The sequence below is a fragment of the Microtus oregoni genome, unplaced genomic scaffold (assembly GCF_018167655.1).
Source record: "Microtus oregoni isolate MIOR12 unplaced genomic scaffold, Mior012 000003F_ref0000135, whole genome shotgun sequence".
NCBI classification, from domain to species: Eukaryota; Metazoa; Chordata; class Mammalia; order Rodentia; family Cricetidae; genus Microtus; species Microtus oregoni.
The window spans coordinates 27,017,341-27,143,630 of NW_024543062.1; the positions used below are offsets into that span (position 1 = coordinate 27,017,341).

The 126,290-nt window shown below is 49.7% G+C and overlaps 1 protein-coding gene across 4 annotated transcripts; it reads left to right on the plus strand.

The window, feature by feature from the left end:
• The first annotated feature begins 8,379 nt into the window (after positions 1-8,379).
• Positions 8,380-116,900, plus strand: Nos1 (nitric oxide synthase 1). 4 transcript variants are annotated; one of them, XM_041648223.1, is made up of 30 exons: positions 8,381-8,694; positions 30,253-31,344; positions 42,840-42,966; positions 57,695-57,823; positions 59,217-59,362; positions 59,779-59,941; positions 60,939-61,030; positions 63,188-63,329; positions 66,320-66,459; positions 67,887-68,061; positions 70,536-70,637; positions 72,091-72,285; positions 72,769-72,854; positions 73,407-73,551; positions 74,750-74,854; positions 75,326-75,384; positions 76,552-76,653; positions 79,399-79,515; positions 83,689-83,863; positions 86,456-86,594; positions 87,285-87,363; positions 95,105-95,298; positions 96,675-96,844; positions 101,147-101,357; positions 101,993-102,080; positions 104,983-105,104; positions 106,528-106,676; positions 108,303-108,497; positions 110,649-110,767; positions 112,780-116,900. In XM_041648223.1, exons 2-30 carry the CDS (start codon positions 30,635-30,637, stop codon positions 112,841-112,843), a joined length of 4,440 nt encoding a protein of 1,479 aa, XP_041504157.1. In that variant the 5' UTR covers positions 8,381-8,694; positions 30,253-30,634; the 3' UTR covers positions 112,844-116,900. The 4 variants fall into 4 exon arrangements, with proteins under 4 accessions (XP_041504156.1, XP_041504157.1, XP_041504155.1 ...); XM_041648221.1 differs by lacking the exon at positions 76,552-76,653 and having other exon boundaries at positions 111,813-116,900; XM_041648220.1 differs by lacking the exon at positions 76,552-76,653.
• The last annotated feature ends 9,390 nt before the right edge of the window (positions 116,901-126,290 follow it).

The window sequence follows — 126,290 nt, forward strand, 5'->3', positions numbered from 1 at the left end:
TGATCGCATGATGATTCTGCTGCTGCTGGGGTCAGGGTTGGATTGGGTATTTAAGATGAAGTCTCAACCTATGACCCAGCCTGCCCCATGACTCACTGTGTAGCCTTGATCCTCCTGCTTTGACCTCCTGAGCTGAGGTGACAGGTGTGTCCTGCCGTCATATCTGACTCTACTTTCAGCCTCTACGCTGACTGCCTGAGGCTGGACCCACTTCCATCCCCACCAACATCAACAGTGATTCAAGGTCCATTCTTCTGCCATCCTTGCCAGCCCTTGTTCATATGCCCTTTCTGATGATGACCGTGCCAACATGAGCTACAGTCTTGGTCTGCTTATGTTTCCTTTGTAGCTAAGTATAGCGAGCATTGCTTCTGTTGGTCATTTGTTCCTTCCTTCTTCCTTCCTTTCTCCCTTTTATTTCTTTCTTCCCTTCTTTTTATGTCTGTTCAATTTTGCACTAATGAGGGCTCTTTTTTGTCAACCTGACACAAGCTAGAGTTATTTGGGACGAAGGACCCTCAAATCCCTCCATCAAATTGACTAATGGCAAGTCTGTGGGGCATTTTCTTGATTAAAAATTGGCATGGGAGACCCAGCCTGTTGTGGGCAGTGCCACTCCCAGACAGATGGTCCTAGGGTATGTAAGAAAGCAGGCTAAGCAAGCCATGGAGAGTAAGCCAGGAAACAACACTTCCTGGTCTCTGTTTCAGTTCCTGCCTCCAGCTTCCTGCCCTGACTTCCCTCAGTGATAGACTGCAGTGTGGAACTGTGAGCCACAATAAACCCTTCCGATACAGGCTGCTGTTGACCATAGTGTTTATTGCAGCAACAGAAGAACAAACCAAGACAAATTTTGGCTCATCTGCCCACTGATGGTTGGATGGTTTTTGTTTATTTGTTTGAACTCTGTATATTCTGGATCCCCTTGTCAGGTGGTGAGCTGGCAAAGGCTTTCTCCCAGTCTGCATTGTTCTCTTTGCTAATCCAGAGCTTCCGATTTCACACATTCTCATTGGACAATTTCGGCCATGATTTCCAAATCTGCAGGAATCCTCTCCAGAAAACCCTTGTCTCTGTCTGTATCGTGAAGTGGGGCAGCTTCAGAGTCTCAGAACTTATGCTGAGGTCTCTGATCCAGCATAAACTGATTTCTGCACGGTGTAGTAGGGAACCCAGTTTCATTCCTCCTCCTGTGGATATCTGGTCCCAGCAGCACCATTTCTTGAGGAGTTTTTTCTCCAGTGCTTTGAGACCTTTGATGTGAATGGCTTTATCTCAGGGCCCTCTGTTCTTTACAACTGGTCATGTGTGGTTTGTTGCCGGTAGCATACAGGTGTTGTCACTATGGCTCTGTAGTACACTTTGAGGTACATATTGCAATCCCTCCGGGCTTTGTTCTTTCTACAAAGAACTTCTTTGGCTAGTTGGGCTCTTCCAACATCCATAGATCCTCTTTCCTGCTTTAGCTGTTGGTTTCTGTAGACTCTGTCTCAAAAGAAATAATTAATTTATAAAACCAAACAAAAACAGGCATAGTGATATTGTGTCCATAATCCCAACACTCAGGGTCAGAAGTTCAAGTTTATCCTTGTCTATATATGGAGTTCCAAGCCAGTCTGGACTACATAATGCTACATAATAATAAAGTAAAATAAACTACAATCATGTACACAATTTCAGTTGGATAGCAAATATTGTGAAAACATCATGAATGTGGGTCCCAAGCTTACTTAGCAAATCAGAACTGTAAGCAACTTCTTAAAATTCAAATAGTCATTCTCTGCCCCTCCTCCAGTCACCAACTGGGACAAGGACAGAAAGCATACAGGCGCCACACAACCCAGGAGCTGCTGCAGGTGGTAGTGGCGGTCCCAGGACTCAGCTTCTAAAATCAGTCGTGTGGAGAAACTGCCAAATCCTCCAAAGCAATTGGGTTGAGCTACTGAACTGCCTGGGACACGTTAGCAAACTGCTAGACATCTGAAAATGTCAAAATAGATTCCAACATGACTGCTGCCTTCCAAAGAGGCCAATAGCCAACCTAGGATCACAGAGTTAGGAGTCCGCCGGGCCCAGAACTGAGTCCCGTGCTTTTAAATGGCACCAGCTCCTCCCTCGTCCACACGATTAGAGAGTATGCTCCAATCAATTGGATGTCAGAGTGTAAGGCCGTCTGACTGGGGAGGATAAAATGGCTTCTCTCACTAAGCTTTGAAACCGAGGGCAAGGCTGGCATCCCAGGGTCCCATTGTGGGGGTACAGACAAGAGAGACTGCGGGGTGTCAGCACTGCTGTGGACCATGAGTTTATGGTCCTCTGGGGCCAAAACTCCTACCTGGGGGTCTCACCACCCCACCTGGCACAGTGCTCCACACAGCTACCAGAAAGAGTGAGTGTGTATCTGATACACAAGCAAAAAAGCCAAACACACCAAGAGTAGAGCTCTTCTGGAAGGAGGAGAGACCTGAGGGCTAGGGCACCCCTCCCCGGTCTCTGCCCGCTACCCAGCAAGCTGCTGCAGAGTCCTAAGCAAGTAGAGTAGGGAAGCTAGTCCAACCTCCTTCATTTCATAGAGGCCCAGAGAGGGGAGCCGTCTCACCCAAGGTCACACAGCAGGTGAAGTAAAGTTAGGAGAAGGATTGTGGTACCTGACCCTGATTTGGGGGGCTTTGTAGAATATGAAGCTGGAGTTTCTTCCTACCCCTCTGTCCTCCACATCCCCAGTGACCTCCCCCAGGGACTGCCCAGCAGAAGCCAATGGTATGACCTTCTCTGTGAATATCTGTGGCCTGATAAAGCGGGTGCGGTCACCGGAGATCTCTACTTTGATAAGAGAGGGGTGTCGTAGTTTCCGAGAAGCCATGTCATTGAATTCCAGATGTCTGGAGCCAAAGATGAGGATGCAGACCAGCTTATTGGGGTGACCTCACACAGCTAAACAACCAACTTGAAACCAGGGGATCATCTGACTCCGTCTCCTCAATAGCTTGTTGAGGACACAGTCGTCCCAGCTCTCCTTTTTGGGAGTGAGTGGAGCATCCATGCATGTTGGGAATTCTTAGGCACCTGGCAGTTTGTGACTCTGTGTTGGGGATCTCCCTTGACACCACGCAGCAACACTCGCAGGAGCCGAAACCCACATTTGTGGTCAGAACTCTCCAGCGAGTGGCCTCGACGCTTTAATTTGATGGGAAGTATTAGAATTCTCTGCAGACCCCGCCGTTCCCCAATGCCTCACACTCAGCCCACTTTAAGCCCTGGCTGCACCCTTCAAACGGCAAACAAACTCCACCAGAGCTGTCCACACTGAGGGGGCCTGAGAAAGAACAGGAGGTTACAAAACAAGGCTTGGACTAACTATAAGATATTAACAGGATCAGCAGTTGCATGCCACCTAAATCAGTTCAGTTTGTCCAGGACCTAGACCCGAGGTCCCAAAAGTTGACTCTAAGAAACCAGGTAGGTCTCAAAAAGCAAGTTGGCTACCGTGAAGGCTTAGCGCCATCTGTCGGTCATTTAGGGAACTGCCTCTCTGCTGAGCTAGCTTGGTAAATCCAACTGCCATCAGGGACCCCTAGTCTGGGGGCCCTTTAAAGGGGCTTTGGACACTGAGAAACCTTTGTATACTGGATTTTGCATATAACTCATGGGGCTATCCACCTTCTCATTAAATTCTCCTTTGGGGCCCAGAGACTCCCGGCTACTTTACTCTGGCTCACACGGCCCTGGAGGAAGTCAGGTCATGCTATTCCTTATGGCCAGATTGCTCCTCTAAATGGTTCCTCTCTGATCTCTGCCAGAGTCTCACAAATTATTTCCGGTGTCTGGGGTAACATCTGCAGGGACCGTGGCACTCCCTCCTTCCCTAGGGACACCAGCCTCTCAGATAACCATGTTCTCAATACTGGGTCCTGTCTGGCCTGCCAGCCTGCTGGCTCCAAGGCTGCTTTAGATGAAATGCTTCCCCTCTTATGATCCCTGAGCTGGAGGGAAAAACCAATCAGCCACCCACGGGCTGCTGCTCCTAGATGGCTCTGGAACTTTCTGGTTTGGGCCACTCTGCCAGACAGCATTTCCGAGGCCCCTCCTTTCTCCAACTGCAAAAGGGACTGATGGGCATGGAGTCTCATAGAATGTGCATGGAAGTGACAACTCCCAGGCAAACACCCAGGGCTGAGCTCAGACGCTAGCTAACTTTGTGGCTGAAACCAGTATCTCTCACCCAGAGAGAGGAACAGAGTTGATTCGGGCACAGAGAGGCTCTGATTGCCATGGCAACAAAGGGACAGCCCTGAGGCTGTCATCACCCTTGTAACTCAGGGGCATTCCTCAGAACTGAGGTGTGAGGGAATGTGGGCGTAGATTAGAGGCCGAAAGAATTCAAGAACTTGCCGGGCGGTGGTGGCGCACGCCTTTAATCCCAGCACTTGGGAGGCAGAGGCAGGCGGATCTTTGTGAGTTCGAGACCAGCCTGGTCTACAAGAGCTAGTTCCAGGACAGGCTCCAAAACCACAGAGAAACCCTGTCTCAAAAAACCAAAAAAAAAAAAAAAGAATTCAAGAACTTCATTACATGGGGCTGTGAATACAGTTGGTGTCTAATAAGGGAGTTGCCGTTGAATATACAAACCCTGGCTAAATGAACAATTGTCCCTTCATTCACATATTCAAACAAGTGTGAGTTTGGCTTTTGGTTGGCACTGGCATTCTCATAAACCCACAATGAGTCTGTCTTTAAACACAGCCCTGAGTGTCTGCTCCAATAGGTGTGGGGTGAGCATGGTCAAGCGGTTCCCAAGGGATGGTGACCTAGTTGTCCAGCAGCAATCTTTGAGAACCACTGACTTGGAGTAGCAAGTGGTAGTGGCTGCGAGCGTCCACCCTTGTGAGCATCTTTCCAGTCTAACACTGAATTTGTAAATATTCCTGAAAGTACTGTGTATTAGGTGTGGGAGGGTAGCGTAGAGCAACGGCTTCTCCGAAAAGAAAGTGTTTGTGCAGACTACGTCTCGGTACAGCCTGTGCAGTCAGGGAAGAGAAGTGATCATTTTATTAAACACATAGAATATGCTGGGACCCCTCCTCTCCCACCACCTCACCTAAGTTAAGTTCCTGAAGTTGCAGTGAAAGAGGAATAATTAAATCCCATTGCATGGGTGAGAAAACTGAGGCTGCAAGTGCCAAAGGAAAAGCCCAGAACTCGCAGCAGGAACGGAGCCCCCAGGTCTGTACCTGGACAGACAGACACCTTGGGGTTGCCGTGGGCCTTCGGCGGCTGCTGCTATCTGAGCTGTAGGCACCGCACAGCCTGGACACAGCTGCAAGCCAGCCAGCGGCGCTCTCCTCTCCCCTCCAGGGTCCTTCAAGTGTTTTCACTGATGGGTGAATTCAACAGATGCCTTTCGATCGCAGCCTATTAAATTAGCCCCTCTCTGCAGCCAAAAGAAGATAATTGTGTTTTCATTAGCCCTGGGTAATGTATTAGCCCTCGGTGGCAGCCACATAGAGTAAGCAAACCAAGTCCCTCTTCCCTCCGCTCGCCTGGGCCAGCTCTTAGCAGAGGACCGTGGAGGATACTGACGGGGGTTTTATCCACCCACTGTCCGTGCAGGGGTTTGGAGTGAGACCCCACGCCGGGAGCAGATGTCTGGATGTGTGTCAGCCGACTCTGCCCCTCTCAGACGGAGAAAGGCGACCTCTTTGTCATCTACCCCTAAATGCCCAAGGCTGCTTCTGGTAGAACCAAGCCATAGCACCCTCATAGGTCACCACATCCAAGGAGCATTTGGAGGACTGTTGTTATCACCCTGCTCAGAGCCACCTAAGTGGTGGCAAGATCCTCTGGCTTGTTTTCCTGCACTTCTTGGGAAAGTTAGTTCTGCCCAACATTAGCCAGGAGGCTCCCGGGGCCAAGAGTCACTCCTCCCCCTAACACTAAGATCCCAGCACAGTGACTGACTTCATTCCCCTCCCCCTTTCTCTATGAGACACCAAGCACTTTGGGGTCCTGGGGATAGAACCCAGGCTCTCATGCACAATCAGAAGGAGCACTACCTCTGAGCCATGCCCACCCCCCTCCCCCGCCCCAGCCTAGATCTGGGTTCTTTTTTTTTTTTAAGATTTATTTATTTATTGTGTATACAACATTCTGCCTCCATGTATGCCCACACGCTAGAAGAGGGCGCCAGATCTCATTACAGATGGTTGTGAGTCACCATGTGGTTGCTGGGAATCGAACTCATGACCTCTGGAAGAGCAGCGGGTGCTCTTAACCACTGAGCCATCTCTCCAGCCCTAGATCTGGGTTCTTGTATTTACTTTCTTACCCACTGTTTGGAGAGGCTCTGTCTTCAGAGCATCTAATGCCCCCCTCTGTCAGGCACGAATGAGGAAAGGAAGCCACTTCTTGTCATTTTGGTGATAATTCCACGAGCCGTGTGTCTGTAAAGGGCTTGGTTCAAAACCAGCAAAATGGGAAATGATACCCACGTCCTCGTGGTGGTAAGCTCCTCCGCTGGACTCTGGCTCTGTCGTTGCAGCGGGGTCTCCAGAACCTCTGGGTCCTGACTCACCATCACTTGCACCAGGACACCTAGCAACAGTGACAAGATTGGGGGTTGTGGGTTTCTGCCTCCTCCCCCAGCGGGCCAACTCTGTTTCTTCTGGCACAGCCCAGCCTTGGCCCTGACCCCACATGCCACAGCTCTGCCTTCCCTACTGACCACCCCTCTGGACCTCTGCTGGCCCCAACTCCCATACACAGCACGCTGGCGCGAGTCTCTGGAGCAGGTGAACTGCCAGCCCAGTGAAGAGGCAGCCTCCTTTCCTGGCTTCCTGATTTTCCCCAGTTGCCATGGTAATTGAGGGAGCAGTGTTGAGACCCAACACCATGGAAGCCCAGTACTCAACTTTGAAAAGGATGAGGAGGAAGCTGGGCCCAGGATGGACTGAGCCCAGGCTGCAAGGACTCACTCCAACCTTCGCTTCTGGGACCCTCCTTTACCCGTTGACATATAGTCAATCCTTCTGGTCAGTAACACTATTAACGGCTGGTCTTTTCAGAGCAGGTACTGTATGCCAGACGCTAAACTAAGGGCTTTGCTGCCATCGTTTGACTATACCAGCCTCACCACAGCCCAAGACCCACGTCAGAGGCTCAGGAAGCAGACTTCGGAACTGGCACACCCAGTCAGGAAGTAGGAAGGCCAGTGGAATTTCTCAGGCCTCAACACACACTCTTCACACCCCACAGGTTTTTCTTGTGCTTCTCTCCCCTCCTCTTCCTGCATCCCTCCAGGTCATAGCCCCTTTCCTCAGGCTTGACATGTAACAATATCTGACGACCATGTGTGAGCAACAAGGAGGGGTAGCTGGCTCTCGATCTCAGTGAGATTATACTCCAAGTGTGCAGTGTCTTCGCAGAGACTAAATGGAGATCAAGCTAGTAGCCAGGTGTCTAGGCGTGTTTGGGTCTAAATCCTCCTCTCCTTCCTTGAGTGCAACCCCCTCTACACACACACACACACTCACACACACACACACACACACACACACACACCCCACACTCCTTCCCTCAAGAGTGTGTGAGCAGCAGCGACAGTTAAATGCAAAACCGCCTTGCAATCTGCCCAGGGAAAGACAGCTTTAGAGACGGGTTTATATGGTTACCCATATGTTAGAGCCCCTAAGAAAGGAAGGGAAGAGCTCTTTGAGCCCACCCCTCCCCCAGCCCAGCCCTTGGCCTCTCCTGGCATTGTTGTCTCCAGACCATAGGAGAATAAGACCACCGGGGGTTTTCCACCCCTCTCTCCCCCAGAAGCGATACCTACACTCTGCCCTGAAAAACACCAGAACCGGGCATCCTTTCTAGAACGTCTGCGCACCGAAGAACCAGAGCCAGAACCCAGGCGGTCTTCTGCTCGCTCTGCGAGGGGCTTCTTGCCCTGCCCGGAGGGGCTGTGCTCTACCTATCCCATTAAGGAATGTTTCAACACACAGGACAGAGACAACCACCTGCCTCAGCTAGGTCCTTCCCTGACCAAAACAGCCTGCCTCCTCGCTGTGGTCACTATCCAGCCCCCTTCGGGCTCCCCAAAATTGTCATTGTGTGTATGTTTTTTTTTTCTGATAGAAAAAAAAATGGAAATTAGGTTACATAAAAGATGTATGCTTCCAAGCCCAGAGCGGCCCTTTTAATGAGGGTTGCGACGTCTCCCTCCCCACGCCCATAAACCAGCCGGTTGGACGTCACCACTAATTCGTTTCAGCGGTGATAGGATAAAGCAGGGACATTAAGAAATAAATTCCCCCTCACGACCCTCGCTGCGCTCACTGCTCCGTCCCTGCTTATTGATGCAGCTGCGGGCACAAGCGACTACTTAGCACAGCAGCTAAGGCAGAGGCAGCTGCTGCTAGGGTGAGCCGGGTTGCGCGTGGGGACACTGGCAGCCTCCAGTCCTGAACTTGGCTGGGCTAGGGCGGAGCGAGGCGGGAGCTTGGGGCCGGGAGGGGGCGGGGAGCGCTCGCTCAGGAAGCTCCTACCCCGAGGCGCTGCCGAAGCCTGGAGCATCCTGCCGCTGAGCTGAGCGAAGCTCTGGATCTGCACGCTTGACAGCCCCGGGAGAAGGAGGCGCGGGAGACAGGGTGATCAGCGAGATTCACAGCCCTGGAACTGCGCGGGCTCCGGCGGCGGCAGGTGAGTTCTCTGCCCCGGACCCAGTGTATTCCACATACCTTCTCTCAGACCAGTGCTCTAGCTCCGACTGTGTGTGTCCCAACTTGGCTCTCCTTGGCGGCCTGGCTCTCTTGATAATGGGGTAGACCCGGATCCCCGGACTGTGAGCTCCTGGGCAGATGAGTCCTGCCACATCGTTCCAACTTTACAAGGGCAGAGGACCCTCTCAACCCCATTCCCCGGATACCCCCAACCTCCGTGTCACAATGACAGGGATTCACGACCCTAGGAGTGCATGTAACTTGAGGCTGGGGATTCATGACCCTAGAGACCTTGGCACCTGCGGAGGCCTTAACTTTAAGCTACCTCTTCCTCTGGGAGACCCTCTCCTCCTCTATCCCGCTACCACCCTCCTCAAACCCGTGACCCTGTTGGTGACTCTGGCATGGCCAGAGGGTGACAGGGGCTGCAAGGCTGGCTTGCTAGAGTGTTGTTCCTTGACTTTCCAACTTTGCCCCATCAGCCCGGCGCTCCTACAGACTGGCACAATCCAGTAAGGCAGTTCTCACTCCTCCAATCTGGAAAGTTGTACCTCTCCTGCCAAGGAGACTATTAAGAATGCCTGATGGTTCCCAGAGCCAAATGAAGACGCTCTGTGGGTCCCTGCTATGCACAGCTTTTCATCCAAGTGGTCCGAGAGTGAGACAGGGCTCCCAGGAGATCTGGCTTCCCTGATCACTCGTGAACACTTGGGTCTTAGAGTCTAGCACAGGACTCTTGGGTTGTGCCCTAAAGAACAGGAAATAAAAGGCTCACCTCCATCCTCAGGGCAAGGTGGTCTCAGCACTTGCAGCTGTCTATATGCGGGGGACATCGCTGTCTAGAGCAAGAAAGGTTTGTAAGGGCAGTACACCCAGGGCAGAGACTTAGAGGGACTCCCCCTGGGGTTCTAATCCTAAAGCTACCGTTTCAGGTGAGTCCCTTCCCCTCTCCAAGACTATTTTTCTCGTGTGTAAAATAGAGACGTAGCCCTTTCCTGGAGATCTGTTGGCAAAGCTTTCAAACATCGTAAATGTCGCAGTGAAACTGAGGGTAGGTGCTCAGCGAGGGAGATATTGCTGCTTCAGTCTGAAGCAGCTGTGACAGAGCCTGGGGTCTCGGCATCTTGTGATTTCCCATAGACCAAACTGAGGGTCAGGAGGGTGATGTAGGCTGTGCCCACCTCCGTCTCCCAAGCAGCCCCTGGGGAGATGTATCCCATTTTTGCGGCAGATGAGACTCTTTAAAAACATTGTCCGACTCATGGGGAACCCCAAACCTCGCTTCACACATGTACATATTCACAGATTGGGAAGGGAGCTCTAGAGGCACCCTGTAGAGGGTGAGCTGGTAGGTGTGATATGCAGGCAAGCCTGGGGCGCCCAGGGAGTGTCTGCCCCAATAGTGGGGAAGACAAAAAGGAGTTGGCCCTTCAGACCACTCTCTAGGGCAGGTGTGAAGGAATGTACTCCCCCCCCCTTGTCCAGCCCCTCTCAAACTAGGATGTGCAAATAACAGGTCGGGGGGGGGAGCATTAACAGCTTCCTGGAGAATTGATTTTCTTGGCTGGATTTTTGCTCTTGTTTTTAGTGGGGTTTGTTTTGGAGTTTGTTTTTTAAGCTTGGGGTGTATGGCAGAATGGAATAGGGGTCATGGCCACTCTTTATCCTTGCAAGCCGCAGCAGAGAGGTTTGAGGATTCTTCATAGGTTTCCAAAAGGAAGTCCTTTTCCCACGATCGCCAATGCCACCACCCCAGTCCAGATTCCAGAAGAAACTGAGGGACATGTCGTCTCTTTGCTTATGCTGCAGGCTACTACCGCATATAGGATGTGTCTGGAATATCTTGACTTCCCCAATACCTAGGACAGCTACCTGAACCTCACTTTCCAGATATGGAAACTGAGGTAGGGCCAACCAAGCTAGCTGCCCATAGTCAAAGCAAGGAGACCTCCATCCTGGTTTGTGGCTTCCTAAATGGGGGGAGGAGGGATTGCATGCATAGCCAATTGATCTGTGCCCCTCTTTTGTGTACATGGCCCCACTTCCAGATGCATCTACACAACCAGACTACCCCCCAAAAGGCTTCATAAAGTCTGGGAATCCCTCCCCACAGTACCCAGAACATGCAGGGAAAGCCCGAGCAGCATAGTGGAGACCTGTTGAAGATTTTTGCCTGAAGCTAAGATTGCTCCATGGCTGTGTAATCTTCCATTTGGTCACTTAACATCTCTGAGCTTCAGTCCTGTTATCTGTTAAATGGGAGAATCACTCCTACAAGAAGCCATCTTGATGATATTGTGATGTCTGTAAGAGGCGTTCTGGAAACACCCGCAGTGTGTTAAAGTTGTTGGGGTTTTTTGTTGTTGTTGTTGTTTTGTTTAGTTTTTAAATAAAAGAGAATTAACCCAGGTTGGGAGGTCTGCTCTGGAGTAAACATGGGATGTAGAATCTCTTCCTGTCGCTTGTTCATTTTTCCCAAATGGCCAATGCCAGCCCCTAAGGGCTTTATCTCTGAGGAGCAGCCCTGGGGAAAAGCCGAGAGCCTGGGGAGTGCTCTAAAGTAGAAAGTCCCCAAGGGGTCTCTACATCAAGCAGCAAGGAGCTGTCCAAGGTACTAGGGGAAAGTGTTCCAAATACTTCCAGCGTTCACAGAGATGACTTGGGGGGGGGGGGGGGGTCAGCTTGCCTACGTTTGTAAGCACGAAGACATTTGTTTCATATTTGTGTGTCCGTGAGTCTGTGTCCCCAGCGTCTTACGACAGCTCTTGGCTGTCAGGTTCCGGGTAGGTCGCGGCAGGGGTGGGTGTGCTTCGGAATGCAGTTAAGAACCACAGGCAAGAAGTATGCTCACCAGAGAAGCTGGCATACTCAGAGGTTGAATTTGGCAACTCAAGAGCAATTTTTACACTGGCTGTTTCCACAAAAGGGCACGCTTTTCCCACCCCAAAACAGTGTGGGACTGGGTGGTTAACAAGGCAAAGGCTGCAGACTGTATAGTCTTGGCTTTTTGTCTCCTGATGTCTGATGGGCTTAAGACATCTTCCAATCGGGTGAGTGTCAAATGCCTGCCCAGCCGACTGGCATCATCAGAACCACAAGCTGGAAGCAGAGATGTCAGGACCCCTCTGCAGAGTCCTCGTCTCCTGCAGGAGACATGAAGTAACTGCATTTAGACAGAGCTCTTCTAGAAGATTCTAAAGCCCTCGGTTTCTGACCTCATTGTGAAGGAGGGATGCTAAGGACAAAGGAAGGCTTGTGACTTGTCAAAAGTCACATAGCCCTTCTCTGACAAAGTAGGGGCTAAGCCTCACATCTCGGCATTTTGTCTAGAACTTGTGGATGATATTTTATGCTGTCTTCTCACTAGAGTCCCCAGAGTCAGGCATGGGTGGTGCAGGGTTTCTTCTCTTCTGATCATCCCTGTAAATTAGGGAGCTGTTGGGGGTTCCTCCTACCTCAGTCCTGAGTTCTAATCAAGCACTAAGCATTAGTCCAGTGGTTAATCCTTTCAGGGGGAAAGTTCCTCTTTAAAGTGGCCCATCAGGAATAACTTCAGGATCAAGCGAGCAGGCTCCCACTGAACTGTCACTGGTCTCGCCAAAGCCCTTGCTTTGTTCTCAGCCCTGGCCCAGCCTTGGCAAATCTTCAGTGCATTGGCAGATCTCAAGCTTCTGAGCCTGGGAAGGAAGAAGGCTACTTAACCTGCTATGCCAGGCACCATAGCCAGCTCGGAGCTGTTCAACACAAATAACCCATCCACAGAAAATGTCACTGAGTCCCCAGTGTGAGCATTAGCAGGGCTCTGTGGGCACACATGCTGCCATATCGGTATTCAACGAGAAAAGACAAGAATTAGGGCAGTTGCTATGGGTGGCCCCACAACATACGCCCTCATTTGCCAGATGTGACATTGTGTGTGTTAACGCTACATGTCCATAGGCAGGTACGTGATACAAGTGGTATGACCACCCTAAGGTTGGCTGGATCAGGCAGTGGGTCATCTAGCAAGCCCTGTGCCGAGTGTGACATTTCTTTAGGGGTGATGGGAGGTACTTTTTCACTGCTGCCATGGTGGTGTGGCTGAGGGCATCAGGGGGGATGTCTCAGAGGCAGGGTTATTGGAGATGGTACCCCAATTTTCACTAATCTCTTTGGCAACAGGGCATCTTCCACTATTGCTGGCCACAGTCAAATCACAAGACTCAGTATGACAGAGAATCAATAGGGGCATCGTTCTGGGATGCATCCAGGGACTCAGTGACTTGGGGATGAATGAGTTGAGCTCCCCAACCCTTGGTGTGTCATCAATGAAATCATAAGTACTGTGTGAGCTGTCAGGAGGAGTCAGTGGGGCAGCATTGTGAAAAGGGACAGAATCCAGTAGCCAAAGCAAGAAGAAGGATCCAGAGAGCAAGAGACCCCTTCCATTGGCCAGTTGTTTGGTCTAAGCCTTAACCTCATGCTCAACCTCCATTTTCTGCCTGTGAAATGGAGATCTAGGAATCCATGGCGGATCTACCCAGATGCCTATTGGGATACTGTGGCTGGTATACAGTTGTGTCTTGTTATTTTGGTTTTGGATGGGTGGGGGAGGCTTTTGTTATAGGCTCTTATTATACGCTCTTGTTACAGTTGATTTGGCTTATGGATCTAGATCATCTCAGGACCAGCACATATGGTCCGTGCCATTTGACTGACCTCAAAGGTGTTTGGGCTGCAAGCCCCAGGCTAGCTGCCCTCATAGCCTCATTAGCATCAGTGCTCTCTTGCTCACCTGAGACAAACATTCCTCAGACAGGATCCCTTAGTTATGCGCAAAGGGAGAGTTTCCTGTTCAAATGGAAGTCAGAAACCCTTTGCTAGGGACATGATTTCTGTGTTCAACAGGGAAGTGCACGCTGTCTCACACTGTACCTAGTGTCTCATGGTACCTGGTGCCACCTTGTCTCGATGGTGGTTTTCCAGGAAGGGTAGTGCTGAGTCTGGAGTACCATACTGGGTGTACTGAGTCTGGAGTACCATACTGGGTGGTCCTGAGTCTGGAGCATCACACTGGGTGGTCCTGAGTCTGGAGCATCACACTGGGTGGTCCTGAGTCTGGAGCATCATACTGTGCTTCCGGAGTTTGTGGCAAAAGTCCCTGGAACAAATCTCTAGGCTTGCAGAGGTGCTCCAAAGTTTTATCAGCTTCTGCCAGAAACATTGACCCAACATCTCAACATCAAATAATTCTCAGAAATGGCTTCTTCTTTTTTTATTTTTTTATTAAAACCTTGCAGTCAAGTTGAAAACGAGGTGGGGTTTTCCGGAACCTATTTCTGATTAAACACGAGGAAGGAAGCTTGTGTGGAATCAAAAGCTTGTTCAGCCTCAGACAGCAGCAGCTGTCGTTTCTCAGCTTAAGGATTTGATTTTTTGTTATAAACGAGGGTTAGAAACAAACCTTGAACTTCTAACTCCAGTGAGACTTCCTAAAAGAGGGGGTGGCATCAGGAAAGGGTAAGATGGTCCCTGCCTCTAAGACAATGGTTCTCAACCTATGGATCAAGACCCCCACTGGTGTCACATGTTGGGTATTTTCAATTACAGTTATAAAGTAGCAACAAAATAATTTTATGGCTGGGGGTCACCATAACATGAGGAACTGTATTCAGGAGTCACAGAATTAGGAAGGTTGAGAACCATTGCTCTAGGATGCTCATAGCATCTAAGGGGCATCCAGTTGCCAGTATTTAGATGTAAGCGTTGGGGTGTGTATAGTCAGTCAGTCAGTCTCATATAGCTGTAAAAACATCATGTGGTTCTCGTCAGGCTGCCTTCCATCCTGGAATTTTAAGTACCCCCCCCCAAAAAAAGTATAGATTTCAGTGGCACCTGACGTCTTCTGGGCTCTTTTGTCTCTCTGATGTTTGACACTGTAGCCCTGAAATATTCAACAAGTGAAATGAAATCCAATTACAATCACACACCAGCGTTCAGGTAGCCGACAGAGTCAAGAACAGCCTGATGATGAAGCAAAGCTTGCCTCTCATTTCCCCTCCTGTGACGCAGTCTCGGAGATGAGACCCCTTTGTTTCCTTACAAAGCACGACAGAGGTTTGTTCACCGGACTGGATAGCTCTCCTAGCTGGGTGGGGGGAGTATTATTATCTTGGGGGATTATCTAGGTGCTTTTATTATTTTATTATCTTTTTACCAGACACTTGGAACTCTGGTGTGGGGAGAAATGCAGTCTAAGTAGAGAGGAAAAACAGACAGGGTCGATGAGATGGCTCAGCAGATAGGGGGAGGTTTGACGCCAAGTCTAAGGACCAGAGTTCAACCCCCAGAACTCCCAGACTGACCTTCCCAAAGGGTGAGTTTTCCTTCAGATCTCCCACAGTTAGTGCCTTTTCCTGGATTCTAGAAACAGGAAACCTCAGGGAGTGAAAGATAGGGGAGGGTTGTGATAACAACGCTGGCTAGAAGAAAACACGGACTTGGGTGTGGTCAGGCTAAATTCCTAGTCTAAACCAAAGCTACTGTCAAAGACGTGTGTCCTGGACTTGGTCTTGGACACACTACTCCCGTAGCTGGGAGGTAAGATGTCAGTTTTTCTCTCAAGTGGTAAGACTCTAGCTTCCTGCACAGATTGACATTAAAATTAAAAAACCAAACAAAGCCGGGCGGTGGTGGCGCACGCCTTTAATCCCAGCACTCGGGAGGCAGAGGCAGGTGGATCTCTGTGAGTTCGAGACCAGCCTGGTCTACAAGAGCTAGTTCCAGGACAGGCTCCAAAACCACAGAGAAACCCTGTCTCGAAAAACCAAAAAAAAAAAAAAAAAAAAAAAAAAAACCAAAAAAAAAACAAACAAAAACTCTGTTGAGTATTAAGTGAAATTTCTAAGAACAAAGAAACAAAGACATTAATGGCTTGTGCCTGAAAGACTAGCACTCAGGAGCCTGAGGCAGAAGGATTGTCTCAAGTTTGAAGCCAGCCGAAACTACTGAGGGAGAGCCTGTCCAAAAAAAAAAAAACATAATCATAAGTAATGTTCTACTAATGATTGTTAATATTAACATACTATGTTTATACAATGTTATAATTATTTTTATTATGTTCATTACTCAAGGCTGAAACACCGTGATGTCTCCAATTTATTTTAAGATGATTCATTTTAAGGATAAAGGCCAGGGTTGGGCTCAGTGGAAGAGAATTTGCCAAGCATAGGCAAGGCCTGGGTTTCAGAAAAGTTAAGACAAACAGGTAGATGGACAGAGAGATGGGTAAATGACAGACAATTGGATACATAAGTAGCTTGAAGGCAGATGAGGAAAGGCCTCATGGTGCTTTGATGGGGGCGGATGAGCCAAGGCATGTACGTGAGCAGCTATAGGATCTAATGGAAACTTGGAGGCTGCTGGTGTCTTGTTCGTTTAAGGTTTCTGTGTGTAAATATTTCCTAGCGGGTCATCCATGCTCACCTATAATTCCAACACTCAGGAGGCTAAGGAGGGAGAAGTTCAAAGCCAGCCTTGGCTGAAACAGCAAGACCTTGTTTGTTGTGTCTCATTAAGTACACAAGTGTGCACATGTGTGTGTGTGTGTGTGTGTGTGTGTGTGTGTGTGTGCGCGCGCGCGCACGCGCGTGCCTGTGTGCATGATTTCCTAATAAAAAGTTGGGGGGTGTAGTTTCAGTGAAATTTCTCATCCAATTTCCTGATCTCTTAGAAGAATAATATTCATAGCTCAGGGTACATGAGACCCTCTCTAAAAAATAAATAAATATTGATAATTTGTCTTTCCTATTTCCTGCCATCTCTTCACATATACAGGCATGCATACACTCCTGAATGCCCACTCTCTTCCCACCTTTTCTTTCCCCCTCTTTTCCTGGAAAACTCACACCCCCCCCCCAAGTTTAGTAGAGAGTCATTATTTTTCCAGGCAGCCTTTCTTTAATTAAGACTGAGGGTCTTTCTGAAGGCTGGTGACAGGGTCACTCCCGGCTCTGTGAGTCGCTATCCGGCCCTTTTTCTCCGGGTTCATCATCACGCAGGCATGCTCTGGGCCTCCTGGTGAGCATGCAGAAAAGGTGCAGCAAACCTGCGGTTCCCTCTGGAGCTGCTTCCTAAGTTGCCCTCTCCCAGGCCAGTGTGGCACCCCGGCCATATCCACAAGCTCTGTGTTTGCTTCGAGCTCTGTGGAGTTGTTCATACAACTCTGACCTCCCCTCACTCCCGGTGACCTCTTTCCTCTGTGTGAAGGACCAAGACTGGAATCTGTTCTGCTCTAGGGACGGTCAGGACTGAGGTGACACCAAAGAGAAAAAGCCTCATTGAGAACAAAGAGGCTACAATAGGAAAGGCTTGGTTAGAGAAGCAGGAGATAGGGCAGGTACCTAGCAAGAGTCCTGGATGGTAGGGAGCTGACCTAGTAAGAGTCCAGTGTAGGATGCATACAGATGGTGGTGGATTCCAACCAGGGCATGGAAAGTTAGGGGAAGCCTCAGCCAGAAGCATGAGATGGACAGGGGTTGAGCCCCAGCAGAAGACCTCATGAGATACTTTGGTCTTCCAAGGGACCCTAATACCCAGCCACTTCTTGGCTCTTAAGGAGTTCCGAGAGGTGACTCCACTATTTCCTCTGAAAACTCCTACTTTATAAGGACTTAAAACTTAAATTAGATCTTCCCTCCAAAGCCCTGGAAGGAAACAGAGATTTGAGGGAGGCTGTGTGGTGGCCAATGGTGACCAAGAACTCAGATGCTATCTGCACCACCACCCAGCCCAGCTGTGTTCGACAGCTGCAATTGTCTAAGGCTGAGCTGTAGATTTCCAGCATCTTTCTACCTATGTGTTTCTTGACTATCCTCAATTCCTCAAATAGTCCAAAGAGTTCCAGTCAATCACTTCATTCCCCTCCTGGGGAACCACCTCACCTGCCTCTTAAGATGGAGGACAGGGTGTTTGAAGAAATCTAAGCATGAAATGAACACAAGAAGGCCCAATATATCCATAAATATTATGTAAAACCCCCCTTTTTTAATGGAAGAACTTAACATTGTAAACCACACACGGCTCATCTACATACCTGTGGGCCGTTCTATATAGACTCTGGTCACAGCCTTTTTTTTAAACCTTCCTATCCTAGATAAGACATGATTTTGTTTGGAATGGGATGTAGATTGAGCTGAAATTGGAGTTTCATTTGAAACTGTCATCTTTGTAGGTCACAGAATTGCCCAACGGTGACAATTTTGTGTGGTTCAAGCTAACACAGTTAGCTTCACAGTTGCTGCCTGGAAGTCTTCTGCTTGAGGCTTTGAGGAACTGACTGCCCGAAAGTGCCCGGGCATTCAGAGATAAACTAGACCCCTGTGTCTCAAATGCTCTGGTGGCTCTGTGCGCAGGAATCTGAGGCTCTTAAAGTGGGGAGTCTGGGCGGCTCTTAGGGGTTTGTGTCTCTGATGGTGATGCTGACCTGTGGATCAGACTTTGGGGAGCAGGACATTAGAAGGCATCTGTCTCTGGTGATTTCACAGAGACCTCTCTTTTTTTTTTCTTTTTCTTTTTTCTTTTAAACATGTTTATTTATTGATTCTTTGGAAATTTCACATCATGCTCCCCAATTCCACTCACTTCCCAGTCCCTCCATATCCATCCCTTAATCCTGTAGTATGCCCCCAAATTAGTTAAAAACAAAACAACCAAAACACCCACCTTGCTCCTCCATCTTTCCAACACTTCTTCATTTTCTTAGCATGGGGAACATCATGCAGTGTACCCTGTAAAATGTTCATCAGTGAGTCACCGATCTGGGTCAAGGCCTCTGGGTTCTGGGATACCATCATCTCTGGGCTGAGAGCTCATGGAAATTCTTGGCTGTCCAACCGTCGCCCTGAGTCAGGGCTCATTCTGTAGGACCAGTCCCTTTGTGTACTAACAGGTCAAAGACGGGGCAACTGTCAGGATGGGCCAATCCAAGGCCCAGAATGTGTGTCTGGATGGTAGTCGAGCTGGTTAGTCTGGGTCATTGGGACCACCCCTTCAGGTGAGGGGCAGAGCCAGCTCTCCCCTGTCCATGATTTGGGGTGAGGCCATCTGTCCCAAGTGTTTGGGTCAGCTCTCCCATGGGGGCAGTGGCAGCGCCAGCTCTCCTATTATAGTGTCCCCGTGACAGGCAGGGCCAACTATCCCAAAGACCCTTCTTTTTCAACTCTCCTTTTTCTAAATCTGTAATTGGTTTCCCAAGCCTGTAAAGTCCAGCTGACCCTTCCCATTGGCAGGTGTGCCAGGCACTGGACATCCTGGGCTCTCCAGTCCTTGGCGATCCTCACTGGCATGGCTCTGTTAAGGGTTGTCGATTTTAAGGCTCGGTTCCTGGGCTGTTGAGCACCTAAGCTGTACCTAGACCCATGCATTTCCATGAGGATGAAATAAACCCAAGGAACAAGCAAGCAGCATCCAAGCTCACGGCTCATTTGGTTGTTTAAGTGTTTGGGTTCTGTTGTGGGGGGAGGGGAGTAATTGCTCAATAAAAACAGTTGATGAGGGAATTATAGCAGGGTTTTCTGGGCCCACGAGCCTCATGTTAATTTTATTCTTTTAATTAAAAATACTATATTATGCTTTATCGTTCCCTCACAACACTGACATACAGCTTTTCTTGCATAATCGTGAAATTGACCTTTGAAACATTTACTTTCTGAAGTGGCTAGAATCCATCCACCTGGACAGCACCTGCGAATTCTTCCACACCCTGTTCTCCATCCTAAAACACAGTTAACACTTGAATGTCCTTCACTAGGAAGGGAAGGGAATCGATTTGTAACCGTTTGGGCTCATTTAGAATAGTCAAGAAGCACCTAGATGGAAAGAGTCCAAAAGTCTGCAGCCCACTTTTTGAGATCACGGGAAGATAAAGAAATGGGCAGAGTCTGAGGGGCCTGAATTTGAACCTAGTTCTGAAAGTCTGAGAAACTCTCCGAAGTCTCTCCAGCTATGATCTCAAACTCTTTGACGCACACACTTCTCCCCTGAACTCTTGTTGCTACCTGGAGCATTTGGAAAACTGTTGTGTGCAGACTCTTTCCCTGAGGGAACTCATAGGCACTTGACCCGGCGTTCTGAGGTCCCTGAGCCCTATGGACATCCTCAGACTCCAGACAGGACTGCAGTGAAAGGCCCAGAGTCATTCTCACCTTCCAGTCCCCGGAACTGCGACACAGTCTACTCTCCGGTCAGGCTTCTTAAGTCACGAGCATGCAGTACTATCTGGAAAGAGACTAGAGAGTGAGACTACAGATATAGACAAACTCAACTGCCTTCCTTAGCGTCTCTGCATCTTGTTTCCATCTACCAAGAGGAGATAAAAAATATTGTGTCTTTCAGGATTTTTTTTTTTAAGTTCAATTAGAAAGAGCCTGCGAGAGCTAGAGATGGAGATTAGTTGGTAAAGATCTTGCCTAGCAAGAAGTCTTTACTTGGATCTCCAGCACATGAATCAGGCTTGGTTGCTTATGTCTGTAATCCCAGCACTTGGAAACAGAGGCAAGAGGATCAGAAGTTCAAGGTCATCCTCAGCTGTACAGTGAATTCAAGGCCAGTTTTGCACACACGAGACCCCATCTCATTAATTAAATTAAAATTAAGACTCTTTATATGAAAAATGTTCAGACTATTGAAGGCAAAACATTTGGAATTGATAGAATTCATTCATAATACTATTCATTTCACATGCTTAAATATAAATAATTAGTAGAAAATATTTCTGAAAGTTGAACATGTATTCAGAAATAATGCTTCCAGGCGACTATCTTTTAGGAAGAGAGTGAACTGTGTTATTAAATTCTTCAATTAAAAGTAGATTCATTCTGTCTGGGAGCCTTACGAGCAGTAGGTGCACGTTGGGCCCATGCCTGCCTTTGGGACTAGTTTCTCCTGTCCAGGGTCCTTGTCCCTACACCCACGCTGCTGTTTGGGAGCCTTAAGAGTTCACTCAGATTTGACCCTGCTTAATTTATTGTTATCATGAACACAGCTGCCTTTGAGAGGAACATTTCCTCCTCGCTGCTGTGTTTTCCGCTTAGCAGATTCTCTGTTTGCTAAGGTTCTTCTGTAACTAACTCAGGATCCTATGGCTACAGCCACGTGTTTACAGGCATCATTGAAGTTAAAGGATCAATTCCAACAGTGCCTTAAAATATAGGTTTTTACCTTGTCTCCCTCTAAGAGCCCACTTCCCCACATCTGGGCCTAGCTTCTCTCCCCCCCCCCCCCCCGCCCCCGGGAGTGTGTGTGTTGGGGCGGGTGTGGGGGAGTTTACTGAGTCTTTAGTTAACACTCAGCTACAATTTGGGGCATGCCATTCTCAATATCCCCTCAGAGAGATGGACCCAACGGTGTCGTTACAGCTGACACGATGGTTTGCAAAGTGTCCTCTACAGTATCTACCTGCCTGAATCTTGACGAGATCCTCGGGAACTACTCCTGACTACCTTTTAATTCACCAGAAGATTGAGTCAGATTGTTAGGTAACAGGCGGAACGTCAATCCACCACATAGGGACCGTGCCAGAGAATGAACCAAATCAAGTGTATTTTTTTGTCATCCCCGTATGCTCTCAGAATAGTGGGAGTCAAGGACCACAGACTGTTGATTCCTGCGATCACGCAGACCGCCATCAAACGGTGCACCGGACTCCGGAAGCACAGTCCCACAAACGCCTTTGGCACATTGTTATGATTTCCTCCCATCACACAAGCCTGCAGTCTTCTAGGAAATGGTTTTCTACCCCACCTGTGGGGAAGCTGAGCCAAGAAATCTCTGAGGACGCCACCCTCTCCCTCCGCCCTGGGTCCATCAGAACCCACTTCCCTCCTCTGCCTTGCTCCACCAGCAAGAGTCGACCACACGGTACCTAGAATAGCTCCTGCCTGGGCTTCTGTGGCCCGCCTGAAATTTCCTCCCATCGCTACAGAATCAGAGCCTGAGCACAGCCCAGGTCTCACCGTCACTATCGAAGGAGAGTCCAAAGGGTGTTTTTAATCATTGTACAAAGTAATTGGCTCTGGTATAATGCTTCCCTGTGTGTATATAATGTGTTTCGTTTATAGCCACCCCACATCCCCTCTCTTCTGCTGATCTCCTCCTCCCTCAAAGAGTCCCTTTTCTACAGTGACATCCTAAAGATTTCTTAATCTAGATTTCACATAAGAAAAAAGACTGTAAATCTCTTCCATCCTTTCCTTTTGGGGGGGGGAGTGTTTTGAGGTAGGGTCTCATGGGGTCACACTGGATGGCATGGATTCATGGCACACGGCAGCCTCAATTTGTCTTTCTGAGTCTGACTTATTTCATTTGACATGATGCTCTCCAGTTCTATCCATCTCACTGAAAAAAAAATGGCATAATTTTATTCTTTATGACTGAGAAAAGCTCCATCACTCACACATACCCCATGTTTTCTTTAATCCACTTATCTGTCGATGGCCGTCTACACCGGCTCTATTCCCTGGCTCTTGTAAATAATTCTCAGTCACTGAGTTTCGTATGTCTTGACAACTAGCCTAAAGTGACTCTAAAGGTACACCAAAGTCCTAGATAACCCCCTAGAGGACACACCCACTTAATCGTCTTCTGTGGTTCATTGGTGGAAGCCCTCAACATTCCTGCCTCACAGATGAGGAATCAGAAGGTAGCAGAAAGTAGACCTAAGTCTCAAATCTTTGTCTTTCTGGCTCCAGATTCATGCTGTGACCTCTCCCCAGTGATGGGGCAGGCCCAGCCAGGGTGAGAGATGAGCCAAAGGCAATAGAAAAGCCTCTGCTCTGAACTCTGGAACTTTCTGTCATCATGATGGATGTAGTAGCATACAGGTGGCTAAGCTAGCTCTGGTAATTGAGTTTGTGAAGCCAAGACAAGGCGAAAGATCCGTGAGTCCTCTCATCTCTTCCAGCATGGGGACAGAGCCCTATAGCTCTCCCAGCGTGGCACACAGTGACATCTCCATGCCTTCCTCTCAGTCCTGGCTTATTACCAAGCTCTGAGACCTGAGTGTCTCTGCCTGTGTCTCTCAGGCTCAACATCCCAGCATCCTCGGTGCTGCTCTTTCTACATTCCAAAGAGGAGCTGGTGACCTGGGGACAGATGCTCACTCTCCCAGGAATCAGGATCAGTTCATATATACAGAGCACAAAGTGCCCCAAAGAACATGTATTTACCAGATACCAAAGACAGTAGAAAGATGAATGTCCAAGAGTCAGAATCGGCTCCATGGAGCACAAGGGTCCTTTCCTTGGCTATGTTCCCCTGTTTATTGATTATCTAAAAACAGCAGCAACAACAAAGCAAACCAAGACCCTAATAACCCTCCTCTCGCTCCATCCACACAGGTGCCAGCACTGCCATGATCTCTGTCTGACAGACGGTGGCACTGACTCAGGGGCTGAGGACCTTTCCCACCATCACAAAGCCAAGTAGACAGCCTGGCATCAAAGACCTTGTCCTGTTTGGGAAAAGTGATATTAAAAATAATCAAAGCAATTAATCAATAATCAATTATAAAAGAATATCCAAAAAGTAAAGTTCTTTTTTTACATCCAAATCCCACCCTTTCCTGAGAAGTTGCTACTGATGCCAAGGGCCTGGGTTCGTATCCAGAAATACTTGGTTTCTTCAAGTTCACATGGAAATAAGGACAGGCAAATTAGATATATAAGTAAATATAGTCCTTGGTTAGTATGGTCCACATTAAACGTAGTAACATAATCTTTTTTGTTCTTTTTATTTATTTTCAAGATGGTCTTTCTCTTAGTAGCCCTGGCTGTACTGAAACTCACTCTATAGACCAGGCTGGCCTCGAACTCACAAAATATATACACAGTATATATTGACTGGGTTCATCCTAACTCCTCCCAGATCCCCCCACCTCCCTACCCAGCCCCAGCCCCCCAACCCTGCTCACTCTCTCATAGCCCATCAGCTCTGACTTGTGCTACCCACAGACTCCTGGATGTCTTGTTGTGCCCTGGAGCATGGTCAGGAGACACACTGGTCAGGAGCCACACCCTTAAAGAGAACTGGCTCTTTCTCACCCAGAAGCCATGAACTGTCAGGATCGCTCGGTGAGGGGTGGGTCTCCTAAACCCCTCCCAATTCCATGCTGTAAGCTGACTTGTGCAGCCACAGTCCCACGCTAACTGGCTCAATCCAGTACAGACAGCCAAGGGTTTGTGGGTGTCTCCAAGGGTTCGTGCCAGTTCTCCTCAACCTCTGGTTCTTAAACCCTTCCACATCTCTTCCGTGATGTCTCCTGAGCCTTGGCAGGGGTGGGGAGCGACCTAAATGTCCCATTTGTGAATAAACACTCCACTGACCCTCTGAATTTCTGCACTTCCCACACCCACTGCACAAAGAACCGTGTCTGATGAGGTCAGAGAGCTGTGCACGTCCACCTGTCTATGTGTGTGTCTATTGGTGATCTCTATGGTTTATCTGAAGGAGAAAGTCCAAATTCTCAATGGCTACACCCAAGGCGTATTTTAAATTGAGGGCCAATATTGTAAAATATTAAAAGAGTCTGTCCCAAACAACAGTGTAAGAGAGGGTTCGTCCCCCAACCTGGATCCTCCGGCCACAGGGATCAAGATTCTACAAGTCTTCCTCCACCCTGACTCTGAGCTCAAACTTATCCTGCCGAGCTGTGGATTCAGTCTGAGAAAGTCCAAGACAGCCTCAGGAGGCTGCAGGTGCAAAGGGAGATGGTTGCCTGAGGGGGTCTACTACAGGACCCAGAGCAAGTCTCTGGGATCCCCAAGGCACCGGATGTCAGCACACCCTGCTGACTTGTGGGGGCGAGGCAGGCTTGGGGCTCTGGCTTGCTGGCGTGGGAGAGATGGCTTCAACTTGGATCTTAAACGGCTGCAAATTAGAGACTGTGGAAGTTGGTTGTTGGGGTACTGTTTAAAGGGGCACAACTTGGCATCTTTTGTTCAAAGGGGGGATGGCTGTGTCTTGTTGTGCTTTGTAAGACTTGGGAACATGCAATCTGTTTTTAAATAAGACTGAGGAGAGCCTCTGTGGCTCCAAGAGCGACCTTGTGGCTGTGCAAACTGCAAACAGTAGCAAGTTCACCAGCTCCGTTCTGTGTTCTTTAATCCTGTTCATTTACAGTATAAATACAGCTGTGGTTAGAACCTAAGTGATCTGACATTCCAGCACGAGGAAAGGTGTTTTGTAATGAGGGCGTGGCCACCGACTTCTGACTTAAAAGGGCCTTGGGAAGATGAAGGCCTGGATACCTGCCCCTTCCAGAGTGATCGCTGTATGCTGTGTACAGAATTTACCATGCGTGCATTTTCTCACCTAGCAGGGTGTATCGGGGCTCCTTTCTAGTCTACAGATACACACCTTGTTCTCCAAAACGCATTCCTTGTATATAAATGTATTAGGTTTCACCTGATATCCAAAGGGCAGAGTTCCAGGCACTAAAACATTAACCCCAGAGACACCCATTTCTAACCTCTCCCGCGTAGCAATAGGATTTCTCTCCACTATCCTTCCCTCCCACACCTATGCCCTGCTAAGTCTCCAGTAGATGCTCAGGAGATAAGAGGGAGGGGAGACTCCAGGGACCCAACTAACATTTATTCACCGGTAGGCATGCTTGCAGGTCACAGGCACACGTGGAGGTCAGAGGTCCGCCAGTAGGACGAGCTCTCCTTCCACTGTGTGGATGGTTGGGACTGAACCCAGGTCATCAGGTTTGGTGACAAGTGCTCTCCTTTGCTGAGCCATCGCACTGGTCTCAGAGTCACAGATGACAGTGTTGGAAGAGCAGTGCTAAACTATCCAGCTTTGGGGTAATCACACTGGGAAAAAAAGCAGTAAAGGAGGAGAGAGAGGATTGCAGCAGAGGGCGTGTGGTATCCTGAGCACCATAAAAATATATGTTAAAAATAAATAAATAAAAATCTAACAAAGCAAAAGCAATTTCCATAATTCTATTTAGCCTAATATATCTGTAACAGTATTATTTCTACATGGAAGCAATATTTTAACTTTATTTATAATGTGTTAATGCTAGCCTTTGGGAAGCCATCATCAGGGGGGTCATAGGTTCAAGTCCAGCCTGGGCTAACAGTAAAAAACCTAACTCAGAAAAAATTGATATGTTTTGAAATCCTTTTCTCATACAAGTCCTTGAAACCCATACTTGGACTTGGACTCTTCCAGAACCTCTTAGCCACGGTGAAAGAAACCCAACCAACATACCGTGAACGACTGTCATCTTGGTTATTGTGACTCACCTCCATCTGATGTGACTGATTAAGGCAAAACCACAATTCTCACCCCAAAGGCAGTAAGAGAGTTTCCCCAAATTCTGTCTTCTGTCCTGAAAGTGACTGCATGAGATTTTATTAGCTACAGAGCAAAAGAATCTGAAAGTGTTTACCGGAGTTATTAGTGGGTGCACGGGTGGGTGGTCACAGTTTTACCCGGGAGATTCTGCCGTAACATCCGATGACATCTTTAGCTTTGGGATTGGTGGGACGAGTAGTGGCTAAGAATGTGTTTTAGAGTTTTAACAGTCATGAGGACCCTGGGCCCAACGAAGGGGCAAACAAATGGCAACTTTCAAAGGCACTGAGGTTAGCCAGCTATGTCTGCCTCCGATCTGTAACAGTCTAACGTGGTCTAACTCTTCGTATTCTCCAAGTTCAGTCCTTCAGCCTAGCGTCGGCTTTAACACCCACGAGGCTTTTCTCTCTTTCTTCCCACCCCGCCCCCTTCTTTCTGGGAATTTCAGATACCTGCATTTCCACTTGAGGTTCACAACACTGAGCGTGCTCCCCTGATTCTCCTGACCTCTGTGCCTCTTTTCTCGGTGAAAGAGCAAGGCTCCCAGTGGCTCTTCTTCATCCCGGTCTAGAAACAGAAAGTGCTCAGATTGGAAAACCACAAGAAACCAGCACATGTGATACCCAGAGCAGCTTACGCTCATCCTGTGTATGCATGAAGAGAGCCCCTTGGCATGACCGCGGGCAGCTTAGGGCTGAAATGTGAGAATGGAGTGGGGTGCATGCTTTGGGGAAAGACGGGGTGCCATTGTGTCTGAAATCGGCATCTGGGCCGGGTCCAGCCCTGGCTGTTAAACTCCCTGGAGTCTCCCCCTTTACATTAAGGCCTTATTGATAACTTAGCTGAGCAGAAAATACTTCACAAAACAAGAAGAGTGGCAAGGGGCATTCACATCTGTGACCCTCACCCATTGTCAAAGCAAGGGTGAGAAAGGCTCTTTCCTACGGTGGCTGTAAGGATCACATCCAATCCATGGAGAGGACTTGACACCCTTCCTAGCCAAGAACCCCCACTGTCCCCATCCTTCCCACTGTAGAAATGAGGTTTAGGGTGGGGGCTGCTTGCACAAAGTCACACAACAAGGGGGTGACATCAGACACGCCCTGTTTGGGCTGCTTCCTTCTCCCAGGCAGTCATCACCGACAGTCAGCCTCTTATTCCCGCACAGCAAGGTAAAGGGAATAAATACACCCAGAATGAGTGAGACACTCAACAAAGGCTCACGGCCAAGTGTGGTTTCCATGGTGCGTACCGTGTGTGCCTGTGTGTGAGTGTGTATGTGTGTGTGTTTGTGCGCACGTGCGTGAGCGCCTATGTATGAGAGAGAAACAGAGACTTGGCAGACTCTTCAGCCTAGCTTCTATCTCCCTCCCTGTCTCCCTGTAGATGATGCTCCCAAAGGGACCATGTAAGAGTCCTCGGTGCCATCTGCAGGGAAGGGTGTCCATCAAGATGACGCAAAGGACTGTGATTGATGGGGAAAATAAAACAAATCATCCTGATTAAAATCCAGGGAGTCCAACTCATCATGTTATATAATAATAACCAGAGACAGGGTTTTCTGAGTATCAGTCCTCTCTGTGGCATGACTGTCCCTGTGTTTCTGAGCCTGTTGAATTCTCCAAGTTAATCAGTAAGGTGGCTGCTACTAAGAAACCATTCTACAGATAAGGGAGATGAGGCTCAGGACAAATAAGGAGCCCTCTCAGAAACACAGACAGAGCCAGGAAACAGAGACTCGGGGGACCCGAATGTTTGCAGGTGAACTTGTCCCTGCCTTTTAGGTAGGAAAAAAAGCCAGGACACTGTGGGGTCAAGACTGTGGCATGCACTGGGAGTAGCAGCTCAAGCCTGTAATCCCAACTACTGAGGCAGGAGGATGACAAGGTCAAGGCCTGCCTGAACTATAGAGTCTCTGGAAAACTTCAGCAGACCCTGTCTCAAAATAAGAATTACCAAGGCAGGGAATATAGGATAGTATACACGGTGGCCTGGATTCCATTCCCAGTACCACCGGAAGAAAGGGAGGGAGGAAGGAAGGGGAGGATGCCTAGTTTCCCAGACACCTGCCAAGAGCCCCACCTGTTTCTAGATGATAGCAGAGACTGAGGCCAAGCTGAGCATGGCTGAAGGTGGGAAGTCCTGTGAGCAGCTTTATTTCTGAATTTTTTTTCCTTTTAATCAAGGCACACCAAAGGCCAAGCCTATGCTCTGTCCTTTACTAAAGTCTGGCCTAAGCCAGCATTTATAATAAATGAACTTGAGATCTTTGCCTTTCCTTCCAGACACTTCTTCCATTAAAGAATGGAGCCAGAGCCAAATGTGGATGCCAGAGAAAGCTCTAGAGCCCCAGATGTCTCCCCCTTTGGCTGTGGTTGGGTCCCCAGAAGATGGGACCCTTATGTGCACTACAGAAGCGAGAGAGCAAACTGTCCTAGACAAGGAAGAGAATGACGATTCTGGGTACTTTTCCTACACACCAGAGCCTAGGCTGCGAAACGCTACAATCGACACAAGGGCCACACGCAGCCAAGAAATGCCACAGCACGAGAATGGTGCATGATACACAGAGAGAAACACACAACACAGAGCCACGCCAGATGGAGAAAGCTGCCCGGGCTGGGCCAGGGATTCGTTACTCCTCCACCCACACAGAGCGACTGGTAGGGTTATGTAATACAAGCTGCAAAAACACTAACCAGCCTCCTTCAAGGGGCCCTGGGTGGAGGGGCACCTCCACTGAAAGTCAGGGGGACCTCTGCAGTCAACTCCTGCTCTTAGAGGCAGTGGGCACTTGTGCCAGCGGACTCAGCCCCAGGGTGGCCCTGGGAAGTAGCTGGAAGGGAAAGGAGGTGACGTTTTGGTTTGTTAGTCATGACCAGCAGCTGGGTGTTTCTCTTTGTGCGAAGGCATGGTGAGAATGTGTAAAGAGAGAGCTGGGGACATAGGTAGGACTGGGGCTTGGAGGGGAGGAGAGAAATGGATGCAAAGATTGGCTTGTCCTCTCCCCACCCCCACCCCACCCCACCCACCACCTGGCACAACCCACAGCTTTCCACACACCCAACTCCCTGCACTTGCCTGATCTGAGCTACCACCGTACCACAGCTTGGCCCCTGATTGCCTTTGGCACCCTGAACACACCCCAAGACCTTCCGCTGGGACAACTGGTGCTTTGAAAGCTGACAGCATTTTAGGGAAGTAAACACGGAGCTGTGAGACTGACTATACATCGGGTGTGGTTAGCAGGTGAGTCTCAAAGTTCAGGCTTGCAAGGGAAGCTGCTCCATCCCTCCGCCATACCTTGTGTGTGACCTAGGACAAGACACTGAGCTGTCTCTCAAGTTGGGGCTGCAGGCCCTGGGATAGTTCTGTAAACATCAAAGGAGGGAAAATAACTGTCGAGAATGGATGTATTCAGAAACTTCCCTGTTATTCTTCACTTTGCTTTTTCCTCTTCCATCAGTGAATATCAATTGAGCGTGTCATGTGCTGTTGCTAAGCCCAGAGGGTCACGCTGGGGTTTTTCATGTGGTGTGTGGGGAACAAATGTATTCCAGAGTTTTGTGTGGACCTATCTCTTTGTGTTCAAAGTGTTTGTAACATGGCAAAGTATCTGCTTTTAAAATTGAAAGGAGCCAATGAGGAGGGACATGGCCGTGAGGTTAGCTGGACTCCTCCATCCGTGGGACCACCTAAGGCAGCGTCTCTGTCTGTACAGTAGGTTTTGTTCTTGGTGATGATGGAGGTGGAGGTTAGTGGAAAGGTTCCAGATTCGGGAGCCCAAAGGTTGGTGCCAGAGGAGCTTCTGAGCTGTGGACGGAATGTGTTTGCCAAACCAGGGCACTGAGGACAGTGTGACTAGTCAGAGCAGTGACCTCCCATGCTGGGAGAGAGAAAAGGTTTAAAATTATTACCCTTGGGTCTCTGGGACTGCCTGAGCATCATGGCTATGGTGTCCCCAGGGAGGCCCTCTGGTCCTCAAGGGTTTTAATCACTGGGTAAAGCCAGGTAGCTGCTTCAAACTGGAGAAGGTGAGTATCCAGTTAAGGAAGACCAACCATGCCTTGGGTTCAGCTTCAGCACCCTGGGCATCTGTGATTCAGTGTTTTCCATCCTAACTCCAAGGTGCTGGGTGCCCTGCACAGCTCTCTCCCTTCCCCTTCTCATCCGCTCTCTTCTTCCTTCTCCTCAGCTCCAGGAACCCTACATCAATTTTCATTTGACAAGCTGGTGACCAAGATGCCCAGAGATTAGTCCCCATGCGTGTGCGTCACCTTAGACACAGTCATAAGACACAGCAAGCCTCCAGTCTTCCTGACCTGTTGCTTGGGGACACGTCCCTTCCCTGCTCCTGACATCTGCCTGGTCAACCTTGGCTTCCTCAGAGAACAAGGAAGGAGGTGGGACACATGAAACCATGCCACCCAAGGCCGAATGGCAATGAGCAAGTGACGCCAAGTTGACGTCAAAGACAGAAGCGGCTGAAATTCTGCAACCAGCTCTTTTCCCGGAGTAGCTCGGGGCCCCTGCAAGAGTCATCTTAGCTTAGAGGTCTTCCAAAGGACACAGACACCATGGAAGAGCACACATTTGGAGTTCAGCAGATCCAACCCAATGTCATTTCTGTCCGTCTCTTCAAACGCAAAGTCGGGGGTCTGGGCTTCTTGGTGAAGGAACGGGTCAGCAAGCCCCCCGTGATCATCTCCGACCTAATTCGAGGAGGTGCCGCGGAACAGAGCGGCCTTATCCAAGCGGGAGACATCATTCTAGCCGTCAATGGCCGGCCCCTGGTGGACCTCAGCTATGAGAGTGCCCTGGAGGTACTCAGGGGCATTGCCTCTGAGACCCATGTGGTCCTCATTCTGAGGGGCCCCGAGGGCTTCACTACACACCTGGAGACCACCTTCACAGGAGACGGAACCCCCAAGACCATCCGGGTGACCCAGCCCTTGGGTCCCCCCACCAAAGCTGTTGATCTGTCCCACCAACCATCAGGCGGCAAAGGCCAGCCATTAGCAGTAGGCAGGACCATGGGTCCTGGTAATGGGCCTCAGCATGCCCATGGCAATGGACAGGAAGCTGGCTTAGTCTCCCAAGCTAATGGTCTGGCCATTGACCCTACAATAAAAAGTACCAAGGCCAATCTCCAGGACAGCCGGGAACATGACGAACTACTCAAAGAGATAGAACCTGTACTGAGCCTCCTCAACAGTGGAGGCAAAGCAATCAGCAGAGGTGGACCAGCCAAAGCAGAAATGAAGGACACAGGTGTCCAGGTGGACAGGTAAGCTACGGGTGTGCAAGTGTGTGCTTGTGTGTAGGTGTGCATGTAGCGGCTCCACTGACAACCCAGGAGCCAGCCTGCCCAGTCACATGTCTTGACTGCCCTATCTTTCCCTGGAAATTTCAGTCACGCAAGGTGAGTGGGCCTCCATTTGAAGACGCAACTCTTGCCATGAAGCCCGCGGTCATTAATAACTATGGTCCAGGGCATTGTGTCTTCAAGTGTTTGTCCCATGCATGCTCCCAAAGTCCTACAATGTGGATGTGGGAAAGATGTGTCGAGAGTGGGGTTCGGAGAGATGGAGATGGCTTTGCTAATATTGACCAGGGACTTAGAGGCATGTGCACACATGTCTCGCTGAGCACATAGCTCTTGCCAGGGTCTTGGGAAAGCGAGTAGGGAAGAGAAGAAATCTACACCCCATGCTACTTCCTCCTCTCTGCAGCCAACTGAGGACAAGGGAGCCTCCGAGGAGAGGAAAAAACAGGAGAATTAGTTCCAAAACCCCTAAACGACAGTCTTCCAGTCTTGAACCCTGGGGGTAGACCCTGAAGTACTGGGAATGGCCCCTCTTGTTCACCAAACTGCTACTTTCAGAGTCTCTGGTGGAAGGGATCCTGGCAGAACTAGAGATGTTGCCAGCTTCTTCCGAGGGAGGAAAGAGCAGCTGGCCCTGGCAGTCAGAGAGTTGTGTGTCCCACAATGAGGGAATTCCCTCTGCCTCTTACACCATCAAACCTAGTAGCCCTGTGCCATGCTGCCAAGATGGGGATAGAGCCACCCAGAATCCAAGCCCTGCGTGCGTTGGTGACACTCACTGAAGCTGTGCCGTGCACCAGGGCTCCAGAGCTGTATCTGCTGTGCTCATGACACAAGCCGGTCCTAGACATCAAACCCTATTCCTCAACAGCAGAGAAGTTCAGAGAGTTTTAAATGAGACTCTGCCGCTGTGGCGGAGCCCCTGGCCGATGGCGGCTGACCCTTGGCTCGATCCATGTTTTGTACCTTTGACTGGTTTGCAGCGGGGCCTGAGGCTGTGGCTAGAAGGACCCCTGGGGTTCTATTTCAGTACACTTGCACTCCTAAACCCCATATGATGTGGGTTCTCCCCGAGAAGACCCACAGTGGATGCTGGGTACTCCTTGCCATGTGACTAATTTGACCCTGTCTCTCAGGTGACACAGAAGACACAAAGGGGCCACATAGAATATAAGGTACAGCACTAGTGGGTGCTGGTGTAGTTACAGAGCAAACGGTGATTGTCAAAGGATCTCCACGCTCCATTCCACAGAAAGCAGTGCCTGTCTTTCTGCCTCTGAGGAGGCACAGGCAGCGTGGCATAGCGCACTACCTCTGGGCCCATTTTTCTGACTTGGGAGTGGCTCCATACAATCTCTCTCCCATTGTAGTCCTCCCTCCAGCCACCAGATCCAAAAGTCATAGATAAGCTGAGGTTTGAGGGAAAGCCACCCAGGAAGGCTCAGAATCCCGGGAAGCCACTCAGAGGAAACAACTGTAAGGAATGGGTGACATTTTTTAGTGGCATCTGTCCCCCTAGCTTGGTGGCTCATACTCATGCCACATTCAAGATTACCTTACTAGTCAGAAAACTAGCATGTGGTTGATATAGCCTGCCCCATTTGACATTTTCAGACACTTCATGTCCTAACTGTGATATAAGGACAATGTCAATCTCCTAAAGAGGGGGCCAGCAATCAAGAGTATTGGTGCAAACACGGGACCTTGTTGGAGGAGGGCCGGCTTGTTCATCCCGGCTGCCCAGCTAGCTTCGCCCCAAAATAATCACACAGAAATTGTATTAATTTAATCACTGCTTGGCCCATTAGCTCTAGTTTCTTTTTTTTTTTTTTTTTTTTTTTTAAAATATTTATTTATTTATTATGTATACAATATTCTGTCTGTGTCTGTACATCTGCAGGCCAGAAGAGGGCACCAGATCTCATTACAGATGGCCATGAGCCACCATGTGGTTGCTGGGAATTGAACTCAGGACCTTTGGAAGAGCAGGCAATGCTCTTAACCACTGAGCCATCTCTCCAGCCCCTAGCTCTAGTTTCTTATTGGCTAATTCTTACATCTTAATTTAACCCATTTCTATTAATCTGTGTATCACCACATTGCAGTGGCTTACCGGCTAAGTTTCAGCATGTCTACCTCTGGCAGCGGGTCCATGGTGTCTCTCCACCATGTCTTCTTTTTCCCAGCATTCAGTATTATAATCAAATGTCTCCGTGTTCATTGTATTCAGGATCCATTCATCCATAGGTGCTGATCTAACCTTTAAAGGCCCAAGTATCTTTTTGCATTCTAAGTTGGCATTTTCAAAAGCCAGAGATTTAATAAGTACTCATCTAGCATCTGGGTCTGTTACTCCTATTTGTACAGCTTTAGTTAATCTTTGTAAAAAGTCAGTAAAGGATTCTCTCTGGCCCTGTTTAACCCTGGTATATGATTCAATTATTTTTCATAGTTCTTGAGTCCTGTCCCAAGCATTTAAGGCTGCTTTATGGCGTAGGAACCAACCTCAGCCAGCAGGTCAAGGGTGTGTGCCTGGACACGAAACTGTTGCACATACAGGAGCATCAGGTATAGAAGGACATAGGTGTGTCATCTTGGCATCTCAAGTGCCACAGCAGTGTCACAATCTGTGATGTCGTTTCTGAAATGAACCATTCTCAAGGAGATGACAGGTCAGGCTGGCTTCACTTGGTACTCCCAATTTCTGCGGCCTCACACAAGGGAGATCAAATCTATCGGTATCATAAGACAGAGTCCAGGAACTTCTGCCTGCTTCTATCTACACAGAAGGTCCTGTGGTTATGGAGACCCTTTGTCCCTACGTGAGACTTATCCTTGGTGTTTCATGTCCTCTGTCCCATATGGTTCCACCTCCACAATGCAAGGAGCACCCCTGAACCCGGAGATCAACAGCCCAGAATGTCCACAAGCCCACTGCCACTCAGCCTCCTGGAGACTGGAATCCAATGCCAGAGTCAATGTCATACATTAGGACCCAGAGCCCAGAGTGCATTTTCCCAGGGGTCAGTTTCGCATTGGCATCCCTGAGACCATCAGGGAGGGGCCCTTGGTGCTCACAGCTGTGGGGAATATCTTGTGACTCTCAGTGACCTCCCTGACCAGATGATGTTTGATTGGCACTGGCAACTTGGAGACTGGATGAATGGTTGCCATACTGAGCTACTTAGGAGACAGCGGGGTACTGTATCCAGATCCAACATCCAGGGCACGCTCAGCAGCCAATGACTGCTCAGGTCACCGGGAGCAACAGCCACTTGCTAGTTTAGGATGCTGCCTGACTCATCTCTGTGGCCCTTCATCCCTCCTATGTGTGGACTCGGCTGTCTGCCCATCACTGGGACTTAGGGGGACCAAATGTGATGATACATTACTCTAAAATGGCAGCAGAATCCCCTTACAACCAGGAGACAGGTGGCCCCAAGAGCCTGTAAACCCAGGCCTCTGGTCCATTCTGTATTTGAGAGTGGTCACTTTAAAAAGTGTCAGAGGATGTCAAGGTTGCTCAGCTTGCTGCCCTGAGGCAGGGTTCTAAGGAGGCCAAGGTCCCTGGTGCAGCATCCATCTGGAACAGCCGGTCATCCTGGCCCTATGATCAGGAAACTAACCAGCCCCCCATTCACTTTTGCAAGGCACTAGGGCAGCCCCTCAGCACCTCTTCAGAGGTCATGTAAATGTTACTGTAGATGTAGGACACTGGCTTCCGCCCACCTTTCTAAATGAGCAAACTGAGGCCCAGAGAGCTGAAGCCACTTAGCCAGGGTCACAAAGTCCTGCCTGTAACCTACAGCAAGTGTCTGGCATTAAAGGGCCAAAATAAGCAGCTGTGGGGGGGGGGGCAATATGCCGGGCACCTGCTCTGTGGCGAGCCCGAGTCAGGGAATTGTGCTATATACCCATCTCTGCCAACCACTCCCAGGGAGGCTGGCCCCAGGCTGCCGTCTGCATGCCAGTCCCACTTCTGCGATGAATAAAGCAGGGATCAAAGAGGCTCTGTCATTTATCCCAGGTCAGTTAACAAACAAACCAAATTCAGGCCCGAGGCTGTGCTCTTGACCTCTGTGGCCTCATAGATGGCCCTGTTGCCCTCAGTGTGCTACTGGCCCCCTGGGTGTCTGAAGCCATCAGAATATTTCAACTGACTCTGGAAGGGAAACTGAGACCTTGCAGTTCCTCTGGCTTAGGGCAAGGTGACCATGACTTGTCTTCCTTCAAGATGAGAAGCAGGGCCTCCCCCAAATTACAGAAGAGCCTCTCTGATGGGTTTTGCAGGTTTCCCAGCCTTCTAGCCATCATGGTGGAGGAACCAGGATCCCAGGTTCATTCTTTTTGTAGCAGGGCCAGGCGACTAGCCTGTTTCTGTGGAGCTAATTAGTGTTTGCTCACCATAATGGTGCCCAAGAAGAGGCTGGGAAGATAGCTCAGAGGGTAAGTGCTTGCTGCAGATATGAGGACCTGATCTCAGATCTCAGGTAACCACATAAAAAGTGCTAGAGAGACGGAGACAGCCAGACCCCTGCAGTTTGCTGATCAGTCCTGCTTAGCTGGAGAGTTCAACCAGAGGGGGAGACCCTGTCTCAACAAAGAAGATCGACAGTGAGCTTCACACACACACACATGTTCACACACACATGCACACACGTGACCTCAGTGACCCTCAGCGGGGCTGGCTCCAGGCTGCCTGAGTTGGCACACACTGCACACAGAGCTCTAAATGGAACTGCGGAAGCTCTCCCACAAAACTTCCACGCCACAAGCCAGAGCGACTTCCGTTCTCTCCCTCATCAGACACGCATGTCTTCCCCAATCTGTTCTCCCCTGCCTCGTCCCCTTTCTGTCTTGTCACTTGGACACTCAGCCCTTCATCCTGAACGAGCTATGGAAGAACTCACTTGTCTACCTCCCCCAAATTGACCTGTCCCCAGCGGGCTTCTCACTGCCTTGCACCCAGTGAAGTTTTGAGCAGACATAGTCTCACCCCTGGTTCTGCTCTCAGAGCTGGGGACTCGCTGAGGAAGCTCTCCCCCCCCCAGTCACATCAGAGGCATGAAGAATAGACAAATAGACGTTTGCCGTCATCTCTCACAATGACTCATGCCAGGGAGGAAATAGGCCAGAGATTTGGGGGGAAGTAGCTCAAGAGTGAGGAGAACGTTAGGTGGGGGAAGACAGAGGTGCCAGGCATGTGGAAGTCAGGGAGGGGGGAGCCTGACAAGAGAGTAGAGTGGGCACAGAGGTCTTGAGGCAGGGACCAGCATGAGGGCTTCAACAAGGTGATGGGAGGCTCCAAGGGATGCAGGGTAAACAGTAGGAGGAGCTTTCCACGTGAGCAATGGGGATCAAACTCGGGCCCTATGCTTGCATGTAGGCACTTCACTCTCTGAGCCACCTCCCAACCTACTGTTTCAGGATACTGAGTGTGTGTGCAGTGAGGATGGCTGTTAACACTCTCCCTGTCCAGATGGGGCAGGACAGACATCGGGTCAGTGCATAGGAACCCTCCTGTGCTCCAGCATCCAAACCTATTACCCCCAATTTCTTTACTCACCTACTCTTGCAGGTGTAGGTTTAAGGGTAATTAGAGTTATGATCGTGACTGAGCCCCAGCGCCCTACCTCTCTTCTCAGCTTCAGCATCCCTTCTTGGGTTCCCGTTCTCAAAAGCAGACGCTATAGCCTACCCTGGTGGTAAACGCCTGTAATCTCAAGCCCTGGAAAGCTAAGGCATAAGGGTGACAAGTTTGAAGCCAGTCTGGGCAAAGTAGTAAGGCTGTCTCAAAAAATAATGGCTGGGGACGTAGAGTGTTTGCCTCAGATACACAGAGCCCTGGCTTCAACCCTGCACCACGTAAAGCAGGTGTGATAACCCACACTGGAATCCTATCATCTGGGGGTAGAGCGGAAGGCCCCGAAGTTCGAGGCCATTCTTGACTACACAGCGAGTTTAAAGCCAACCTGGGCCTGTCTCAAAAAAGAAAAACCTCCCCCCATTTTGTCTGACAAGACCTCGCCATCAGGGCAACAGTACCCTGATGAAGTCAAAGGGAAGGTTTGGCCATAAACTTGAGTCTTTATATTAACTTAGTCCCCAGCCACCGAGACCAGGTCGAGGCAGCAATCAACGACAAGCACAGGGCAAGGAGTATGGGAAGGAGTTAGCCATTATATCCACTGAACACTGGGGTAGGCCTTCTGCCGAGGCCGGATGCTCTGTGGGGGCCCCATCATCTGGTAACTGCCTCTACCTTCCTCGAGCCTGACACACAGGCCTGACACACCTCCTCCTTGCCAGGTATTCAGGCTTGGCCGGCGGTCAGCCATGTGAGATTTCCAAGGAGTCAGACCAGTCCATTCTGTGAGAGAATATGGACTTGATTCCCAAGCACCCTGTGCTGAGGACCTGACCAAGGCCGTGTGAAGGTTCAGGACACTGACATGGTGCTTGGCTTGTGCACACCTCAGCATAGTGTCCACAGATGGCTTTGCCTGTCATCATGGGGCATGGCACTGTTACTGTAGTGGGTGGGCATAGAGGACAGGATGCTAAACATCCAGGCCTGGAACAGAGCCCACTGTGAGGAGGTCTCTGACTCCAAACCTCAACAGTGGATACCCAGACATTTTCAACCATATCAAGGCAACTCAAGGCAGCTGGACAGGCTCTGGGGGCAAAATAAAGTTAGTCATTCATCTACCCTTGCCAGAAGTCAAGAGACAACCTGGTCCTGCTTCAGTGGGCTCCTAGTGTTTCTCCTACCATGGGAAGATGATAAAAAGCCCTCAGCAAGCCGCATTTACCCACCTGATGAAGCCAATGCTCTCACTTGATTGACTGGGAGTATCTAGCAGTTCATTTAAAGTTCTGAGCCCCTGGCAACGCAGGTAAAGGTGCTACCTGCCAGGGTTGTTGGCCTGAGCTTGATTCCCAGGATACACAATGAAGAGAATAGACTCCTGTAAGTTCTCCTCTGACCGCCACAATATTCTCTCTCTCTCTCTCTCTCTCTCTCTCTCTCTCTCTCTCTCTCTCTCTCTCTCACACACACACACACACACACACCACTCATATACTCAAATTTTTTAATTTAATTATTTTTAAAAAAAAATACTCAAAAGTCTTCATGAGTATGTGGTTTAGCCAGATATACCTCCACCGTCCCCTATGTAATCCCCATCCCCCTCCCCCAGAATAAGCAAAAGGCAGCTTTAAAAAGCATCTTTCACTGACTGTGTCCCCTTGGACAAGTGATCCAATCTCTCTGAGCTACAGCTCCCTTCGCTGTTAAGAAACATCATTATAGTTAGTATCTTATTTGTGCTGACTGTGTGCCAGGCATTGTACACACATGACCTCACATAGTACCCAGCAGAGGTGGGTGCCCCACGGGCTTTGGAAGATGATCAGAGGCAGGACTCAGCAATGGGTAGACTAAAGGGCACACAGAGGGGGGAGGGCAGAGATCAGGGTGGGAGTTATGGAAATCTAACTACGTTTACTGCAGACTTGGACTTCTGAAGTTCAAGTGGCCACATGTGGCCAGTGACCATACCAGACAATACACGCATAAAGCATGTCTATCATGGCTGGCTAGTGACAAAGACCTTGGAGGACTAGAAATTTTCTTGTCCCATCTAGCAGGTTCCCCCAGCTGTGTAAGGATGGTCCTCTCACTCAGTCTTTGGCCATGTGACAAAGGACACACTGAAGCTGGTTGCATGCCCAGACTCACCTGGATAAATAGGCAAAGCCAAGAGCCAGACCTGGTTCTGCCCACTCCCTGCCATGGATGCTACTTGCCGCCACTTTGAGAAGACACCGTGGGATTCATGCAGATGAATTCCTAAGGTGTACCAGGTCCTCCCCAGTCCTCCTCCCACAGGCTGAGGGTCAGGGAGTCTACTCCTAAATTTGTGCTGAGTGTATGGAGATCAGATAGCTCTGACATTCTCTGGGCTCAAACTAAAATCCCTGCTCATCATACATGATTCTAAAATCAGTATGTGTTAGTCAAACCACCCAAGCACATTCTTTGAACAAAGGTGCTCATAAGAGAAGGAGAAGGGGAGGGAGGGAAGAGGGAAGGAAGGAAAAACACAAAAACTAAATGTTAAACCTCTGAGCTCCTTCTTGTAAGGTCACTAGGAGATCCACCTCAGAGTTGGCTAGGTGATGGACCTCACAAATGCTGGGGTTCTCGCTCTGTCGTCTGTAGCCGAGAATGTAAGTGTCGTGTCTTTCCTGCCCCCTCCTTTGAATCTCAGAAGAATGTGAGCTAACAGCCATCAATCAGATCTAGTTTCATAGCTCAGCTCAGCTTCAAGCTGTGGGCCTCTAGGGAGCCCACACTGCCCCTCTGGGCGCTGTTCTCTCATCTGAAACCAAACGCAGTGAATGGCTGTTGAAACGAGATGAAATAACTATGTACAAGTACCTGGTACATTACAGATGTCTCCAAATGCATTAACCTCCTCCCTTGTCTGCTGAGGCCCCATTTGTGGTCACGTGACGCAGTCAGCTCAGGCACGACAGAACCAAAATGGAGCTGAGTGACATTTGAAGCAACTCTTTACAGCCCGTTCCCTAGTTAATTGCTGCACAGGTAATCCATTGACTTGGGAAATGCTGGCCGTCAAGAACCACTCCAGGGACGTTTCGGTGACATTTTAAAGAGGGTGAGACAGAATGTTCCCTCTGATGATGTAATCATCCCCAGCAGAAGAACAGAAGTAGCTGCACCATGGACCAGAGGGACTAAGAGAAACCCAGCTAGGAGGGGTGGGCTGGCCCCGTAGGAGCAGTGGGAAGGGAAACCGCTCAGGCCCTGCACTATGAAACAGTCTCCCAGTTCCTCCTTCATCCCAAATGACAATTCACATAGACTTGAGGGGATGGAATCCCCAAAGCTGGGGAGGTAACACAGAGAGCTAGACAAGAGACTAGCCTGGGACTAATACCCATGAGGGAGGCTACAAAGTAACTGAGAGGTCTGAAGTTGGGATAGGGTGTGAGAATAAGGTACAACTCAGTTGGATGCAGGGCCAACAGACCGAGAGGAACAAGAGAGCAGCCTTCACAGGAAAGGATAGAGGTGATGCGGGCATCTGGGCAGCGTGGTCCAGTCTTTATCTCTGAGGCTGGCTACCCTACAGGACCTTGCTGACATAGCCTCATCCTGGGCCAATCAGAGGAAAGGGCAGGAAGACGATGGGCTTCACAGGCAAGAGATCGGGTTCTGGAGTCGGGCACAAGCCTGTGGTTGAGGACCATGTGATGTGAGCTAATGACTTCCTGAACATGGACCTCAGTTTTCTCGTGTGACTCTTATTTTGGTGATGCTGGTGGTAGTCATGGTGAAGAGGGGAAGGGAATGATGGCCACGGTGATTATGGTGTTCATGGCTATAGCAGCAGTGATGGTGGTGGTGATGGTCATGATGGTGATGGTTTGGTGAGGATGAGTATCTTAGGATTTCAATTGCTGTGAAGAGACACCATGACCAGGGCAACTCTTATAAAGGAAAATATTTAATTTGGGTGGCTTACAGTTCAGAGGTTTAGTCTATTGTCGTCAAGGTGCTGGAGGAGCTGAGAGTTCTATATCTTGATCCACAGGCAGCAGGAAGTGAATTGTGACGCTGGGCATAGCTTGACCATAGGAGACCTCAAAGGCCACCCCCACAGTGACACACTTCCTCCAACAAGGACACACCTCCTAATAGTGCCACTCCCTTTGGGGGACATTTTCTTTCAAACCACCACCACGAGCTTGATCATGATGGTGATGACAATGGTGGTCATGGGAGTGGTGCTGAGCACGGTGATGGTGAAGATGGTCACCATGGTGATAATGGTGATTATCATGATGGTGACAATGGTGTGATGATGGTAATGATATTGATATTGGTGAGGATGTGTGAATAGCGGTCATCGTGATAGGGAAGAGGATGCTGAAGATGTGACAAAGATCATGACAACGGCAATGCGGGTGTCACTGGTGTTGGTGTTACTGCCGATGAGGAGGAAGCCAGAGGCTTGTTTCTGAGTGTGGTGGTGACAGTGACAGTGGTGGAGAATAAGGACACTAACGGTCTCTACTTCAGAGTGAATGTAAGCAGCAGGCTGGAAGCTATGACTTTACCACTGACCGCCTGTGACCTTGGTCCCTGGGTGAGTTATCTGCCCATAGCCCTGATATAACAACGTGACAGGAGCAACTTAAGGGGGAGTCTGCAACTCACAGTTCTAGGGTGCAGTCAATTACAGTGGGGACGTCAGGGCAGTGGGAGCTTGAGACAGCTGGTCACATGGTGTGCACTGTCAGGAAGTTGTATGTAGTGAATGCCGGGCTCAGCTCACTTTATGTGTTACAGTCCATAGTCCCTGGGAACAACCATGCCCTCAGCCATATGAGGAGTTGACCCTAGGAGTTGACCCAGCCAAGTTAATTCCCCATCAGCATAGCCAGACTTGTCTCCCCGCTCATGCTGGACTCTGGAATTGACAGCAGCTCTAACCTCCACAGCCCTCTCTTCTGCACCATCTGCACCATCTGTGAAGGTATGATGGTGGTGGTGGTGGTGATGGTGGCTAATCCTCACTCCTGCCCCATGGACCATCTGAAGGCTTAGATGAGTCAAACACACACAAAGGGGCCAGGAGACCATTCAGCTGGTAGAGTGTTTGCCTTGAAAAAATGAGGGCCTGGGTTTAGTTCCCAGAATCCATAGAAAGGAAGGCTCCCGGACACTGGAGATGTAGAGGCAGGGAATGGATGGAGTTTCCTGTTCTGTGGTCCCATCAAATTTATAATCTCTCTTCTGTGAGAGAGTCATAAAAGCTGAATGGTTCCTGAGGAATAACATCTGAGGCTCACCTCGGGCCTCCACATTCTCCTGTACATCACACACTCGTGAACCACACACATCATGCCTGACGTGTGTAGGGAATGCTAATTGACTCTAGTCGCCATTATGAGTGCTATTACTTTCATTGCTATGTCCCCTAAGCTGGTGATTTTTATAAAGAAGCCCAAAGCCTTGGTCAAGATCAGAATGAGCCTTGGATCTGGCCTACAGGACTTCCACCCATCCCATGCCCTGCCTTTCCGGTCATGAGCTGTCTGGGGTGGGCAGGGCATACGGTACATCCCTGAGGAGGGTGACAGTGACAGATCTGAGAGGCCCCCAGATTCCCAGGCCTGGGAAATGGGAGCGGGGGTGAGTAATGTCCATGGGGCAGCTTTGCCCCAAGCCTAGAACTGCCTTCCCTGTAGCACTGGGGGAGGGGTGGGGTTCTGGTGAAGATGCGTGGACCCACAGGCTACACAGAGAGACCTGCAAGTGAGCTGGGGTTCTGCACGGATGCATGCGGGGCTTCCAGATCAAGCCCGCCATCTTGCTATCACTTCCTCACCGTGTCCTCCCTGTCCTTGCCTTTCAGAGACGGGGACGGCAAGCTGCACAAAGCTCTGCCGCTGGGCGGCGAGAACGACCGAGTGTTCAATGACCTGTGGGGGAAGGGCAACGTCCCTGTGGTCCTCAACAACCCGTATTCAGAGAAGGAGCAGGTAAGTGGATATGCTGGCCACACCCTGGGTCCCCGTACCTCCCTGGGGGGGGGGGGGGGGCATGGGATCCCAGAGCCATCGGCCTGGAAGCTAAGCCAAGAGGGCAGGGACAGGGGTGTGAGGGTCAGCTTCACGTCTCCACATGCAATGTTAGCAAGCATTTAGGAACTTGTCATTTTTCCAAATTTTACATTCCTGTTCCTACCAAGAAAGACACTCATGTTCCATGTTCTAACGCCATAGAAAATATAAGATTCTAAATTCTTTTAAATTTTATAAATCTAAAGATATTTATAAAAATATAAAAAAAAATCTAAAGCCAGCAAATATCCTCGCTAATATCTTTTCCCCTTGAATGCCAGCTGTAGAGACTAATAGGATTGGTTGCTTTTTGTGCGTCCTAACATCTCATATATAAACAGACAAACGACCCTCGTGTTAGTCTTCCTTCATAACAAACAAAAGTGTCCGCACTTGGCCTTGCTTTCTTGCGTGTTAACATGTCTAGAAGATAAGTCCCTGTGAGGAGGCAAAGGAGCCGCTGTCTTAAGTAGGGTTTCTATTGGTGCGATAAACACCAGGACCAAAAGCTGCTTGGAGAGGAGAGCGATTATTTCACTTTACCATTTCCAGGTAATAATCCATCCCTGAAGGAAGTCAGGACAGGGACTCAAACAGGGCAGGAGCCTGGAGGCAGGAGCGGATGCAGAGGCCATGGAGGGTGCTGCTTTCTGGCTTGTTCCTCATAGCTTGCTCAGCCTGCTTTCTTATAGAACCCAGGCCCTCCAGCCCAGGGCTGGTACCACACACATACTGATTAAGAAAATGCCCAACAGGCTTGTCTACAACCCGATCTTACTGAGATTTCCTCACTCAGATGGCTTTAGCTTGTGTAGCCAGTACAGAGAGCCTGGTTCTTTTTCACGACTGTATAATATTCCAGTGTGAGGCTATGCCATCCTCTATTGGGTAAGCCCTCATAACAGACACTTGGGCCATGGCCACTCTTTGGCTGTGGCAACACTATCCGTGTGGTATTGTATAGATAGATACTCATTTGGCACGTGTACGGACTTAGGAGAAAAAGATTCCTGGAAGTGTTGGGTTGAGTCAAAAGTCTTTTCCATTTCCAGCCCGGTGGCTGTACCCATTTTACCAGATAAGTGGCAGGAGCAGGGGGGCTGTTTGCCCACAGCCTCGCCAGCTCCATCTGTTGTCGAGTATTTCAGTCCGTGCCAATCTGCTGAGACGTGTGCTGACAGCTGAGTCACCGTCCCTTCCATTCCTTTCTAAGACTGCCTCAGCTTGGCCAGGGACCAGCAGCCGCTTCTCTCCTGCCCAGGCAACTGAGGGGCCAGGCCAGAGTAACCCTTGGAAAGAGTCTGTGTCTCCTACCAGTGATCCTCACCCCACAGCGGCAGGAGTGGGGTGACCCACGGGAGGTCTGGAAAAGGGGAGCTGCACCCCCTCTTCTCAGCACCCGCACACAATTGGAGCCTTTCAGCCCCTCTGAGCCAGGACTCCCAGCCTTTCCACAGGGCTTCAGAGGCTGGTGAGCCAAGCTGAGACACAGAGGATGAAGAAATGGGCACGGGGAATTCCACAATCCCACTGGCTGACTCTCCCGCAGCCGGTGACACCCAGGAATGTTTGTGGGGTGAACAGCATTAAACTGTCCTCAAAAATCAAGGCCACATTGGAACAGGAGTGGGCTCAGTGGTTGAGTGTGTACTTAACAGGCAGGAGGCCTGGGCTCACCCCAGCCAAACACAAACAAACAAAGGCCACATCGGAACAGGGGTCTCCTGTTCACGGACAAGAAAACAGGCTACTATACTGTTCAAAAATTCCTTCATAATTTCTTTTTATTGTAGGAGAGAGAGGTCCTAAGAATGGAACCCATGTCTTGGCATGTAAGCACATAACTCCGTACACTAGGCTATATCACTAGCCCTTGGCTTTTTTAATGTGCAGCCCAGGCTAGCCTTGAACTTGAAACTCTCCGGCCCCTGCCTCCCAGCTGCTGGGATTACAGGTATGAACCACTGCGCTGGGTTATAGTTCCTTTCTTTATTAAAAATTAAGCCATGTGTACTGACAACCTTTCCACAACAAAGACAGACAGGAAGTTGTGCCTCCGGCCAGATCCAGGCTCCACCACCATTTGTCAGGTGTGCAGTCTGTTGTCCCAAGAGATGAGTCGGATTTTTCATTTATGGCCATTGTTTCAGAGTGTCGCACAGAAATAGCACTGTTTCTCCTTTAAACACACACTGTCTAGCCATATGTGAGCCTGTCCTACTAGGGAGCTAGTCTTAGTCACTGTTCTGTTGCAGGGAAGAGGCGCCATTACCAAGGCAACTCTTAGGAATTAACTGAGGGCCTGCTTACAGTTTCAGAGGTTCCGTTCCTTTTCATCATGGCAGGGAAGATGCAGCATGACGGCAGGTACTGGAGCAGTAACTGAGAGTTATACACTGGTCCATAGGAAGGGAGAGACTCTGGGCTGGGCGTAGGCCTTTGAGACCTCCAAGCCCACCTCCAGTGATACATCTCCAACAAGGCCACACCTCCTAATCCTCCTAATCCTCTTCAAAGTTTCACTCCCTGGTCACTAGGTATTCAAATATAGGAGTCTATGGGGCCATTATTATTCCAACCACCTTAGGAGAGTAGCAGTCTACATAAGCCAATCTGCTCACGTAGACTCTCCACTTTGGGACGGTCCTTACCACCCAGTACTGTCACCATCTTAGCAAGACCAGGTGCCCATTATCCTTCATTAGCACACTGATGCTGTTGGGTTTATTTTTACATTTAGGATAGGAGATAAATATTTTTGTATCCATTTTTTCTTACTGTTGTTGCTCATGCATACTAGGTAGGTGCTCTACCATTGAGCTATATCCTCATTCTTTTGTGGTTTTCTAGGATCCATTTCTATTATCTTAGTTATGTGTATGTGTGTGGGTATGTGTGTGGGTATGGGTGTGGGGGGGTATATGTGTGTGGGTGTGTATGTGTGTATATGTGTGTGTATGTATGTGTGTGTATGTGGGGGGGGGGTATGTGCACATAAGTGCAGTGTCTACAAAGTTCAGAAAAAGGAATCAGATCCCCTGAAACTGGAATTACGGGCAGTTATGAACCTGCCAACATGAGTGTTGGGAATTGAACTTGGGTCCTCTGCAAGCATATTACCTACTCTTGGCTTCTGAGCCATCCAGCCCCTCCCCCATTCTTTAAAAATAAATTTTTAGATGAAGTCTCTCTAAATTACCCTTTCTGACCTTTAACTCACTCGATAGCCTGAGCAGTTCTTTACCCTGCCATCCTCCTGCCTCAGTCACCTGAGTAGCTGGCCATACCTTTATTATAAACAATGGGTAGAAAATGGCTAAGAAATCCCTATGTGTCAAGAAAGAAAAGAAATGAGAAATATTCTTGCCTGCACAATGTACACCCAAATGCACTGTTTGAAATTGTCAGCCCGCTCTGCTGGTTTGCCATTGGAGTTTGTGATCTCCTGTTGGTGAGTGGCTGAAGGAGAAGTTTGGGGAAGAAGCAGAAACATTCTGGACTTTTCTAGAAATAAATGGAAGGCCCTGGCAAAGTCTGAGCAAGGGCAGGGCTGTGACCACTTCCTTTTATGCTTTTCACCTTGTTGGAAGTGGTAATTTGCAAAAACTCACCTTGATCTTCTAATTAGAGGGGTCGAGCTCAGGACAGAGAAAATGGCAGAAGTGATTGGGGGATAGGTTCTTAGCTGGTGTGGCAACAGAGGGGTGATGAGGGGTGCTGAGCCCCGAGGACCCAGTAAGATGGCCGAGTGGCACTGTCTGAAAGACTGACCCAGAGCCCAGCAGTGAAGGGTTGGGCCCACTCTACCCCTCACATCAGATCCTCAGAACAATCCATGGCCGAAAACTCCAAACCATTGGTCCAACATGAGCTTCCCAGATGCACTGACTGTAAAGCCAGACTCCACATTGCTGAAGGAGCTGAGTGTGATGATGTCACCCCAGCACTCAGAGACTGAGGTAGTGGGGTTGCAAGTTCAAGGGTAGCCTGGGTTACACGAGACCCTTTCTCAGAAAGGGGGAAATAATTACCCTGGCTATCATTGGCACAAGAGGGCACTTTCCCTGCATTCACTTGGTTCTGTGTCTAATCCTCAAGACAGAGGGAGCAAGTGCTTTCCTTGAGACCCAAGTTTAGGGTACATTTGCCAGATCCAGAGATAAGGAGGCAGCGCTGTGTCCCCGTCCGCCTCTCATCTGCACACCCTGGGCCTCCATGTGGAGCCAGTCAATACGGAGCTGGTCTTGTCAGATGTGGACTGTCTCCCAGAGGTTGCTCAAACCATCTCACCCAACGCTGCTAAGCCCGCCTCCTTCTTTCCTGAAGCAGTTTGTTTTTCTCTTTCATACTTTAACCAACAATTTTTTATTTTAATTTTTTTGAGAATTTCAAACAGGAGTGCTGAGCTTATATCATTTCCTGCCCTCCCTCTCCCTGCTCAAATGCCTCCTGTCTCCCTCACTCCCGATCCAATTCATGATATCTTCTTTAGTCATTCTTGGGGGGAGGGGGTGTGCATGCGCATGCGCATCACAGTCAGGCATTTTCTGTATTTGCACAGCAGTGGCTTTCTGTGATGCTACCTTCATCTGCTACTTCTGTGAGCATCTTCAGACAGACAGCACTGTTCACTGCACAAAGGGACGTCACTGTCTGCTTCCCCAGTCTGAAAGAGACTGGTGACCATAGAGGGAGAGCAGCTGTCTGTACTCCCCCTCCCCAGACCTGGGCATAGGGGCAGAGAATATGTATGAAGAAAGCAAGGAAGATACAGGCTGGACATGAGAAAGAACTTCCTAACTGAGAGCACCATTTTTTTTTTAAAGAAATAATGAGGCCACACTCTTGGCCCAAAGAGGAGTGCCACCATCCTTGGGGACTCGTGTTTGTTTAAATTTGGAGAGCCTGGCACACAGGTGCCGCCCTTAAGCCAGCCTGGGAAAGCCGAGCTGTTTCTTTCTATACCAGGTGACGTCTCTTGGGTAGCTGTGAGGAGGACCAGAAAGCCCGTAGTTTCTAGTCTTTGGTGATATCTCTGTGGACCTCGTCCTGCACATCCTCAGCGCAAATTGCATCTGGCCCAAGATGGAAGGTGGGATGAGCTACTTCCCATGCTTCCAAATGCTTCCTTGAAACCCGTGGACCTAGCTCTGGGCTAGAAGCAGAGAAAAGCCAACTCCACCTTCCTTGCCCTCAAGAGCCTCGTGGAGAAATGCACGTCTGCTGTGTGCTTAGTGCTAAGCAGGGATTTATGGGAACTGGTGTGGCTCATCAGCCAGCATGGGAGGCTTGCTCTGAGAGGTAACACTGGGCCTGAGCTTTTGAAGATCAATAGGAGTTTGCCTAGCGTAAAGTAGATAAAAGTTTCCCGGTAAAAACAAATGATTATGGCTGACAAGGTATGGGTTTGCATTTCTGAGGCTCTCTCCTGGATCTCTGCTGTTATCTTTGATGCTCACACCACCATGCTAAGGCCCTTCTGTGATAATCACCATATGTAAAATGTCACAACAGATAAATAGCGTGAGACCTAATACCTGTCCCCTCTCCCTGTGTTCTTTTCTCTCTACTGCGACAGAATGTCTGACCAGGCAGCTTTAGAGAGGAGAGGTTGTTTTTGTTACACAGTTCAGGGGGTCAGTCCACTAAGGCAGGAAAGACATAGAGGTGAGAGCCATCTTGGCTGCAGCTGTGGCAGGAGGGTGAAGCTGCTTGCTCATATCTTGGCTGATCAGGAAGTGGAGCTAAAACAGGAAGTGGGCAGAAATATTTCCTCATTGCCAGTCACCCAATGACTCACTTCCACTAGCCAGGCCCCTGGCCTCTCAACATCATCACCCTCTGAGGTCCAATTTTTCAAAATATGAGCTTGTGGCAGCCATGTCCCATTCAGCCAGAATGCTCTATAGATCCCTAGGAATGGAACCCAGCCCTTCTCGATGTCCCCCTTTCATTGGTTATCCATATCCCTCATGTGTCCCAGTGGTTCCCTAATGGAGAAATAACTTCGCACCATCTGGAGGCAGATGTCCCGTTCCAAAGTCTAACCAACCACTCGCCCAGCCCTCAGTGCACAGGACGTGAAGTTTCCAAGCCGGAAGTGGCTTCTCCCCTGGAGTCTGCCCTTCTCTGTCTCCAGCCTCCTGCTGGTTGAAGAGATTACACAGTCACTCTAGTGGCCTTTCTTGTGATTCTCTCCCAACCCCTCACCTCAGCGGGAACTGGCATTCCTCTCCCTAGGGACTGAGGGCTTCCTGGCCACTTTCAAAATGTCAGAACTCATTGTGGAGCCTCTGTATTTCCAATCAAATGCCAGCACTTTGGCCTCTGGGGAGTTCCAAATTACAAGTCAGGAGGAGCCAGGCTCCTGAGCTCATACTCCCTAGTCTGCATGGGAGTCTCCAAGACCTCTGGGCCAGCTCTGTTGAATGGCAGAGGGACAGCAACCGTGTGGGCCCTGGCAGCAGAGGGATAGAGCAGACACTCTATCATCTCCCATGGCGACAGCAGGGAACCTCAGTCAGCCCTGACCCAGGCTTGTTAGTCCTCACTGGTGATTGACATCAGATGACAAGTTAGCAAGGAGCCAAGACCCTCCCCTCATCACAAGGACTCATCCTCTCCTATGGAATAATGCCGTGCCTGGTACTTACTGAGCCTTGTCAGTGCTGTGCTGAGTACTTCCGGATTGCCATCTCTTTTCATCCCTAGCCCTACCCAGGGTAGTGCTGTCTGCATAGTGTGTGCCTTGACTTGGTACCCATAGATCCACTGGGGCACAGGCTGAAAATACTCACAAAATTGCACCTACACTGAATGATGTAGACTATTGTTTTTATTACCCCCTTTCTAATATTGCAGCGCAGCTACTTGGGTCATGTTTCTAGAGATAACTTAAAAAGTATATAGACGACTGGGCCGGCAAGATGGCTCAGTGGGTAGGAGCACTTGTGGAACAAGCATGAGGACCTGAGTTCAAATCTGGCACCCACATAAAAAGCTAGGTATGGCTGTACATGCCTATAACCCCAGCCTTTGGGGCTAGAGACAGAAGGATCTCAAGAGCTTTCTGGCCAGTCAGCCTAGGCGATATGGTAGGCTCCAGCCTCAGTGAGAGACCCTGTTTTGAAGGACAAGGCAGAGACAGATGGGGGAAGACACCCAAAGCCCTACGTCTTGCTCTGGCCTCTGCAGGCACAAATACATGACCTGTATACTCAAGTGTATGCAACACACACACACACACTACACACACACACCACCCCTCTGTTGTCCCTATATTATAGCTGGGGAAACTGAGGCACAGAGATTTAGTATCTCAGTGAAGATCAGTGAGTTTCAGAGATGACATATGACCACAGTCCCACCATCCCACATCCCACCATCTCAGAGCCCACCCTCAGCTTAACGAGGCCTCGTGTGGAATTAAAGTGGCCAGAGAATAAGGTTGCCGTCCTTATAGTAACTGCCGCGTAGAATTGAGGGATGAACACTGCACACATGTCAACACAGTGAAGTCACAGTCACCAGACCTGCAGCTAACATCACTGCAAATGAGAAAAATGAAAGACTTTTCCTAACGTTAGGAACAGGGGTTGGTGAAGGGGCTCGGTGGGTAACGGTGCCTGCCGCCAAGCCTGACAGCCTGAGTCTGGCTAATTACTAACTCACCAACATGAGGCAGGGGACTAAGAAACCACAACTCCCCTCTTTCATCAGCATCCTGTCTGTCATCCACATCCGTGACCTGTGTCTCTTGGGGACACGTAGCCAGCCCTGTCACCTGTGCCTAGTTGAACAGACACTTGGGCTCTCTGACCCTGTTCTGTCAATGAGGACTGAGAGCTGGTGGATATGCTCTGGGCTGGGCCCTTCTGGGCACTAAGTAGACATTTGCAAGAGATTGCTCAAAACTAGCTGAAACTGGGTGTGGCCGCATCCCTGAAGGAGTTCAGGGCCACCGTTTCTTCGTCAGATGTTTGCCTTGACTTCCAGAAGCATCTCTCCTAAGACAAGCTAGCATGGATACTTCCAGCAGCCATAGTGCTGGTCATTGGGGGTCTCAGAGACTTCTGTCCCCACATGACCCACATAGTCCACCCACCCAGCTGTCGCTAGGAGAGGCCGTTGGCTGTGCGCTGACTGACATCTCTTGATGCCAGTGGGCTCCTCCCTCCCAGAGATCTACCTCTGTCTGACCTCTTGAGCATGGAGACCTTGCTTGGGTCAACTCACCCACATTGAATCCCACTGCCCTTAAGAAGCAGACCCTTCAAAACCATGCATTCCAGAAACTTCTCCTGAACAGGGCCTTTTATCTACAGTGGTGAGTGACAGAATACAGTCTCTGCCAATGCCTTCCTCCCTCTACCTAAGCAGTCTGTTTGGTGACCCCTAGTCTTTTAGGTCCCTTATTCAAAAGTGTCACCAGCTCTAGGGAGATCACTCCTTCAGTAAAATGCTTGCTGCCCAAACATGAGAATCTAAGTTCAAATCCCCAGCACCCATGTAAAAAGCCAGGCAACAGAGTATACACCTGTACCTAAGTACTGGGGTGTCAGAGAGAGAATTCCTAGACCTCACTGGCCAGCCAGTCTGACCAAGTGGCAAGTTCCATGTTCAGTGAGAGAACCTGTCTCAAGAAATAAGGTGGAAGACATGCAATAGTGAACTCTGGACACCACACACATGTGTACAAACAGGTAGAGATAGGACACACATGCACACATGTGCACACACATATACACTCATGTGCACATGCATACACATGTCACACATGCACACAAAGACACCAAGTCCTGCTGTCTGGGGGTCAGAGCCAGGGTGGAGCCAGGAAATGGGGTTTGAATGCCCTAGACCAATGTTTGGGTTCAGCCCTGTGGGAACTTCCACATATTCTGCTAATGGTTTGTTTCCATAGCAAGTGTACTCAATGCAGGCTGTCCCACCTAGGAAGGCATGGCAGTTGATGGGGAACCAAGCAGAATTCTCTGAATGTTGAGTCACTGTGTGGCTCACTGTCAAAACCCTTTTCCCATAACCTTAGCCCAGGCCGAGCTGCCCACCCCTGCCCCAACTGATAGCTGAGACCCCCTTCACTTTCCAACAGAGATCCTGACAGCTCCAGAGAGCCCTCCCTTCATTCTGCTCCCAAGACATTTGAAACATGTGTGTTTAGCAAGTTCACATGCAGGAGACGAGCCACAGGTATTTATAGGACTCATTATTAAAATTAATGTCCCAGGCACATAACAGTTCTGGTGTGGTCACAGGGCCAAGTTCAGGGTTATCGAGGAACATGTAGCTATCCAGAAGTTTCTTCAGGATGGGGGTCAATGTCCGTTATCTAGCTTTTGGGGGGTTACATGTCCAGGCACATGTGTGTGGGGGTTCATATGTGTGCAAGTGCACATGTGTGGGGGGTGCATACATGTGCAGGAACACGTGTGTGGATGGATATACACGTGTATTTGTATGAACATGAGGTCAGAGGTCAATGCCCTCTGTCACCCTCAATCATTCTCCATTTTTTTCTCTTAAGAAATTCCATGCACGTATACAATGCATTTTGGTCATATCCATCCTGTATCCCCTTCTTCCAGCCTCCTCACCATCCCTACCCCAACATACCCTCTGTCTCCCTCCCAATTTCATGCCCTTTCGTGGTTTTATATTTTTATAGCCCACTGATCCAGTTAGTAGTCTGCAGTACATGGATCATGCCCCAGTAGGTGGCTCCCCTTGCTCTTCTGAGCCGAGGTGTCTCACTAAGCCTGTTGTGATTGGACCAACTGGCCGGAGTGCCCCAGAGATCCCTTGTCCTCTGTCCCAATGCTAGGGTTTCAAGCACAAATTTGTGACAGCTGACTTCTTCCATGGGTGCTGGGGATCTGAACTCAGGTCCTCGGGCTTGCACAGCTCGCTCTCTAGAAACTGAGCTAAGCATCCCTCCCCCGCTCACATTGTAGTTTAAGGGCCTCTCTAAACTCAGGGGTCTGAACCACCTCCTCTCTCACACTAGAACAGGTCTGCTTCCCAGAACTCCTCCTCTTCCCCACCCCCATGGACTAGAACACTACGATGGTGAGAGGAAATTAAAGCGAGTGGTTGCCAGTATCATAGGGTCACTGTAGGGACTGGGTCACTTTGAACACAATGCTTTGCACATAACCCACAGAAATCATTCCCCAGGTCCTAAGCACAGTTGGCTCCCTCCTCCAAACAATTTGCTTATGGCATGGATGCTTCACTACCAGGGACCATAACTGGCTTAGGCTGGCTCTCTTGAAGAAGAAGTCCCCACAGGTTGGGGCAGGTGTTGCCTAGGGTTGCAGGAAGATCCCAGGAGGCGGCGTCTAGCCCCTGTGGTGTGATGGCCTGCTGCCCAGCTTGGCCCCGGCTTGCTGTCCTCATTTCAGGACAAGTCCAGAAGAGGCAGGTTGACACAGGGCTGTCACAGAGCAGCCATGGCTGGTGCCAACAGGGAAGAAGGGAGATAGATGCTGGCTGACTGTGCAAGCTTGGGCTCAGCTCCAGGGCTCACTCATCCGGGCTGCATAATCCAGTCCTGACAACCTGGTGCTTTGTGTCACCATTAAGACACAGAGAACTGAAAGTCACAAGAGCCTTCATGATCGCAAGACTTTCCTCTTTGGGTGGGGGAGTGTCTGCCCCTGAATTCCCCTTTTCTACATAATGTCAGCCATGTTGAATCAAGGACTACGTTGTGACTACATTGTAACTTGTTACCCTGTTTTCAGTTGGGGCATTGTATCATTCCTTTTCTGATTACTGTGACAAACTACCCAGCAAAAGCAACATATGGAAGGAGGGTTCTTTCTGGCTGACAGTCTGAGGGGAGAGGGGAAAGGAGTGCTGGGGCTCAGCTCACTTCTCTGTATTCAGTTCCAAGACCCCAGGTCATATGACAATGCCACTCACAGTTGGGGTTGAGTCTTCCCACCTCAACTAACTTAATCTGGGAACTCTCCTACTGACATGCCCAGGAGCCTGTCTCCATGGTGATTCTAGATCCTCTGAAATGACAGCCAACATTAGCCACCACAGTCACATTCAGACGAACTGGGCTTTGGGACGTCGATATAAGGATTTGACGGGACAAGTCTATTGGGAACACACAGGTCCCTGACCCTGCTCTGACATCTTCCTGCCTGTCATATTGAGGTTCTTGCTTCAAACACTTCCTCCCTTTAGCCCCCACATTCTCCCCCATGCTTCTCAGAGTCTGGTAGTGTTGTCAAGTTTTCAGGACATCTATGACCCTAACAGGAAGCCACCAGGCTGACTTCTCACACCCCAGACTCTCAGCTGCCCGTCCTGTACACCGTTTTCAGCCCAGTTCCCTCTTCCAGTCCCACGTCCAGTTCTACTCTCCAGCTGGGCCCCCACCACACTGTTGAGACAGCATCTCCAAGGCTCTCAGCCTTCCCTTCCTCCCTCCCACGATCCTTGAAATCCTTAGCATTTCAGTTTCGCGGTGGTGAGAAAGCAATATTTATTCTGTAGAAATTGTACTTGAGGTTTTGCGGGAATATACAGCCCAATCGTTGTAGCTCCCTCTCAGTGAGAAATCACAGAGAAGCACCCAGCACTCCACAGTGAGCTTCGGCTACTGAGCCGGGGGTGCCCCACAGGTTAGGTATCATCTGAGTTTTCTTCTTAGGATACTTTCACTTTACAATAGGTCTGTCAGGTTGTGACCCCGTGAAAAGTCTAGGCACCTCTGTTAATAGCCCCTGGCTTCCATCAAGCAACTCGCTCAAGCTCAGCAGCTTCATGGTTCACTGCCCCCCTCCAAATCAAGACTTGACCAGAGTCCTTGGCTATGCATTTAGGTCACTTGACAGTTTCAAGGATGCTAAGAGCAAATAAACAAGAAAGTCAGATATGGTGCCTGTATCTTGGACTTGCGGCTTACACTTGGAGAACTGGAGAGGGGTGGACCTGTGGGACTCGCTGGCTGGCTAGCGAACTGCTTGTTGGCTACTGACCAATAGAAGATCCTGTCTCGCAATAAGGGGGATGGTGCCTGAGATAACACCCAAGGTTGTCTTCTGCCCTACACACACATACACGCATGCACACACACGTGCACGCACATGCACACAGGCACATGCACACGTACAGAGGCACAAAAGACCCCCTCAGGCTATGATAAGTGTTCTACAGATGTTTAACAGGTGGTAAGGGTCACTGGAGAGCAGGGCACACAGGGATATTTCCTAGAAATTCTGGAAAGACCTCCACCCCAATGGCATTTGAGCAAAATAGGCCAGTGGCAAAATTGGAGACATCGTTGGGAACTCTCCAGTCTCTGTTTCTGTCATTATTATATATAATGCAATGACACTGCCATGTACAAGAAGCCCTGAATGGGTCAGGCCTGATGGCAGAGGCCCATGACTCCAGCTACTCAGGAGGCTGAGGCAGGATAACAAGTTCGGGATCAGCCTGGGCTACGCAGTAAGTGCAAAGCCTGCCTGGAAAAGTTAACAGAATTGCTTCAAAGGTTGGGGATGGAGCTCAGTGGGGAACACTTGCCTATGTGTGTATGAAGGCCTGGGTTCAGTCCCAGCGCCTTGCAAAAGAAACGGGCAACAGGGTGATCCATGAAAACCTCACCCCTGAAACCTGAGCTTTCTATTGTTCCATGAAACACAAAATATTATTCTATTTGGGTTGTTATACTAAACCGTGTAAAAATGGGGAAAAGGGCTCTCCAGAAACACAAACATGAATTGGCTGAGCCCACAGGCTACAGAGCCCAGACCCCTGCCTCAAGATAGTCAGTGAGCCGTTCCTGCTCCCCAGTGAAGGGGTTAGCACTGTCACCTGTGGGGGGGCCCTCAGCCTCCACTGACCTGAGTGCCTAGGTGCTTCTCTTGGGCTTCTACGAAGCCCTCAGCGGAGTGAGTCTGTGGGCATCCAGGTAGAGCAGGTGTCCCCCCACCGGGACACTTCCATCCTCCTACAGCAGACATGAAGCTGGGAAAGGAATGGACAGGGGTGGCTGCCACCTCAGTCTACACGTGCCCACCCCAGCCTCGCGGCTCTGAACGTGCTGATAGGCATTTTGAGCAGAGACTTTGGTTCCTACTCAGAAAGCCATTTGTGTCCTGTATGCAGGGCCCCTGTCTCCTACACTCCATCTCCTCATTTATCCCCTCCCTGTCATCCAGTGTCACTGAAGGCTAATTAAAACATCAAAGCCAGGTGCAGCAGGCCCAGCAAGGCTTCTGGTGTGCTACCCAGGAGCTCCCATTGGTCCGTTATCTTGTTTCTCTGCTGCCTGGCAGCAAGGGCTAACGGCCATTGGCCAGCCACACCTTACACCTTATCCTCATTCCCGCCACTGTCCAAACCTCTGCCCTCCAATCACGATGGAAACACTGTGTCCATGGCTCCCTCTTGGATTCCTGCTGTCACTCAGTCTCCATGGCTCCAATGCAAGCAGCCCAGAGTGACACTAGACTCGTTGAGCGACACCCAGTTCTGAGGGAGGAAAGCAGAGCTGGTCTTCAAAGACTCAGGCTGTCAACTTCATCATATAACTCATAGCTGTCCTCCTGCTTCAGTGCTTCCAAGCTTGTGAGCCATGGGCTTGACCTTTAACCTCCCCATCCCTCTTCTCCCCTTCACATCACCATGCCTGGGTTTTTCACACGGGTTCCAGGAATCAAACTTAGGTCTATGTTCCTGGTGAAGCAGCTGAACCAGCACCCCAAGCCCCTGGTCCTTTAACTCAGCAAGTTCACCCTGACCACAGGCCCTTGCACTCACCTCTCTCCATCTTCTCCCTTCCTTTATGTTCTCATCCCACCGCAACGCTACCATTTTTGTGCCTGCTTATTCTTTCTCTCCTGTTTGGCCGTGAGTTCTGAGTTAGGATGAAACGGGGGCCATGAGAGCTTGTGAGTTAGAACTTGCACTTGAGTGAGTCACACAGCTCAGACTCGCTCCCTCTCCAGCTTGTCTTTCACGTGGGGTGTCCCCACCAAACAAATGACCCAGTTTCTACAACTCTAAGGACTGTAACCATTCAAAGGTCCTCTCAGTCATTTATTCATTCCACAAACGTTCACCAGGTCTCTCGGAGGCATTCTAGATATTAGAACATAGGGTCTAGGGCTGGAGAGATGGCTCAGAGGTTAAGAGCATGACTGCTCTTCCAAAGGTCCTGAGTTCAATTCCCAGCAACCACATGGTGGCTCACAACCATCTGTGATGAGGTCTGGTGCCCTCTTCTGGCCTGCAGGCATACATACAGACAGAATATTGTATACATAATAAATAAATAAATATTAAAATAAATAAATAATAATAATAGAACATAGAGTCTATTCTAGATACTCTTGACTCTGTGGCAGACACTGAAGCAATCACCTGTGACCTCTTGCCTTCTACCCCAGGACTGAATCCATAGCTTTTTCCCATGCCATGATGTGTCTTTTGCATAGGCAAAGCTGTTGGTTTCTGGGAATCTCACACCTGCCACTGGGGGGGGGGGGGGGGCTTCTCTCTGTGAAGGCGGTGGGTGTCCTAAAAAGAGCAAAACCTATAAGTCCCAGACGAGACATTGCGGCCCCTCTGGTCCTGTCTTGTGTGTCACTTTCCTTCTCATTCACAGCCCCCCACCTCGGGAAAGCAGTCCCCCACCAAGAATGGCAGCCCTTCCAGGTGCCCCCGCTTCCTCAAGGTCAAGAACTGGGAGACAGATGTGGTCCTCACTGACACTCTGCACCTCAAGAGTACATTGGTGAGTGTTGGGAGGAGGGGTAGGGGCATCTGTGGGGGGTCATATGAATGACCATCAACACCACCTGCAGCCCACCCCATCAGAGGCCAGAATCCCCACCCACATAGTGACAGCCAGGGGCTCTGCAGGCATGGCCTCATGCCTCCCTGAGTGCTCTACTGATGGGGTTTTTCTGTGTGAGCACCTTGCTCCCAGCAGAAGGTAAGGGTCCTCGCACGTCCTTCACCTCTGACAGTGTGATCATAGATGGGCACTGAACCAACCTTTCCTTGCTTCCCACTGTGGCCTCTGTCCTCCACCACATTCTTAATGCTCAACACTCCAACCCATTACCTTCCATTTTTGTTTAAAAAAAAAAAAAGAGTCTCTTGAAGGAGTATTGTATCTGTTGGCTAGTGCCACATAACAAGCAGGCCTCAAACTCAGTAGCTGAAAACAACTGCTATGTGTTGCTTTTTGTAAATGCACAGTGTGGCCAGATGGCTCTGCAGACCTGACCAGGAAGTGGCTAGTTTTGACAGGGTCTATCTCACGCACCTTCGGTCACCCTAGAAGACTGTATAATGCTCTGGGTTTAAGCACCAGAGCACAGGTGGTGTGATGGTGTGTGACTATAGACTCTACACTCAGGAGGTAGGGGCAGCAGCTCAGAATTCAAAGGTCATCTTTGGCCTCAGACATATAAAGACCCCGTCTCAGTAATAATAAAAATAATGATAATAATATCTGTGACAACAATGATGAGATGGTGCTGACAATAACAATGTCATTATTAGTTCTCTTTGATCAAATTGAATAAAAAAGATTTTCTGGAAATGGGTGCAGTGGCACACACCTGTACTTTTAGCACTTGAGAGGTGAAGGCAGAAAGTTGAAAACTTAAGGCCAACCTCAGGTGCATAGTGAGTTCAAGACCAACCAGCCTGGGCTGTATGAGATGCTGTCTCAAAACCCAAAATATAGAAGATAGATAGTAGATAGATAGATAGATAGATGATAGATAGATAGATAGATAGATAGATAGATAGATAGATAGATAGATAATGATAGGTAGATAGGTGATAGATGGGTAGATGATTGACAGAGGATACAGGTAGAGATGTCGAGGCACATAGACACTAGGTTGTTGCACCAGTAGCTGTGGGTCCCAGTAGCAGAGCCCCTTCCCTAACTGACCAGTGCAAACACTTTGGGCAGCTTAAAACAAGACCACTGCTCCTTGGGGGCTTTGACCAATCATGTCCAGCAATAATTTGAAGCTGGCTTGGGAGATCCCTTTGGGATGGAAGAGTCAGACTGACTGTGAGTCCCGGGTCCTGGTCCTCAGTCATGATGCTTGCCAACTATGGTGGCGAGAAGCCAGACACTCACTCACCTCCCTCTTGGCTCCCAGGAAACGGGGTGCACAGAGCACATCTGCATGGGCTCTGTCATGCTGCCGTCCCAGCACACTCGGAAGCCAGAAGATGTCCGCACAAAGGACCAGCTCTTCCCGCTAGCCAAAGAATTTCTCGACCAATACTACTCATCCATTAAAAGGCAAGTACAGAGGCCTAGGCAGTTGGACCAGTAGGGGAAATGCTCCTTGTTTAAGTGTGAGGACCTGAGTTTGGTTCCCCGGCACTCTGTGAACACAGAGCATATTGGAATGGGGACAGACAGTCCTGGAGCTCACTGGATTGCCAGCCTTGCAAAATCGGTGAAAATCGTTGAGCTCCAGGTTCCATGCCTCAAAAAGTAAGAAGGAGAGAGATTGAGAATTTACTCTTCACCACCTCATAAAGGCATAAAGGCTCTTTCACCTGTTAGTAGCACAGAGATTCGAGTGTTTAACACACACACACACACACACACAGAGAGAGAGAGAGAGAGAGAGAGAGAGAGAGAGAGAGAGAGAGAACACGTCCAAGCCATCACACTGTGGCCCTCTCCCTGCCCTGTCCCTGCTCCCTCAGGTTTGGCTCCAAGGCGCACATGGACAGGCTGGAGGAGGTGAACAAGGAGATCGAAAACACCAGCACCTACCAGCTCAAGGACACCGAGCTCATCTACGGAGCCAAGCATGCCTGGCGGAATGCCTCTCGATGTGTGGGCAGGATCCAGTGGTCCAAGCTGCAGGTAGGTGGTGACACTCGGATGCCTGGAAGACCCTCTGGAAGGGAACGAGCCAAGGGGGCAGATGGATCTGCAAAAGAGATCCAGTCTAGTGGAGACCCATCAGAACACTGTTCTTTACTGGAGGAACTTGCCATGCCCATGCCTCCTGGGAGAACTCAGGCTGTCCTGTTTGCCGAAGTCCTCACCACTCCCTTCTGCTGTCTCTTTTCCTGAAGACCCAACACTCCCTTTATCTTGCACCTGCCTGAAGGTGTTCACTTCCTCACCCCTAGTTTGAGTCTGTCCTAGAGAGCAGCTTAATGTTACAAGTAGATTGGTTTGTCGGATCAATCTTTCTGTTCGAAGGACTGTGCTAGCTTGTATGGTGCATACTGACGGCTTCCTTACGGCATTCACTTACATAACGAATTTCGACCGTGTTCATTACCCACTACCTTCTCTTGCTATCTTCCTGTTCCCAGCTGTCCTCTTCTACTTCCATATTTTATTTTTATGTTCTGTGACCCCACTGATTTGATTTGGGCTTCTGGCATGAGCTGGGGTGTGGGGTTTCTCACTAAGGCGGGGCCAGCTTTCTGGTACTACGTCACCAGAAGAAGTGAGAAACCATCAATTCCTAGCAGCTCCTCAGGGCAGAGCAGGGTCTCGTGAGCTCCCACCTCCACCCTCAGCTCTAGATTATTTGATTTTTTTTTCTAGTTTTTAAACTCCTGGTGAGCCCACAGGAAATACAACCAGCCCCAGACAGCTTGCTCCGTTCTTCACCACCTAGTCATGTGACCTCCACACATACTTTTGGGGACACTTCCTCAGTTATTGGCATAGAAAAGCAAATGGCAATACAAAATTATACAGCCTGGACCTCAAAAGTAGAGGGGCTGGCTATCCAAGAGCGGGGGCAGCGGCAGTGAGTTCAGGTCCCCTGGAAAGGAAGTCTGCCCTGGACCTGCCAGGGAGAGGGGAGGCAGCCAGCAGTCCCACCATGTACTTTCCACAGGTGTTCGATGCCAGAGACTGCACCACGGCCCATGGCATGTTCAACTACATCTGTAACCACGTCAAGTATGCCACCAACAAGGGGAACCTCAGGTGAGTCGTCGGGGTGGGATGAAGCAGGTGATGACCCTGCCGGGCGGAGTCCTAGTTCTGGATGTGGCTGAGCTGCCAGGAGGAAAGGCTGTGCCCTCCAGCTGGCAGAAATACCCTGGTATTCTTCTCCCCTGCCCCTCCTCTGCTGGAGAGAACAACAAAACTGAGAGTCCCACTGGACTGTCCTTCCCTGCCACCCACAGAGAGGTCAGGAAACTAGTTAGAATTCCTAGAAAGAAAAAGTAAATAGATAAGCTCCCCTTTCCAAGTAAAGCCGGCTCTCACGGCATCCCAACCTGCTCCGCCTGTGGCCGCCTCCCATCCACAGGACTCTGTGCCTTCCCATTCTGCCCCAGTTAGCCCCGCCTTGGACTCCTGGACCCATACAAAGAACATAATCTACACGAGCCAGCTGAGCCAGGGAGGTGCCGTGGTCCATGATTTCCACCCTGGCCTCAGCTCCTTCCTCACAGATGAGGCCCCATCCACAGCTGGCTGCACTTGTCAATCCTGTTGGTGACATCTGTTCCCCCACTGCTGAGAACCAATCCCGCCTCAGAAACACCCAAGGCTCTCTCACGGATATTCCCACAAACCCCAGCCTGCCCTGAGCTCATACAGAGGGGGCTTGTCTGCCTCAGGAATGGACTTCCTTGCCGCCTGAGCCACCGCTTGAGACAGAAACAATATGTATGAGAGGAATTCATATTTAAGACTCTTTGCTAAGTAACATCACCCTGAGAAAAATGTCAAAAGAACTTCCCAGCAAGTAGCTAGAGAGGATGTTCAGTTGGTGAGGCATGTGTTGTACCAGATTAGGGGTCTGAGTTCAAATCCAGGACCCGTGCTTTAAAAAGGCCGGTGTAGCGGCATGTGCTTACAATTCCAGTGCTGAGGAAGTAAAGATGGGGAATTCCTACAACCTGCTGCCAGACAGCCTAGCAAGCCAGTGAGCTTCACGGCAGTTGAGGGACCTTGTCTCCAAAAGCAGGATGGGCCTCTGGCCACCTATACACACACACACACACACACACACACACAGAGAGAGAGAGAGAGAGAGAGAGAGAGAGAGAGAGAGAGAGAACCTTCCAGCATATTCTGATATTCTGAACCCTGAATGATGGCAGGTCTTGCCAAGGCTAAGCCCTCAAGTTGCTTAGGGGCTATCCTGGTGACTTCCGAAGGACACTGTGCGCCAGTGAGAGGAGGGGTCACCCCACGCTCGACAATACATCTCTGCTGTGTTCAGTGATCTACTTTGGGGAGAGGGACTTCATTGAGTGTGAATTAAAATAATCACACTTAGGATCGTTTTCTTAAGATTCAAATCGTGGGTCTAAAAGCTATGAGACAGATGTAGAAGGATGTCCGGCATGAGCGGAAAGAGTTGGTGCCTTCAAACTGCCCTCAGGTAGCTCCAGTCAAGCAGACAGGAGGTGTGGCCACGCTGCCCATCTCCCTCCATCTCGGCTCCCACATGGAAAGTAATTATCACACCCTCCTCACACCGTGTGCCTCGGCCGTTTATAAACATACGTGCACACAAACAGGCTCCGGCTGGTGGCCCCCTGTAGACATAGCCATGTGTCTTAGTGTCAGAGGGAAGGCGGCTTGCTTGTCTCCCATGTGTGGCGGAGATTTTCACTAAGAGATGTGAACACCAGCTTTGGATCCATGAATCACCCAGACTCTGTCCTCTCATCCTCCTGCATCAGTGACATGACGACCTGGGTAGCAAATGCTGCATTCCCTTGTCTGAAGAGTAAGACCTGCAAAATGTGCTTAGAAGCAGGGTCCCTTGAACTCCGTCCCAGAAGCCACTTATGGAAATAGAGTCTAGTGCAGCCTTGGGTGTGGGTTTGTGACGGCAGAGAGGATTTCAGACGAAGGGTGGACCATGATGTTCAGACAGGAGGGCTTATGCCCTGCAGTGTGTGTGGCACACATCTCTCGATCCAGCCCTCGGGAAGCTGAGGCAAGAGGATCACAACTTCAAGGCCAGGATGTGCGTTTCCTGCCTTCCACCTTGCACAGACCGTGGGTTTTGTTGCAGGAGCTGGTCACTCAACCCCTTGGCACAGCTGGGGACCTGAACAAAGCTCATCCCCAAAGGGCAAAGGCCATCCTGCTGACTCATGCCCTCTTCTCTCTCCCAAGGTCAGCCATCACTATATTCCCCCAGAGGACAGACGGCAAGCATGACTTCCGAGTGTGGAACTCACAGCTCATCCGCTATGCCGGCTACAAGCAACCAGATGGCTCTACCTTGGGGGACCCTGCGAATGTGCAGTTTACAGAGGTGAGCTCAGACGCGCCAAGCCCATCCCTGGTGGGACTCTCAGTTCCCCTGTGCTTTTTCCACATTGACAATCTTATCCCAGAGGGGTCGGCCAGCAAGGAGCACAGAACCCCCCTCAACCTCATCCTTCCGGTGCCATTGAAGTCATTTGGCCATTTTCATGGTACAACCCTTCCAATGGGAGCTCTGTCCCCTTTCAGAGTTGAATAGACCGATTCCTGCCAGTGCCAAGGATCTTATCCTGAACTGTTAAATGAATGAAGGAATGTCTAGAACCCTAGGTTTCCCACCCTCCCACCAGGAGAGATGTGGTCCAGAGAATCCATGTCCCTGGCCACCTTCCTGAACTGACATATATGGCTCCTTCGTGTGTTAATCAATAGTTTGAGCCAGGTGGTGGTGGCACACGCCTTTAAACCCAGCACTTGGGAGGCGGAGGCAGGGGGATCTCTGTGAGTACAAGGCCAGCCTGGTTTACAGAGTAAGTTAAACAAAGAAACCCTGTCTAGAAGGAAAAAAAAAAGAGTTGTCAATCCTTCCTGGAGTGGGCTTGACTCTCCCAGGGTCAATGTATACCACAATGCTGGGGACCAAAGTTGACAAAAACTACCAAGAGAACCAAGACTGCCCATCTCCCTTCCCAGGGACCCTTCCCTGTGGCCATAGTGAGTGACGTGCAGTTCAGAGTCGAATAGACTGTGCCCCCTGGGATACACAGCAGACAGATGCCAATGCCCATCCCCCTTTTCTCAACCCCCACACACCCTGCTTTTCTCCCCACCCCTGTGTGCTGACTTCATATGCATAAAGCTTTTCTCATTGAAATGTGATCATCCTGAGAACTGGTTGTAACCAGGGCAACCAGGAGCCGCACCTGTGCACTCGGAGCCTGGGCCAGACTCCCCAGACTCCGTTCTACTTGGCTGAGCGCTAACTGCCGAGGGTGTACTTGGCTGACCTTGGCTCCTGCTTAGCTGAACAGGATCGTGTGTCCCAATCTTCTTTCTTATCTGTGTCCAGAACCATCCCTTGCCAGAATGTGTCCTCCTGAAGCCAAGATGTAAACTTCTGTTTCCACTCACACCCCACACAGGGACATCCCGAACCTGGCCACATTGTTACATGGAGTCCTTCATGTCCCTGATGGTGGCCTGTGCATGCTACATAGCTGGCCCCAACCAAGAGATCTCCAAAATGACCCCTCCAAAAAACCAGGGAAATGACTCACTAATCGTCTTATATTGAGGATATTTTTGAAATTATAGTAGCAGGGTAGAGAAAATTAGCATATGGATAAATTAGAAAACTTAATCAATTAAATATATTTATTAAATACTGCTAAATATCGTATTTAAAAATACTCACTTTAACAATTTTGCCATTCTTTGTGCATCCTGGTAGTGACAGCTGTACTTCCAGCACTCCAGATACTGAAGTGGAAGGGTTGTGAGTTTGAGGCCAGCCTGAGCTACATAGTGAGACTCTGTCTCTAAACAAAAGCAGGGCTGATGAGGTGGCTCAGTAGGTGAAGGGCTTGCTGCACAGGCTTGGATCCCCGCGCCCACATAAAAGCTGGACCCAGTGACACGTGCCTGTAATGCCAGCACAGAGGGGCTGGGGACAGGAGGGTCCTGCTGGTTGGCTGCTGTGTAGTCAGCGGCCATGTCTAGTGGTGGCTCAGTCTCAGCACTCAGGAGGCAGAGGCAGGCAGATCTCTGGGTTCAAAGCCAGCCCAGTCTACAGAGTGAGTTCTAGGACAGTCAGGGCTATATAGTGAGACCCTCAAGGCTGGAGAGAAGGCTCTTTGGTTAACAGTGGCTCTTCCATAGAACCCTGATTCAATTCCCAGCACCCACATGGTGGCTTACAACTGTCTATAACTCCAATCCAAGGAAACCTAATACCCTTTCCTGGCCTCCAAAGGCGGCAGGAATGTACCTGGAACACAGACATACACCCAAGCAAAACACCTACACATATAAGATGAAATAATAATAACATTTTTTTTAAAAAGACCCTCTCAAAATAAGGTTGAGAGCTTACACACATAAACATATGCACAATATACACACACCACGGAGAGAGAAAAACTTAAAATAAAAATCAAATGATAAAAATGTATATAATTAGTAAACTAATATTGATACTTAATGTACTTTATTATATTCTGTAAACATAGACTTAATATATTCAGTAAATGAACATATGTCATTTAATTTTAGTGTCAAATGTCTCATTAAAAATCTTAATCCATGGGCTGGAGAGATGGCTCAGTGGTTAAGAGCATTGCCTGTTCTTCCAAAGGTCCTGAGTTCAATTCCCAGCACCCACATGGTGGCTCACAACCATCTGTAAAGAGGTCTGGTGCCCTCTTCTGGCCTGCAGACATGCACACAGACAGAATATTGTATGCATAATAAATAAATTTAAAAAAATCTTAATCCATTATTAATGAATTACTATTCATATGAGGTACATTGTTGGAGCTAAAATTCACCGTTTAAAATGAGTATGCTAATGCAATGAGCCTCACTTCTTGGGTTTTTCTTCTTAACGAGCTTCCAGAACACTGTAACTCCCGTGTCTCGCTGTGCCCGTGTCTCGCTGTGCGCTGTGCGTGTGTTTTCTGCGGTGAGCCACAGCACCGGAGGTTTTCTTTGTATCTTGCAGCACTTAACATCACGCATAAAAGCTAGCCCGTGGGAAATGCCAGGGTTAGTCAGACTCAGCCCTCACCCCCTCAGTGTGCACAGCCCAGCCGGCGTGGGAGACCCTTTCTGGAAAACACTGACCTGTGTTCCTGGGGAGAAGTTGCCCTTGTTCTGTGATGAGGTCAGACTGAGCTTGTAAAGGAGGCTTTGACTTGGGTTTGGTTTTGTTTTCTTAAGCACCTCTCATAACTGAGAGACCCTGCAGAGCTTGCCTCAGCCCTGTGCCTGCTGTGTTGGGAGGGGCAGGGGCAGAGGTGTGACCAGGGACTCTGTTTGTAGATCTGTATTCAGCAGGGCTGGAAAGCCCCGAGAGGCCGCTTCGATGTCCTGCCACTCCTGCTCCAGGCCAATGGCAATGACCCTGAGCTCTTCCAGATCCCCCCAGAGCTGGTGCTGGAAGTGCCCATCAGGCACCCCAAGTAAGAGGAACTGCCCGGGGGGTGGGGTGGTTCTCCGATGACCTCCTCTGTCCATCCCCTGCCCCACCTCCACCCCAGGTTCTCCCCCAGCCCCAATAAAAGAAAGAGGGTCCTGGGTCCCATCCTGGCTATCGGGTAGGGACACAAGGGGTCCTTCTGAACCAGCCTGAGCCATTGGATGCTTCTACTCCGTGACCTGCCCTTTGCCCAGCCCTTGGGGTAACAAGAGTAGTCACACCTTCTGTCTTAGATACAGGCGTTCACTTGAAGAAGCTACATCCAGTTACTAACCCTGAGTGAACTAAGTTCAGGGAGGAGACCAAGGTCAGAGAAGCAGGTAGCATGCGCAATTTAAGAGTAAAGGACGGGTTAGGTTGGTGAGATGATTCAGTCGGTAAAGGAGCTTGCCATCCAGCCTGACTTCTTTAGTTTGATCCCAGAGCCCATACAGTGGAGGACAGACCTGACTCCTGTAAGCTGTCCTCTAGAACACGCGCCTACACGCACGCATACGGCGCACACACCAACGAATAAATGTCATTATAAAATGAAGGAAAGCCACCATGAGGTGCCAGACTGGGGCCAAGCCCAAGGGAGGTTGCTAAGAAACTTAAGTAATGTGCAAGATAGATCTTAAAAAGCAAGTTCATTATTTTTAATTTATGGGGAACTACATCTCAACTTTTAAAATAAAAACAGGCTTCAGCTCAGCCCTGACATGAAGGTGTGATGACCTGGTGAGTCACCAAGAGGGAGCCTGTCTATTTAAGGAGAGCTTTTTGTTTATTTTTTTTTTAAGTGTGGATTCATTTAAAATTCCCCATGCACAAATAACAATGCTGTTCTTGTTGACTAAGTCTCTGGAGGACCTGCCCTCTTACACCTGGCACTGGTACCCCACCTGCCTGGCCTGGATCTTCCGTGGACAGGGAACACCCGTCCTGGGGAACCTGATACATTGAAGCACAGCCAGATGCCTAGATGCACTTGGCTTACGTTCATTTCTGGGCCCGTTCAACCCACTTTGCAGTCCTCATTCCATCCAGCGTGGCTCTAGTTTAGGGCTGTGTCTCTGCCTCTATAGTTTGTGTCAAAGAGGAGAGGGCCACAAAGAAACAGCTCCTGGAATACTCAGTTCTGTAAAAAGAACGGCAAAGGAGACGTGTGAGGTCACCTGAACCCAGCTGGACATTGGGAAGGTTTCCCAGCGCGAGAAATATTAAACTTAGAATCAAACATAGATTTTAAAGGTGAAGGCACAGGAAAGAGGAAGTTTTGGGGAGAAGGAACTGTCAATAATCAGGTTTTATGCATGATCCTAGAGGGTACTGAGCCTGGATTATCCCCAACCTGAGGCTGCTGCACCCCTGTCTGTGCTCAGGAGACACTGCTGCATGCTAAGCAGGGGGGCCTTTTGCTCTCTGCAGGTTTGACTGGTTTAAAGACCTGGGGCTCAAATGGTATGGCCTCCCTGCTGTGTCCAACATGCTGCTGGAGATTGGGGGTCTGGAGTTTAGCGCCTGTCCCTTCAGCGGCTGGTACATGGGCACAGAGATCGGCGTCCGTGACTACTGTGACAACTCTCGATACAACATCCTGGAGGTGAGGTCCCTCGATGCGGGAACAGTGGTTACTGCTCAGCAGCTTTGGGGCTGGGAGACTGGATCGAGCTGGGACAGAACTATAGTCCTGGTGGCTCTTCTAGAAATGCCACAGTACTTACGTCTTTCCTAGCCGTGGCTGCCACAGCAAATGGCACAGCCACCACCACAGTGAACGCTTTGCATGCGGCTTACACACGACATCTTCCCTTGACGCATTCACAGAGGATTCCCTGGACCCCTTCAGCTATGAATATCATCTGCAGATGGGCAGAGAGATGATGACTTAGTGGGTGACGTGCTTCCCACCCAAAGCATGAGAACCGAGTTTAATCCCCAAGATTCACATTTTAAAATCCAGGCTTGGTAGCAGGTGCCTATAACCCTGAGACCAGGGAAGTGGAGACAGATGGGTCTCTGGGACCCACTGGCCAGATAGCCTAGCCTATGTGGTAAGTTCCAGGTCACTGTGAGAGCGTGCCTCAGAAGACAGGATAAATGGCCCTTGAAGAACAACGGTGGTGCCTGAGGCTGCTCTGTGGCCTCTACATGGACATACATCCATGTGCACCCACACACATGTATGTACCCATACATATGCAGACACACACATACACACATACACACCTTGGTGCTCGAGTCTCATATATAAAATGCTGTGGTATTTGCACTGAGCCTTCTGTATAGTTGAACATTCTGCAGCTGGACATATGATTTTAAGCACAGGGTAGGTACTGTATAAATGGCTGTCACTCTACAGATCAAGGAACGGTGACAGGGAAATGGCTTCACAAGCTTTTTTACAGACGCAATTCTTTTGAATATTTTATAGTCCAGTGTGGTCTGACCATGCTGTTGAGCAGTGTTCGGTGTAGAGGGCTGGCTGAAGAAGCCATGCAGGCAGGGTGCGTGTGTTTCGGAAGCACTGGGGCTCTTGGTTTATTGAGTTTGTTTGGCTTTGTTTTTCTGTTTGCTTCTGCGATGCTGGGAGTTGAACCCAGGTCCTTGAGCACGCTAGGCAAGCTCTCTACCACTGAACTAAAGCTCCAGTCCTACCTTGTACTTTTCGTTGTATTTTATTTATCAGCAATTGTCCTAACAACAATTTGCAACTGTTGACCTTGCTTCCGGAGAGAAGCAAGGCTGAGCTCAGATCACACAGGCTATCAGTGAAGAGTCGTGGTTGGAACTCAGAGCTGAGCACTAGGTTTATAGTGTTAAAACCCTCTTGCGTCAGCGGGCATGGTAGCCCACGCCTGAGATCCCATATTTGGGAGGCCCCGTACTTGGGAGGTCGAATCTGGAGGATCAGGAGTTCAGGGCTGTGCTTAGCTACATGGCAAGTACCAGGCCAGCCTGGGCTACATGAGACCCTGTCTCAAAAACACGAAAACAAAGCAGCATTCATGGTGCCGCTATGGAAAGAAGTTGTCAGAAGCCACCAGCCTTGTGGGGACCTAGAGAGTTTCATGGTGCCAGGCCCAGTCCACAGAACTCTTGCGCTATTGACCTGGGGTGTGGACTGGGTATCAGCGTTTTCTTAAAGCTCCCAAGGAGAATCCACTAGATGAGCACCGGTATGTACAAGACTCTGGCAAGAAAGAAAATTACACATTAGTCCACATCCTAGTTCAAGTAACATCTACAAGTTTGGTTTTGGTTTTTCAAATCAAAAAGGGCATATTTCAACAATTTTTATGCTTTTAATGAAAGTAATGCTGCACGGTGCGCAGGTGTGTGTGCCCTCCTGTTTCAGAAACTCACCAGGACGTTAGATGTGTGTACATAAAACAGGAGCCATTGGCTTTCTGCAGAAGTATTCCCTGATTCTCATCCAGGCTAAACCGAAAGGCTTCGCCTCAGACAGTGAATTGATAAGTCTGCTTTCTGCTCTCCCGGGCACCTCATGACTTAAATGAGAGGCTCTGCCACCCCAGCCCTTCAATCCCAGCTGCTGGGAACACTGTCAGCCGGGGCCGAGGAGCAATTTACCCCAATTGAGGGATGGTGGCATCTGAGCCTAGTAATGAGACCTGGGCTCCCACCAGCGCCTGGCCTTGACAAAGAGAGGGAAAAGCATGACTTTAATTAAGGGATCTGCCTCGAGCCTCTGCCACCGTGTCCAGGATGTTCGTTTCTGTTATGTCAAATGCTAGTGCTGGGACGTATTTCTTTCAAGTTATTTTGCTAGAGTTGTCATTGACTTAGGAAGCAACTGGCTCCCGGCGTTCTGGGTCTCAAGCGTTAGGCGTTAACACAGTCTCTCCTGTTGACTGGCACATGAGTTTGGTGGCTGGAGGGCCAAGCACGTCTCTTTAGTTACCACCTGGGTTGTCGATAACAAATCTCTGGAACCTGTGAACGAGTCAGTCAGCCCATGAGTGGGTTAACTGTAATTAGGAACTCCCCTCACAATAGCTGTTTTTGGAATCCAGCATTAGCCAGGCTGTGAGTCTGTTTTCCTCACCCTTCCAGGAAGTAGCCAAGAAGATGAACTTGGACATGAGGAAGACGTCCTCCCTGTGGAAGGACCAGGCATTGGTGGAGATCAACATTGCTGTTCTGTACAGCTTCCAGGTATCCTAGCACTCAGCACCAAGCTCAAGCCTCAAAAAAGAGAGGAGGAAAAGGGACTTTCTAGAGGTCAAGTGTTCTGCCAACAAGATTCACCTTTGGGAGCCGGAGACACGGCCCAGCCAGTATAGTAAAGCGCTGGCCTCACAGGCATGAGGTCCTAGAGTCAACTCCCAGAACCCACATAGAGAGCCAGATGGAGGGGACGGATACTCGGAATCCCAGCAATGCTGAAACCAGAGACAGAGACAGGCGGGTCCCTGACTCCTCACTCTGGTTATCCAGACTAGCCCGGATTGGCCAATGAGAGACGAGAGACTCTGCCTCAAACAGACATCTGAAAAATGACACCCAAAGCTCCCCTCTGACCTCCACACACGTACACACATGCCCCTTCCTACATGCTTAAATACATCACAAAAAAAAAGTCACTTTCAGGGGGCTCCCATCTGTCAGTGGCTACTTCCTGTCTTATGGCCCTTGACAGAGGAAGACATTTGCTACAGAGAAGTGGGAAGGACTCTGCAGCTTGACGGCAGTGTCTCCAGACTGGGCCATCTCTTAGAGACTTGGACATCCTCATCACAGGGATGACACCCAACTTCACTCTGGGCCACAAAACTTCCTGCCCCGCACAAGGAGTTTTCCACGGCTGGGAAGTATGCCACCAGAATGTGCTGCTTGTGTTGTGAGCACAAGGTGGACATTGTCGATTATTCTAACTGGACAGACACAAAGTGAAATCTCAGTGGCCACTCTTAGAACTTGAGGTCAGCCCTGCCCTGGGGGTACCAGTGGCCCCGGTCTAAGTAGACAGAGGGCGAGCATGTTCATTCAGACCTTGGGTGGACATGTTTAGAGCAGGCACCACACCTCACAGAGGATCATGGTGCAGAGATCCATTGGGGGGGGGGGCAAGAGGCCACTTCCCAGGGAGAATTAAGAAGCTGTGGAAAATATCAGAACTCAGCCCCCGGTGGGGAATCTCGGGACATAAAAGAGATGAGGGAAGGAATGCAGTCAGGGCAGTATCTCTTAGACAACTTGTGAATCCGTGCCCGCCAGCCCCAGCCTGTGCCAGACACTGGTCCACCCACCTCCGTGCTGGCTCATCCCTTTGATCTCTAATCAGCTCAAACTCGCCCCTTAAAACTAAGTTGAGAAGATTTTATTTCACTAGATAAATAGTTACAGAGGATAATAAAACAGGAGATGAGTACACAGACATAAGAAAAACAAAACAAAGCCCTGAGAGTCTAACTCCCGCCCCTGGTTAAAGGAAGGAGGGAGGGAAGATGGACCAGGTTGACAAGGAGGTCTTGGAGGCATACCAGCACCAAGTAGAACCTTCGTCATGCACAATTAGACGGGCTGCCCTTGGCAGATTCTTTGGGAAGGTGCCTGAACATCTCACCTTCTCTTCATTCCTGACTCCTTGTCCCTTCTCCTCCCACAGAGTGACAAGGTGACCATCGTTGACCACCACTCTGCCACTGAGTCCTTCATCAAACACATGGAAAATGAGTACCGCTGCAGAGGGGGCTGCCCTGCCGACTGGGTGTGGATTGTGCCCCCCATGTCGGGCAGCATCACCCCCGTCTTCCACCAGGAGATGCTCAACTATCGACTCACCCCCTCCTTTGAATACCAGGTCTTGCCCCTCACTGCTCTGGGTTCGCCTCTACCCTGAGACCCACCCTGCCCAGGGGCCAAGTTTTCCCAACCCATGGGAGCCCATCTCTATCAGGGGCAGTGCTGTGGTCACAGGTGCGCCCAGTAGCCTGAGAGACTTATGGAGACAGGAAATGACTGTACAGGAAGAGGACGTGCATATCCAGGAAGAGATCGGTTGGACAGAGTGCAGGGTGGGGTGAAACCTAGAATCTAGTGCTCAGGAAGCTGAAGCAGAAGGATGACAGTTTGTGGCCAGCCTGGGCTACATAGCCAGACCCTATCTCAAACAGAGTCTGGAGGGACCTGGGCTGAGTGGAAAGGGCTCATGGGGCAATGCGGAGAGGGACATCTGTAGCTATCCCTGGCTGGGGCTTAGGGTTGGGCAGCCGTAGCTGCTCTGGGTGTCTCCAAGTGGGATGACTAAATTTCCTCATGCTGGTGCCGTTGCTTCTCTTCCCAGCCTGACCCATGGAACACGCATGTGTGGAAGGGTACCAATGGGACCCCCACGAAGCGGCGAGCCATTGGCTTCAAGAAATTGGCAGAGTGAGTTCCTTATAGTGGGAGATGGATGGATCTGTTCACAAGCAGGGAGTGCCCAGAGCTAGGCAGGTGCTGTAGCCTGTGCCAGCACAGTAGTGGGTACTTCGATCTTATCACCACCATTTTACACACACACACACACACACACACACACACACACACATACATGCATACATACACATACATACGCACACATACATGCACACGCATATACACACACATAATGCATACACATGCACACGCACTCACACACACATACATACACATACACACATTCACACACACGCATACACACACCCACTTTGACACAGGGTCCAGCTGGAGTATTTGGGTGGCGTATGTCACCAAGATGATTTAATAAAGTCAACAACTGTCAGTCATCCAACAGCAGCCATGTTGCCAAGCTTGGACCTCCGATCTGGGGGAATAATTCATAAGTCAATGTGGTCCCTGAACTCTGGGATGCTGTGTGTCTCTAGGGGTCCCTATGTCCCATTCTAACATCCTGTATCCTTTCTCCGTTCCCCGTTTTTCTCTCCACCTGCTCCCTCGAAGAGCTGTCAAGTTCTCGGCCAAGCTGATGGGGCAGGCCATGGCCAAGAGGGTCAAAGCAACGATTCTCTATGCCACAGAGACAGGCAAATCACAAGCCTATGCCAAGACCCTGTGTGAGATTTTCAAGCACGCCTTTGACGCCAAGGTGAGCAAGGGCTAGTGGAAGCTCCCTGTACCCTCACAGTAAATAATGTGCGTATTTGCATACATACCAAGCATAGATATGTCTCCCATGAACCCTGCAAGAGTCCAGCCCACAGGAAACCCTCATCTCTAGAGCAAAGTGTTAATGGGTTGGTGAGAGCCCACCCTGCTAGGGATCAGTGTGAGAAGTCTCAATAGTTACAGCTCCATGCATAGATCAGGACTTCCCAGAGCTCTGAATCCATGAACACCCATTATAACTGGGGAAATTATGAACTATACATATTTCCCAAACATATCTGACCCAAACAAGATCCCTGGTTCTTGTGGGGCCTCTGGGGAGAGTGGGGTTCCTTAGAAAGGTGGAGAGATGTGCAGGTAATGCTAAAATGCAGGTGACAGTCCTCTCCCTGCAACATGCACCTCAGCCTCAGGGGGCTCAGGTCCTTCCAGGTACTGGAGGCAGGATTAGAGAAAAGACTGAGCAAACCTGTTCAGGTGCTGCCAGATCACACCCTGCCTAACCATGGTCAGGACTCCAAGATCACGAACTATCTGAGGGCATGGGGTTGGGCACATGGCTCAGCCAGTAAAGCGTTTGCCATCCAATCATGACCATTGGAGTTTAGGTGCCAAGCACCCAAATGAAAATGCCAGGTGTGTGGTGGGTAGCCTGCAGCCCTAGCGCATGGAAGGTGAGACAGGAATTTCCCCTGAGCAAGCTGGCTTGTTAGGACAGACCAATCAGTGATCTCTGGGCTCAACTGAGAGACCCTGGCTCAGAAAAGGAAGTGGAGAACAATGTGGAAAGACACCCAATGTCAACCTCTGACCCTTCCCAAGCACATGCACAAATATGTGAACTCACACACATTCATATCACACACGCATGCACACACGCACACACGCATGCATGCAAGGGAAAAAAAGGTTCAGGGATTGTTATAAAGATCTACTCCATTGGACCAGAGCCTGGGTTCCCATAGCCCTTCAGGACACAACGGCCATTGCAAGATTTCATGCCAGCAAACATCACTAGTGCTATCACAAGGGTCCACTAGATAGTGAGCATGGAGAACATCAGGTCCTGAGCCAGGAGGCAGCTCAGCATAGCTCACCCTCTTGCTCTTTGTACCCTCTGCCCCCTCTCCTCGTTCCCACTCACATCTCCTCTCCTCTCCCACGCCCCCCACACCTAGGCAATGTCCATGGAGGAGTATGACATTGTGCACCTGGAGCACGAAGCCCTGGTCTTGGTGGTCACCAGCACCTTTGGCAATGGAGACCCCCCTGAGAACGGGGAGGTGAGAAGGAATGCCCCTGCCCTAGCATGGGATTCTAGTCCCCACAGGAAATGGTCACCGCTGGGATCCTTCCCCACAACTCCCTCCCCAAGCCCCAAAGTCAAGACATTGGTTTGATCCAATTTGGGCAAAGGGACAATACCAAGTTTTGACTACCAGTGTCCCTTGGCTAAACGTCCCCACAGTGAGCTGTGTGTTTAAGGTACTCCAGTTCTGAGCTTGGAGCAGTTATTGGAGACAATAAAGGCCACAACAGTCGGTTGTACCCTGGGGTGGGGCGCTAGCTCACACCTGTACTTTAAGTAACAAGCCATGCCCACACATACATGGAACCTGCAGCTGGGACACTGGCCGCCCACCTCAGCCCCTGGCCGCCCCTGGCATCGTGCCATCAGGAGCAGTCACGGCCCCAGGGCCTGTGGCCACCACTAATCTGTTCTTCACGCTCTGCTCGTTCGCTTTGACTTGTAGAAATTTGGCTGCGCTTTGATGGAGATGAGGCACCCAAGCTCTGTGCAGGAGGAAAGGAAGTAAGTGAATGTCCTCTCTGATGTCACATGCTGCCCTTGGGAACCATCGAACATGTCTTGACAACTGGGGCTCATGTGAGGGCCCTGCTGTGGTTGACAGCCTTTGGAGATGGGTTTGAGCTGCTGGTCTGGCCTTCACTGTGACTGGTCTGTACCTCTAATTCTGTTATCAAGCAGAGATAGTAATATCTACCTTGCCTTCCTGAACCAAATCAGATTTTTAAAATGGGAGGGTCTCGAGAAAGGTTCGGAGCACTGAGCAAACCTCGGTTCCTATTATCACTCCTCTGCCTTTGGAACCCACACTGGAAGTCGGGAGCCACTCTTTCCTTAGAACCTTCCATCCAAGGCTCAGAATGGCTGTGCAGGTCAAGTTCAAAGGGTAAACAAGTTATCTGCTAAGCCAGAGAGGCCTGTGATTGCACACACGTTTCTGAAGGAGTTGGACCTCACATGGGTTCTAAAGGCATTTTACAGGGCTGGCAAAATTGCTTAGTTGGTTGGGGATTGTTTGCCACCAACCTTGATAACCAAGCTTGATCCCCAAGACCCACCTGGTGGAAGGATAATATTGACTCCCCCTCAACACATTTTACAAGGTGGAAACGTCTGTGCACTAAACCATCTTTAGAAAGCTCTAGAACCTTCTTTGAGGTGCTGAACACAGGGCACATGCACATGCTGAACCCCCCTCAAGAGACCAATACAGACTTGCCTCCAAAAAGCGGATCCTATGACTTAAGAGTGTGTGAGCCGGGCAGTAGTGGCGTATACCTTTGATCCCAGCACTTTGGAGGCAAAGGCAGGTGGATCTCTGTGAGTTCAGGGCTAGCCTGGTCTACAGAGTGAGTTCCAGGACAGCTTCGGAATACACAGAGAAATTCTATCTCAAGAAAAAAATAGTAAACAAGAAAGAATGTATGATTTATAGCTGACTGGACTTTAGAGACCCCCTCTCTGGGTCTCCCTCCTGAGAGCACAGGACCAAACCCAGGCTCTGGGTACCCAGGGAACAGAACCATGAGCATCTTCTGGTCAGCACTTGCTTTCCAGCAGCTCCAGCATCTTGCCCTCCACCTCCCCATCCCTCTCCTTTCCATCCACAGCAGCTCCCCTCTCCCCACCTCCTTCAGGGAGAGATAGGGCACCATCCATTCTCCCCTCTAGGTACCCGGAACCCTTGCATTTCTTTCCCCGTAAAGGGCCTTCCCTGTCCCATGCTAACCTCGAAGCCCACAGGCTGGTTGCTGTCGGTGACAACCAGCACAGGTAGAGAGCATCCGTGTGCATGTGCATGTGTGTGTGCGTGTATGGTGTACGTTACATGATGCATGCCCTGTGCTGGAACGTCCCTGGCTACATCTGAGTCTCAAAGAGACCTGAATCCTCACCCAGGCCTTGCCACTAACTCTAGGAACTTAAGCAAATCTCTTGACCTCTGTGGACCTTGGTCCTTCTCATTAACCGAATGGGGAGAAACCTCGGCTCTGCCAGTCTCTAGGGGCTGCTGCTGAGGACAGAGGGAATTATCTACAGCAGGGAAAGAAATGGCAGAAACCTCAAGCCTCATACAGTACACGTGCTGGTATTTTTACCCCACAACCATCCATCGTGACTCCCCCGCTAACGACACAGCCACCCCCTGGTATGCTGCATGACGGATTTGGAGAAGTGACTCAAAGCGAGTCTATTTTCGGGGCAGAAAATACACATCCGTGTATTTAGAACCTTGTTAGAACAAAAACTTTGAAAAGCATCCAGCCTAGAAACGCTCTGCCAGAGTGTGCATGTTCCTTTTTTGTTTCTCTCTCTGTCTCTCTCCCTCCCTTCCTCCCTCTCTCCTTCCCTCTCTCCCTCCCTCTCCTTTTGCATTCTAATATGTTTCTTGGGATTCTGTCTTAGTTTAGGGGATTTGGGAAGGGAAGAGTTGTCTGTGTTGAATATTGAGAATTTTATTTTAGTTTGTGTTTTTTAAGATTTATTTTATTTTAAATTATGTTGAGTGTAAATGTGTGCAGTGCCCACAGAAGCCAGAAGGGGGAGCTACCTCCCTTAGAGTTGGACTTGCAGGTCATTATAAGCCTCCATGTGGTTGCTCAGATCCTCTGCCAGAGTGGCAATGCCAGCACTTGTTTCTGGTTTGTCTAGAAGCAAAAGATCTTGATGGAAACTGATTTTGTTTTCAGTCTCGGGTTCCTGAGCCTCTTGTGCTGCGGCCTGGGCCTTGGACATCCTCCCTGGCTGTGAAAACTGTGGGAAAATGCTGGGCCTATGAGGAGCTTGTCTCACAGCTGTGAGAACCTGCGCTCCACCCTCAGAACACACACTGTCCAGACATGGTGGGGCCGGGCGTGGTAGCACCTTTAATCCCCGTGTTCAGAAGACAGAGGCAGGGGATGTCTGTATGTTCAAGGCCAGTCATGGCTTCATATTAAGATCCTGTCTCCTGAAATGCAAAAGAGGGGAGGGAGGAAAAAGGAGAAAGAAAGAGAAAGTCAGGAAGGCAGGTATAGCAATCCCTGCAGAGGCCTGGCCAGCTAACCTAGCCTATTTGTCTAGGCCAATGACAGACTCTGTCTCAAAACACAAGATAGGCAGCCAGCACCTGAGGAAGACTCCCAAAGACCTCTCTCTAGTCTCTATACACAAGTACAAATACAGCCCCCCACATGTGCACAGACATACACACACACGTTTACATACGTGGACCCACAAACATATGTACATATTTACATAAATACACACACCCCCACCCACACACAGTGTGCATGCATGCCTCAGATCAGTGCCAAGAACAGTTTCCACTTTTACTAGAAACGCGGCTCGTGACCCTAAAATGTCTGAGAATGTCGCTCCACAGCAGGAGAGTCCTGGCAGGGACAGGCCAGCCTTGTGGGACTTTCTACAGTGATCTCGTCTGTCTATGCAGGCTGTAAAGCAGCCACCAGCAGCATATGGCTACTGAGCACCTGGAACAAAACGCGACGAGTGCAGGCAAGGCGCCGATGCTTTAAATTTTCATGCCAGGGCACACTAGAGGTTGGGCATATTTTCCCGTCTGTCCCTAACCCCCTTCCTTGCCCTTCCCGTGTCCCTCCACAGCTTCACTTGTACTTCCCTGCCATTTACACATACATGATGTTATGTGTTGCTTTAAAATTCAGGAACTACAAATGGGAGAAAATGTAAAATATTTTTCTGGGATTGGCTTACGTAACCATCCCTACCCCAACCCCCATTTCTGCAACTAATGTGACCTCTTTCTCCTTCTCTTCCTCTTCCTCCTCCTTCTTTTTGATTTTTTGAGGCAGGGTTTCTCTGGGTAGCCCTGGCTGTCCTGGAACTCACTCTGCAAACCAGGCTGGCCTCAGACTCACAGAGATCCACCTGCCTCTACCTTTAGTCTGCTGGAATTAAAGGCGTGAGCCACCAAGCTCAGCTGAGGCTGACTTCATTCTTCTTTATGGCTAGAAAGTCTCTTCTGGATTCCTACTCTCTGCACATCCCACATTTAACCAAGCCCTCTCGTCTTGGATGCCTAGTTTGTAATTGTAGTTCATTGTAATTAGCTTTGGGTTTGCATAGTCGCAGGCAGCAAATGTTGACTCTCGAGCCCCCCGATCTCTACTGAACCAGAACCCTCACTTTACCAGAGTTCCCCCTTATTCTGCATGCTACAACTTGAGAGGCCAGGAGGCCTGGTCCCAGTCACAGCATCTCCCCCCCCCTCACCCCACTGACCCCATACTGACAAGACCATCTGAACTCTGTGGGTCTCACTCTTCCCAGTTTAAACAAGGCCCAGAAACATTTGCATTTGAGAGGTCAGGTATCATTATGGCCATTGTGGGTAAATCGATGCATTCCCAGAGAGCCCAGAGGAGTGGTATAATTTATCTCAATAGCGGAGAGAAAGTTCTAGAGCCAGGATCAAGAAGTTGAAGATGTCCAGGGTGGGAGCTAGCCTCAGAAGGGCTCCAAGGCAGAGTTCATGCCCTTGTCCGTTTGTCACAGGAGCTACAAGGTTCGATTCAACAGCGTTTCCTCCTATTCTGACTCCCGCAAGTCATCAGGCGATGGGCCTGACCTCAGGGACAACTTTGAAAGCACTGGACCCCTGGCCAATGTGAGGTGAGTGTGGGTGCAGGGGACCAAGGGCGGTGAAGGCTCTTAGGGAGCAGGGCTCGTCGGTGAGTGGTTCTTCCTTCGGGAGGAGAATTCTTCTTTCTTCAGGGGCTGCTTCCTCTCTAAGTCACACTACCTGGTCTCCCGTGTGTGGGAACATTTGCCCCTGACAACCTCTGAGTCTCTCCCGCTAACCCCGCTGCCACACAGATCCTATCACCAAGGCTAATCCATCATCTGTACTGTAGGGCACTAGTCTCTGGATGCCACTGTCTCAGCTGCAGATTTTACACAGAGCAAACATCTCTGGAGACACCCTGCCATGGTGATCCCATGGATCTCAACCCTAGACACATGGTAGTCACTTGGAGGCGACCCATGTGTGGCTGGTAATGTAGTCCCAGCCCTCAAGAAGCTGAGGGGAAAGGATGGCAAGTTCAAGGCCAGCCTGGGCTACATTAGGAGGGCCTCAAACAAAGCAAAAATAACCTGGGGATGTACACAATTGGCCAGTGTGATGCCCAAATCCAACGGAAGAGCTTCTGCAGTTGGTCTAGAACTGGACCTACTGTTGCCGCTTTTCTTCTAAGCCTTCCAGTGGACTCTGCCATGGGGTCAGATTTGAAAACTCCTCCCCAAACCCACATTTTCCTAAAGCAGAGTCACATTCCATGAGATAATTTGGCAGAGGAGGGGCACAAAGACAAGCATTTGAGGACTCAATGTGTGTTCAGTTGAGTAAGTATTTAGAAAGAAAAATGGGGACGTCAAGATTCGCTGTCCTGAGTAAAGGTCATAGTAGGCCTGTTGGGCCACCATCCAGACCTAGCCATAACTGTCTCCCACCTTGACCAGACAAGCCTTCTCAATGACTGCTCAGAGCCAGACTCATAGATGGCGCAGGACACAGGACTCCTAAACAGTGAAGAATTGTATCTATTGCTACATTCTTACACTCTATTTATAATCTGTATGTGGCGTGTGTATGCATGGGTGTGTGTCACTCATAATGTGGGGCAGCTTTAGATTTTAATATCAGAACATTATGTTAGCATTACCTTCATACTCCAATTAGGAAAAAAGGTATCCCTGCCCTAACCCATACCCCCGAAAACAACTCCCTTCTTCCCATTGGTAGACTCGTATTTAAAGAACTGAACTCAAGAGCGTAGAGTTGGCTCAGTCTGGAAAGTTACTACCACGTGAGCATGAGGGCCTGAGTTTGATCCCTAAGACCTGTGTGAAGTCCAGGCATGGCTTCGGGCATCAAGGTGTGAGCTGTGATCCCGGCCCTGTGGAGGAAAACAGGGTCCTCAGGTCCCAGCGAAAAAAAATTATTCTGAGACTCAACATCCACAATTGGCATCTGCCCCCACATGCGTGTACACACATACCTGTGCACACGCCAAAACTAATTGTACTTAATTATGATGATATTTTCATTTTATCATAAAAAAATATGCACGCACTTTTTTTTCCTTGTTTAAAAACCCACAAAGAACCTTTCAACTTTGAAATCTTAAATGTCTTTGCTATCTGGCCCAGCAGATGAGAACTTAGTCAACTGTTGATTTCGAGGTTTAAAATAGGAGCTTTGGACTCCTCGGTAGTGATTGTCATGGTAACGTGAGTCTCCCAGTGACTGTGGTGTGGGCCCCTCAGCCCGTCCGGAAGTGCTGTCATGAGTCAGCCACCTGATCCTCTGCTGGTGAGCAGGAAGGTCACGCGCCTGAGTCTGTTGGAGATGCTGTAGTGAAAGACTGATGGACATTTGTTGCTCTCATTTCTGGGGGCCTGGGGAGTCCAAGGTCAGGGTTCGTGAGAGCTCACCCCTACTTCATGCACAGCTCCTTATAGCTGTGCACTCATGTGGTGGGAGGGATGAAGTCTGGTTCCTTCAACCCCTTAAATGGGCACTCACTTCATTCTAAGAGCCCTGCCCTGATGACCTAATCACCTCCCAGAAGTCCTTTCCCCTCATTCCATCAGAACAGGCTTCCTCGTGGGAGTCAGGGACTCAATTACTCAAGCCATAGTATGTAGTCTGCCCAGTCAGTGCATGAAAAACAAAAGGAAGTTACACAAGCCAGGTATCCTACCCATGCCTGCAACCCCATGTCTCAGGAGAGTGGAAACAGAATGGCAGGGACTTGCTGGTTTATACAATGTAAGCTCTACATTCAAGGAGAGACCCTGCCTCAAAGGGATAGGTGGGGAGGTAGAGGAGAATATGCAATACCCTCTTCTAGCCTCTGCCTATGCACAGGCATGCACATCTGCACACGTGTGTGAAGACACTCACAGACACAGCTAAGTAATTTTAAAAAGCAAATTAAAACACAAGGAGTCATTAACAGTATCCAGTAAGGTCTAACGTGGCCAACAGTACACACCCACATAACAGGGATGTTGGGCTTAGGTGTATCTGTATTGGGATAAGGCATGAAACAGAAGAACCCTTTTCTGTCACCCCTCTGATTTGTCCACACTGGTTGCCTCGTCTGTGCGTAGGCTGCTTCCCTGTGAGGAGTGGTACTCAGACCCAGCAAAACTGTGGGGGGTGACGGGAAAAACCTGGTCTCATGCACAGGCTGTGCTTGGGAGGACTCTGGAGCCCCTGGAGAAGAAGGCTGTGAAAGAAAGGAACAGCAGAATCTAACAGGGTCAAAGGATGACAGAGAGACCTGTGATGACATTTGCTCCACCAGTGAGACCACTGGGTCCATCCCAGTTCATGTTGTAATGATGAAAAGCCTCCTCCCAACTTCCCTCCCTCCTCCTTCCTCTTCCATTTCTGCTGCCATTTCATCCCCAGCAGCCTCGAACCACTCAGGGACAGTGGGTGACAAGGCTCCACTCCTGGCTTGTCTGGGGTGACTGTCTTTATCAGAGCATCCTCCTTGGAGACAGCAGACAGGGGCTTCTGTCGCATTGGTGAATCCATCATTGTAGTCCAGATGGCTTAGTCAGGACCACTCTCCAGAAATGAGCAGTATAATATCTGTAAGAGGGCAAACTAGGGGGCTGGAGAGATGGCTCAGTCGTTAAGAGTACTGGCTTTTCTTCCACAGGTCGTGAGTTCAATTCCCAGCAACCACATGGTGGGTCACAACCATCTGTAATGAGATCTGGCGCCCTCTTCTGGTGTGTCAGCATACATGGAGGCAGAATGTTGTATACATAATAAATAAATCTTTTTTTTAAAAAAAAAAAAAAAGAGGGCAAACTAACTGTTGGCACTATAAAAACTAATGTCTCAGTACTCAGGAGATGGGAGCAGGAGAAGCAGAGTTCAAGGCCATCCTAGGCTATATGAAACCCTGAGTCAAACAAACAAAGAAAAATCCTATAAATAAATAAGGTCCACCGCCCTCCCCAGTCCTACAGTCCCCACCTCAGCATGGAGAAAACTCACATTCGCTTCACCCCCACTGAATCAAGTTCTCTTGGTGGAGAGAGCTTGTGAAACACTAGTTTCACAGACATTAGAAAGGGTACAGCATGCATGTACAGTGTGCACGACTCTATCATCCCCACGTAGGAAATCCCACTTCTACACCAACATGTGATAAATTCAAAAGTCCTTCGGGTCTCTTTGTGAGTTCAGATCCCCGATGGCCACCACATTAGGGTCCTCATGGCCATCTTTGAGACATTGACTTGTGGCAAATGGAAGCATCCCTGCTGAGATTCTATTCTGTCCATGGTCTAGCTAACAGAGGAGAGACTATACCCAACAGCCGATGTTTCCCGCTCATTGCCCTCTCCTTCCTCGGAAACTTCTGGAACCTTCTCTTGAGGACAATCATCACTGTCAGAGACTAAGAGGAAGAAGGGTCTTAAGAGCTCTTGGGATTAAAGTCATCCTTCCACTAAAATGTGTTTTTACACAGTTCCGAACTAGGAGTTCAGCAAGGTTAGATTCCAACTGCTTCTCTTAGCAGTTTGTTAGAGAAAGAGGAGGAGAGGAGGGGCGAAGGAAGAGGAGGAGGAGAGAATGACTTTATAGGGAGCTTACTAACATTGATCACTTTCTGAAAGCTCCTATTCCAACATACCATCCCATGGAGTTCAGGATTCCGGTACATGAATTTCAAGGTCACACTAATCAGCCCATGGGACCAGACACCCCACACCCTGCAGTCCCCCATCACAGACCTTCTGTTTTCTCCTGGACAGGTTCTCAGTATTCGGCCTGGGCTCTCGGGCATACCCTCACTTCTGCGCCTTTGGGCATGCAGTGGACACCCTCCTGGAGGAGCTAGGAGGGGAGAGGATTCTGAAGATGAGGGAGGGGGATGAGCTCTGTGGGCAGGAAGAGGCATTCAGGACCTGGGCCAAGAAGGTCTTCAAGGTAGGAGACCCTCTGTACCCGAGACAGTACCAAGCTATCCATGAGTGTGGTTCAGTGGTAGTGTGTTTGCCTAGCAAGCAGGAGGCACAGGTTTGTAACCCCAGAATGGGAAGGAAAGGAGATGGGGGTAGAAATGTAAAGCAAGAAAAGTAAGGAGGGAAAGAGGGAGGGAGGGAGGGAGGGAGGGAGGCAAAAAGGAAGAAAATGAAGGAGAAAGAGAAGGAAAGGCCAAGGAGGGTCCTCCCCCAATGTCCACAGCCAGGATACAGCTCCAGTGAATTTGAGCAACCTTAACATACACCTTTCCCACTCAGAGATCTCAGGGACACTGAAGCCGGCCCTGTGGCTTTTATTCTCTCTGTCCACGGCCCTGGAATCCGTCCTCATGAGCTACCCTAGAAGGAAGGGTCCTAGGCAGCTTGTCATTGAACTTGTGCCGAAGGCCAAAAGGGAAACTGAGGCCCAAGGATCTATGAGTTATTAAAGGGATCTATGTCTATAAGCCTCTTCCTGGATTTCCATCCAGACATTGAGAGCCGAGATGAATTCAAGTTCACCCACATTTGAGATAACTGTGTTTTCTCTTCTCATCGGTCTACTTTGACTGAGCATCCCAAAGGCCAAGCCCCCAAGAAGCCCCTAAACCAGTGGTTCTCAACCTTCCTACCACTCTAATTCACTTCTTTGTGTTGTGGTGACCCCCCAACCATAAAACTGTTTTCATTGCTATTTCATAACTGTAATTTTGCTACTGTTATGAATTGTAACGTAAACTTTTTGGAGATAGAAGTTTATCAGTGGGATCAGGACCCACAGGTTGAAAACCGTTGCTCTAAACCCTGCAGCTGTTGATATCCTGGTTTCCCATCCTGCCCTCAGCTTGAACAGTGACTCACATTGACCCACCAGGACCCACAGCCATTTAGCCCCAAAGACATCACACAGAGGTCCACATTTGTTATAAACGGATAGGCCCATTAGCTCAGGCTTCTTATTAACTCTTATAACTTATATTAGCCCATTATTCTCATCTATGTTAGCCACGTGGCTCAGTACCTTATTCAGCAAGGCAGTCACATCTTACTACTTCTGTGGCTGGGTCACGACTGCAGACTAGGACTTCCTTCTTCCCAGAATTCTCCTGTTCTCATTGAACTGCCTCTACTTCCTGTCTAGTTGTCCTGCCTATACTTCCTGCCTGGCTACTGGCTACTCAGCATTTATTTAAAATATAAGTGACAGAATACAGACCATTGTCCCACACCAGACTCATTTCTGTGTCTGCAGATATTTTTTCTTGTTCATATGAATGAAGTTCAATACCAGAACCTTTTATGACTGGCTTCTTTCCCATATTACAGAGCTTTTAAGGTCCATCCATGTTGTGGCATGTGCCAGCACTTTATCCCGTTTTGTGGCCAAATAATATTACACCCCATGATACTTGGCTTTTCTATTTTTCTGTTGACGAACATGTCAACTGTTTTGAAATAAGCACACAACCAGATAATAATAAAGCCTATGTTTGAAAACTTCAAATTTCACTGGATTAAGTAATTCCATGGTTGTTGATGCCTCAGTCTCAGTTATCTAAGAGGTTGAGGCAGGGGCATTACTGGGACCTGAAGGTTCAAGAGCTCCCTGGGCCTATCTCAGAAAAAGTTTGCTAATCATTCTGAGCAGTAATCTTGGGATCATTACTGTTTGCTGATAAAAGAGTTTTGACCAAAAAGGAAACAAACAAGAAAAAAATGTGTATCCAGACAGCTTCTTCTGCTTTTGTGTAATTGTTTTAAATCTTTTGAAGAAGACAAAAAAAACCTTCTATGGCATTTACTTTCATTTTTAATATTAAACCTCTGGGTATGTGGGATTTAGTAATAAATGTCATTACAGCCGTGTCTTTAGTAGAGGTGAGGATCTCAAGTCATTGCTTAAAATAGAGGGTGATAATGTGTACATGGATGGGTGGGGCAGATGGATGGATATGAAAGAGTGAGCAGGTGGATGAAATATTATGTGGAGATGGACAGATAGATGGGTGTGTGTGTCAGTGGATGGGTGGATGGATGGATGGATGATAAATGAATAGATGGATGGATAAATGAGTGGATGGATGCTTAGATGATGGATAGATGGATGGATGAATGGATGGATGGATGGATGCTTAGATGATGGATGGATGGATGGATGGATAGATGGGTGGATAAATGGATGATAAATGGATGGATGGATGGATGGATAGATGGGTGGATAAATGGATGATAAATGGATGGATGGATGGATGGATGGATGATAGATGAATGGATGGTTAGTTGAATGGATGGAAGAAAATGTTGATAAGATAAATGGACAGACAGGTAGGTAGATGAAGGGGTGGGTAGATTAATGGGTGGGTAAGTGAGTTGGTGGATAGATGGTGGAAGGAAGAATGGGTATATGGATTAATGAGTGGAGAGAGGGAGGAAAGAAAAGGGTGAGAGGGGAGAGAAAAAGAGGGGTGGAGAGAGACATCCATGCCATGACTTGGAGCTCCTGGGGAGGCACCATCTAGGATAACTGAGGTCACTAGAAACTCTGTGTGGGTCACAGGCAGCCTGTGATGTGTTCTGTGTGGGGGATGACGTCAACATCGAGAAGGCGAACAATTCCCTCATCAGCAACGACCGCAGCTGGAAGAGGAACAAGTTCCGCCTCACCTACGTGGCTGAAGCTCCAGAGCTGACACAAGGTACCTGACCCTGGGAGGGTTGGGCTGGAGATATCCTCTCAAGGGTGTATGGGAGTGGTGGCTTACACTCTGGTCTCCTTTCAGAGAATCTCTTGAAGCACACAGGCCATACTTTTGTCCCCACGTGCAGGGTACTGTATAATGGGGAGTCTCTCTCCGGTCACACAGCCTGCCTACAAACCATCCCCACCTCCGTTCCATCTACCTTGGCATTTGGTTCTGTGTCTGCATCCACCTCACCCAGCCCCACTGATATCTACCCTCACCCTCACCCTTTCCACTCCAGAGGAAGAGCTGGAAAGGGGTCAGAGGAGGTGGCTCACTTGGTAAAGGACAGGCTTTGTAGACACCAGGACCTGCATTGATTCCCCAGAACCCATGAAGGAGCCAGGCATGGTGGTGTATGCTTACAGTCCCAGCACTGGGAAAGAGGAAACCAAAGAACCTTGGGGTTCACTAGCCAGTCAGCCTAGCCAAACTGGCCAGCTCCAGGCCAGAGAGAAACTTTGTCTAAACAATGACAGCTCAGGATCCTCTGGCCTCTACATACACACATACACAAACACATGTACCTGCACACACACTGGCACATGCAGACATTCATGCACACCCACGTACCCAAGGGTGGAGAGGTTTTGTGGAGCTTTGTTTAAACCCCACTCATGGTGGCCATTATTTCTCTCCTCACAGGTCTTTCCAGTGTGCACAAAAAGCGAGTCTCAGCTGCTCGATTCCTTAGCCGCCAAAACCTGCAGAGCCCCAAGTCCAGGTAGGAACACCCACTCAGCAGCAATCCCTTCCGCTTCCAGGAAGGAGAACTCAGATTCCAGAGACCATTAAAAGCTCCTGGAGCCCCTCACACCAGGTCCTCAGACCCCTGCCTTTATGTCCCCATGTCCCTAACTAGAGACAGGGACGAAGAAGTGTCAATATAATGCTGAGAAAGAAATGGGCCTCAGGGTGAGCTTGGCAGGCTGCCCCCTTGTGAAGTAGTGGAGTAGTCTCCATAGGCAGTATCTCCATCTGAAAGTGCTCAATCCAATACTGTGAGTGATGGTTTGCTAGAGCAATATTTCTCAACCTGTGGGTCACGACCCCTTTGGGGAATCCAATGACCCTCCATGGTGGGGTCACCTAAGACCACTGGAAAACACAGCTGTTTACATTACAATTCATAACAGTAGCAAAATTACGGTAGCAACAAAAATAATTTTATGGTTAAGGGTCACACTGGGAAGGTTGAGAACCACTGCTCTAGAGAGCTGCAAAAATAGCTACTTGTACTGTGGAGTGATGGCAGGCACACCCCCAAATTGCTTACTCTTTGATTCGAAACCCTATCTATAATATATTATCTGTGTGCCACCATGTGCCTAGGGAGATCAGAGGACAATCTTTGAGTGCCCATCCTTACGTCCCACCTCATTTGTGACAGGGACTCTTCACTGCTGCACGAGCCCAACGTGGCCCGTGGAGCTTCTGTGAACCCTCCTGTCCTTTCCTATGGGTGCTGGGCTTTTCAGGCATGCTCGCTCTGCATTTGGCTTTTTGTTGTTGCTCGTGTGTGTGTTGGGGGTGGGGAGGTATGGCTTACCAAGACCAGGAGAGTGTCCGATGCCCTCAAACTGGAGTTACAGGTGATTGTGAGCCACCATGTGGATGCTGGGAACTATACCCGCTCCTCTGCCATGGCTGCCAGTGCTTTTAACCACTTTTCCGTTTCTCCAGCGCTATGAACCCTTTTACATAGGCTGTAGAGAGCTGGACTCGAGTCTTTAGTCTTGTGCCATAAATGTTTTTACCCCATGAGCTATCTCCCCAGCCCTAGAAATTATCTTACTACCCAACATAGCCAAACAATTTACTCTCTGCTATAGCCAAACACCTTGCTATCTGATAGAGAGTATGTTTGTCTTAGCACTTGGAGCAGGGGCAGGGGGGTTGATGAGGCTTTTGTTTTATGCAATGCTGGGGCTTGAACCTGGGATCTTACACACACTAGGTGAGTGCTGGACTAGTGAACTGCATTTTGAATCTTAGCACTTGACTTAAAACACAGTTATCTTAGCTGGGTGGTGGTGCCACGCGCCTTTAATCCCAGCACTTGGGAGGCAGAGTCAGGTAAATCCCTGTGAGTTCTAGGCTAGCCTGGCCTACAAGAGCTAGTTTCAGGACAGCTAGGACTGTTACACAGGGAAACCCTGTCTCGAAAAACCAAAATAAATAAATAAATACCACACAGCTTAGCTGGGCAGTGGTGGTGCACGCCTTTAATCCCAGTACTTGGGAGGCAGAGGCAGGCAGATCTCTGTGAGTTCAAAGCCAACTTGGTCTACAAGAGCTAATTCCAGGACAGGCTCCAAAGCTATAAAGAAGCCCTGTCTCGAAAAACCAAAAAACAAAATCACAGTTAGCTTTTTCAGCAATGCCCAAAACAAATCATTTTTCCCTCCCAAGAGACTTACATGACCAAGGACACTGCCCCATATCCTTTGGGTCCCTTGGCTTCCAAGCTGTTTTCCTAAGACCCGGCTTCCGGAGCCTCAGGCTTTAACCACCTTACTCCTCCACTGGAAATATCACTCCCAGACCTCAGCAGCAGAGGTCACATGATCACCACCAACAACTGTGTCGGGCCAGCTACCGCCATCACCAGCCTGAACAGGACATGCCGATATCACCTGTCCTGCAACACTGTCCTCATGGCCCACCCACCCGCCCACCAAGCCTGTGTCCTCACTGAGCCCAGGCACCTCTCTTTTCAGAATGATCACACGCAGGCTGGCTGCCGCTCTTCATCTATAATAATTAAGTCTTTGCGCTGATCCCTCTTGGCATTTATTTTTTCACCTTTCAGTTACAGCTGAGGTGTGTCTCCTAAATTCTTTATCCTTTGCAGTCCTAGGCACTGACCCCAGTTCTCTAACACATTTCCCGAGCAGCCTTGGGAAAGTCACAGGGTGTGGAACTGAGAACTGGAGAGGTGACCAGTGACTAAAAGCACTGGCTGCTCTTGCAGAGGACCCTGGTTTGGTTCCCAGCACCCACATGGTTGCTCACAACCATCTGTAACTCCAGTTCCAGGGTATGTGGCTCCCTCTTTTGGTTGCCATGGGTAGCAGTGAACACACATACATTCAAAACATTCATAGACAAAATGAAAATAAACGCATTTCTTAAAAAGCCACTGGGATGCTCTGAGGTCCTTTCTCCTTTACTATAGCACGGAACCGCTAACAGCAAGCTTGCTCACTTGTATCTGATACTCTCTGTCTTCCGTGCACCGAGCAGAGCTCCCTGAATGCTATTTCTAACTCACACCAGTCCAGGAAATAAAGGTCACAATTGTTCACATGTTAGATATGAGAAGTAACCAAGAGAAAATGCAAGTGTCTTTTTTCAAGGTCACACTGACCTGATTATCTGGCCACCACACCAAATGACTCCCCAGATGGTCTCCGTCTCATTTGCCAGGCTGCTGTGACCATTGAAAATGATCCTCCTAAAGTGGCTGGCACAGTACAGGATCCATTGTTCCTCCCCGTCTCCTCATGCTACCTGTGTAGTTAGCATGCATGCTTCCTGCGTGCCCTTCCGAGCCTTTGATTAGAGAGGTCAGCAGGGCAGAACCCCGAGCCTCTTGAACTCCCCTCAAATATTCTCAGACATTAATATAATAGATTAGGCACTTAGTATCTTTGAACAGTTAGTTCCATGCAGCATTAGATGCATAGGGACATCTGACGGAGAGGGGCTGTGGAAAAGCCGTACCTGATGTCCCCACTCTATCCCATGGAAAGTCACCACTGACATGGTGTTACAAGAGGGGTTCTAAGTGCACCAAGGAGCCATGCGCATTGAAGAGTCCATGAAAAGCCAGTGTGGAGTGGGTCCTCCCAAGAGCATGGTTCTCAGGCACGTGTCCTTGGAATCCGCTGCTGTCTACCACCCGGAGGGACCCAACTCTGGCAGAGTTTCCAAGATTAACAAAGGAATTTGCCAAGCAAGGTTAGGAACTGGAATAGAGTTAAAAGAGTTATGAACTAGCGACCAAACTGCGCCTAAGGGGTTAGGGGACTGGCGCAATGGGCCAGTGGTTAAGAGCCCTGGATGCTCTTCTAGAGGACTTGGGTTCAATGCCCAGCACCCGCATGGTGGCTCACAACCACCTATAATTCCAGTTCCAGGGGATCTGACTCCCTCTTTTGGGCCTTTGTGGGCCCAGACAAGCATGGCGCACAAATGTACATGCAGGAAAAACACCCATACATATGCATGTAAAATAAACACCCATACACATACACATAAAATAAAAATAACTAAATATATTTTTAAAAGATAACGCTTTATAGAATTTTTTAAGTATAATTGAGTGGAAAAGCATAACTCACCCACTTTCCCAGGACAAGGCCAAAGAGGGAGCCTCTCTGGCCTAGGAAAACATCACAAACTGTTCCCACTAGTAATCCTTAATTACAGGTACGGTGCCAAAGAGGAAGGAAGTGTCCTTTGGCGTGTGTCACCCATGCAGAGTGACCCTCCTCGGCATCCTGCTTGGAAACAAATTTTGTGATACAGGCACAGTAATTAGGAAAAGCAATGTGTGAGAGGGTGTAATGGGGTGAGTGTGGGCAGGATAGAAACGGAAAATTCTAGAAGTCAAGGGGCGAGACTGAAGGACTGGGATTGGTTGGTAAGGAGGGTGGGATTCCCAGAAGAAAAGCGACCACTGAGAACTCAAGAACAATGGCAATGGGTTTTTGATCCTACTGCACGTACTGGCTTTGGGGGAGCCTAGGCAGTTTGGATGCTCACCTTACTAGACCTGGATGGAGGTGGGTGGTCCTTGGACTTCCCACAGGGCAGGGAACCCTGATTGCTCTTTGAGCTGATGAGGGAGGGGGACTTGATCGAGGGAGGGGGAGGGAAATGTTGGGAGGCGGTGGCGGGGAGGAGGCAGAAATCTTTAATAAATAAATTAATTAATTAAAAAAAAAGAAAAGCGAGAAGATGCCTAGAAAGGGAAGTGTGAACTTGAGGGCACGAAGGGAATCTTCGATGGACATGGATAGAGCAATCTCTATGTCCGTGTGGGATGCACACATTTATGCATGTGTGGACACATGTATAGAGGCCCGAGGTGACAGGTGGAATCTCCTCAGTTACTTTCAACCTTAGCTTTTTAGATAGGCTCTCACTAAACCTGGAGGTCACCGACCGATACAACTGGACTGCTGACCTGTGAGCCCCAGGCCCCTCCTCTCCAGCTGCGGGATTATAGGCGCATGCCGCCTCCATGATTTTTACTTGCCACTGGGAATCCAAACACAGGCCCTCTGCTTGGGGGGGGGGGCAAGCACACTTACTACAGAGCATTTCTCTAGCCCGAGATTCTGTATGTTTTTGAGATAAGGTAACCCAAGAGATCTTTTTTAAAATGCTGATTGAAGTAGAGGCACTCTCTCCCCCAATTTACAGCCCACAGTGTTTCCTGAAGATCAAAGGGGATTCTCTGAAATCTTTGTCTGGTCAGTTGATGGAGGAAGGTCATTGGTTAAATAAAAAGAAACTGCTTGGCCCTCATTGGTTAGAAGATAGGTGGGAGGAGTAAACAGAACAGAACGCTGGGAGGAAGAGGAAGTGAGCTCAGACTCCACAGCTCTCCTCTCAGGAGCAGATGCCTCAGAGAGACGCCATGCTCCCAGCTCCCAGACAGTCGCACGGGATGAAGCTCCGGCCCAGGATGGACATAGGCTAGAATCTTCCCAGTAAGCGCACCTAGGGGCACTACACAGATGATTAGAAGTGGGCTAAATTAATATGTGAGAATTAGCCTAGAAGAGGCTAGATGGAAATGGGCCAAGCAGTGATTAAATGAATACAGTTTGTGTGTTGTTATTTCGGGCATAAGCTAGCCAGGCAGCCGGGGTGCTGGGGACGCAGCCCCGCCGCTCATATTACTACAGTCAGTCATGGAGAGGCCCCTGGCACCCACCTATCACCTCTCTCAAACTCTGCAGTCATGGCCAGACATGGTGGCACATGCCTTTTAGAGGACTGTGAGTTCCTGATGTGCCTAGCATGTATAGTTCAGAGCTAGCCTGGGCTACACAGTGCGTTAGAAGGTAGCCTGGACAACCTAGCCCAACACCGTCAACATAAAATGAAGAAAGCACCGTTTCAGCTTTCCTAATGCGCTGTTCCCCTTTTCTGCCCTGGACTTCTGCTGACTCTCTCTCCTCAATCACCCTGCCCAGGGGTCTCCGTGTGCTCAATCCGCATTATGTCAAAAAGCAGACCCCAAGCGACCACTGTCTCCCTTATGCCACCCTCCCCTCTGCTGCCACATATCCACCGCCCTAACCCTGTGAGACCTTTCAGTGATTTCCAGTGAGGATAAGATGTCCCGCCCACTCTCCCCGCCCATCACTCTCTCCCAGGTGCCTAAAGCCACAGGAACCCATAGACAACTGCACCTTGTTGGGGCAGCCAGCTCAGGCTCTCCTTACCCTTCTGGCTGGATGGAGCTATTAGCTATTCGGATTTTTCTATCTAATGCGGGGTGTCAGACAATTGTTGTCTTGCTGGTGACCCTACATGAACCACTGCCCTGAGTATGTCTGCCTGTCTTTACGTGTCTATGTATGTATCTGTGTGTGTCTTTGCGTGTGCACACATGTGTCTGCATGTGCATCTATCTGCCTGTGTGTCTGAGTACATGTAAGTGACACTTCTGTACGTGAAAGAAATGAGCGGGACATGGGATGGGCTGTGAGGAGAGAGGAACACAAGGCCTGAATGGCGACTGTTTCCCACATGGCCTGTCTCTCCCACAGCTGCTCAGCAGACCACGTGAGGCGTGCCTCACACCTGTAATCTTAGCACTGGGAGGCTGAGGTGAGCATTCAAAGCCAGCCTGAGAGAGAATCTGTGACGAAGACAGGAGGAGGGAACAAAGAAAGAAAGGAAAAGAAAAAAATCCCTATCCCAGAGCTTCATGAATGTAGAAAAAATGCAAAGAATTGAGGGTGTGACAGTAATTGATGTTAGCCAGTGAAACTAAACTTCACAGCAAAATGTCGAGGATTGTCCAACCAGGTTCCTTGGGCACCCAGTCACATCATCTTGTGCAAAATCCCAGATGGGACAGAACCTGGACCCACCTTCCACGCACCTGCTGGCCACATCCCGTCCCTATCCTGTCCCTCCTTTACTGTCCAATCGCCTGCAGGATCAGGAGGCCTGGGGGAAGCAGGTGAGCGTCAGCCAGCTCAGCAGGATCAGGCCCTTGGCCTTCCCCTTGGGAATAAGTCCTGACGCAGGGAAGAAATTGGGTGTTGATTTGAAATGAAAGCCTTTCGAAGACTTACTCTGCTTGAGCAACAGGCTCCTGAATTAGAAGCCTTGCAGCGCCCCCTGCTGGCTAGTGGCTGCTGTCACGCTCTTCCCGTCACCAGTGAAAGCTATGGTGGTGGTGGTGTCTTTGCTCCTAGGAACTAAATGCTAATGTGAGTTAGAGATAAAAACAAGTCCTGTGAGCTGCTGAAACTGACAAGCTCCGCATCCCAGAGAGGGTAAGACCCTCCTGGGAGAGGGAAGGGCATCCCAAACCCTAGGAACACACAGTCTTCTCAAGTTCCCCCACCATACCACAGACAGAGTACCAGACTTCAAGAGATGACTTCACACGCTATCCACCCCACTCACACACAAAGATATGTGCCAGTTTAGCTATTTTTAATAACTGTGGCTATTCCTAGCACAAAGGGACTCTTGGTTATGCCAAAAACATCCCTAAATAGCAAGGGTTCTTGGTCTACTCAAGCGTGATTTACATGTGGAAGATGCGAGTTTCTCCCTCCACTGAGACCAGTTGGCGAAGGGAAAGAGCAATGTCTGGCATTGAAGATGGTTGTGAGCCTCCATGTGGGCGCTGGGAACCTAACCTAGGTCCTTTGCAAGAACAGCCAGTGCTCTTAACCACTGAGTCAGCTCCCCAGCCCTAAGAATTTATTCTTTTGGGTTTTTTTTTTTAAGTTTTATTTTATTCTATGTGTGTGGATGTTTTGTCTGCATGTGTATCCATGTACCACAAGAGGGAATCCTTGTCCCTTTGAGCTGGAGCTGCAGATGGCTGTGAGCTGCCACGTGAGTACTGGGGATTAAACCTAGGTCTTCTGCACGAACAGCAAGAGCTCTTGACCACAGAACCATTCTCCAGCCCCAAGACTTCATTCTTGATGCAGCTGGTTAGTGTGAGCCCCCTGAACAGGAAACACACAGGTGTGAGCAGGTACACGCTCGTCCTCAAGCTAAGAATTCTCATACGCTGACATGTCTACTCAGGAGAGGCCCGAGCCTCTAGCCAGGCCTTCTTATACTGCAATAGGGACCTTGTTTGCAAAAGAGAACAGAGGGCCAGCAAGAGGGCTCAGTGGATAAAGGTGCTTGCTGCCAAGCCTGAACTGGAATTCAATTCTTTGTTTCACGATCCCTCTCGTTCCCTGCAGCCGATCAACCATCTTCGTGCGTCTCCACACCAATGGGAATCAGGAACTGCAGTACCAGCCAGGCGACCACCTAGGTGTCTTCCCTGGCAACCACGAGGACCTCGTGAATGCGCTCATTGAGCGGCTGGAGGATGCACCGCCTGCCAACCACATGGTGAAGGTGGAGATGCTGGAGGAGAGGAACACAGCTCTGGGTGAGGGTCCAGCTGCACCCAATGGAAGGGCTGCGAGAGCCGCAGCTCCAAGTGGGCAGAGTAGCCGCCAGAGCATGGTTGGCCTCTCGGTGAGGGCTCCCTATCTCACTTTAGTTGATGGATGGATCACCCGTAGCCTCCTTCCCTCCTTCACTTTCTTCTTTCTTTCCCTTTCCTTCTCTTCCTCCCTCCCCTTCTTGTTTCTAGTTTTCTCTCCTTCCCTTTTTCTCCCTCCCTCCTTCCCTTCCTTCCTTCATCCTTTTCCTCTTCCCCTTCCTACTTCCTCCCTTCTTTCCTTTTTCTATGTAGACAAGGCTGACTTCAAACTTTCAATCCTCCTGCCTCAGCCTCCTAAGTACTAAAACCACAGACACAGCCTGTCACACCTTGTTTGAAGAACCTTCAAAGCTGAGGGTCTCCAAGCTCCGCCTTCACTTCATAGATAGGGAATGTTCAAAGCTGAGGGTCTCCAAGCTCCGCCTTCACTTCATAGATAGGGAATGTTCAAAGCTGAGGGTCTCCAAGCTCCGCCTTCACTTCATAGATAGGGAATGGGCTCCAGACGCCAGTACAAGGAGCTGTGGTGGCCATGCCTGGCAGCCTGTGACACCATGGCTGTCACCTTTGCAGGGGAGCTAACTAGAATGTGAAAATGGCATGCTGTCTACCAAAGCCTTTCTGCAAATCCTCTTGGCAGGAGCCACTATGAAGAGACACGCGCGCCCCCCCCCCCCCCCCCACTTAGGGAATCTAATCGCATGTAGTTCTCTGTGTTAGACCAGAATTTCCATCATGTCTCGAGCTCACAATGAGGTAGGGGATCATGTTTGTAAGGTACACAGAATAGTCCTCCCCCCATGGAGGAAGGGTTCCAGGACCCCTAGAAGATGCCAGAATCCATGCATACCCAAGTCCTTATGGAAAAGGTGTTATGTAAACATATGTAAACATAACACCTACGCACACTGTGGTACCTACATGCCACTATGTGCGTCCTCCTGCATACTTTAAACCCTCTCTAGATGGCTTACCCAGTGTGATATAAATGCCCTATAAACTGTCACTACACCATAGTGTTTATGGATAATGACAAGGAAAAAAGTGTACATTTCAGTACAGATGAAGTCTCTCTCTCTCTCTCTCTCTCTCTCTCTCTCTCTCCATTGCTTTCATTCCTCTGCCATGGACATGGAGAACCAGGGGTACAGCGTAGTTAGAGCCAGGGGTGAGGCTAGAAGGCCTGCCTTTGCACCGGGAAAGCTGTGTGGCCCTTAGACAAATTCCTTCACTTCTCTGTGCTTCCTCTTCCACATCTGGGGTGATAAGTGTGGTGAGGATTAGGTGACCTGAGCATTATCCCCCCTGTGCCTCCCCAGGCGTCATCAGCAATTGGAAGGATGAGCCTCGCCTCCCACCCTGCACCATCTTCCAGGCCTTCAAGTACTACCTGGACATCACCACGCCACCCACGCCCCTGCAGCTACAGCAGTTCGCCTCCCTGGCCACCAGCGAGAAAGAGAAGCAGCGGCTGCTGGTCCTCAGCAAGGTTGGTCCCGGGTCTTGGAAAAGCAATGAATATGCTCTTCCAACTTTTCACAGCAGATGGCAGTCGTGAGTAAGGGGGGCGTGGCCTCGTTTGCATATGGTCGCCATATTGGTTTGTCCCTTCTGACTCCCAGCTCTCAAGCCTGGTAAATTGAAAGGGACCCTTCCTGAAACTCAGCAGGCATTGCTATAATAACTCTTACTGCCTTCCTTTGTGGTTTTGAGCTCTTGTCGGTGCCAGCTTAACCCATGCATGGAAGCAAAGGTAGCAGAGATCCTCACAGCGGGTTTACAGATAGGGGTTTGATTCTGGTGGTAGTAACAGTGGTATTTTCTGGTCCAGAATAGCTAAAAAAAAAAAAAAAGGTTGCTAGAAAAGAGACAAGAGACCTCTGGTGATCCTGGTGATCAGATGAACCCAGCAGCTTTACCACCCTTGCCTAGATATCACAAAGGTCCTTACCCAAGATGCTCTCTGTCCTTGCTCAGTAGGGCACCTAAGGCTGGGGATGTGGCCCAGTGGGTAGAGCTCCTGCCAAGTACACAGAAAGTCCTGGCTTTAATCCCCAGTACCACATGAACTAGACATGAACTAGACCAAGGAGGCAGGAGGATCAGGAGTTCAAGGTCATCTTCACTTGAGAATTCAGTGTCAGCCTGGAATGCATGAGACTTGTCAAAAAACAAAAACAGGGCTTGCAAGATGGCTCAGTGGATAAAGGCACCTGCTGACAACCTAGGCTCAGTTCAATCCCCTGGGCCCACATGGCGGAAGGAGAAGTTACTCCTGAAAACTGCCCTCTGAATTCTCCTTGTGTGTGCACATACACTCATACTCTCACACTCAGACACTCTCTCCTGTGCACAAAACGTAAGAGATGAAGAGATGTCTCAACCCTTTAGAACACTGGCTGTTCTTGCAGAGGACCCGAGGACCAGGGTTTTATTCCCAGAACCCACATGGCAACTCATAACCCCAGTTCCAGGGAATCAGATAACCTCTTCTGACCTTTGGAATCACCAGGCACACTCATGGTAAACACACACACACACACACACACACACTCAGGAAAAACATTCAGACACATAAAATAAATCTAAAATTTTTTGCTGTTGTTGTTTTGTTTTTTGAGACAGGGTTTCTCTGTAGTTTTGGTGCCTGTCCTGGAACTAGCTCTTGTAGACCAGGCTGGCCTTGAACTCATAGAGATCCACCTGCCTCTGCCTCCCGAGTTCTGGGACCACCTCCTAGCTTAAATCGAAAAATTTAAAATTAGTATAATTTAAAATAAAGACACCTACCTACTCAGGTAGACCACCCAACCCCAATGTTTCCAGGAAGGGGGGGTCTCCTTCCAAGGAAGCAGCCCCCCCCCCGGCAGAGGCCATTTCTTTTGCTATCCAAGAAAGTGGACTGGGTGGTGAGTAGCAAGAGGGAGGCTCATTAGCAAGTGCACATTATCGAGAAAAGTGAAAATAAACACCAGAAGGCAGCGAGGACTCCGAATGGGGAGCAGGAGACAGATGGCCGTGGTAGAACGGGTGGCCGTCATTTTGCATCCTAAGCTTAGCAGGATTTTATAACTTTTAGAAGATGTATAATTTGGACTAGAAACTTGTGATTAATGGTGGCGGGGGTGAGTATGACGGGGGAACATTTTGCATAGTATTCTTTGAGAGAGAGTTTCATATAAAGTTCATTTCTTCCGGAAAGCACAGAGTCTCCAAGACAAGTGAGTGGAATTTTATTATTGTTGTTGTTGTCAGAAAGAAATACCTGTGAGAGAGAAAACAGGCTGGGAGATAGAGGTGGCTGGGAGGGAATGGTCAGACTACAAAACAAAGCAGACCCCAGAGAAGAAGGGAAGGAGCAAGGTCAGATGGAAGTGTACCACTTGCAATGTGGCTTCTGAAAAAATGCCCATGGTCCTTGGGTGTTCCTAGAGCCAAAGTCATGGCTCCCTGAAAGAGTCACCTTGGCATCTGTCCTGAGCTTGAACATCCTGCAGGAATCCATGCCCAGCAGTAGCACAGCTGCCGAATGCGGTTCAGGTAGAGGTCACTGCCCAAGGAAGTCAGTGTTAGATGCATGCCTGTCCAGAGTCTTCCCCTGGAGGCTCTCGGTCACGAGACCTTTGATGTTTTGAATCTGAAACGTGGGGCTGGAGAGTTTGTTCAGCTGTTCAGAGAACTTGCCGCTCTTCTAGAGGACCCAAGTTTGGTTCCCAGTACCGACATCAGGTGGCTTACAATTGTCTGTTAACTCCAGGTCCAGGAGATTAGGGCCTCTGGCCTCTGCTGGCACCTGACCTCAAGTGCACATACTCCCATGTACACACACACACACACACACATGCACACACACACACACACACACACACACACACACACACACACACGCTCCTCCTTGGTCCATTGCTGGGGGCACTGTTTGAAAACACTATGAAACTTTTAACGGGCAGGGCCTCCCTAGAAGAAGTGGGTTGTTAGGGATGAATCTTGGTCTTAGATCCCAGTTCCATGTCCCCATGTATCCTCTGCCTCACTCCTGCTGCATGTGTGCAATGGGATGGCCACCTCCTATTCCTGCAGTCCCTCATCCACCATGATTGGCTGTGTCTCCTTGAATCGTAATCCAAAACAAATCCACCTTCTTTAGGCTGCTTCTCGCTGGGGATTCAGACCCAGCAGTAAGACAAGTGAGTGAGGCTGCCTGCAGCAGCTGGAGGCCAATGGGGCTCAGGGTTGGAAATGGATACCTTTAAAAACACCTGGAGAGGTGGCTCAGAGTTTAAGGAACTTGCTGTTCCTGCAAAGACTGGTTTAATGCTTAGCATCCACAGCAGGTAGCTCACCACTGTCTGTAATCCCAGCTCCAGGGAATCTGACGCCCTCTTCTGGCCTCTGTAAGCACTCACACACAGACACACAGACACGTGCACACACATACACGCACACACGTGTACACAAAGACACAGAGACACATACACACAAATAAAAATTTAAAGTAAATCTTTTTAAACGTAGAAACAATTCTTACCTCACAGGCCACACAAACGTGGCCGCTGTGGATCTGTGTGCCAGCTAGAGGTGGCCATTCCCGGCTCAGACACAGGCCTAGTCCTAGCTTACCAGGACTCTGTGTCTCTGTAACCTCATCTGTGAGATGGGATGATAATAAGCCATTGCTGCAGAGTGAGTGTTTATGGCCCCTAGGCTTCTCACATCGAAATTAACTCCCTCGGTTAGATTGGATGTGTCACTTATCAGGGGATGACATCAAGAGGTAGGGATGGGGTTGGGGATGCAGCTTGATAGATGGAGGCTACAGTCACGTGCTCAAGGCTCTGAATTCAGTCACAAGGACTGGTGCTGCAAGGGGGGGCAGAGAGAGAAGGGAGAGGGAGGGAAAGAAGAGGAAGAGAGGGAAGAATGGAGGGAGAGAAGGAGGGAGGGAGAGAAGAAGGGAGGGAGGGAAAAAAGAAGGGAGGGAGGGAGGAAGGAAGGGGAGGGAGGAAGGAAGGGGAGGGAAGAAAGAAAGAAAATGGAAGGAAGGAGGAAGGGAAGAGAGAGGGGAGAGGCTTTTGCAAGACAATTGCATCAAGGACCTTACCCCCATAGGCCAGATAGACATTTTTATAAAAAGAAAGCAGGAAATCTGCTTCTCCCTTCTGCCACATGTAGACACGTAGGCACCACTGGGATCTACATGATCTATAGGATCTACACCAAAGTAGATTCTCCCCAGACACCAAATCTGCTGGTCCCCCAACCACGAACCTCCGGGACGTGAGTGATAGATTTTACTGAACCAATTAACCATCCTGGGGTATTGGTATTTCAGAATAGCTATGGCCATCTCTGTGACCAAATGCCCAATAATAGGCAACTAAGGCAAGAGAGGCCACAGAGAGCAGCCATCATGAGAGGGAAGGTATAGCCACAGTCAGATGAGGCAGCTGGTCACATTGCAACAGCAGTCAGGAAGCAGAGTCAACAGGAAGTGGATTAGGCTATAAAAGCTGAAGGCCCGCCCTCAGGGACTCACTTCCTCCAGCTAGGCTCTACCTCTAAAGATTCTACAACTTTCCAAAGCAGCACTGCCAACTGAGACCCAAGTGTCCAAACACAGCCTGTGAGGGACACTTCATACTTGAACCACTATCTTAAGAGAGGCTCTCTTTCAAAGCCAGAGCTGCCTAGCCCCACTGTAGGTACGGAATACCCTCAGGTCAGCTCACTGCTCCCCTGGTCTTCCTCCAGGCCCCACTGACTCAAGCCCCTCTCTGTCCTCTTCTCACAGGGGCTGCAGGAATATGAGGAGTGGAAATGGGGCAAGAACCCCACTATTGTGGAGGTGCTGGAGGAGTTCCCGTCCATCCAGATGCCGGCTACACTTCTCCTCACCCAGCTGTCCCTGTTGCAGCCTCGCTACTATTCCATCAGCTCCTCCCCAGACATGTACCCCGACGAAGTGCACCTCACTGTGGCCATTGTCTCCTACCACACTCGAGGTGCGTACCTGGGGAAGCTCTATCTGGGGGATTCCTGAATCTGCATTCCCCCTCATGGTATCTGGAGGTCTCTCCTTGAATGACCTGTGGATTCGATCCCCAATTCTTACAGGACACTGCCCGCCAAGCTCATGGAATGGAGTGTGTCCCATAGCTGAGCTAACCCTGAATATGGTTAGGAATAGGCAAGGTGTGTGTCTGGGGGGTCACCTAGGCCTCCTCTCACCCTGTCCACCCTGCCAGGCAGCACTCACAGGAGCATCACACAGGCCTGTCTGGAGCTAAATAGCACAGACACCACTGTGATGTCTTTCCCTTGAGATCAAGCCCCTGAAGTGCACAGTGCCTAGAGACTCTGAGACAGGATGAAGAAGCCATTCAGAACACCCTGACCCAAGTCCTCTGAGCATTCACACCCAGACCGATCCAAACCCTATGCACTTGCACACTCAACTCACTCTGAGTGTACCAGCTCCTCCTCCCCTTCAGAGCAAGGATCCAGGTCTGGAACTCTGAGGCACAACCCTTAGCATTGAGCTGGGAGATACTTCACTGCGGGTGAGGGCTGGGGCTGGGACTGGAGGAGTGAGACAGTGCGTGGCGTGATGGTCTGAACCACCTGCTCGTTCTGTTAGATGGGGAAGGACCCATTCACCATGGCGTGTGCTCCTCCTGGCTCAACCGGATACAGGCTGATGACATAGTCCCCTGCTTCGTGAGAGGGTGAGTGACAGATGAGGAGAGGCACAAGGCCATCTCCTATCAGCGCCTTGGTCCCGTGCATTAGGGTACATGAAGGCTCAGCCTGAAGGGCTCTAGATAGATGGCGGGTGGAGCACGGGGTAGCACCAATGTCTGCATCATTTCCAGTCGCTAGGGAGACAGGATCAAGGGACACACATCCAGCCAGGTATCTGGGCAATAAATACTTATACAAGACCATGAGAAGGGGGTCTCGACCTTTAGTGGGCAATCTATCCTTGATGATGTGGCAACCCGAAAGACATTGTCAGGTGTCCCGTGGCAACCCGAAATGTCTTCAGACATCTTAGGTGTCTCTGAGGTGATAGGTAGAGGGCAAAAGACACACCAGGATGATTTTTTTTTCTTTTTATATACCAGTATGTGTGTGTGATTTGTGAGTGTGGCACACACATGGAGACCACAAGACAACCTCCGTGGGTCACTTCTCCCCTTCCACTTTTACATAGGTCCTGGGGATTGAACTCAGACCTAGGCAAGCTTTGTTTATTAAAACACAAAAAAAGTATCACTATATTTCCCCTTTTGTCATAATTAATATAAGAAAAACCATATATACTAAGTACAATTACTATATACAGTATATCCAGGCAATAAGTACATCAACAATGTCTAGCTCATTTGCATCTGACAGATTCAGAGGAAATACCCTATATCCTATCGTGGTGAGTCCAAAGTGTTGTACCTAATTTACTTTCCATCACAGCTTGCGTGACCATCCAAAACTACCTTTTGAGATCGCTCAACCTTATATGCTTTACACTACTTTAGTGGATGTCCTTTCTGAGTCTCGTAAACAAGGAAAGCTACGGCAGGCTTGCACAGGATGTGTTTGACCCGCTGAACCGTCTCGATGGCTCCACGTTTGTTTTTCTTTTTGGTTCTCACTCCGGTTTCTCAGAGATTGGGATGTACTAAACACCCCCATCCAGAGAAGATTTCCCCATTTTAAGTATGGTCCTGAGCTGGGACCCTTACCTCATAGACAGCTCTTTCATCAATGGAAACTGATCCAACACTGGTTTGGCCACCACTCTTTTCTCCTGTGGAGGGTAGAATGTTGGCAGTATGCACCGCATACCGTCCGCATCAGAGTCTCGGAGAGTCGCTCCTAAAGCAAGAGTCTTAAAGCGCAGCCTGACCACATAGCCTGGGCACGTCCATGTTAGCATCCCCAGGTAGCTCATTCCAGCACTGGTGTCTGCGACCCCCTGATTAAAGACCTCGTGGATGACTGAGGACTGCTTCTCAGGAGTGGAAGAGAAAGCTGAAATCAGGGCCTGGGGCAATGGCTCAGTGCTGTTTTACAGGTGTAAGCATCTGAACCCAAATCCCAGCACCATCTTAAAAGCCAGGCAGGGTGACTCATGCCTGAGGAGGCAGAGACAGGCAGGTGACAGGCAGGTTCACAGAGCTTAGTGGCAGCCTCTGAATTGGGGAACTCCAGGTTCCATGGAAAAACCTGGCTCAAAAAATAAAGTGGAAAATGATAGAAAGACATTCGATGTTGACATCCGACATCCACATGCACATGTGCAGACAAACATACACACATACACACGCACATATACCCACACACAAACATTCATACATGCACATGTGCAGACACACATATACACACACATACACACGCACATATACCCACACACAAACATTCATGCATGCACATGTGTAGACACACATACACACGCACATATACCCACACACAAACATTCATGCATGCACATGTGCAGACACACATACACACACATACACATGCACACATACCCACACACAAACATTCATACATGCACATGTGCAGACACACATACACACACACATACACATGCACACATACCCACACACAAACATTCATACATGCACATGTGCAGACACACATACACACACACATACACATGCACATATACCCACACACAAACATTCATGCATGCACATGTGCAGACACACATACACACACACATACACATGCACACATACCCACACACAAGCATTCATACATGCACATGTTCAGACAAACATACACATATACACACGCACACACACGCACATATACCCACACACAAACATTCATACATGCACATGTGCAGACACACATACACACACACGCACATATACCAACACACAAACATTCATACATGCACATGTGCAGACACACATACACACGCACACACGCACATATACCCACACACAAACATTCGTACATGCACGTGTACAGACAAACATGCACACATACATGCATACACACATACACATGCACAATACATGCATACACACATACACATGCACACATACATGCATACACACATACACGTGCACACATGTGCACATATATTGACACACATACATTCATACATGCATACACACATACATACATACATACACACACATACACATGCACATAAACTCACACACAGTTGAAATTTTAAAATTCAATCCAGGGTGATTTTCTCCCTCTGTCTACCACCCTGGGGACATTTGTTGATGTCCAAGGATGTTTTTCACAGTCATCACTCCAGAGTTATTCCTGACATCAACTTGCTAGGAGCCCAGGGTGGTGCTTGAACTCCCATAATGCATACAATAGCTCCCCAACAAAGGGTGCCCACTCTCAAAGCCTGAACACAGAGGAAGTCCAAGTTAGCTTAGCCTTCTTGTCCTTGGGGCTTATCCTGATGCTAAGTGATAGGAATGGAGGAAGAGGCAAGCTCCAGCAAACTCACTTTTAAATTACTCTGCTAGTTCTCACGCTAAAGGAGCCCATGGTCCCACTAAGGAACAGACAACTCTCTGAGATGGCTGCCTGGGATACCATAGGCTCCAACATGGAGCAGCACACAGTGAAGCTTCTGTCTTTTCTACCCAGTGCCCCTAGCTTCCACCTGCCTCGAAATCCCCAGGTCCCTTGCATCCTGGTTGGCCCAGGCACCGGCATCGCACCCTTCAGAAGCTTCTGGCAACAGCGACAATTTGACATTCAACACAAAGGTATATATGGACCAGGGGCCACTGACTTCTGACTTGAGAGCGACGGGAGGGCCCCTGCTTCACCTCACTGTCAGGAGGGGAAAGGAGGGGTTGGAAGGGTTGCCATACCGATGTGGCCACAGGAGCAGTTTGAACAGCCCACCCAAACGGACCTGCTCCACAGCCTGTCCCAGGAGCCTGAAATCTCATCTCCAGCGGGCATTTCCTTGGCTTAAGAGTTGATCCTAAAAGCCTAATATGCCACCAAGAAAAGGCACGCAATCTTGTCGAATGGATTTGAGCCTGTGACTACCTCATGAACTACCACAAGAGCAGGCCTTGCCGAGTGAGATAAGTTCAGGTTTGGAAAAAGGAGAGAAAAGATCCCAGTTGCAGAGGCATCAAGGAAGGAGTCCGGCTGTATAAGACATGAGGACAGCACAAATGTAAAACCTGGACAGGCTGTGCTGGCACTGCCCTTAATCCCAGGGCTCCGAGGCAGAGGGATCTCTGTGAGTTTCAGGTCAGCCTGGTGTACATAGTTCCTGGCCAGGGAGGATTAATTTAAGTAAATAGATAAATGAAGAGAAAGAAAGAAAGAAAGAAAGAGGTAGGGAGAGAAGAAAAGGAAGGAAGGGAGGGAGGGTGGGAAGGAGGGAGGAAAAAGAAAGAGATAGAGAGAGAAAAATGGAAGGAAGGAAGGAAGGAAGGAAGGAAGGAAGGAAGGAAACATAAATGCCCCACACAACTGTTTCCAGCAGAACAGCGACCCCAGGAGGTGGTTAGTGGTATTACCATCGCCCCATATACCCAGTTATGATTCTGATTCCCCAACTGCACATCAAATAATTGAAAAAACATGGAGTCTGTATTGAACATCTACAGATTTCCCCCTTAAACAGTGCAGTATAACAATAGAGAGTTTACACTGCATCTATTGTTGTAAGTAGAGAGGTAAGTGGAGGCACAAAGGAAGATGTGTAGGGGTTCTAGACAATGCTGTGCTATTTTATCTGAAGGACTGGGGCACCTGCAGATTTTCATACCCAGCGGATCCTGTAATCACCCTTTCCCTTGCATCCTGGGCGGTCGCTTCTGGTTTCATTTTCACATGGGGAAACTGAGGCTCTGAGAAAGAAGTGACTTGGCTCAGGATCATACAGAGCCGGGACTCAGACCTGGGCCATCAGCCTCCAGTCTGGACACTGAGCATTTTCCAGTAGCAGGCTGCGAAGGAATGAGACCAGGAAAGGATTGTCCCCTGTTCCCACAGGCTGTGCTTGTCTGTGTGCGTGGGTGAAAACATGGAGGTGTGCCTGTGTGTTTAACCACTTGCCCCATGTATGTGACACCCTGAGTTCCTGGCATCCCAGTTCCTGTAGTTTAACCACTGCCTACTTGGGCATCAAAGCCATGTGTGATACGGGGTCTTCTGGGTCCCCAGGAATGAATCCCTGCCCCATGGTCCTGGTCTTTGGGTGTCGACAATCCAAGATAGATCATATCTACAGAGAGGAGACCCTGCAGGCCAAGAACAAGGGTGTCTTCCGAGAGCTGTATACTGCCTATTCCCGGGAACCTGACAGGCCAAAGGTAAGCCGGCCACGCCCAGTGTGCATGCATGAGTGTACTTATGAGTGTCAACACACACACAACAGGCCAAAGGTAAGCCAGCCACACCCAGTGTGCGTGCATGACTGTGCCTGTGCACAGCAACACACACATGTGACAGGTCATAGGTAAGCCAGTCACCCCTGGCCACACCCAGTGTACACACATGATTTCATTTCCCACTTGAAACTCTCTAGAATCGCCCAGGAAAAGGGCTCAAAGAGGATTATCTGGATTAGGTTGGCCTGTGGATGTGTTGGAGGGAGATTTCTTAATTGTGCTCATCAAAGTAGGTAGACTTGCTCTGAATGTAAACAGCACCGTTCATGGGTGGGACCTTTGGACCGAATGAAAAGGCAGGAGTGCCAGGCAGTGGTGGTGCACGCCTTTAATCCCAGCACTCGGGAAGCAGAGGCAGGCGAATCTCTGAGTTTGAGTCCAGTCTGGTCTATAGAATGAGTTCCAGGACAGGCTCCAAAGCTGCAGAGAAACCCTGTCTCAAAAAGCCGAAAGAAAAAAGAAAGGAAAGGAGAAAAAGAGGAAGAAAGAAAGAGGGAGGGAAGGAGGGAGGGAGAGAGAGAAAGCAAAGAAGGAAGGAAGGAAGGAAGGAAGGAAGGAAGGAAGGAAGGAGGGAGGGAGGGAGGGAGGGAGGGAGGAAGGAAGGAAGGAAGGAAGGAAGGAAGGAAGGAAAAGGCAGGAGCAAACTGAGCATCATGCGTCTATTCCTCCCTGCCCTCCACTGTGGATGTGACTGGCCACTTCATGTTCCCACCGCTGTGATGTCCCCACAATGATGGACTTGAGCTAAAAATAAAACTTCTGCCCTCCTGCCCACCATTGCTGTAACAGCCAGCTTACTGTGGTGGTGGGGTGGGAGGCCAGCAGCCCTGTTACCTTGCTCCATCCCTGACTTCCTGCCTGAGTGTCTCTGACCCAATGGCAGCCACCATCTTTCCCTGGGGAAAGGAAAAGATAGCTAAGGCTTTTGTGTTTCAGTTACTTGTCTCACGGCTCTGACAAAATACTTGACAACAGCCACTTCAGTAAGGGAGGTTTTGTGTGAGCTCACAGGGAGCACAGTGTGCAGTCCTCCATGGTGAGGAGCCATTGCAGCAGGAGCCTGAACCACATGGCCTCCTGTGTAACTGAGAGCAGAGAGAAATGGCAAATGCTGGTACTCGCTTGCCTTCTCCTTAAGTCAGTCCAGAACCTGGCCTATGGAACAGTGCCACCCATGTTCAGAGTGGGCATGCCCACCCACATTAACCCAGTCTAGAGACACCCTCACAGACACCTAAAGCTTTTATCAAGCTGACAGTCAAAATGAACCATGCATGCTGGGGCGGTCCTCTCGGAGGTGACCGAGGGAGCCCTCCCCGGGAGTGTCCTCAGCAGACAGCTCAAGCTGCCCCCAGGTTGGGATCAGCTCACTACACACTGAGGTTTGGTCCCGTTGCACTCTTCCTGGTCCCTCATCCCATTTCCCTGAGGTTACCTCACAAAATATCCCCTACCCATAAGCACCCACATCACACTCTGCTTCCTCTGGGGCTGGGGAACAAGAGCCTCTTACAGCAGCCCCTTTTCTCTGGTCGTCCTCTTCTGCAGAAATACGTGCAGGACGTGCTGCAGGAGCAGCTGGCGGAGCCTGTGTACCGCGCCCTGAAGGAGCAAGGAGGCCACATCTATGTCTGTGGGGATGTCACCATGGCCGCCGATGTCCTCAAAGCCATCCAGCGCATAATGACGCAGCAGGGGAAGCTCTCAGAGGAGGATGCTGGTGTGTTCCTCAGCAGACTGCGGGTGAGTGACAGCTGGCACCCAGGGGCTGGGAGTTTCCGCCTCGCCCAATCAGTGCCCAGCCACAGCCCAGAGGGGATGCACAGCCAGGCACGCAGGCACACATATACACACAGTCTATCTGGTCTTAGGCTCTCTATGTGAAAATGACCAGTGGGAGAGCCTGTGGGTAGTTACACAGATGCCATCCCGACTCAGCGCTTCCCAACCCCCAAGTCAGGCTGCCCTCAGCCCCATGCACTTGCGTATGGTTGGCACTAAACAAAAGGCTCATCCAAAGGGGGCGGGTGGAAGCTGGAGGCCGGACCTCGTGCTTGATCACGAAACCATGTGCCTGGCATGGAGTACGCCCACCCTAGAGGAAGGGCACTGGAAGGCTAGGTTACAGCCTAGGACAGCTTCCCCAGCAGAGTTCCACCTTGTGACCACCGCCCCCCACCAAGCAGAGATTGAATCCCAGAGGTGGTCCCATCCCACTACTGCCTTCTTAAATGAGAAGCAATCACATTTTCTCGTGGGGAGAGGAGGAGTGGAGCATGTCACGGTCCACGTGAGAAAGAGGACACCTTTCCGAGTGTTCTTTCCTCCTACCGCGTGAATCTCGGGGATTCAAGCCACGTCAGCTGACTTTGTGGCAAGTGCCTTTACCTGCTTAACTCCCTCCCAGGCCCCAAGCAGTAACCAAACATGTTTTTAGAAGCTTTTCTCTAAACTTTATTCTAAACCCCAGTGAGGGGAAAGAGATTTCTGCTAGAAATTGGCCAGGAGCCGTTAGAAATGGCTCAGCAGGGAAAGTGTGTGCTGTGCAAACTGGAAGACCTGGGTTCAAATCCCCACACTTACACCGCTGCCAGTTGGGCATGGTGGCGAGCCTTGGCCCCAGCACACACAGACAGCAGAGCTGGGGACTTCCAGAGAAAGCTGGCTACGAGACCAGCTGGACCAATGAGCTCTAGGTTCCGGTGAGAGCCCCTGGCCCAGTCCATCAGTGGAGAGTGATCGAGAAAGATACCCAGTGCCCCCTCTGGCCTCCACCCGTGTGCGTACACACACATGTATCCACATGGATACACGGGGAAGGAAAAAGGCATGCCAGGCATAAGGGATGCTGTGGAGTCTGCTGCTCTCTTGGTGTTTGACATAGTCCCCTGGGAACACTTCATAGCTTCCCAGGAACTTTGCAGACTAGGGCAAAGAAACCTCCCCCACTCTCTCTAGATGTGGGCCCTGCTGCAGACCCAGGGTGCTGGAATTGAGTACATCATGGGCCATGGTGCAGAATCGGGGTGCTAGACCTGGGTTTATTGTGGGCCCTGCTAGCCAAGCCAAACTCCTGGCCACTGCTCTCATAAGCATTGAGATCAGTATCTCCTCCTAACCACAAAGATGCCACTCTTAGAGAGTATTCTTCTTAGGGCAGGAGAGATGGCTCAATGGTTAAGAGCACTGTCTGCTCTTCCAGAGGACCTGGGTTCAATTCCCAGCACCCATCTGGCAGCTCAAACTGTCTGTAACTTCAGTTCCAGGGGACCTGACACCTGCACTCCAAGATGCATAAAATAAAAATAAATAAGTTTTTAAAAAAGAATATTCTTCTTAACTTCCCAGTCGGCCCCTCACTTCTGCCAAGGGAGCTCCCATCCTTCTGAATCTGCCCCCTCCCCTAACCCCACTTTCTTTCTCCTATGCTGGAGATGAAACACAGGGTCTGTACGTGCTGGGGAAGCCTGTACCATTTAGCTCCCCCACAACAACTTTTTTTCCCCTCTCCCATCGGCTGGTGCCATTCATCTGGGGCATTTCATACTTAGTTCAGCCTCGCTGGAATCTGAACTTACAGGGGAGAGTTGGAAGGAGGAGAGAGAGAATTGGAGGCTTCCTTCAGGCCTCGTTGCTTCTTCTATGCTCGCAATCCTCGAGGCGGCCCCCCTTTTTGCAAAGGCTCACCCCATAGATTCTTTGCCACCCAGCCTCAAGAGGCACAAAATGGCAGAGCCCTGCTCACACACAGCCTTAGTCACCAAAGATACCCCAGGACCTTCAGCTCAGCCTCTGTCTTGTCTAGGTATACGTTCCTCCATGTATCACTCTGGCTGTTCCTCTCCAATCCCTTACCTGCCCTTTGATCCATCCCCTGGCTGTTTCTGTCCATAGGATGACAACCGGTACCATGAGGACATCTTTGGAGTCACCCTGCGAACATATGAAGTGACCAACCGCCTTCGATCTGAGTCCATTGCCTTCATTGAAGAGAGCAAAAAAGACACAGATGAGTAAGTCCTCTCCAGCCCCGGGGAGAGGGGCCGCAGTGGGCTGCAGCTGGGGCTTGACCGGGTTTCTCACGGTGGGGGTCGGCAGGCCAAAATGCATGGCTGTGATCCTGCTGTTACCAGGGCAAAGGGTTGCCCATTGGAGGTCAGCTTGAGGTACACATGGGACCTCGTCTCAATAAAACAAAGGAGTGCACATCCCCAGGTAACCCCAATCCTGCTGAGTCTGGCATTCAAAAGTTAGGTCACAGTGGTTTGCAAGGTCTAGGGGTACCAAGGATCCAAAGTGTCAGAATTCCACCTCGCTATGGTGCCCCCTAGTGGAACCATGGTCTCCCCGCCAACTACTATAACTCTTGATGCTCCCTGCCCCTGTCCCAGAAGTTACTGGAGACATTGTCATGGTTGCAAATTAAAATAGCCTCTAGAAGTTGCTGGAAACAGCCTGAAGCGTCATGAGGGTGGGATGGAATCTCACTATTTGAACCTTACCTCCCAGCGTGGAGCAAGAGGACCAGGGTGCTGATGCCTTCCTCATTCCCTTCCCTCAGATCTTCCCCTTCAAACAGGCAGAACTTTCTCCCAGTTGTCTCTTTCCCAGTCAGAATGGCTGTTTCCGGAGACTTATCACTGTTTCTCCTCCAGACAGCTTGGCTATCTCCAAACATTCCCTGTCCACGCAGCTTACACTTCTATTGCATGTGTACACATTCACACCTGTGAATCAGGTGCCTGCAGAGGCCAGAAGGGAGTGTTGGCTGGACCTGGAGCTAGAGGCAATTGTGAACTGCCTGCCACACATGGGTGCTGGAAACCGAACTGGGTTCTCTGTCAGAGCAGTGAGAATTTTAAGCCTCTAGGACATCTCTCCCACTCCTTCTGGTCTGTTTATTGTTTGTTTGGGGTTTGCTTTTCTGAGAGAGTCTGTGTAGCCCAGGCTAGCCTGAACTCGCCCTCCTGTGCTGCCTCTGTCACCCCCAGGTCACCTGAAGGAAGCTAAGGAGCCTGGCTTCTATGCCACTAACCCCCTCCCTCTCTCATTCAACAGGGTTTTCAGCTCCTAACTGGATCCTCCTGCCCCATGGGATGGTGGGGTGGCCACCCCAAGTGCCCAAACTAGGGCGGTCACAGTTGACTAACAGCGGACACACATGGCTGAACCTTCCCCACGGGACCCCATGTGACCCACCCTGCCTTTTGTCCTGTTGCTGTGTCCTGGTCCTTCCTCCTACCCCACACTCCCAACCCTGGGTTTTCTCCTTGCCTCTTCTCCTGCGATGCATTGTCCCTGTACCCTGCAGTGGCTCTTACAAAACTACACCCTCCCTACCCGCTCGTTGCCAAGGGCAGGTTGTGGCGCATGAAACCACCGGGTCATGGCTGTCACTCCTGTTGGGGTCTGAAGGCAACAGGCACTGGGCTTCAGAGTCACCCTGAGCCAGTCCCTTGACCACTTCAGCACCTCCCGTGCGTACGTGCGTGCGTGCATGTGTGTGACAGGCCTACGTCACTCTCTGCCCTCTTACCCAAGTCCTCTGCCTCCGTGAAGGATGTCCAGTGTCCACTGCCTTCATGAAGGATATTCAGTGTCATGAAACGTGTTCCTAACTATTGTTAATCCCTCTCCATGTCCATCATGACAGATCTGTGTCAGCCTCTCTGAAACACATCAAGTCCCTTTACTAATCTAGTGAACCAATCACAGCGGGAGATAGGCAGGTGATGGAGAGGAAGATGTCCCTGTGAAGGAGTCAGTTTTTGAATTCAAGGTGTTCAGAGTCTGACCCCCGTCAGCAGAGGTCTGTCTGGGAGATTTACCCAGATGGTGAATTGGGCAAGCACCTCCCCACCCCCACCCACCCCAGCTGGGGCCACCAGCCCTTGAGCTCCCTCCTTATACCTAGGCAGCCCCAACTATGAGCCCAGCAGCCATGCTGAGCAAGGAAGCATGCTGGGAGTAGAGACTTCGCCACCAAAGAAAGGTGTGCCTAACTCTAAGTCTGCCCTTATTGAAGGAATGGAAGTGCCTCCCGGAGTGCTTTGGAGCCTGGAAGCAAACACCAAGGAAGAAGAAGATAGCTGGTTTTTATTCCTCCAAATCGGCTTGCCTCCCACTTGCGAATAATTTCCTCTCCCACACCCCACCCCTAAAACGAGCAGCCATAGCCGGGGCAAGTTGGCCCTTGGAGGCAACTGTGTTCTGAGTCAGCAGGCCCAAGGGGTCGGTTCTGAGTCCCATGTTCTGTGCTTTTGTTTGGTTCTGTGATGCAGAAAAAACAAAACAAAAAATTTCCTCTACATCCTGAGCCAGGGCCTGGCTCTCTTGATGCTAAGTATTGGGGCTGCCATATAGAAAGTGCCAAGGACTTTACGGTTGTGGACCCAAACCTAAGAACATCAATCCTTCCTTCCTTCCTTCCATCCTTCCTTCCTTCCTTCCTTCTCCCTCCCTCCCTCCCTTCCTTCCTTCCTTCCTTCCTTCCATTTTCCCAGACAGGGTCTACTGTTGCCCAGGCTGGCTTTGAACTCATGACCTTGAATTGCTAATCCTCTTGCCTCTACTTCCCTAGCTAAGATTACAGGCATGAACTATGTCCAGTTTACACTGTGCTGGGGAGGGGGAAGAGGGGTGTCAAACCCACGATTTTCTGCATACCAGGCAAGGACTCTACCAATTGATCAACATCCCCAGTCTTCAGTCTTCAACTCAAAACTCAGAGACAGGTCTCATGCTGCTCCGGACACCCCCACCACATCCCATCACTAGCATGTGGATTTGTCCCAGTTATCACCCCCTGGCCCCAGTTAGTAGCAATGTTTCCCCCAGTAGCCTGGAGGCAAGGCAGCGTCCTCTGACGGTCCCTCCAACACAGTTCCCACCACTTTCTTCCCAGGGACTTCCTTCTCAATCCTTCAAGCCTCTGCGGACACTTCCTAAGATGTAGTTTATTCCCCAGATCTGAACGGCTATGCCCAACCTCCATCTGAGAGCCTTCTTTCTGCACGCCAGCTACATGCACGCCTGCATCGGCGATTTTTCCACCTCTGAATAAGGAGTGCTTACCATGTGACAGGCTCCTCCCCACCCCCACCCCTGTATATCCGGGTGCTCCCAGTAGCAGGTGAACAGATGGAAGCTTCGTGTCACTTGCCAGAGAGTCCAAAAACAGGATTACATAACCGGGTTCAGGAGGGACTTTGGTTTTCCACTGCTAAAGATGAGACCCAGGGCCTCACGTGTGCCAGACTGAGCTATGTCCCCAGCCCCCAAGAGAGAACGTTTTTAAAAAAGACCTTTGAACTCTTAACTTAGGCATCCTCCTTAGCCCCTGGCTAGAAGGCCAGAGACCGGCTGAATGCCCTAATCTTTTTCCAGAAAGCCGTCTAAATTGCTTGTCCAATGGCTGACTAAAGTGACCATCTAGAGTGGGCCAATACTGCCCTCTGCTGGTGGTTTTTAGTTCAGTCCACAGCTAGCAACAAAGGAATCTACAGCTTAGAATAAGAGAGTAGAGTTCAAGACTCAGTTTGTAGCCAGTCTGTCGTCTTCTATGCTGACAGTAGCTTCAACCCCACTTCACAAAAGCAGGTTTGACCAGGAAGAAGAAGATGACCCCTCAAAACAGGAGGGCTGGAGACGTAGGCTCCCTGCCATCCCTGGAACGCCAGAATTCAGCCTGTGGGAGGGGAAGAGAGCTTCTCTGCATGTCCTTGGGGAAGCAAGCAGGTGACTTTGGGACACAACAGCTGACGTGACCCCTGTGAAGTTTCACACGCACACCTGACCCACGTGTTAATTCTGCCTTGTTTATGCAGAAGGCCTGGCTCCTTGGCGTTCCTGAGAACCAGATTCCACTGAGCAGGGTGGCTTTGATGAGATAATGGTCTATGGCAGTGCCAACTCCAGCTCTAATGAGCTTCCATTTCCCCTATGGCTGGGGACAACATTGTTCCGACATCAAGATTATCACTGTCACTAGTTTTAAAGGGGGGGAAGGGGCAGGCAGATTTTATGCTAAGTCAACAATACTTGCTACAGTCTGTCATGAAGAGTGAAGACAGAGAGAGATCCTTCCCCCCTGCACCCCCCTCCCCGTACCCCGTGCACTTCCCCCACCCCACCCTCCACCCCCACCCCCGCCATGGACAAGAAAGTCATCAGGACAAAGGAAGAAAGCTGAATCAGCCAGAAAACACAGGACCGAGGGTGTGGATTTCCCTGGCAAAGGCCTGCTTTAGAAAGCAAGAGTTCAGGTTTCTCCTAAGGCCAGGGCAAAATGCAATGGTTCTAACCCTGATGTCTGAGCCCCCATCCCTGCAGCGCCCCCCCACACACACACACTTACACGCCACACACACACACACACACACCGCACACACTGCACACACACGGAGCCTTTCTCTGCGCCCTAGAAAAGTCCTTCTAGGTAGAGTTCAGCCTAGGTTTGCTTTTATTTTCCTTCCATCTCCGGCTCTGCCTCCTCAGGACCCAACCTTGAGAGGTTCAGGCTGGCCCGACTTTTTCTCTTTTCTCACTCACTGCCAGACCACCTAGAGGGAAAGGCACCCAAGAGGACTCACTGGCCATGAAGTGTCTTAAACAAGAGGACCCAGGGACTCCCAGACTTCTGGGGGCATCCCCAAAGCAAAAATGCTCCATAATCTAAAATATCTTGTTGGAAGTACCAACAAGATAGCACAAGTGAATGCTTTAGTTCATTCATGAAATGATCTGAAAGAATGGGCAGACTGGGCATAAACTCAGGGATAGAGTTTGCCTAGCCTGCGGAGTCCTTGGGTCCTTTCCAGCATCGTCAGTAAATTGTCCGGGCTATGTATGTAAGAGATATATATAGATATATACTCATAGTATATATGAACCATAAATGGATTTCATGATTAGAGGTGGGTCCCGTCTACCAAATATCCCATTAGGAATATGCAAATATTATGGTTTTTTTTCTAAAATCGAAAACATTTCTTGCCACAAGTATTTCATCAAAGGAAAATCAACCAACCTATCAGAATCAAGGGAGATATTGGGGTAAGCGTACCTCAGCTGTATTTATAAGTTTGTTTCGTTCCAACATATCTGAGTGGCTCCGGATAACTGGGCATCCCTGACCCAAGGCAGTCAGTTCCTAATGAAGTGTCCCTGGAAGGCAAAAGCAAGGGTGACTTCATGAACTGATAATCTTCTAGCCGAGTCAGGACATGGAAGTGACCGGGTTTAGTTGTGACCTCTAGGAGATTCTAGCCAGGAACCCACTAACCTTGGCCTTCTTGTTTGGAGCACGGCTGTCTTGGTACTGTAGGATGGTGAATACCATTTGTGGACTTTCCTACTAAATGCCTCTGGTGGCCTCCCGCCATCTGGGACAGCCACAAAGGTCACTAGAAAGTACTGAGTACCCCTGAGAGGGCAGGACCTTCAGCCATTGGACCAAGCAACCACTGCTTTTGGGCCATGGAGCTGTCTACCTGCGGCTGTAGGCCTTCTGGTTATAGAGCTGGAGAAAGCCAGAAACCTGCCCCAGTTTGATGGTTGCTTCTCTAACCTCCTTCAAACCAACAGTGACATAGCAAAGTCTCAAAACTCCCAAGTCAGAGGGTAGCTCAGCGTTCTTAAGACAGAGGCACTGAGGAGCCACCTCTCACGTAGGGTCTGAGGCTATCCCCTGTCCCTATCCCACCTCCGTGACCCAAGCTCTGTCTCCCCACTTTTGTCGCTGTGTTGTCCTTGTGACTGTACGACCCACTCCAGGCTCGGCAATGGATTGCCAGAAGTCCCACGTCCCACATGGGATCAAGTTACACCCAGAGGGTTCACTTCAGGGGTTACAGGGAGTGGGGGGCAGGAGGATGGGCAGAGCCCGGGTTCCATCTCACCACACACAAGCTGTCAGAAACTCGGACGCCCCCACCCACCTCTGACTTCTCCATGCTGCTAATCTCTGCCAAGTGTCCTGTGTGCTCCAGCACTGCCACCTGCCCCCACGCCCTCTGCGAGGCTGTCCAGGCTGTGTTCTCGCATGCTTCTCTTCTATATAACCCTCACCTTCTCATTTGATGGGATTCAACACAAAGTCTACTTATGCTTGTTTGCATTATGGTTAAACTATTAAAAAAAAAAGTGCACTGACTCGGCTGCTGGTGTCTTTTGTCGCACTGGGTTGGCATATCACACATCTCTCTACCACAGTCGTGGGTTGGGTATCCAGGTAGCATGTATTGGGACTAGAGGATGCTCACAGGGTAAAACTGTTGGGAAAAAGAAGTCTCTTTGGTGTCCTGATTTGGGGCCAGAAGACAAGGTTTTATCCATCAGTCCCTCTTGGGCCATTGTATTCTTGAGCCAGTTGACCACTAAGTACACTCCTAGCTGCTGGATGGAGGGTTGGGGAAGTAACTAGGTCTCCATTCCCATACAGCTACCCCCCTCCACAGCACCCCTCTTCCCCACCACAGCCTCATCCTTCAGAGGGACCCCAGAGAGGCAGCCCCATCGCTCAGTTCTCCCATGTATCAGCCCTGAAAACCCCAGAGCTCAAACCTATCTGGTCTCAGGCCCACCTCCACCTAAAAAGAGATCTCCAAAGCCCCACAAGGAGGCTGGAGAGATGGCTCAGTGGTTAATACACTAGTCGGTCTTGCAGAGGACTCAGGTTCGGTTCCCAGCACCCACATGGTGACTCAGAGCCACCTGTAACTCCAGATCCAGGGGATTTAATGCCCTCTTCTGCACAGGCGACAGGTATGCATGTGGTACACACACATGCCTGCAGGCAAAACATTCATATGCATAAATTAATTTTTTAAAGTGGAAATCCCCTGCCAGGGCTGATGAGGAGGTGCTTGTCTTAGATGCCGGGATTGAGTTGGTTACTGACAAGGGATACGGGAGTGAGACAGGGCAGGGGGATATGCCTTCACATGACCTCTGGACACAGCCATGAGGGAGGGCAGTCACACCAATCCTCTGTCCTGCCAATCAATCCCTGGGCCCCATGTGGAGGAAGGGGAGGACTGACTCCTGAAAGGTTGTTCTTGTCACACAGCGTGTGCATGCATACCCTCCTCGTATCCCCCTCCCTGTCACTCTAGTCCTCACTCATCCCCACCCTGAGCCTTAGTCCAAGGTGTGGTGTAAGAGGAAGGTCAGAGACTCAGAGATGGAGCAGGAACCAGGCAAGGGCACTCATGCCCTGCCCTTTTTAGATTACAAATTCATTAATCAATTAACACTATGGCTAATGATGATGCAAAGCCAGTCCCCACAGGCTGCTTTGGCGTGTCACCTACAGTCAGGAAGTCAGGATGCACAGGCATGTCACTGTGCAACATATGATTCCTTGCCCCCCAACTGAGGCATGGGGGGGGGGCGGCGCGGGAAGGCCAGGCAGCTTTACAATGTCCACAGCTCGGAAATGACAAGGGTGGAGCCAGGAGCAGCCGGTCCATCCTAAGAACCCACATTCTGATCCACCATGATGGGTAATTGCTGAGATACTCAATCTTGGTTCGAATCCCAGCTCCTCCGCTTCCTGACTGTATAACTTCGAATAAGTTGCTCAGCTTCTCTGTGCCTTCATTTCTTCACCATAAAATGGGCTGGTGGTTGTAATTTGTTAGACTGTGGTAGTATTAAATGAGTTCAAATGTACAACATGGGATGGGGTGGGTAGGGGTAGGGTGGGTGGGATGGGATAGGATGAGGTATGCTAGGGCCGGGTGGGATGAATTTAATAGAAAACTAAATAGGCTTGAATTCTGGCTCTCCCGACTTCCTCTGCTTATTTCTCTTCTGGGTATGAGCAGTCTTCTCCTGAAAATGACATGATACCTAACCCTGATCTCCTCTGGCCTCTCAGGCCCTATAAAGAGTCGGTTCCTGAACACTCTCACCATGCCCAGTAGCATTGCCTCGGAGCTGGCCTTCACATCTGCATGTTTAACCAGCTTCCCTCCTGACACCTACTCAGGCTGGAGCTTTGACAGGTCCAACCTGAGAGTTAGCCAGGGACAACTTAACAGTGTACACCTCCCCAACTCTATAGCTCCTGTTGCCTAGCAACCAGGTGAACATTTTAAGTTTACACCCAAACAGAACCTTCGCAAGCACAAATCAAAGAAGAAAAAGGTGGCGACAGCATATGGTGTGTGTGGGTGGGGGGAAAATAAGAATATTGTTAAGTATTTGGAGATCAGCCTAGTGTATGGGCTTCCCTGGGCAGTGAGATGACTCCATAGGGAACCTGCTTGCCGCCGAGCCCGGTTGACCTGACTTCGATCCCTGGAACCCACTAGGAAGGAGCAAGCTGACTGCACAGAACCTTTTTTTTCTTCTTCACTTTTCCCTTTGCAAAGTCACCGAAAGGGCAAAGCCCAAGAACAGGGCTGTGAAGCTGGCTTCGTAGTTAAGAGTACTTGCCGTGCAATCTTGAGGATCCGAACTCACATCCCAGCACCCATGAGCCAAGCCAGATGTGTTTCCACGTAAAGCCAATACTGTGAGACAGAGACTGGAGGATGGGGGCTTGCTGCACCAACCTAACTGAAAAACACGAGTTCCGGGCTCAGGAGAGGCATTGCCTCAAAGTAGTAATTCTCAGGCTTGGGAATGCAAAAGCACATACAACCATGTGCACAAGTGTGCTTACACCACACACACACACACACACACACACCAAGGAGCATATTTATAATTGGCTTGGACCATGATATTTAGCCCGATTTGAGAGCAAGATTTGAAGATCGTCCACAGTGGTTCTCAACCTATGGGTCTCGACCTCTTTGGTGGGGGGAGGGGAACAACACTTTCACAGATATTGCATACCAGATATTTGCATTACGTTTCATAACAGTAGCAAAGTCACAGCTATAAAGTTGCAATGAAAATAAAGTTATGGCTGGGGTCACCACACCATGAGGAACTGTATACTAAAGGGTTGTAGCGTTAAGAAGTTTGAGAACCGCTATTCCAACTAAGACAGCTCTCAGTTGGGAGATGGTCACAAAGACAAATCAGCAGCAGCGGAAGTGTGTGTTAAACGCTGCAGCGTGTAAGTGGATCTGCTGTGGATCCTCAAATCCAGTGTGAGCTCTATGGAGAAAGAGAAGCCTGCCCTTGTTCCTCTAAGCCTCAAAAAGCACACGCTGCCCCCAGGTCCCCCCTTCTGGAAAGACCTCTTCCATACATAAGTCACACTCTCTGTCAAAGAAACTCAGTGCGGCTGGGAATCAGAGAGAGGGAGCCGACCCCTCAGCCCAATGTGCAGAGCGCACGCTTTTGTTTCCAGCACTTGATCCCTCTTCTTCCTCCCCAGCTCCACCACAGCCTCATCTTCTGGGCCAGCTGATTCTCCTGGAGAGCTTTAAGGCCGCCACTTCTCCCCTGCAGGAGCGCCCCCTCACCTCCGCCATCTTTGTCAACCTCTTTCTGCTGCTGAGGGATAGTTATTTAAACTTCGCCATGGCACAGACACAACCCAGGAAAAGAAAGGGTGGTTTGGGCTTGTAGTTGAATATTGTCTGTTGTGGTGGCAGGAGGAAGCTAGTGACACTGGGACGGAGAGAGTGGCACTCAGTTTACTGCCTTCTTTTTTTCATAAAAGGGATCCCAGCCCACCAACTGGTGCTGCCACACTTAGGGTGGGTCTCTACATCTCAATTAACCTAATCTAGATAAGCTCTCCCATATATGCCTAGAGGTGTGTTTCCATGGTGACTTGAAATCTCATCAAATCAAGGATTGAGATTAACCCATCACCCCCTCTTTTCTAGAGTCCGTACCCATCCATCTATCCTTCCTGTCTGTTCCAGGCACTTGGCAGCACTCACTCTCTTTGTGTAAGTATCCATTTGGCTTCTCCGCCTTGGTGTATTAGTGCCTCCGAAATGCTGAGTAACAAATACACTTAAATCTCGTAAACTGTCAAACCATTGCAGCAAAGGTTGGAGGGGTGAGGCTCTGAGCCCAGTGTTGAGCAGGACTAACCTTTACCAAGCCAAACTGCTACAATCTTCAGGAGTTCAGAGGGGCCTACTCACAGAAGACCAGCACAGCTGGGCTTGTTGTAACAACTGACGGTTCCTCAAACAAGGAGGGGGATGGGAAGAGTCATGGGACCCTCACCTGAGCAGCCAGCTACCCCTCCCAAAGAGTTGTAGGCAATTCTGCCCTAAGAGGAAGCAGCCTGAGTCTGGGGAGGGGATAGAGCGTGCAGATGGAGGAGAAGGGAGAGGGTTCTAGCTATGCCGCTGTGAGGGCTTCTCTGTTCATGCCTGGTGCCAGGAACAGATCATGTGGCTGGCTTGAGCTCACCTGCGTGCCTGCTCGCAACCCCTCACCCGCTGAGCTGTGTGTGAGTCGGAGTAGCAGAGCTTTGGTTTGTCATTGAGCCCTTAGGGGAGGGTGCAGCTGTTACTTCATTCCCTGCCCCTAGGGAGATGATTCTCCTGACTCCCAAGGCTGCGAGTGGGTGTCCTCTACAAGCTGGGAAAGATGCGCGGCTCCCAGTCCAACACTCTGGAATGAGCATGGTTTATCAGTACCCATTTTTCAGTCCCACAAGTCTCACTAGGGACTTCCGGCTTCCAGAGCTGGGTAATCAATTTGTAGAAATTTTTGTTTGTTTCTTTGTTTTTGGAGATAAGGTCTCTTGATGGGACCCTGGCTATCCAGGAACTCACAAAGATCTGCTTGCCACCCCAGCATTGGGAGTAAAGGCGTGCACCACCACGCCCAGCTACTTTACAGTTGCTTTAAACCTCAGTGTCAGGGCTAATTCTCGAAAGCAGCCTCAGAAATCTAAAACAAAAGGCTAGAGATGCAGCTTGGTGCTGGTGTGCCCTGGGTTCCATAGTTAAGACCTTAAAGTGAATGGGGACGGACAGACAGACAAACAGACAGACAGACAGACAGACAGACTGGGTTAGTCTGTTGCTGTTTAAGTGTCTCCTTGCCTTCTCTAGCTTCTAGAAGCTTCCTAAATTCCTTGGCCTATGGCCCAGCTTTACTAAAGCCGGTGTTTCTCAACACCAGCTAGTCTCTGACCTTTGCCCTCCTGCCCCCTTCTCCTGAAGGCCTGTGTAACGACACCAGCCCGTCCCTCAGCATAAGTCTGTCTAAAGTGTCCTAACTTCGGCACACCTGAGAAGTTTTTTGTCCCACCATTACAAAACCTTTACTAGTCATCAGCTTCAGGGGATCAGCCTAGGGCCATGTTTGGGGACTATTAGCCTGACTGCCGCAACCCGACCCTGACCCCCAAAGACTCTTTAGTTCCTCCTCATGTGCAAAACACAGCCAGCTGGTTGCCTGTAGAGTTCACCTCTTCGGTCAGAATCCAGCAAGACAGCTTCCGTACCTTCCAGGGGAAGGAGGGGGACCGAAATAATGGAGAAGACTGACGGGGTAGTTAAATAGGATGGTGGGGGAAGAGGGCAGCAATCCAGTGACGTCAGGAACACTCAAGGAAGGTAGGAGAGCGTCAGACAAGCCATGAAGGGATAGTGAGGCTGGCTGGACCTACTCTGTATCTCAAAATCCTGGGAGATCCTCGCATCCCCCAGCAGAACCTTCGACCAACGTTTTCAAAGGCTTTCATTTTGATTGTGTGTGTGTGTGTGTGTGTGTGTGTGTGTGTGTGTGTGTGTGTTGTAGAGGACTAGCCTGAGAACCTAACAGCCACCACTGCCATGAGTTCAGCTGTGCCCTCTTAACAAAAGTCATCCCAGGTGGACCTGTTGACCTTCTCCCATAGGTCACAGGAGAAGCGGTGGCCTGGGACTCCCATTTGTAGACACTCCTCCCTGAGAAGTGTATTCAATTCTACCCTCAATGCAGACAGTCTAACAGTCTAAGCAGGGAGTAGAGTAAACAGGCCAGGGAACCTTCGGAAGGGGCTCCATCTCCATGGCCATAGGGAGGTCATCAGCCATGCTGGGTGCATATCCTCCCTTGTGGCTGCTCTAAGCCCGCTCGTGCTCCTTCCCATAATGCCTTGCTTTACTCCCTAGGTAAGCCCCATGAATCCATCAGTTTCCCATTTGGGGGAATCAGGCCTCCATTTGTCATTGGGACCTTAGGAGGAGGGGTCCATAATGTTTATGTCTCCCCCAGGGAAGGAACTTTAGCCACAGTGTGTGCACACACGCATGCAATGCCCAGAGAGGTCAGAAGAGGCCATGAGATCCCCCAGGGCTGGAGTTACAGGTGATGGTGAGCTTTCTGGCAGGACATGGGAGCTGGAAACCTAACCCGGGTCTTTTCCAGAGCAGTCCATGCTCACTATCACTCCAGCCCCTCAGTCAACTTTTTGATAGGACAGTCTTATGCATGCTGGGTAAAGACTCTACTGCTGAATTATATCCCTAGCCTCGGATTTACTGGTGATGGTGGTGGTGGTGGTGGTGTGTGTATGGGAGAGAGAGAGAGAGAGAGAGAGAGAGAGAGAGAGAGCAAGAGCTCAACTTTAGTTCGCATTCCCCAGGGACCATCCACTTTGTTTTTTTGAGATATACTTTCTTGCTAACCTGGAACACCCTGATTTCTTCAGGCTGGCTGGCATAAACACCCCAGGGACCCGCCTGTCTCCCCCGCCCCGGACCCTCCCCTGCCCAGTTCTGGCCTTACAAGCACTCAACACTACCCTTGACTTTTCTTTCATTCTTTCTTTCTAATTATTATTGTAAAAATGCTTTGTTTTAATTTTTATTCCTAAGTATGGCTATGCCACATGCTTTGAGATGCCTGAAGAAGGTGTCTGATCGCCTGAAGCTGAAATCAGACAGCTTCATAGCAGCCTGGTGTGGGTGCTGGGAACCATCAGTGCTCTTAACTGCAGGGTCACCTCCCCGGCTTCTCCTTCTTGCATTTCTAACATGGGTTCTGGGAAGCAAACTCGGGCCCTTAGATTTGCAAGCATTTTACCTACCAAGCTATCTCCCCAGTCCCCTCAACCCTTGCTTTTTTTTTTTCTTTTTTTTAAGATAAAATGTCATTAGATATCCCAGGCTGGCCTCCAACCTGCAAGCCTCTTGTCTCAGCCTCCAAACTCCTGGGATTACAGGGTTGTGATACCACACCTGGCTTCAGTAAATATCCGAGCCTAGACGAATGGTAGCCCTGGTTTCCTCTGCATGACCATCCCACGGGAAGGGATGTGAGCAGCAGGGAGCTAGTGAGGAGTAAGACAACACTGGGGACATCCCTCGCACGGTCCCCTTTTCTCCAGCTGGGGGAACACTTACCAACCAACTCCTCTGTAAGCATTCCCTTTCTTAGATGAGACTGCCCACCAAACAGTACAAGCCCCAGGCCTTCAAACTCCGCCAGTGGGAGAGTTCAGCAGTCACAGCCCATTCTGTTGGGCCCAGAGAATGATCTGTGGCAGCCACAATTTGGGTTTTTATTTATTTTATGTAGGCATTTTTTCTGCCTGTATATCTGCATACCAGAAGAGGCCATCAGAGCCCATAGGCATATGGCTATAGGAAGTTGTGAGTCACCCACATGACTGCTGTAAGTGGAAGCCAGATCCTCTGGATGAGCAGCCAGAGCTGTTAACTGCTGCACCGTCTACCTAGCAAACACTGATTGATTGATTGATTGATTGATTGATTGACATTGATTATTTTATGTACCTGGGCAATGGTTTGGGTTTTGAGTGAATATGCTGATTATATAGACGGCCAAAATCAAAGAATAATGAGAGAGAGGGAACAAAATTTATCTGATCGGGCACTCAAAACATCAAGCCGAAATTCCCTGGGGAAGTTGAGGCTGTGAGCTGGAGTAGCCATTGGAACTTCCTGTCCACAGCTGAGCTTCCAGCCTCTCTCTGCTGCAAGCATTTTTACATTATGAGATAAATGATAGTAACCTCTGTGTGAAATATGCGTCCTTGCTTCTAGCATTGCCTCAAGGGCACTGTGTTCTTCCTCTTGGCCTCTTTTTGCTGTTCTTTCTCCTCCCTGTCACTGAGCTGGAGAAGATGAGCCCATTCCTAGAAAAGGTGCCTCAGAGGACACTGGACAAAGACCTGTTCGAAGTAGAGGAGGGGACCCTGCTTCCAGAGCCAGCTTTCTCAGTGGGCTCAAGCAGCACACGACAGCTTACCGACATGATGTACTTCACACACAGTTAGATGTGCAGAGCAGGTGAAAAGCGGGGGCCTATGAGGCAGAAGGGCTCGTCCAGTCTGAGGTCATGGGGCGTGTGCTCCTGCACTCTGAGCAGGCTCTTCTGGAAAATAATTGTCATCAAAGGTCCTAGGCAGAAGAGCCAGACCCAGAAAAAAAAAAGTAGGGATGTGTGTGTGTGTGTGCGTGTGTGTGTGTACGTGTGTGTGTGTGTGTGTGTGTGTGCGCGTGTGTGTGTGTGTGTGCGCACGTACACGGTTGTTTCTCAATATGGGAAAGGAAAGCGGCAGGGGAGGTTCCCTGAGACACCCCAAGTCCATGGTTTCTCATGAAACAGGACACACCCAGATATGCCCCCAAGCTCTGTGCACTATGAAGTCCCTTGCTTAAGTTAACTTTAAAAGTCACTGGGTTTGGAGGTCACGCAGCTGAACTTTGTGTCATTCCTCTCCAGACTGGCCCTGCTCATAGCAACAGCTCAGTAACGGTTGTTTAGGTGACTTTTCAAAGATGGGGACAGCCACTGTTTGCAAAGTCGCTGACTCCTATGTAGGGCCAAGCACTCAGAATTCACTTACACTCAGCGTTTCTGACCAGTCACAAGGCCCCACTTTGACTCTCTGCCGTGCACTGCCAAAAGAGGTCAAAAGCTTCGCTGGTTTATGATATAAACATAAATATTTAGAAGGAGGTTCAACCACATGTCCATTTGACAAAACATTGGTGATAGATTTCCCCAACCTAGGCCTCCCAGACATAGGCGGCTTTTGGCCAGTTCTATGGTGTCGGGAATGTAATCCCTCCCATGAAGCAGGCCTCAAATCCAGCTGGAAACAGAGGATGGGGAGAGGAGTGCCGTGGGATACTGTCTTCTGGAGGGACCATGGCTGCTGCCGTCATGAACACTTAGCAGCTGGGCTGCCTGCGTGGGGCTTGGAGAAAAGGAGCAAAGGGCATGAGGGGAGGGAAGGGGAGGGAAGGGAAGGGGAGGGTAAGAAATGGTAGGATGGGGAAGGGAGGGAAGGGACAGGACTACTTGGTAAGAAGGGGTCAGAAAGAGTGAGGGGTTGAGAGTAGGTAGTTGGGGTGAATGTGATCACAGTGCCTCCTGTACTGTCCAAAAACTTTAAGATTTATTTTATTTTTAAGGATGTGTGTTTTGAGAGAGGTGTTGGAGTGTGGGTATGAGCCTGTGAGTGCAGGTGCTTGAGGAGCCAGAAGAGGGCACTAAACTCCTCTGAGCAAGAAATATAGGAGGTTGTAAACCTCCTAACAGGGGTGCTGGGCTAGTCTTCCACAAGGTCAGTAAGTACGTGTTCTTAGCCACTGAACTATCTTTCAAACCCTTAAGCCCTACCCCATACAAGAATATTTTGTCTTT

Bases quoted from the DNA above. Each gene is read 5' to 3' on its own strand.
- Nos1 (XM_041648223.1), top strand. From the start codon at position 30,635: ATGGAAGAGCACACATTTGGAGTTCAGCAGATCCAACCCAATGTCATT. The intron at 86,595-87,284 runs GTACCTGACCCT...CTCTCCTCACAG, and splicing joins AGCTCCAGAGCTGACACAAG to GTCTTTCCAGTGTGCACAAA. The intron at 87,364-95,104 runs GTAGGAACACCC...CGTTCCCTGCAG, and splicing joins CTGCAGAGCCCCAAGTCCAG to CCGATCAACCATCTTCGTGC.